Source organism: Oculina patagonica, chromosome 9 (assembly GCF_052425735.1).
Source record: "Oculina patagonica isolate OP01 chromosome 9, crgOcupat, whole genome shotgun sequence".
Taxonomy (NCBI): domain Eukaryota; kingdom Metazoa; phylum Cnidaria; class Anthozoa; order Scleractinia; family Oculinidae; genus Oculina; species Oculina patagonica.
The window spans coordinates 18,050,332-18,192,232 of record NC_135766.1 but is presented as its reverse complement, the minus strand read 5'-3'; the positions used below and the strand labels follow the sequence as shown (position 1 = coordinate 18,192,232).

Sequence of the window (141,901 nt, the reverse complement as noted above, 5' to 3'; positions counted from 1 at the left end):
GGCATGTTGCTGGTGCTGCAATTTTACCTTCTGACTTTGCAAGCCGCAATGCACCGGACTGCTCTGATCCCTCTTGTCAGGTGTGCAAGTTCATCACCCAAGCTGAGGAGTCTGTCGTTCGACACCTATCTGCCCAGGACGTCTTATCTGGTCAGAAAAACCTTCCTTTCACAAGTCGAAATACTTGGTTGTCTATCCAATCTGAGTGCGCGGACTTACGTCGAACACATGCTCACCTAATACAAGGGACTCGTCCTTCCAAGAAGCTTACTAACATTAAGCACGTAAAAGGGTACTTGTCAGTCGCTTCTATCTCCAGTGATGGCCTCTTAGTCGTGAAAAAGACTGAGCCTTTGGCTCCTTCGCGGGATTGTATCATAGTGCCCAGACAGGTCTTAGATGGTTTACTGACAGCCTTGCACCTCAGGTTGTCTCACCCATCAAGTCTCCAACTCAAGAAGGTTGTCAGCCGCTACTTCTTCGCCCTTGACCTGGACAAGGCAATAGAGCGTGTTTCCCTTGGTTGTCATTCATGCGCTGCACTTCGCCACGCCCCCCACGCTGTTATAGAACAGTCAACTTCTGATCCTCCAGCAGCAGTGGGTGTATCTTTCGCAGCCGATATCCTGAAGCAGTCTCGCCAACTTATTTTGGTGCTCCGAGAGTGCGTCACTTCCTATACTTCAACCCTCCTCGTGGTAGACGAGAAGCATGGGACCTTACGTGATGGGTTAATCCAATTATGCGTCGGCTTGCGACCCCTTGATGGGCCTAACGCTGTCATTCGGTGTGATCCAGCTCCCGCCTTCAGAGCCCTTGTGAGTGACCAGCTTCTATTGCAACACAAGATTAGCCTTGAGATTGGTCGCGTGAAAAATCAGAACAAGAATCCAGTCGCTGAAAAAGCAATCCAAGAGTTGGAACACGAGCTCCTGCGGTTGCAACCGGAAGGTGGTCCTGTCTCTCCTAGGACTCTGTCCGTAGCCACTGCCAACCTGAACTCAAGAATCCGCTCCCGCGGCCTATCTGCTAGAGAAATGTGGACTCAACGACACCAGTTCACTAACTCTCAGATTCCCCTAACAAATCATGCGCTAATACGCGAGCAACATCTGCAAAGACTGGAAAACCATCCTCACAGTGAAACGTCGAAAGCCCCCCGTGTTGTCTTTCGTAGCTCTCCTTCAATATCTGTTGGTGACTTAGTTTACCTCTACTGTGACCGTAACAAGTCCAAAAGTCGTGACCGTTACCTCGTTGTCTTAGTTGACCGTGAGTGGTGTAATGTTCGCAATTTCGTTGGCTCACAGCTACGAAACGTTTCGTACCGTGTGAAGAAGAATGAGTGCTATAAGGTCGCCCCCTTCAGTGTACACACGCCCAGGTACCTCAACGACGAAGACTCCAGCGACTGCGATCCTGACGTTGTTGGTGTCGACCAGGGCTTACCCGCTGATGGTCGTGGACTTCCTATCGACGAGGGACCTCCCCCAGAAAGCCAACCGTTACCTCCGCCTGCCCCAGGGATCCCTATCGAGATATCGTCTCCACCTTCCGCTTCTGTGCCACCAGAAGATGTCCCGAGTTGTGGTGAGGGTAGCCAACCCGGCTCGCCAGATGACGTCGAGGTTAACCCTGCCCTCTCTCCAATTGTTAGCCCTGCGGTGAACAAGCGCCCTACCCGGCAGCGGCGTCTCCCGCAGCATCTTCAGGACTATGTAGTCGAATTAAAGTAGCCCGGACGATTCTAGTCATTTAGCGGCTCAATTCTAGACATCCTGCAGCATCTTCAGGGCTATGTAGTCGAATAAAGTAGCCCGGACGATTCTAGACATTTAGACATTTAGCTGGTCAATTCACTGATTAAGTTTGTTTTCTTGTCTAACTCGTAGCTCAGAGTCTGTCCTTCAGTCAGTAGTAATTTCTCTGTGTGTGTATTTCATATCAACTCGTCACCTAGACCTAGAGTTTCTTTGTTTGCATGATTATTTATTTTAGAAGGAAAGAAGAAGCCACGCCAGAAGGCTGGTTGTTCAGCGGCATTTCGCTGTAGTCGGCCAGCGGCGTTTATTGTTGTATAAAAGCCCGCGCGTTCTGTTCCTTGGCGTCCGCCATCTTGATTGTATCTAGTTCTCGTTACGAGTAGATTTCGCTTATATTAAAGGTAAAGCTTACGGTTCATCGGGGCCTAGTGTGTGTCCATTTAAACTACTGGCGTTGATTACACGTTTTTAATATACGCCCAAAACCGCATGTTACTCAGTTGGCTTTGTTCGGGCAAGCGATCAGTCGTAGTTTTTATAGTAGTGTTTGCCCTTACTTTCGAAGCAAAGATTTGGTCAAGTACTGACAAGCGGGACTGTTATGTAAGTGATTTGTTTCGTTCCTTAATAGTTTCTTAGGTTAGTTTGATTTTTTGATCGTATTTCTCGCTAGTTTCTCGAAAAGGAGTTTGTACCCTCGACCACGTGGTATGGCATTCTAATGTTAGTTGGGTTGCCTGCCAGCATAAGTTGCTTGTTATTTTGTTTAGTTTTGTTAGACTTATACGTTGTCTTTAATTAGCCCTCATCCTCGGACCCAGGGGCAGTTAGTGGGGGCGACGGGCAGCTTATCGGGACAACGGGATTTTCGGGCGAAAGTTTACAACATAGAGCGTAACAGCCCCTGGGCACTTTGTCTTACCGAACCAGTTCCAGAAGCGTTTGAACTCCTTCCTCCTGATTGGCCACAAAAATATTTTTGTGGCCAATCAGCGAGGTTGACCAGAAGAGCGACTCTGACGTCTTCTTACACGAAGTTGTTTTCCTCATAGACTCGTCGTTGTTGTTAAGCCCGTCCATCGGATGATACTATACGTGGGTCTCAGATAAAAAAGCAAAACAAAAACAAAACAACGAGGCCTGGGAATATGTTAAATGAAGCATAGCGCAAGGAAACCAAAAGTTTTTAAAGCTATACGCGAGCACCTCTTGCTTATAAGTTTTGTTTTTGTTATTTAAATATCCAACAAATTAAACAAAAACCCTTTGTTTTAACTGTCAAGCTGGCAACAAAATAACAATAGGTGACGACAGCGATATCTTCGCTAACGCGTGGCCCGTGCAGTGAAGTACCCAGACCGTGGCAAGTTCCAGAAGTCGGGCAACGACCGAGAAAAATAATAAGAATTGTTGTTTACTTGAATAACTATTAAAAAGCGCGCAACTAACAGTGTAGAACTGGCAGTCGTCTAAGGTTTATTTTTTTCTGAGACTCTCCATGTAATAGCATCCGATTTACGGGCAGAGCATCCACGACGAGTCTATGAGGAAAACAATTTCGTGTAAGAAGACATCAGAGTCTCCTGGCCGGTCCTCGTCGCTGATTGGCCACAAAAATATTTTTGTGGCCAATCAGGAGGAAGGAGTTCAAACGCTTCTGGAACTGGTTCGGTAAGACAAAGTGCCCAGGGGCTGTTACGCTCTATGTTGTAAACTTTCGCCCGAAAATCCCGTTGTCCCGATAAGCTGCACGTCGCCCCCACTAACTGCCCCTGGGTATCCGAGGATGATTAGCCCTTAGCTTTTCATATTTGTTTTGATTACTTTTTGATTTTGTAAACCAGAATCGCTTTAGGGCTTGCTACTTTCCCATGGAATGATCGGAATGTTAGCTTTGATTCTTTTGATTTTAGCTTAGTTTTTCCCTTCTATTGTTGATTTCAGTTTACGATATGATCTTGGATTTCGCTGACAATAAACTTCAGATCAATTCAAGACTCTTGTCCGTAAACTACTTCCCCGCTCCGCGTATGCTTGGTGTGTCTCAACTCGAGTAAACTTCAGTAGTAGTCGTTTTCGTGTTTATTCGAGCGCTGGCCGCTACAGATTGATTGATTGATTGATTGATTGATTGATTGATTGATTGACTGACTGATTGATTGATTGATTGATTGATTGATTGATTGATTGATTGATTATGAAAGGTTCTACATCAGGTTTCGTTTTTGAAATTGAGGTAAAAGACAGTTTAGAAATGACTTATTACCTGCACATTCTTTATAATAGGCTTCCCAAAGTGTCCTCGTTGATAAAAGTTCACCAAAACAAACACAATTCTGTCAAACCACAGGCAGCCCAAGCTAACAATAAGAGCCACAGTACTCTAAGACTCAATTTATAAAGATTTGTATGGGAATGAAACAATTTTCTTTTACGATATAGAAATTCGAACGTTTTATGAATAAAATTGACTTACACTGTTGCTGTGTCGTGTTCTTGTTTGCCAGCTCCTCGAGCCAATTTGAAGCGATTTGGACGAGTTATTGCTTTGCGAAATTTTGAACACGTGTACTTTATTAAATATTCCCAAGGCCGGAAACTATTTTCGACAGCATCTCACTCAAAGCAAAATATCTTCCGTGAAATTGGTCAAATCGCTACAGAATTTCCAGCACCGTAATCTCCGGTTCTTGTTTGCCAGCTCCTCGAGCCAATTTGAAGCGATTTGGACGAGTTATTGATCAAACCACCCACAAAATGGCGTCAGGGCGACAAAATCGACCTCAGTGGTGGTTGACATGGCGATATTGTCATTAACTCTTAAATACGCTCTGGGACCCGGAGAGGTCGATTTTCTACAGGAAATAGAAAATCACCGGCACGTGATTTCTTAAACGCCGGTTTTTATTTCCGGTAGGAAATCGACCTCTCCGGGTCTCATGGCGTATTTTGGAGTAAGTAACAATAACTCCATGCCCCTCCACCGCTGAGGTCGATTTTGTCACCCTGACGCCATTTTCTGTGTGGTTTGATGGGCCGCGCATGCATAACAAGAAAAACAAAAATCGCACTTTGGAAGAATTTTCTACGCTTCACGAGAGCACTCGGAACCAATTCAATGTTGTACATGTACTGTGGTATGCGCGGTGCTAGAGATAGAAAAGCTAACAGTGCTTGGAAGAGGGAAAGGGAGGAGCTTGTTCAAGACTCTCGAAAATTGCATTTGGCAATTCAGTGTCCCAACACTTTTATCGCCCTTTGTAGGTCTGAAAACAGATATGAAAAGTATGTATTTTTGAAATGGGGTCAGGGTACTACACGCACTGAAAATTCTAAGAGGTACCAAAGACGTGATGGGTGTTTTTCATCTTGTAACCACAATTTAAAACTTCGCCGGATAAAGAAAAAAAAATATCACAAAAAGTAAGAATATACAAAATTTAGTTTTTATACAGGGTTTGTGATGAAAATCAATTCGATACATTTTAAAACTATCCTCAGACATCAGAAAATAATAAAATTACGATCGGTTTTTTAGTTGGATAACACATTACCTCCTCCCATGTAATCTTGGTCGCAGTAAGAAGGTAACGCCCTGTCCTTGTCCAGGATTGTGTGCACTCCTGTCTTACGAATTCCAGCATTTAGCAATTCAAGACAGCTACTGTAAGGCACTGAAACAAATTAACACACACACAAAGTTAACTTTTCTAGTCAAGGTAAACTTTCTGAACTCGACTCTGCCTAAATGAGGATGCACACCGATTTTGTCCTTTGTTGTGTTTCTCAAATCTTTGTGTAACATATTGTATCGTCATTATTATTTTATTTGCCACCTAAGAAGAATTATTAAACATAATTTAACCCGTTTAAGGGCGAAGAGAGCTCCAGGAAACCACCGGGCCTATAGGGAGTAAGATTATTCTGTATTTATACTAAGTAATCGTGGCAAACTTAGGGACTGGTCAATAAGTACAGGGGGGTGGGCCGGAGCAGAAAGGGGGTGGGTCATCAATTTTTGAGCCCTCGAAAAGGGGTGGGTTATGTAATTTTGATCTACACGTTGGGGGTGGGTCATCTTATTTATTCACTAACTTTAAACTGTTATAGTTCCAAGAACAGTTGAATTCATCAGTATAAAAATTGATAAATTTCTCCGTGTGAGCAGTTTTAAAAGAATTTCTAGCGATTTCAAAAGGCCCAAAAATAAAAATTTCCCGGGGGAGCATGCCCCCTGATCCCCCTAGATGGCTTGAGATCATAACATCAGTTTTGCTTGTCTCTCTTCAACCTGCATAGATTCACGCTGGGCTTTAGGCCTTTTAACAACAGTAAACTCTTTAGTCAAACACTTTGCAAATATGAATGATGGACAGTGGTTGAAGTTTCTTGTATTAATTTCTGTATAAAAATATGAACTCTTCAATAATTGATTATGAATTAATATTACATACTGATTCAGTTTTTTTGCATATGTTTGTGTCTAAATTTCTCCATGGACTTTACACACAAATATGTGGAAAACTTACATCCTTCTTTGGTGTGTTAAGAAAATGGAAAAAGACGTCCTTGGAACCGCAGTGTCCATCAGCGAAAATGTCTATGTAGGGAATTTCACTTTAAAAGCTGAAGTCCAATCAAAAACCTCCAACTCCTAACAGATGAAAAAGAAATGATTGGTCCCTTAATTTTTTTTAGCAAAGGGGGTGGGTCATGTAATTTTCAACCCCCTATCAGGGGTGGGTCAATCAGTTTTGAGCCAGAAGGAAAGGGTGGGTCACAAATTTTCGAGCCACCACTTTTCCAATTGCTCCGGCCCACCCCCCCTGGTACTTATTGACCAGTCCCTTAGGGCTAACTTCTCCTGCCCATCCTCCTTTTTATTCTCAAGATATCGTCTTGCACTTCATAATTTCGCCGACAATTTATACTTTTGATAAATAACTAACGATAAAAATGGCCTCCGTGATGGTGTAACCACCTGCAATCCTCCCCCCCCCCCCCCCCGTTCCCTGCCCCGAAAGAAAAAAAAAACGAAGCGCGCCCAAATAACAAAAACTCTCGGTAATATTCCTAAGTTACACCTGCCTACCTTACAATCGGGAGATTGTAGAACACTTACCCTCACCACATGTTTTCCCCTGCAGACTTGGCGGACATTCGCACTTAAAATCATTCCATCCATTTACTGCGTAACATGTGCCACCATACTGACAAGGGTCATAATGTTCACAAGGAGCCTTAAAGGAAAAACACAAAGTCGTTAGGACCACTTAGGGTCGGTGATTTGAAAGATAAGTTTAGTCGATTTCTTGCCAAGTAACACTGCATGAGTATTGCACTACACTGCACTGCACCGCACCACACCACACCACCTTCCCCCCAGAGGGGAGGGGGCTACTCGAAAATAATTATATGGGGAGGCTTCGCCCGGAGGTCTAAACCCTTACCCTTTCGTATAACATTTTCACAGAAATGGTACCTTTTCGTATACCTTCGATAGAAAAATGGTACCCCTTTCGCATACCTACAGAAGAATACTACATCTCACTTCTTAATTTTTCACTTGAATAAACCTTAAAATACTTAAATGAATCGACAGTTCGGTGTGTCTGTTTGAGATATTTTTAAAGGTCTTTTACAGCAAGGCGCCCAAAAGTGTGACCACCTTTAATTAATTCACATTCTTTCGTGCAACCACCATCCAATCAGAAGCCAAGGACAGCTCCCAGTTGACTTCTGATTGGATTAAATCTGCACGGAAGAATGTGAATAAATTAAAGATGGTCACACTTTTAGGCGCCTTGCTGTAAAAACCTAGATGACGGTTTTCCCTACCCTCTTGTATACTTTAACCCGTGAAATACCTGCCCTTTTATATACATAAAGCCCGAGAAAAGTACCCCTGTCTAGCGGAGCCTCCTCTCTTAGAGCACACTATTGGGAGTACCCCCGGGGACCACACCACATCACACTTCACTCCATTACACAACTTTCCCGCTTCCGTCTGACCTCGTGGCCTAGTCGGTAGGACAACGGCGATCTAACCAGGAGGTCGTTAGCCTGCGAACAGGCTTTCGGAGATTTCCGGAGAGCGCTCGGACGTCGCAGGCTAGGAGGTCGTGGGTTCGATTCACAGCGAGGTCAAAGAATTTTTCCTTGTTTCGTGTTGTCCTCGATTTCCTTTCTAAGACTAACTCCCAGAAGGAAATCGCTGGTTTTTTTCCCAACACTTCAAATTGTCTTAGAGTTAAAGGGGCTACGTCACGGGGATTTCTCAGATGTTTGTTCTAAACTGTTCTAAAATTAGTGGTAGGCAACTTAACCCATGAAAAACATTATCTTTGAACATCTTAAGGAAGATATAACCTTAATTTGCGGATAGAAATCAAGCTTCGGCTAAAAATATCGACTTTTTGAAGACGCGCGGAAACAACTTGAAAAGTTAAGCCTTAATTTTTCAAATTGAAATCCATTTCCATCCGAGCCATCCGCAGCCAAAGACGCAGCTAAACAGTTTCAGTGCTGTAATATAGCAATTGTTAATAAAACTGGACCATTATTTTAAGCTTTCCTACGACACAAATATGAATTGTGGCTGTTCAAAAATCTGGTAAAATCCGTGACAAATCCCCTTTAAATCTCTACTCATTGAACTACATAAATATAATAATTTACATAATTAACAAAGTGTGACTATATCTAATTCTTAAATATGTCGTACCGTAAAGCTGTAGTGATGAAAATCCAAGCTCTCGCTGAATTCGTTGAAGGAAGTAAACTTTTCAGTATCCAAGAGTTGACAGATATATTTACCACTTTTTTCAGGAATTGTTTTGAAGTTTACTGATCGGCATTTCAGGTCCTCAGTGCAGGCTGCAATACACTCGTCTTCATCAACTACGGTTCGATTTTCCATCACTTCAGAATGATTTAGTTTATGATTTAGGAAAGTAGCAAAGTTCGTGTAATATAAAACTCCCTCTGCAACATGGATTTCGCCTCTGGACTTTGTAGAGTCGGCCACGCTCAGTGTACAGACCACAAAAAGGAAGAGCGACTGAACGAAAAATAAATGTGACAGGCCCATGACCTTAATAAGCCTTGCTTTTAAGACAGAGTTAGGATGAGTGCAAAGCTCTTCGAAGTGGAAAGCAATGTCGTTTCAAAGACTTTGCTTCTCAGAATAATTGTGGCATCCCTCTATCACCTGCTAGTTTTTTCTGTTGGCGGCTGAGGGTCGGAAGCCGTTTATAGAGTGAAACAAATAGCCAGTCTTTTTTAAAAGGCTTAACTCGTCATAAAGTCATCATCATTTTAATGATTCTCTCTGTATTCATAGTCAAGTAGGCCCGGTCTATCTAATCGCGAAAAACAATTAAGAAGATATCTCACTGAGAAGAGTCTCTTTGCTACATAATATATACTGAGATGTCTGAGATGGCGCCAGAAACAATTATTACACTAATAATTAGTCTCCGCTGTTTTATACATAAGACTCCTATTACCTTATTCTTACTAATTTTCGCGAGTACTAATTTTGGCGACTTTTGCGATTTTAAAGTAATCGCAAAATTTAGTACGCGCGAAAATTAATACCAAGTTATATATCAAAACAACAAAAAGAAATAAATGTTTGGAACCGCAACTATCTTCCCTTGATAATATCTTTCCGTCTTGATTTTGACAAGCACCCTTCCCCTGATAACTGTTTTTTCCAGCTCTTTAGTACAGTCACCAAAGTTTTCGTTTGCAGGCTCCTTGTAGTCACAAGCATTGAGCCAGACCTTTGTATATTTCCAGTATTGAAATCTCCTTAGTCTTTGACGACTGATCCATAAAACACTGACAAATCGCGAAAATTAATATACTTTTGCTCGAATTTTAATTGCAATCGCAAAAATTAATACTCGCGAAATTCGGCTCCCAAGTTTTCGCGAAATTAAGTACGCGCGGAAATTAGTAAGAATAAGGTAACTCCTATCAATTAATCAAATTTTGATGATTTTCAGGTTGAGTGTGATGTTTTTTGATGCTATTGAGGGTAGAGGACACTCATTGTGTTCTTAAGGAAATCTGCGAATCTGATTTGGTTCCCTCATCCTTCCTCATCCTTGTCTACTCACTGATAGAACACGTTCGTGCGTGGGTTGCCTTTGAAAAGAAAATTATTCTTGATTTTTGGATCAAAAAATACATTTTAAAATTATAGGTTACCCTTTGTGGTGTCTACTAAAACAATTAGACTACATGTCCTCGTATTCTTTGAGAGATAGTCGACTCGACGGCGCCTCGTTGACCATTTGCTAATGGAAAACTCGGGTTCACCAATTTGGAGTTTACGAACACCACATAAACGGAAAAGGAGTAGTATATGCGATTATCAACCCATTAGGTCTTCATGCATTGAGCACTTTTGAAAATGCCACATGAAAGTACTGCTCAAAGGCAATGGCTTCTATTTAAATGGTCACACACTAGTGTTTCATCGACAGATTTGAAAGTTAAAAAAATTATTTTACAGCCGCATGATACCCATAAACAATATAATACCACATGAAAGTACTACTCAGTACACAATAATTTTTTTCTTTAAAGATTACTCATAAAAGTTTAATATACAGAACATTATCATTTAATTGGAAGTTTTTCTCTGAAAATGAAAGGCACAATAAACAGCGGGAAAAATGAAACACAAACCGCCGTTGGTCTAGCTGATTACAAATACTTAGCAATTTCTGTCAACAAACTCTTCAATTGCAATTACCACGAAAATTCCAATTTAAATTAAAAACAAGATAGTAAATATGTTTTGAATCATGACAGTTTTAGTTTTCGTTTTGATTTTCATTAAAATGACTCCTTTATCCAAAACAACTACTTATCTTTGTGAAATAGAACCAGCCTCTACGTCTCGCTTGAAGGAAAGGCTATGCCATAGAACAAAATTAGAAGATCGCCTATTTGATGTGTTTTATTCGTCACCCAATAGAACAAAAATTACTTTTTCACCCTGCTCACTTTGTTTTAACTTAAATTGTTTTGCAAGCTAAAATTGTAAATGGCTTTGTGTGTATGCTTTTAAAGATGAAACATTTTCTTTGCAATTGTCTTCAAGAGGAACTTTAAAGTATTCCCAATTTTCTTGTCAAGTTGTTCTAAGATTCATATTAATTTCTCTCTTGAAAGTCATATGATTAGACTTGTTATTATTTCCAAAAAATTATCTTCAGTTTTATGCATGAGAAATAACTAATCAACTTGCGTTTCATCCAATCAGTTAGCATATTAATTATTTAAGGTAAGAAATTTAATGAGTACTTTCTTGAAATTGTTTCAAACCAAAAAAAAAAACCAGCACCTTCTTGGTATCTGTTCCTCAAATTTTCAATATATAAAATTATCCTTCGCTGGTTGCCACTTGCGAAGTCATTTTTTACAATGTAACAGTTAAGTCACATTCTTTACATGAAATTTAAAGAGTTTTTCAACACGAAATCCAACTTCCTACTTGCGTTATTATATACAATTTACTCCGTTATTTTACCCTGCCATATGTTGTTCTTGGACTTCGTTATGCTTTGCGTATTAATTAGAACCGAAAGATGATTGCAGAATCATAATCATATATGCCGGTTGGAGATTTTTTTTTTCAATGATTGTACAGTGTTTCCATGAAAACTATTGTGCCACGTGTTGATAAAGTGATTCCATAGTCGTCCAAACGGCAAGATACGTCAGCGAAGAACCCGTGAACTTCAAACAGTTTGTGCAGCTTTTTCAAGGTAACATCAAATCGAAATGACGTGAGTTCAGAACCGAAGAGAGGGAACTCAAAAATCAGTGCAAATTTCTTATACAGAGTGAAATGACTTTGCAAAAAACACCTGTAGCTGTCCTGCTCTAGTGACATTATCTCTTATTAAAAACTAGCAATGGTATATTACAATTCCTGGTCAACAGGCAATGGTATATGAGCTCATATACCATTGACCAAGGAGGATCCTTGCCATTGACCACAAATTTCGTAGACGATATGCGTCAACAAAAATAGCTGGGGATCTCAAATATTGCAATTCTTTGGGCGTTCTTAATAAAACAATTATTTCACTCGCGCTTGTTGGATATGAGATCGTTATCGCCAACTCGGCGCTACACGCCTCGTTGACCATCTACTTAACAATTATTCCATGAGCCCGCGTTGGATACGAGGTGGTAAATAGCCAACGAGGCGCGAAGCGCCGAGTTGGCTATAACGACTCGTATCCAACAAGGGCGAATGGAATAATTGTTTATTAAATTCTTCTCAAGTTTAAATCGACTGGACATTTCATTTTGATGTAAACGAAGTGATAGTATGAGGAGGCGCGAAAATTTCTGGCGCGGTGTTCACTTCTTGAGTTGAATGAAACATACGAGGAAAGCGAGCCAGACTCCGTAAAAACTAAAATCTTAAACTAAGATGATTAGCATCTTACATAAGATAACAACCATCTACAAAGAAGACTGAAGTGATCTTAGTTTAAGATAATACATCTTAACTTAAGACAAGTAAAGTCTTATGTATTTGTAAGATTCAAATCCATCTTAATATAAGTTTTTGAATGCGTCTTAAAATAAGACTGGTCCGTTTTATAATAAGATTGTGTCCTCTCATCTAAGATTGCTACTTCTTACTTTAAGATTGCAGACTCTTAACTTTCTCATTTCAAGAGAAAGAACATCTTAAATTAAGAAGGTCGTTCGACTTAATAAATTTTAAGATGATTTCAAGATCGGTAAGATGGTGTCATCTTAACTAAGTCACGTTACGTCTTAAATTAAGAAAGTGGGCATCTGCAATATTTTGAAATATAACCGTCTGTACAATGCAGTCTTGGGTGCAAAGAATTTTATGGCATGTTAGGTCGAAATGTAAAAAAATTTTGGTGCGTAAATTTATCACGGCCAAGAACCAGAATTCAAGTGATATCATGCCGACAAAGCCGAAACTTCCAAAAGAAAAGGTATGAACATTTGCGACTTTCCGTTTCAACCTTTTTAGGAGGACAACTTCAGCATTTTTCGAAGTTATCTAATTCCGGAAAGTTGGTGTTTCTTATCAAAATAATTAAGCGGGATTTTCCGTCGCATGCAGGAGAACGTTTTACTGCATGACCGCCATTGCTCTTTTACGTAAGGAGGACCTCTCGGGAAACAGTACAATTTTCTGATTGGCTAATTTCGATCCAAAATGACGCCCAATTTAATTGAACAATTTTTTGATTGGTTTATTTCGATCCAAAATGGCGTCAGCTATATAAACAGCGCTACTCATGTTCCTTTCATTTTATAGCGCACATTATTAGTATGGCTTTCCTTACTTTTAAGGTACTCGCGCTATATAGGGAAAACAACTGTCTAAATGCACGGGCAAAATGGCGTAAACAAACTGTAAAAGCGATGTACGCGCAAAATTACAAATTTATTGAAAAAACGCATCACGTTTGTTCTTCAGTTTGCTTGCGGTTAGTTCCACTCCGGTTTGCTTGCGGTTAGTTCCACACCGGTTTGCTTGCGGTTAGTTCCACTCCGGTTTGCTTGTGGTTAGCTTTTATTTGTTAGTAAGGGCACCACTTTTTTAAAAAATTGATAACTGTAGCACTAGCGTAGTACTAATTTTGTTTACGCCATTTTGCGCGTGCATTTAGACAGTTGTTTTCCCTATATAGCGCGAGTCCCTTAAAAGTAAGGAAAGCCATTAGTATGGCTCACGGTTATGTTTTGTCGTTGACGAAGATATATTTTCACACTTGGAGGAATTTTCAGAGCTGATAGAAAAGAAGGAAAATTTCTGGAGTTAGAATTGGTTAAACAGCTGTGTGAGGGTGAACTGAAGCAGATTTGAATACACAACAGCACTCGGCACATGTAAGCTCCAACTATACGTTCGGCCGTCAAACGAAAACAGCTAAGGTCTACATCTTCCTTTTTGTCTTTTTCTCTGTGTATGTTTTTGCTTGAATTATACGCTTAATAAAGTGTTTGCTACTATATTTGTTGTACTTGTATTTATGTATGGTTTATCGAAAACAGTGTGTTAAGCAAGTTAGGTTTGTTCCACTTTGGTTCGCTCGCGTATAATTTCTAGCGAGTCGGAGTGACCGTTATTTTTTAAATCACCAGGCAGTTGGACCTTTATCTTAAATTAAGACAAGGAACATCTTGTAAGAAAGATATGTTTGAATCTTAAAATAAGACGAAAATGAATCTTATCTAGGCACTTCGTATTTAAGATGTTATGAAACTGAAATTAAGACATAAAAAATCTTACTTTAAGACTGCCCTTCTTAAATTAAATCCTTCCAACCCAACTCCTGCTTAAGTAGTTATTATCTTAATTTAAGACGAGTTTTAATCTTGATTAAGATGAAGCGTCTTAAGTTAAGTAAAAATTCCCGTCTTATCTAGGCACCAGTCGCTAAGATGAAAAAACGTCTTAATTTAAGATTTTAGTTTTTACGGAGGAGAGTTTCTTTCCAAGATTTTCCTCGAACAATCCCCTCTAAAGTCGTCTAAATATCCTGGAAATTGTGACAACAGTTAAGATTTACGAGAAGATCCGAAGCAAAAGCTTTTCTGGAAACTACAAGTCTTGTGCAAGTCGAACGAAGCAAGTGTTTACATTGTACTTCTTTACGGCTCCACGGCTGTCATCAAGACTGCTATATTATTTGAAGCGAAATTCAGCTTAAAGTGGAACAGGTTTGTTGAAGTATAAAAGGACAAAACCAAGATTGAAAGGTAACAAACTTTACGGAAGTGCTGAGCCTAGTTTTATGACGTACACTGAATGAAACTGTGTCAGTTTGCCGTTCTTTCGTAAATTATTTGCTGCTTTTCTACTTTATTGACTCGCTCTTGTTGTGTGTTTACAAGTATTATTAATTAAACTTTTCGCATCAATCCTTTTGTTTTGCGTAGTTAATTTTACTATGGCATTTCTGTGGTTGTGGTAGGCACCGCTGATTATTTCTTGTTCATAAAGTTCGCCAAATTTGCTGTTTTTCAACCATTTTTCCGATGGAACTGTCGCTTCCCGTAGAAAAATTTTAGCTTGGCAAAAGTAACGCAATCATTTTCCAAATAAGGTCAAACTAAGGTATACGAGCTGACAACCGGGATTGAGTGAACCAATCAGAATGCTAGAAATGCAATATCCGTGGCTGAAAATTTAATAACATCTCATATCCAACGCGCGCTCGTAGAATAATTGTTAAATGACTACTAGAACGTTCTGGAAAACATGCAAATTAGTCTCTAAGTGTTTCTAATAAATCCCAAAGTGAAAAACGCATGTTGTTACTCGGCCTGGAGAATTTCTTCACATCAATAGCACTGCGAATTTATTTCTATTTTTTCTCACACTTTCGCTACTTTACATGGATGCTTAGCATTTGCCGAAAAAAGAAACAGTTGCAGTGACCGTTGAACAATGGTCCAAAATATGCAAACCGACCGAAAGAGATGGCGTTTACCATTTATAATTCGGTTTCTGGTAACTTTTTTGCCGTGCCATATTTTGTTCTTTGACTTCTTTAGTGATTTGCTTAAATTGCATAGGAATCATAGGACAGTTCGTCATCTAGTTACAGAATACTCCTGTAGTACCAGCAAGCAGCATTCAGGATTTGTTCAAAGGTTTTTTTAAGCTTTCATCATTTGAATAGTCAACTGAAGTCCTACGTCAGGCTTTTAATATACATTTCAACAGGAAAATACTTTTTAGATACATGCACTTGTTCACAATTAATATTTGTTAACAAATTCAGCACTAAGTAACAAAAATATATGTTGTCATGGGAACCATTTTGAATGTATTTCATGTTTTCCAATACACGACGTTAAAACAATCAGTATTTGTCGTTTGCTGTAACTACCTATTGTTTTTTTCATAAACAAATACAGCCAGCTATGATAACAGAAGCCTTGCTTTTCGTATAAAATCAATAAAAGCGAGGAAAGAAAGTAAAAAAAGAAAAGAAAATACAGAGAACTTGTATAATATTCATTCGTAAATATATAACAAAGCTACCAAATGTACTATTATATTAAACCACAAGGCTACTCATCATTAACAATTCAGTTAAATTAACATAGTCAAAAAGATCTAACAAACAAAATAAAATTTTAGCTACTTTAACAAAAAAATAAAATAGTTTTTCTACTCGGCTAAGGTGCAAAACTGAAAGCTTAAAACTTCGTTTTAAACGCTTAAACTAAAAAAATATATATCCGCTAGTGAAAGATTTTATAATTTATAATTTTATAATTAACCTACTTACTATAATTACTTAATTTACTTGGGTGTTTAAGCACAGCCTCCAGCTGTGAACTTAATAAGAAGTCAAATTTAAGCACCGGGGATGTTAAACATAATTTATTTATATATTATTTTATTATTTATAAGGTTCGCTTTTATTTCTCATGCCCTAGTCTTCTAAGTCGATCTTAATCTACATGGCCTAGTATCATGACCTTCGTTTTTTACTGGGTCTTCTCGTTTGCAAGCGTGACCATATTGTTTAAGCTCTCCTCTTCGTCAAACGGTAAGCTAGTTTAACTCTGTTTACACTGGAATCTTGCGATAAAAAGCTACACCATAATTATCCTTCGCTATGCAACGTGTTCTCAGGCTAAGCCGTGCGAGTCTAACACCATAAAGTGTGAATTTCTTTTGCATCTTTTGCTTTAAGGTGACGTAAACGCTTAGTAATCAGACAATGTGCTTTTGGTAAGATTCCAAGTCTGAAAATTAAAAGTATAAGTTGAGAAAAAGATAGTGTTTTGCGAAACCTAGTTATATACACTTGACCGCCAGGGGTGCTATTTTTTAACTTTGAAACTTATATATTTTAATCTCACAAAACTGAGTCTTTCAAAATCTCCAAAAAATCTCCAAAATCTATTTATGAATCATTATTATTTTCTGGCAAATTGTTGTTTAGTTGTTGTAACCCGGCAGAAGAAAAAAATCCATTCAAGGTTTAGGGGCAAAAAGGGGATAGTCAAAATCTACATAAAATAGATCGTTTTTATTTTCTGCCGGTTAAAGTGCTGTTTAGTGGTAACCTGGCAATCGATATTTCACCGTAGAGCGTGGAAACCTAAAGAAAAAAATTCATTCAAGGTTTAGAGGCAAGAAGGGGATAGTCAAAGAAAGTATGTTTTCATGGAGAAGGCAAGCATGCTAAGCGGACGTTTAATCTGACAAGCATTATAGAGACAGCTCTTTCTATCTCAGTCCATGTTTATTTACGGTAAAAAATCATTTTGCTTAAAAAATAGTTTCAGAATACTGACTAGTTTTCAGTCCGCCTTTTGTTAAAAAAATGCCAAAAAAAAATAGAATTCGTGGTCCATTTGAGGGTCGAACTCACGACCTTGGCGTTATCAGCACCACGCTCTGCCTACTGAGCTAACGGACCAGGCACGAATTAAATTTACCAAAGTAAGTAAGTTTTTTTTTCTGCAAAAAGCATTGTGTTGCCTCTCTGCTTTTTTACTGGACAAAGATTTAGACGAAGAGAGACGAACCAACCTGTTACTCAGAACTTTAAAAAACTTCCGACACGAGTCGTACCGACCTAATTCGTAACCACCACAGGAGTTAATTTTTAATTTTTAGAAAAGGTAAACTCCACGGGAAACGGGAATATACTTATTTATTAAAAAGTAGCTCTGGTATAAATTACAATTCCTGAGTTTTGATTGGTTAATAGGCAATAAAACAATAATTATAAATGATTTTAAGGTTTAATTTTCGCTTATACAAAGACATTGTACCTTTTTATATAGCTTTTTTTAATTCTTAATCCTTTTTATCGGTGCTTGTATTTTTAATGATTGCGTGAAATAAAGTTATATTAAAATTAAAAAATAATAATAGTAATAATAATAATAATAACAATGATCTTTATACAGGAGGCTCCACTTATTAAATGTGGTTTTCAGGGAGGTCCTGAGATAAAAAATAATGGGATATGAGCTCATATAGACCATATACCATGGACCATAAATATGGCAGGCGTACACGTCAACGAAAACAGCCAGGGAGTTTTTAATAAAACAATGCTCTCGCTTGTTGGATATGAGATAGTTATAGCAAACTCGGCGCCACGCGCATCGTTGGCTATCTACCATCTCATGTCTAACGTGCGCTCACGGAATAATTGTTTAATGTACTCTACTACATATACTCCACGGGGATATTCTTGGCTTTATCACTGCATCAGTAAAACTGCAGTAATTTAAACGCAAATTGAGCCGTTTTTTTCTGCCTAATCTTGAGGATCGCCATGAGATAAATCATTCACTGGTCTTGACATTTTACTCTTTTGCAATTAAGATGCTTGCAGAAAAGTGCATTTTGTTGAATACGAGCAAGAAAAAGCTCTGGAAGATCACGTGATTGCAAAATTAAAGGTGCCAGACGCAGACATTTGTCAGTTGCAATGTTACCTTAACGACGACTGCGTGTCTTTCAACTTTGGGCCGAGTGAGACTGGTGATGACAACATATGCGAACTGAACAACTCTACTGATAGACGACATCTAAAAACAAGAAGTCAATTCCTATTTCAGGGAACTAAGGTTAAATGAAATGATTATTTTAAGCGTAATTTGTATTTGATATAAATTGATTATTCAGCTACAGTCAGGCGGTAACCTGTGTTTGACTTGTGGGCTCATTTGTGGGAATTCGCCACTTACTTGTTTGCATACCGTAGAATTCCGGTTAAATTAAAGGCCCTCCCGTTTATCCCCCCCCCCCGGTAGGCCCAACTACCTGAAAACAAAAATCCAATTATAAGCCCCACGCCCTCCCTCCCCCTTTTTTACCCCGAATATAAGCTCCCCTCTGCTAGATGACTGTACTAGACAGGGCTAAATGTCGATTTATTTTGACTTTTTAAATTAAAAACGTTTTTCGATCAATTCTGCTGTGGCTCGTTTCGCGACGTTTTTTTTATTCCGTTTATAAGCCCTCCCGGGTATAAGCCCCCCGTTTCTAAGCCCACTCAATACCCCTTACAAAGTCGTATATGCCCAGGGTTTATAACAGGAATTTTACGGTATTGCTTTATCTATTCTTCTTATTCCTTTTAGAACGCCTGTCAGTCGTTTCCCTGTTTGAACAATGGCAAGTGTCAGCATGGCTTTACAGACAAAACGTTTCGCTGCTTATGTCCAGCTGAGTTTGAAGGAGAGTTGTGTGAAAGAGGTATGTATGTTGCTTAAGGACGTTCGCGCCAAAATTTTCTACTCCAAAGATTTCTTTAATTTTTTGCAGCGGTCAGATAATGAGTTACTTGTGTCAGAAATGCAAAAAAAGTTGGGGTCACCGACTTTTTTTCTGAGAAAGAGCGTGTGGAAAACTACCCTGATTTTGAAAAATTGGCGCACGTAATTCAGCATGATTTACAGGGTTTCTCAAGATCGTTAGCCTCCGTTTAGTCATCTTCGATATTTTTAACTGTAAACCCGGTTTACAGTTAAAAATATCGAAGATGACTAAACGGAGGCTAACGATCTTGAGACGATCACCACAAAGCAACTGGTAAGAAAAGAGTCACATCGGAGAATCAAAAACGAACTCAACCCACATCTGATGCCTGATCCAGGATCCTCATCCATACCACATAGGTGGGAGGCGACTGCTCGCTTTAAAAGTGAGCACGAATCTCATAGCGCCTTCTCTGCTCCCCCTTCCGTCTAGTAGAAAAAACCTTTTGGCCATCCCAAGTTGAACAACATATGAAGTAATATATCCGCTATCACTTTATCACTTTACCTTAAGATTTTGATGCCTGTGCGAGCGGTCCTTGTAGGAATGGAGGACTGTGCAAAGACTTCGTCAACGGATATAACCGTAGCTGTCAATCAGGATTTACCGGAAGTTACTGCGAGACAGGTATGCGTCTTCACATGTTATACTGCAGAATTCTTTTCATTTTTCATAAAATCAAACAATGAATGGCAAAATATGGCATATACCGTATTTTCTCGATTAAACGCCGGGTCTCCAAGGTAGACTGGTAAGTAAGCCTTTTAGGCGTTTATTTGAGGTGTAATATGTTTTAGGCATGATGGCAAGATACATTCATGTCAAAAATAATGATTAAAAACCCTTGTTTAATAAACATTTCGCTCAAATAAACTGCACCATTCAAATAAACGCCGGATCCACGGAGCCAAGTTTGAAATAAACGCCGGGGGCGTTTAATTGAGAAAATACGGTAATACGTATTATCTGTGACCGGTTGCTCAAAATAGGGTTAACCCTATTCAGACCGGGGGGGGGGCTTTCGAGGCCCGCGCTGACTTTGAACTTTTATAACCAAACGCTGCCAAACTTTCTGAGTTTTCCTAATATTTATCTGGCAACAATTTGGTAGGGTTGGATGATGTGTCAGAAACTTCACATCACTATGGCAACGGCATTTTGATAGGCATGTTTTCCCAAATTTGTAATTTTGCGTGTTTCTGTTAAGAAAAATCAACTTAAATTGATTTTTTTTACATTTTTACGGGTTTGGAGCACATTTTTATTCATTTTGAGTACTTTTCAGTGATTTTGGGTGGTTTTCTGGCATTTTGGAAAAATTTTGAAATCCAAGATGGCGGATCCAAGATGGCGGAAGTTTTGACATCATGATGTAATTGTCACGTGGTGTGACGTCACTATCCCACGTGATGTATACCAAAAGAAAGAGTTTCGGACATACAATACATCCTATATACCCCCCGGTCTGAGAAGGTCCAAAAAACCTCGGTCTGAATAGGGTTAAGCTAATTCAGATTTAGCGTGAATTTTAATTTCAGTTTAACGGGTTTAGTCCGCGACCAATCTCACTTTCCACAAGAAAATAAGTTGGGGAAATACTTTGGTCCTTTAACCCTCAAGATGACTGTTGTCAAAACGTTTTTGTTTTTAATTGTTCAAGTTTTTATGACAAATTTTTACTTTTTTTCAATATACAACAAAAACTAAAACTTAAGTCAAATCTTCATTGGCTTTTATTTTTGCAAGTTCTTCCACTTACAGCATACGTACCAGCATCATACGTACATCATTTTGCACTTTTTGTATCCCTTTATAATAACTCTTATTTTTTCGCGTAATTTTTTACGTACGTTTTCCTGCGTGAAAAAAATTAGAGACAATGTATGAACGACTTGCGTGCACGTTTACGCAAGTCGTCCATACATTGTATCTCCACTGGCGCACAAAAATTTGAACTGCTATTTCATCCACATAATTAACAATTATCCAGCAAAATCGCACGGAATATCTCCTGATACTGAGCCAGACGATATTCCGCAAGATTGAGCAGGATAATTGTTTTATATATTCAACAAGTTATCAACAAAACGCATTTTGCAGATAGAAAAACTGTAATGATGCAGCGCTTTTCGAGATTTCGGACGAATCTTAACAAACCTACGTATATTTGACAATTATCCTGCGAAGTCGCGCGGAATATCGCCTGATACTTGGCCGACGAGACCGTAGGCCGAGTTGGCTAAAATCAGTCGTTATTCCACAAGATTGAGCAGGATAGTTGTTTTTTTATTCAGCCAATTGTCAACTAAACACATTTTGCAGATGGAGAAAGTGTAATTATGCAGCGCTTTACAAGAATTTGGACGAATCTTCGCAACCTACGTATATCGCAGGATATCTGTTATTTACGGATGACAGATAACGTTAGCATTTTGACCATATATGGGCAGCGCACGCATTTGTTGAATAACGCAGGATATCTGTTATGTACGGAAAACAGATAACGTTGACATTTTGACCATATATGGGAAGCGCGCGCATGTGTTGAATAATAATCAAATATATTTGTCACATTGAAATTGTCACATAAAAATTGCTCACGTAAACCCGGCTTAGGTAATATATCTTTTATTTTTTCAGATATTGACGAGTGTGCCATTGGCGCCCATAATTGTTCTGTCGATGCTTGGTGTAACAATACTGCGGGTTCTTTCAGTTGCACGTGTAAGGTTGGCCTTAAGGGAGACGGAACCATTTGCACGGGTAAACATTATTGGCATAATGATATTGCACATTTCATTAATGATTTTGCAAAAGATATATCTTCAGGCGCTGACTCATCCCCAGTCGTCTTCATATAGCGCGCGGCAAAGATACAGCAGAGGGAGAGATGGGTAGAGAAAGGGAGGACGAGGGGAGATGGGTAGCCCCTGCTCCCTCACCTCACGCGCGTGCCACGTGCGTGCTTCTCCCTTTGCCGCGTGCTATATGAAGATGAACTGGGGACGAGTCAGTTTCAGGCGCATGTAGATCTTTTAGAGGGTATTGAATCGGTTTGAATTCCTTTTTTATTGAGAAGCTGAGCCTATGTAGCCTGTGTCGAACTACTGTTTGCCGTATCTTTATGCTCGATTCCCGCGTTCTTGTCCACAATTGTGAAAATATGTTTAAAATTGTATAAAATGTAGCATACAAGGTGCTACAATCTTGGACAAAACTAGTTAAAACAAACGCATTCAACGCATTTTCGCAAATGTCCTGACCTGCAATGGGTACAAGATTGTATCCCCATCTCTTCCTACTCAATGTTGTTTCTTGAGGTTTGCGGTTCAACAGGCTTTGGTTTAAAAACACCACAGCATTAACAACATTGAATGTGTGGAGGGGGTTGCAAAATTGAACTCTGTGAATAGATCAGGGCTAAGTGTGTTAACAGTTCTGTCCGAGATTGTAGTTGGACTGAGCTAGCTATAACTAACATTTGAGTCATTAATTAGCCAATAAACAAATGGGATTACAAAAGCTTTAAAAGCCCTTAAATAACAAGAAGTTCTAATTTATTTCTAGAGACAACTCCCGATTATTGGTAGTAGTTTTACATTTAGGCATCATAAGACACAAGTTCCGCAAAAAAGTTATATTCAAAAAAACGAAATTTATGGAAGACATTGAAAGGTAAAACATGTTTATACACACGCTGCATTGCCTACTGTGCCTCATACCCTAGCTATTTTTATACTACAAGTTAATTTTGGTTGCTAGTGTATTGTTTAATTTTTTTGTGTTTGTTTTTTTTTTTGCAAAGATGCATGCGTTCTGTTTGATTTCGAACACGGATTATCTGGCTGGGCTTTAACTGGTACGGCATTCAACAACCAACCAACATATGGAGATAACCCGACAGCACGAAACAGAGTTTCGTCGAGACACAAGGGAGACTGGTGGATAGGGGGCTACGAGAATCGGCCCAGTCCTTCTCATCCTGCTGGTGGAACGCAAGGCGATGGCCATCAAGGCACGCTGACGTCACCTAGTTTCGTCATCAGTGGACATACCTTCAAGTTTTTGATTGGAGGAAGTTGCCATATAGCCCAGATTCGTGCTGAGCTTCTTGTTGAGGGAAACGTGGTCTTGCAGGCGACTGGAGGATGCAGTGAAAGCATGGTTGAGCGAAGTTGGGACGTAACGGGATATCAAAATAAAGAGGCTCAATTACGACTGGTTGATAGCACCTCTGGTGGCTGGGGACATATCAACTTTGATCACTTTCAAGAGATTTGTGACTAACATAACTTTCATAAGATCGATACATACTAGTCATCGTGTCTTAGTGACATCTTAAAGCATACCTTGCGAACAGGCTTCCAGTGGGCTAAAGAAGGAAAAGAAATCGGCTTGCGAAGCGAGCCAATGGAAGACTGTTTACAGGCTAGTCGAAGCAGCATGAAGCAGTAGGGGGTAGTTACAAAATCGTATACTGATTTAACGAGGAGACATGTAGCATGGACAAAATCACAATATATAAACACAAAAAAATGTAACGAAGACATGTCACGGGGACGAATTTTGCATGAATGTGATGACCGCGCATCTAAACAGTATTCGGGTTTGCTGTCGATACATGTGGCTGCGATTTCACCGCGGTCAAACGTCTCAGGCAGGTTTCTTTCCATTTCGCCGTTTTTTTGTTCAAATTGAAGTGTTATTACGAGCAAGGATAGATAAAAATAGTCGCCGAGTAAAAGCATAATCCCATTCCCTCAGGTAAACCAGTGTTTTTACTTTTAAAATGTTTCGCATCCGAACCAAAGGTGCTTTGACAAATGGCGCCGACAAGTCCGCATATCGCTATTTTCAAACACGTAGAACTTTTTTAGTAAAGCACCAAAAAACTTAGTAAACCCTTAGGATACCGGTTATGTATCGAACTTTGAACTGTGAAAATAAAAACCTTATCTTTGCAGTACTTTTCTTATTTTCTGCATATTTCTGTCGTTTGACCGCGGTGGAGGCTGCGATGTGCCCCTGATACATTACCCCTTGCTTGTAGCTATCTTTATGTATTGGTATTTTCGCTACCTCTATTTAGTTTTGTTTTTCCGTGCTATTATCATTTATTCCCTAGGATTCATCACTTCCGTCTGAAGTAATCCTCATAAATCTAGGGACCAACTCGTCCACAATAGCTTACCAACAAAAGTTTCCGAAAACACCAAGATATACCCATAACATTGACAACACTGAGTATTTGAGTAAGCTTGATTAGCTAGCACAGGACCTGTGCCAAATGGATCCAAGATTACTGGTGTCTTCCGTGTATGATTAACCATTAGAAACAGCTGATCTGCCATTTTCTTCTCGTATGAACCGATGCTAATCAAAGGAACAGTCCTTTGTCAACAGACCTGGTCCAGTTCGGTTCGGTTTTGATCGGAACCATTTGAGACCGCTTCCTGATCAGGTTTGGATTTACGGGACCGTTCCCGGGGTGAACGTCTGCGTACATAGGGGACAGGTCTGGTCAATGTAAGTGGATTTTTAATATTAACCATTTCCTAATCCGCAGTAACTACAAAGAGCTTACTGACCGTATTTATTTGGGACAGGTCCCGCGTATACAGCGACAAGTGTTGCATACGCGACCCTAAAACAGGCCGTTCAAAGTGTTTAACGAGGGCCATGCGATATTGGGATCGAAAGGGTTTCAAAACTAACCCAGCATTTTGCAGGTCTCAAAGTCGGACACGATCGGGACTTGATATGTGATACGGAAAACAGGTGCAATGTGAACGAAAGGCCTATCCGGTTGGTGATTAGAATAGATGTATTTGGAAGCGGTCTCCAGTGATCATAGCCTGGGGGGCTTTGAGCGCTATGCAAACTATTGCTATCGTTAAGATGCCGAATTTACAAATACCCGTTTTAAATCTGCCACTTTTACACATGATCTTTCCTCTTATAAATATTAAAATAACGCAGTGAAATTTTTAAGACGGATTCCGCTAAAAGTTCGAGCCATAAAAGAGTGCAAAAATTAAGTACCAAAAACCTACTCATTGTACGGTTACATTTTACATACTAATTGAAACATCTCACTAAAATTCATTTGTCTAAGTGACCCGTGATTAAACTCTAAAGCATTCTCGAGAAAATTAAAGTCAAACCTCGTAAAAAATGTTTAAAAAACGCGCCATTTTGTTTTTAACTGGCGTGAAACGTCCGTTTTTACTGAAATGTAGATAATTTCAAAACCATTTTTTCTCTCGCGGGGTCAGCTTGAGAGCTAAAGTTTTGATAGGTTTTTGTTAGCTGTACTCAAACTGTTACCATGCTACTGAGATCTTTGTGGTAACTTTATTTTTTTCTTGAAAGTCTTTAAAATTAGACTTGTTATATATTACTTCCAGAAAATTATCTTCAGTTTTATGCATTAGGAATTGCTAATGAACTTATGTTTCATCCAAATCAGTTAGTATTAATTATTTAAAGTGTCTATACAGCCTCCAGGTTTTTTGTGGTTTCTGTACTTTAATGAGTACTATCTTGACATCGTTTTAAAACAAAAATAAAAATGCGCTTTCCTCGTGCCTGTTCCTTAAATGTTGAATAAATTATTATAACAATAGAGTTGATGTTCGCGGGCGTAAATATGTTTTTAGCCCGACTCAGGGGCGAGGGTTAAAATGAGCTCTGAGAAGGGCCAGAAACATATTTACGCCCAACAACATCAACTCTATTGTTATAATAATTTATTCAACATTTAAGGTGGCTCGACCCAGTTTTTTTCGTGCGATACCTATCAACTTTGAAACCCTTATACTTAAAGGAATTAATGTCAATGACATATCCACTATATTACATGGATTACACATAGACTAAACTGCAATATGATATAAATTTTTGGGAGATCAGAATGAATATCACGTGACAATGACGTCACACAGGTTTTTGCTCTGAATCGAATTTTAGCCCTTAACCACATTTTCTCTGGAGATCCTCTACGCTACGTCTACATTGGGTCTTTGCCTTGAGCTCTGCGGAGTTTGATCGAAATCTACAAGAGGAATTTTGAAATATCTTGGAATTTGTTTTTAGATGGTATAATTTATGCGTAAAATAAAGACAAGACTTCATATAAAGAAATTTGCTTCTTTTTTATGTTTAATGAGAGGCTTTAGCCCTCAGTCCTTTTAAAAATGTCCCATATCTGATGTCCAAACCGTAAAAAGTAGGTAGACTTGCGCGATTTCGAAAAATATGAAATATATGAATCATAGTGAAGCTCAATGTTTAGCTCTATTTACCAATTTTACGCCTACTTTCGCAAAAAACACGATTATTTCAAAACTCGTCGATGAATTTTCCCCAAAAATTTTCAGGGTGGCAATTGATCAGTTTACTACACAACCCCTGAATTTGATGCTCATTGAAAACTTTTAAGGTTGTCTAACATAAACGTAAAATTGAGTAAATATTGAAGCGATCGTAGTTTTGAATAATTTTGTGCTCTGGGATTTCCTATTGTTTCGAGTTGAGCACAACATCGAATTCCTGTGCACCACGCGTGAAATAACTACGCTTGGCCACCTTCCGAAAGCGTACCGAAATCTTTCGGAATATGGTAATATTCTCGAGTTCAAGTAAACAATAATGAATGAATAAAACTCAAAGCCGGTTATGTTTTGACGCCATTCCAGTCATTTACATATAACTTGACAGCATACTCAGAAACTTACACGGTGGGCACAGAATGACTCAAAATCGCTCAAGTTCGCCATTCATTTTGTTCAGCGGTTACGCGCGGTATTGGCGCCTTATTTCAAAATGGCGGCTCTCTCTGTGGATGAAGTCCGTGAAATGGTTGATATTCCAAAAGGTTTTTCTCGTGGTTATAAGAGTGGCTGAAGCTAAAAATGGGTTTTCTGTCCCCATTTGTGTCCTTTGGTAAAACTCAAAAGGCAGAAACAATTTCTTTCACTACATTACGGCCAGTTTAGCAGCTTTTTTCTCTCCTTTCTGGTGTAACAGAGCGTTTATATGTTGTCAACCAAATACCTCAAGCGGACTTTGATAGGAAAAAAAAAATCGGGAAGTAGAGTATCCGTCCTGGCATCCGAAAAGAAGAACTGGAATTTTCTGTACAAATTAAGCAAAGGCAAACTATCCCTAACTTTTCACTTTGGAGAGTATGTACTTAAGCTTATGCTGTGGACAACATTTGTTTTTATGAGTTGCAGTTGTGCATAACCCCTTATCATCACGGTGTTCACCAAATCTTGTGTAAATAGCGGCATTTTGTTCGCACGGTTTTACTTTGTAGTGTTTTCCTGCAAACAAATAAATAATTACGAGTAAGAAGTGGATAGTTAGCTGAGATGACAATTATTAAAGTTATGAAAATACCATACTGTTTTGACTGTGGGAGTGAGGGGTCTCCAAAATGAAGGGGTCAAGAATGCTTGTCAGTTAAACAACATATATACCATAGTCAGAGAAATGAAAGCTCTGCCTTTAAATTCTAAAACGATGGTTAGAATAATTCTAACCATAGTTGTTATTGCAGTCACCCTAACAAATACCAAAATCTAAAAATATTTACACCCACCTTTAGGGGTAAACAACATCAGAATGAAGATTTTTTTGTATCTTTTTAATGCTTTTAGGGGGCTTTTGAGAACCCTTAAGCCTTCAGAAGCACTTCGTAACAGACATTGTGGGTGGGTACAACAAAATAGTGATACCCCATTTCCCCATAATTATAAATAATCAATACAGTCAATACAAGACAAGATAAAATTCAATTTATATTTGTTAACCATTTTTTCTTCAAGTGCTGAAACAGCTTTTAACCTTAAATATTATCTTTCACATACCGGTAAATCAATATGTTGTTGAGAAATATATATATAACAAGCTCAAAATATCTGACCTGTGTTCACATTCACTGTATGTCATAAGAAATACTAAGCAATGGGCCACTTGGCTAGGACACAGACTTTACCTTTTTTACCATACGAAATACTAAGCAAAAATTGAAGAACAGCCAAGATTTCAAAAAATCAAAAAAATAAATAGAGCCAAAAATGTCTGACCGGTCTTCAACAGGGTACCCATTCACTGTAGTTTGATGCTAATAAATTATGCTAAGTTAAAAAAAAAGGGAAAGAGCTGTTGTGTTAAAAAATATATTGAGCTTAAAAATGACTGGCCTGTGATCAACTGTATCAATACACAACTTCTGTATTCTAGAATGCTAAGTTGTTTAGTTGTTATAAAATAAATCAAAGTCAAAAGGACATAAAAAACAGCTATAGTAGATTACAAATAGAGCTGAGGCATTTATATCTTAAGCAAATGACTGACATGTGTTCAACAGTAGACACTGCATTCAATGTATTCTGTTATTAATTAAATTCTGTTCAGTTAAAAATATTTACAAAATATATATTCAATCAGCTTAAATTTTTTAAATAGAGCTGTTGCCTTAATAAATATGAAATCTACAGTACACACATCAACTGTATTCTATAATGCTAAGCTAAAAATATATTCAAAGTACATCAACGATTAAAAATAGAGTTGATTTCTAATATCCTGAGCTAAGCTAAGATTAAAATAATACAACTGTCTTAATAAATATCCTGAGCTAGGCTAGGATCCAAAAAGAACTTCTGTCTTAATAAATATCTTGAGCTTATTCAGCTAAGATTCAAATAGAGCTTCTGTCTAAACTAATATCTTGAGCTTATTAAGCTAAGATGCAAATAGAGCTGCTGTCTCATTAACATTTACTATTTTGAGTTTATTAAGCTAAGATACAACAGCCCCATTCCTGAGCCAAAAATATGTGACCTTTGTTCTATACCATACACATTCACTGTAATCTATTTTTGTGCTAAGTGATAACCGGTAACAGCTTATATTTTTAACACAGCTGTTGTCTAATAAACCAAACCAAAAATACCTGATATGTTGACAGCTTAAACATTCACTATGTTGCTGTTAAAAAAAATACTTGCTCACTTGAAAGATAAGTGATGATAGCCTCTTAATGGGTATTTCTGCAGAAATCAAAGATCTCAAGATTGAAGCGAAGAGCTCAAATTGACCAAAATTTGCTTGATCAAATTGAAAACTCTGATATTAATTATAAAACCATCAAAGCTTGTGAACACTACATAAAATATTTGCAATTTCTGAATTTTGGCATTTGACCACATTTCACGAGAAAAGCAAAGGGAAATATTATGGGTACCCATAGAGTGGCTCGTCAGTTAAATTATTTAAAAAAAATATGCGGTTGCATGCTGTTTATATAAATAACAAGCTTCCAGTAGATGTGACCCTGGCTTGGTTCCCCAGTCAATTCCTAGATGCAGAAATGTAAAAAAAGTAAGACTCAAAATGGCAGATTTCTAATGTAGTGGGGTTAATCATATATCATCATATGCTTATAGAAAGAAAGTGTTAAGCAATCACAATGGTGTAATTATAGAGGGCTATTAAGAGCAAAAAAAACTGATTAGGCCATATCTAGCTAACATAGAAGAGGTGCAATAATATGACAATCTATTGTTATTGATTGCCAACAGAAATCTAAACAATTTCAAGGCTACTACAGTACTAGAACCTTTATTGATTATTCATAAACAGTACTTTACGGTATTGTGTGTGTACTGTTGTACTTGTGCTTATAAAAACAAAATTTCATAAACACAGCAAACAAAAGTTGAGTGCTGAAAAATATTTCACGAGTTAATTAGGAAAGCGAACAAGTGGAATATTTTTCAACACTCAACTCAAAGAGAAATTTCATATCTCTAAGCAGCCAAGTAATATTCTATTTATTATATAAACTTGGAAAAGAGCGATTTATTATGTAACCATAGTAACGGTTATCTCCGCATGTTCACGTGTGAAGATATCATTTTTTTGCGCGAAAGCTCACCTGGTATTTCACTGGTGTTTATATAGTAAATAGACATTAGATTGAGCTTACCTGATAAACAAAATCAAGTTAAATCGTAGAAACGTACTGCCTTTGACCTTTGGATACTTCTCGTGTCATTTTCTTACTGGCAGAAACACCCAGAAAGCTGGAGGTAGGTAAACGCCAGGCCAGTTGGTCTCTAGAACAGTTGATATCTGTTCGAAGGTGATCGCAAAATTACACCGTTAAACACGAGTAACCCTGAAGGCGCACGCTTCTTTCTTAAAAAACTAAAAACATACGATCGAAATTTAACCTACTCTTAATGCTATGATGACAAAATCAAAAAGTTTTAGCAGAAACTGACGGAAATGAATGGAGCCGAAAAAAGGCACTTTTCATTTCAGAGGCACTGGAACACGAAGCGGCTAAAATATCAAAGCTGTGGTGTCTACAAAAACAAAGAAACCTACCTTTATTTGGTACCAAATTAAAGCTCTTTCCTTCTACTTCAAAGATGGCTTCGTAGCATTTAGCTTCCGACCTCATAGGGCCCTCTGGGAAGGGCTAAAAAACGTCATTTCCTGCTCCGCTAAATTCGTACCCAGTCTGCCGAAAATAGACCTCGTCCAATATGGCGTTTAGTCACACGCATGGCGAGCGATTTTGAGTCATTCTGTGCCCACCGTGCTTACTTCGTTTACACTTTCTTTCTTTTGATGTTTAGCGTAGCATTTAGTACTTCTGCATTTCTTGTTGTTGGCATTTTTAACTTTAAACTCAGCCAAGACGTCGACCACACAAGAAAAGTTGTGGCGTGACAATTTCTTTTCCTTTGTTTACTTTAAAACGGACTATATTTCGGAAATATTTCGGTGAGCTTTCGGAAGGTAGCCAAGCGTAGTCATTTTACGCGTGGTGCACAGGAATTCGATGTTGTGCTCAACTCGAAACAATAGGAAATCCCAGAGCACAAAATTATTCAAAACTACGAGATCGCTTCAATATTTACTCAATTTTGCGTTTATATTAGACAGCCTTAGAGGTTTTCAATGAGCATCAAATTCAGGGATTGTGTAGTGTAAAGATCAATTGTCACCCTGAAAAATTTTGGGGAAAATTCATCGACGAGTTTTAAAATAATCGTGTTTTTTGCGAAAGTAGGCGTAAAATTGGTAAATAGGGCTAAACATTGAGCTTCACTATGATTCGTATATTTCATATTTTTCGAAATCGCGCAAGTCTACCTACTTTTTACGGTTTGGACATCAGATATGGGACATTTTTAAAAGGACTGAGGGCTAAAGCCTCTCATTAAACATAAAAAAGAAGCAAATTTCTTTATATGAAGTCTTGTCTTTATTTTACGCATAAATTATACCATCTAAAAACAAATTCCAAGATATTTCAAAATTCCTCTTGTAGATTTCGATCAAACTCCGCAGAGCTGAAGGCAAAGACCCAAGGTAGACGTAGCTTGGAGGATCTTGAGAGAAAATGCGGTTAAGGGCTAACATTTGATTCAGAGCAAAACCCTGTGTGACGTCATTGCCACGTGATATTCATTCCGATCTCCCAAAAATTTATATCATATTGTAGTTCATTCTATGTATAATCCATGTAATATAGTAGATATGTCATTGACATTAATCCCTTTAAGTTTGAGGGTTTCAAAGTTGATAGGTATCGCTAGAAAAAAACTGGGTCGAGCCACCTTAAGGAACAGGCACGAGGAAAGCGTAACCCAATTTAATTTGGGAATTTAGCCATGAAACACACAAATGTCTCGAAAGAGAAATGCCCTGTGGATTGACCGCGCTCTATCCGATACACCTCAATAAGTTGCCACGTATCCAGCGTGGTTGACCCGATGGTGTAGTGGATAGCACGCCTGACTAGTAACAGGGAGACGCGGGTTCGAATCCAGCTCGGGGCATACAATTTTTCTTTCATTTCAGAGACGTGTGTCGAAAGCCATCTGTAATTTATTTACATCTTTCTTTCAACATCAACTCTATTACTATCATAATTATTTCAGAGGACAATATGTTAAGGAATCAAAAACAGTAAGCGATATCTTGAACACTGCCGTTGCGAGTCGGCGTTTTATTTCTGATTGAAAACTAGGTTTAAAAGTTCACAAAACTCGGCAGAAAACAGGCAAATTACTCAAAACAATCTTTGCTTGAAGAAAAGGGATTTACAAAATTCTATCGGCAACACAGAAATAGTTGTTATTTAGAAGTGTTAAAATTAATTGTGCTGTTAACTGAACTGGCAGTTTGAAATATGCCTGGAATTCAACTGAGCGAGTTTCGCTCGACGAAGAGAAACTTACATTCACTAGCTTCGCCGCCTGGATTCTTCTTTGAGTTTCTGTAATTCCTCTTCATCTAGCTGAGAAGACTGACAATTTACTTTCCCGTTCAGTCCTTCAAACATTTTGTCATTATAAAGCTCAAAAACAGTTTTGAAGCGTCTCGTCTCAAATTAAACGAAGCTTGAAATTATGCCAGCTTGTGCCAGCCAGCAAGAAAACGGCGCGAACAGTTGAATGGTTTTCAGTTCTGATTGGCTGGCTTCGTTTTTTTCTTGTTTCGGATTGGTCCACCGAAGCGGGCTTAAATATATTTTAGCCCGCTGAACTCTTCATTTTAGCCCGCAAAATACGCTACAATGCTCGATGAAATGATTATAATTAGTTATTTTTCATACGTTGCCAATTGTAAAATGAAGTCGTAACGGCACCGTCATATTTTTTTACATGAAAATAAGAGCGGTTCGGGTTCGAGCCTTGGCCGGGGTCACTGCGCTGTGTTCTTGGCCAAGACACTTTACTCTCATAGTACCTATCTTTACCCAGGTGTATAAATGGATAGGTAAAGTCTGTGTCCGAGCCAAGTGGCCCATGCAGCCGGAGCTTATCCCGGTTTCCGCCGGCAGCAAATTCGCCGGTACCCATTAATACACCTGAGTGAGAGGCACTGTAAGAGTAAAGTGTCTTGCCCAAGAACACAACGCAGCTCCCCGGCCAGGGTTTGAATCCGGACTAGCATCCCATCCAGGGGGAGGAAGAAATACTCCTAGTCGCTTCTTATTTTGGGTATCTTGGGAAGTGTTTCAGCCATATGCCACGTGGCTGCCTAACTCCAGCAATATGTAAGTTAAGTCCATGATCGCGTATTTGCAAATAATATTTATCTGACATTCCGAAGTTTCGTATACAGCTATTTCAATAGCGAAGCGCGCTAGTGACCTCAGACAAACAAACCTGAATGGCGGACGATTTTCCTTAAACAATTTCTAAAACAACCGGTGTTTCTAAAACACTTTATTAAAACAAAAACTTCTCCTAGATGCCATCTATTTCTCTCAGAACACGCTGATGTTTTCTGTGCCTCGTGGGGATATATTCATTTGCATTCTATTTTCAGACCTTGCGCGCTTCGCTATTAACGTTAGTTGTCGGATGAAAGCGTCACAAGCTTACGAGACAAGACCGAATGGTAGTCTGGGATTCATTGCAGTTTTGCATATCGGTAGAAGAAATTCTACACGTTTGTATTTTTGCACACAAATTATATTTTCCCATTAAAACTTGTTCTGTAGCTTAGCTGTTGCATGCATTTGAGCTTTATACTTTTCTAAAATTCATGATGGCTAAAAGTACCTTGTTTCCGCAAGTCTCAATAAAGGAAAACGTACAAATATCACATTTTCTATGTCGTTATATCTCATTGCTTTTCAGCGCGAGCAGGAAACCTCAATACTACTAATACTACTTTTGATCCGAAAACGTGAATTGAAATAGCTGTAAATGAATACTGGCGAATTAAACACTGTGGGGTAGTCCTGAAATGGCCGAGCGTAGTTGAAATAATACTCCTGGTTGCATAATACTATAGAAATCTGAGAAAAATGCCAGTCGAATGGGCTACTAGGCTTGAACGCAGACTTTACCCTAACTTTTCATCTTAATCTCCCAGTGTTGTTATTTGCTCATTGTTTCCCTCTGCTATTCGGCAAATTTTTCAAAGTTCATTAAGAATAAACTACCTTCAAACTTTAGGTAAAAACAAATTCTCTTGTTTTTTTTTTGAAGAATAATCGAGTAGTAGCGATACTGTGACTCTAGCAAACAACATTCATGATTTATTCAAAGTTTTTTTTAAAAGCAATATTTTAAACCTTTCCCCGTTCAAATAGTAAATTATAGTCCTATATACCTTTCAACAGGAGAATACTGTACATGTACATGTTCACGATTAATATTTGCTAACAAATTCAGTACTTAAGTAACAAAAAAATATTTGTTGTTATGAAAAACATTTCACAATGAATTTCGTGTTTTCCAATACACAACGTTAAAACAATCTGTCTTGCAGTAACTTCCTGTCACTGCAACAGGAAGTCGTTGCAGTAACTTTCTGTCGTTTTATATATATGTCTGAATATAATTTATCAAAACCAGATCAAGGAAATTTTCACCTTTTAAAGCGCAAATCGCTGTAAAAAATCTCCAAACTCGATGATATAAAAACTAAAGGGAATGTCAGTCTTTTTTCTCTTCTCCTCTCTCTTCTTTACCTTTCAGCGCTGTATTTATTTATTTTTTTTCCCTTTCTTGTGGCGTTCTAAGTCAATTCGCGCAGTAACGTACTTGTTCAAGAATACTGACGTCACTTTTCTTTGACCCGGTTTTGATAAATTCAGACATATATATAAAACGCAAATACCAGCTATGATAACAGACGCATTGTTTTTCGTATAAAAGTTATAAAAGTAAGGAAAGTAAGTAAGGAAAGAAAAGAAAATACAGAGAACTTGCATAATATTTTTTCCTGATTACTTAACAAAGCTACCGAATGTATCATTCATTATAACCACAGGGCTAATTATGATAAACAATTCAGTTGAATTTACATAGTCAAAACGATTTTACAAATAAAGTAAAATTTAACTTCTTTAACAAAGAATAAAGTGTTCTTTCTACTCGGCTTAGATGCAAAACTGTAAGCTTAAAACATCGTTTTAAACAGCTTTAACTATAAAAATTGTAGCCGCTAGTGAAAGATTTTATAATTTATAATTTTATAATTTACCTACTTACTATAATTACTTAATTTACTTGGCCTCCAGCTTAGAACTTAATTAGAAGTCAAACTTAAGCACGGGGATGTTAAACATAATTTATTTATTTATTATTTAATTATTTATAAGGTTCACTTTTTTTACCATGCCCTAGTATTCTTTGTGAGTGAATCTTGATCTACATGAAGGAGTAACATGAGCTCCATTTTTTACTGGGTCTTGTCGTTAACAAGCGTGACCATATTGTTAAAACTCTCCTTTTCGTCAAACGGTAAGCTAGTTTTTAACTAGAATCTTGCGATGAAAAGCTACAAAAATAATTATTCTTCGTTACGCGAAGTGTTATTAAGCATGCAAATCTAAGAACATAGAGTGTAAATTTCTTTTACATCATTTGCTTTAAGGTGACGCAAACGCTTAGTATAAGGCCATCCCAATAAAATGTTTCGTTTCCCATCGCCCGACCGACACATTTTTTTCGAAAAGTAAAAAAAAAAATTCCAGGTTCACTATTCAAAGAAGCAAGTACTTCAATTTACAAGCACACGATCATGTTTTATTAACGCAATTGGTATGATGTAATGTCTTTGTCTTTAAATAAACATCGATACTATTTTATTTTAAGACTGTTAAGGAATAACGAACGAAAATACCACGTTTTCGAGTTGACTTTGTAATCAGGCTTTCTTACGTAGCAGCCCGGTCTTTCTGGAACCCAGAACCTTCAAGTGCTCATTCTTTTTTTATTTTTTTTTTTGTCCGATCGACCGACCCACCATCACAAGGGACGGGGCGATGGGAAACGAAACATTTTATTGGGATGGCCTAATCAGTTAATGTGTTTTTTGGTATCAAACAGGGTTGGTTTTCGAGCATTGTAAATGACACTTTCATACAGTAATACAGACCGTATTTGTCGTTTGCAGTAACTTCCAGGGTAATCAAAACGATTTTACAAACAAAGTTAAATTTAATACAGTTGAATCTCGATAACTCGAACCCTCAATAACTCGAATCTCCCACTAACTCGAACCTTTTCCGATTCCCTTTCAGGTTGTCGCCTTACTAATTATACCCTTGAGGACTCGAAGACCTCGAACTCCAAATATCTCGAACTGTTTTTGATTTCCCTTGAAGGTTCGATTTATCGGGATTCAACTGTACTTTAACAAAGAGTAACATTTTCTTTCTACTCGGCGCAGGTGCAAAACTGTGGGTCCGGCCAAACGCATGCAACATTTCAACACAACATATCCCAACATTGTTGCGCCCAGCATGTTGCAATCGTTTGGCCACCTTAATGCAACATGTTGGATGATGTTGGACCAAGTTTGAAAATGGTCAATTTTTTCTTGCAACATTTTTGGATGTTGCATGATGTTGTACTCGTTTGGCCACGTACGTGCTTAACGTACGTGCAACATTGTTGCGCTGGAGCATGCGCACTAGTTCGATTTGCGCCATCCATACCGCAACATATCGCAACAGGGTGGCCAAACGCGTGCAACATGTTGTGCACAACAATGTTGCGATATGTTGCGTTAAGTTTGTTACGTGCGTTTGGCCAGCTGCTTCCCAACATGACCCGCGTGCGTTTGGCAGGGCCTTAAGCTTAAAACATCGTTTTAAACAGCTTAAACTGTAAAAATTGTATCCGCGAGTGTAAGATTTTACAATTTATATGTTGATATTTTATCTTTTGCTGACTATATGTAATTACTTTATTTACTTGGGTGTTTAAGTGCAGCCTCCAGCCATGAACTTAATTGGAATTCAAACTTGAGCACGGGGAGGATAATTATAATTTATTTATTTATTATTTAATTATTTATAAGGTTCACTTATATTTACCATGCCCTAGTATTCTTTGTGAGTAATTCTTGATCTACATGAAGGAGTAACATGAGCTCCATTTTTTACTGGGTCTTGTCGTTTACAAGTGTGACCACATTGTTAAAGCTCTCCTCTTCGTCAAACGGTAAGCTAGTTTTTAACTAAAATCTTGCGATGAAAAGTTACAATCATAATTATTCTTCGTTACGCGACGTGTTCTTAAGCCCGGGCCAAACGAGGATGAGAGTTGATGAGAGTTCAAACTCTTACTCTCGTTTGGCATGGAACTCTCATGCACTCTCATCGACTCTAATGCGCTCTCATCGACTTTGAACGTGCTCAAATATTTCGTAAGAGTCGATGAGAGTTTGACGGACTCTCGTTCTGATTTGGCCCGAGTTGATGATAGTCGATGAGAGTTGACGAAAACTCTCATGAGAGTCAACTCTCATCAACTCTCGTCCTCGTTTGGCCCGGGCTTTAACCATGTAAGTCTAACAACATAAAGTGTGAATTTCTTTTACATCATTTGCTTTAAGGTGACGTAAAAGCTTAGTATAATCAGTAAATGTGTTTTTTGGTAAGATTTAAATTTAAGGCATAAGTGGAGAAAATGATAGTGTTTTGCAAAACCTAGTTCTATACACTTGACCGCCGGGGTGCAAAATTTTTCAACTTTGAGCCTTATACATTTTAATCTCACAAAACTGAGTCTTCCAAAGACTACAAAAATTCTTCAAAATCTCTTTCTAAACCGTTATTGTTTTCTGGCAAATTGTTGTTTAGTAGTACCCGGCAGTCGATATTTTCACCGTTTAGCGTAGAAACCAAAAGAAAAAAAAAACAATCAAGGTTTAGAGGCAAAAAGAAGTTAGTCAAAAACAAGATGTTTTCATGGAGAATCCAGGTGTCCCATGCAAAGCAGATGTTCTACCATTTGAGCTAAATCCCCAAGCGTGTGTCAGTCATTGAATAAAAAAAAAGTAATTCCATCATGAAAGAGGCCCTTCCTTTGAAGCAGACAATAAAGACCTAAAGAAAGTGAGAATTTTAGGCCCGCTTCGGACGTCGTGCTACTACCGTGCTAATCAGGCTCGACTTAAACACAAACCTAGCGCGACTTGGTTTCGAATTTCAGTCGAATAAAATAACTGTTGCCGAAAATAACTGTGTTTTTTTTTAAAGAGTTGGCCACAGTAGTAACACGATATCAAAAAAGAAAAAAGTTCACGGTAAGATAAGATATGAAATTTGAGGAGAGTTGATTGCTTTAGTAGCACAACATTAAAATTAAAAAAAAGTAATCACACCATATCCATATTTGGGTATAGGACTTTATCACGGTACAAGGTAACAACAACAACAACAACAAAAACAAATGCTTTCTGCGTACCACGAAAAGAAAGAATTCCATTAAGAACCATCGCATAGAAAGAGGTGTATAATTTCATCGAGAAATATTATAATATAAACAAGCCAAAATAGAAAAAATTTTGAAACAAACGGCGCGCCATAGTAGCGCAATGTTTGAAGTGGGCCTTAGGTACGTTCAGGAAGAATAACCGGGCTCTTGGCTCTGGTAATTTTCTCAGATTTTTTGTTTCCGGGGTTGACAATCTTTTAATAGTAGAAAACGCCAGACATAATGTCGATTGTTACATCCATTTTGAAATCACTGGTGATCCTTGCGATCTGATTGGCTCTCAGCAGGACGATTTATACACGAATCGCATCAAGGTTTGCTCTAAATCGCATCTTTTTCCCAGCCAATGAGAAAGGAACACTAAAACAAAACAACCAATCAGATATCAAGGCTTTTTCAAAGTAACCAATCATATACATGCATGAAAATGCAGTGTGATCTATTCACGAATCGCACCTTTTGTTATTTGCTGGATCGATTGTGGTACTGACTAAAATCTTGCATTTGGGCGATTAAATTGTGCGATTTCAAAATGGTGCGCGCTCGCTCGATTTTAAAATTCATTTTGTTAAAAAAATGGTTTTAGAATACTGATTAGTTTTCAATCCGGCTATCTTAAAAAAATATAAAAGGCAAAAAAAATATTGGTGGTCCGTGTGAGGGTCGAACTCACGACCTTGGCGTTATCAGCACCACGCTCTGCCGACTGAGCTAACGGACCAGGCACAGGTTAGCACTGTCAAAGTTAGTTAGTATTTCTTTTCTGCAAATAGCATTGTGTTGCCTCTCTGCATTTTTACTGGACAAAGAACTAGCCTAAGAGGGACAGCAGGAGGGCATTTTGCGTGCGCATGCGTCGATATGGGCTAGTGCGCACTACAGAGAAGTTCTGCTATCGATTGTTTACATATTTTTCACAATTTATGGCCTAATTTTCAGCTCAAAATAAAAGGTGTTTTAAGTTTTATTTGCTGTATACGATACTAAGAGTCCTTGCTTTATCTTCTGACAACAACAAGCATACTTTGGTGTCGGCGTGCCGTTTATCTGATCGACTTTGGCTATGTGTATTAAACATTGCGCGTGGACAAAATGGCGACCGAATGTTGAGAACCGTAATACCTTGCCCATGTTTTTAATAGCTGGGAGATCTAAACGGACAAAGCGCTACGGCTACTTAGTACTAAAATATAAAACAGCAGTTTTAACTATACGATGTTATAATCAAGTATCCCGGGTTTGAGCGAGTGGTCATGATTTTGTTCAGATTTTTCATGAAACTGCAATTTCATCGTTCTCACGATGCAAAAATCTCAAAATCTAACCTTGATCTCCAGCGTCTACCGATGATATATGGAGCATGAAGTACTTGAACTATCGTCTAATGCTGCGAAGGTAGCGTTAAAAAATGGTCTATTGTGGTAATTTTTAGCTTTCTTTAACGTACGTTCTCGCTGGTTTATTCTAACAGAGAAACTATCGTTTGTGATTATTTTCTTAAACTTAAGCATTGGTCAAAATAACTTCACATTTCGATGTACCACAATTATTCCGTTGAACAAGAAAAGAATTACTGAGATCGGTCTTAATTTTAAAGTGTTATGGTAATTCTTTGCTGGTAGACTATTTGTTTACATTTTACTATGTTAATTAGTACATTTTTGGCTCCTTTATCAAAATCTAGCCTTGATCACCAGTCAAAAAATAGCATGAAACGAACAAGCGATATATATATTTTTCAGAAACGTTCTAATAACTGCTGCATAAAATGTCTTAAGAAATAATTTTTAACTATAAACAATGTTATTTTCAAATTTTCATTTCAATGTTTGTTTCTTTAAGATTGATGTTCGTTCTGTTATAACGGCTGTTTTACTTCTGTGTCGCCTAAATGTGATTTAAAGAACTGCAGTTCTTGTTCCAGGAAACCCTGTTTGCCAGTCGAGGGCAAGTTGGCCTTGCTTTAGAGTCATCAGTGAGCTGCATTATCATGTGCAAAACACCCAAACATGTCTTTTCCCTCAGGGAAAACCCTTTTCTTTGGTGGCCGTCCCTTTAGGCAAAAAATCTCTCGACAAGCTATAATATTGCTCGCACTCTGCTTGTATTACAGCAATTGATTTGATGTGAAGTTTTGATCCTAATATATCACACTCCAGCACACGAATAAATGTTTTTCTCTTTTTACGGCCTGTTTGTTTTTTGGCGGTGAAGGCTTTCCTACCTGTCCCACATATTTTCCCATTATTTTCAACAACGATCCCGAAGCAGGCCAGAAAATCTGCTTTATAAGAGCCTTGCCACACACAAAACACTTTTTCTTAGCGAAATTTACGTCTATATTAAATTATGTGACGATAAACAGTACAAAAAACAAAGTTTGAATCTTCCGCGCCATTTTTATTCCCAAGATCACGCGGGCTTTGTACAGCGGTTGCACGCATGCGCCCACAAAATGCCCTCCTGCTAAGAGGGACCATCCAACCGGTAACTAAGAACGTTAAAGATTTGACACGAGCCGTACCGACCTAATTCGTAACCCCCAAAGAAGTTAAAATATCTTTCTGCTTTAATTAATTTTTTTATTTTTATTTTTAACAATCGACTCCACTTCACGGGAAACGGGAATATACTTATTTATTAAAACTACAAATGGTATGTTGCAATTCCTGAGTTTTGATTGGTTAACAGACAATGGTATATGAGGTCATATACCATGGACCATAAATGTGGTAGGTGTTGTGTGTACAAGAACAGCCGGGAAGCATGAAAATATTGCAAGTCTTTGTTTTTAATAAAACAATTATACTTCTCGCGCTTGTAGGATATGAGATAGTTATAGCCAACTCGGCGGATATTTACCTTCTCATGTCTAACGCGCGCTCATGGAATAAAACCTATTATTTTACTCTCACGTGTGAAGATATGATTTTTGCGCGCAAGGGAAATCCTGGTATTTCATTCTAGTTTATATAATAAGTCATTCTCTGGTCTTGACATTTTACTCTTTTGCTGTTAAGATGCTTGCAGAAAAGTTCATTTTGTTGATTACGAGCAAGAAAAAGCTCATTACGATCACGTGATTGCAAAGTTAAAGGTGCGAGACGCAGAAAATTGTGAGTTGCAATGTTACCTTAACGACGACTGCGTGTCTTGCAACTTTGGACCGAGTGAGACTGGTGATGACTACATATGCGAACTGAACAACTCTACTGATAGACGACATCTAAGAACAAGAAGACAATTCATATTCCAGGGAACTAAGGTTAGATGGAATGATATTTTTAAGCGTAACTTTTACGTAAAATAAATTTATTATTCAGGAAATTGGTAATGCATATTGACCTGCAGAGTCATTTGCGGGAATTCGCGATTACAGTCAACTCTCGATATAGCGGACACGCTAGAGGCGTCGACGTTTAGTATCCGTAATAGCGAGAGTCCGTAAATGCGGGGTGTGAGGAAAATAAGCGCCGTTAACCCTATTCAGACCGGGCTTTTTGGACCCCCCCCCCCCCCCCCTATGTTACTTCCAGAATATTTAAGCAATCACAATGAAACTTATAGGATGTATTGTATGTCCAAAAATCTTTCTTTTGGTATATTTCACGTGGGATGATGACGTCATATCACGTGACAATTACATCATGATGTCAAAACAGCCGCCATCTTGGATTTCAATTTTTTCCAAAATGCCAGAAAACCACCCAAAATTACTTCAAGGTACTCAAAATCAATAAAAATGTACTTAAAACCGTAAAAAGTTAAAAATAATTGTATTAAAGTTATTTTTCATTAATAGAAACATGAGAATTACAAATTTGGGAAAACATGCCTGTCAAAATGCCGTTGCCATGGTGATGTCTAGTTCCTGACGCCTCATCCAATCCTACCAAATTATTACCAGATAAATTTTAGGAAAACTCAGAAAGTTGGGTAGCGTTTGGTTGAATTTTAAAAAAGTTATAAGAGTTCAAAGTCAGCGCGGGCCTCAAAAGCGACCCCCTCCCCCCCCCGGACTGAATAGGGTTAACATACATTAGATAAGATAACACTATTACCCACAGTGGTGAAGCTGCTAAACAGTCGTTGGGAATGGAGAATGCGAGTTTGATCTTTCCTTAAGAGTCTGATGGAAAAAAAAGGCCAAGCTGAAGTGAAAAAGCAAGTCTTTTGTACAGTTATTGAATGATTGATGCAAAAATACTTATTCCAGAAGTCTTTTGAATTGTGTTTTGACAACGAACGAAAAACAGAGTGCAATTTTACGTAATGGTGTTTTATGAGAAGTTCATGGTGTCCGCTTTATCGAGCGTCACCTCAAAGCAATAAAATGCTGTTATGTTGGCAACACGAAGGTGCCCATAATTCCGTTATAGCGAGAGTCCGTAATAGCGGGAGTCATTTCCTAACAAATTTCTATAGCTTTCGATGAGGATCTGAATTTGTCCGCTATAGCGGGGTGTCCGAAAGGAGAGAGTTGACTGCCCGTCAATAACCCCGTGATATTTATTCTTTTAAAAAATTCCTTCTTTTTTCTTTTAGAACGCCTGTCAGTCGACTCCCTGTTTAAACAATGGCAAGTGTCAGCATGGCTTCACAGACAAAACGTTTCGCTGCGTATGTCCGGCCGGGTTTGACGGAGAGTTGTGTGAAAGAGGTATGTGAGAGTTGAGTGTTCATTGAGAGGTAAAAGCCGAATGCAGTGTTGTCAAGAAAAGTGCAATCGCTCTTCTCCGGCCAGGCTATCCATAGCCAGCCCCCAAAAAAATACAACAGCCACAGTACCCTGAGAGCACTCAATTTATATGGGTTTGTATCGAAAAAAAATTGTTTTAGGAGGTACATAACAAACGTGCTAGCTCGTTCCATTCAAACCCTTACGGTACTCATACCCTTATGGTACTATGGCTCTTATCGTTAGCTTGGGCTGCCTGTGTGTTATCTGGTAGCGTCGACTGTAGAGTTTCATTCTTTTACGAAAAAACACACCCTTAAAAAATAAATTAACTTTGTTTATCGTTTAACGAAGGTAACACTATAACATTCTCATGACCGGACAGATCCCATATCGAATTAGTATTTAAAATTTGTAGTTTTATGGACGAAGGAAAACCTGAGAACTCGGAGAAAAACCCTCAGACCAAGGACGAGTACCCACAACAAACTCACTCCACACATTACAACCGGTACAAGATCCGCACCCATACAAATTGGTGTGAGGTGAACACTTCAGGAGAGTCAGCACGATCCCCATTGTATTTTCCCTACTCCCTCTTGTCCGTCCAGTGGGAAAAACCTTTTGGTGGTCTAAAATTAACTCCCCTACATGTCCAGTATGAAAAAAACTTTGGCGGTGCCAAATTAATCAGTGTAGGGAGAAATATATTTCCTAGCACTCTATCTACAGATGTTGATGACTGTGCAAGCGGTCCCTGTAGGAATGGAGGACTCTGTAACGACTTTGTCAACGGATATAACTGTAGCTGTCAATCAGGATTTACAGGAAGTCACTGCGAGACAGGTATGCGTCTTCACATGTTATTCAACAGAATTCTTTTCATTTTTCATAGAATCAAACAATGACTCATCCTCGGAGACTCAGGGGCAGTTAGTGGGTCGGGGAAAAAAAAATCGGCGAAGAAAAGTCAGTTCCTCGCCGTTTTTATTTTTTTGCCCGTATTGACTTTCCCTCGTCCCCACTAACTGCCCTTGGGTCTCCGAAGATGACAATGACTTAAAATCATTGTGTTTATTTAAATTAAAGGCAAAATATTACAAAAAAAACACGTATTATCTGGGCCCCGTTGCTCAAAACAAGGTTAAGCTATTTCGGATCTAGCGTGAATTTTGATTTCAGTTTTACGACTTCATTGAAGTTTTTTGTTTATATTTTCTGTCCTCAGATTTAACGTCGACCACTCTTAATTTGCATAAAAAAAATTTGGGGAAATACTTTGATACTTTGAAAATACTTTAACAACTCTACTGATAATCTTGAAGATGACTATTGTCAAAATGTTTTTGTTTATTATTGTCAAAGTTTTTATGACAAATTTTAAGTATTTTTATACCACAAAAATTTGGCTTTTACTTTTGCAAGTTCTTCAACTTACAACATACGTAATGCATTTTCATGCAAATTCATCTTAAAAATTACCTTTGATTTTGTAATAATTTATGGGTTTTTTCCTCAGATATTGACGAGTGTGCCATTGGCGCCCATAATTGTTCTGTGGATGCCTGGTGTAACAATAATGTGGGTTCTTTCAGTTGCACGTGTAAGGTTGGCCTTAAGGGAGACGGAACCATTTGCACTGGTAAACATAATTTACATGATCATATTGCATAATTCATTAATGATTTTGCAAAGATATATCTTCAGGCGCATGTTGATATGTCAAAGAGGGTTTTCAATAGGTTTGAAATTCCATTTTGATGCTCAACTGAGCATAAATAAGAAGCCTATGGAGGACAGCGCCCGACAGAAGGATAGTCACATACGCCTGTGTCGAGCCGTATCGTTATACTCGAATCTCCAGTTCAGGTCCACAATTGCGAAAATATATATAAAATTGTATAACATATAGCATACACGGTGCTAGTCATATAACATTGCAATCATAAATGAGTATATGACAAATGGGATAAAAAAGCATTTAAGTCCCTAAATTACAAGAGGTTCTAATTTTATTCCTCGAAACAACTCCATAATTGATCGTTAAGACACAAGTTGCCCAAGAATTATATTCAGAAAAACGCAAATGCAAGAGATTTAAGCGTAAAACATGTTTATACGCATGCTGCATTGTTTTCTGTCTCTGCCTCAGACCCTGCCTCAGGGCCTTGCTTGTGCCCGTGCCGTGCCTCTACCTGTTCCCGCGCATAAAACTATTTTTATATTACAAGTTAATTTAAGTCGCTGGGTATTATAAAGATTGAACATTCTTCACCATAAAGTGAAATTTCTTGTTGTTGTTGTTGTTTTTTGCAAGGATGCACTCTGTTTGATTTCGAACACGGGTTAACAGGTTGGGCCTTAACTGGTACGGCATTCAACAACCAGCCAACATATGGGGACAACCCGACAGCACGAAATAGAGGCCAACCGTCACAACACAAAGGAGACTGGTGGATAGGAGGCTACGAGAATCGGCCCAGTCCATCTCATCCTGCTGGTAGAACGCAAGGGGATGGCCCTCAAGGCACGCTGACGTCACCTAGTTTCGTCATCGGTGGACATACCTTTAAGTTTTTGATTGGAGGAAGTTGCCATATAGCCGACGTCCGCGCTGAGCTTGTAGTTGAAGGAAACGTGGTCTTGCAGGCGACTGGAGGATGCAGTGAAAGCATGATTGAGAGAAGTTGGGACGTAACGGGATATCAAAATAAAGAGGCTCAATTACGATTGGTTGATGACACTTCTGGTGGCTGGGGACATATCAACTTTGATCACTTTGAAGAGATTTGTAACTAATCATTTAATTTTAATTTTATTTTTTTTACCTTTGCGTTTTAGAGTGAAGTAATGACTTTCTCAACAACAAATGGCAAGATGAATATAATCGATGTTGCCTTTAAACATAAGGCTTAAAGGAGGTCTCTTTTAGAAGTATTGAGTGGTTAAGGCTTCCCTCCAATCTCCCACTAGATGGATTTGTTCTCAGTCGCGCCGATTTCAAATCTTCGGTCACACTTTGCATACAGCCAACCGGTCTGCCTCCTGCTAGTTGGTTTGTTAGCTCCGATATGTTCATTTTAAATGTTTGTTTGCTCTGTTAGGCCTACTCTGGGACCCAAAGTCGCCGCTTTGGGCGACTTTGGGCGATTTTGAGCGACTTTAGGCAATTTAGGTGACCGTCTAAGTACAGTTGTTGTATACATGTACATGGGAATCATCCTGGTACACCAAAAGCATTGTTACAGAATTCCATGCTTTGAGCGACTTTGGGCGCTTTGGGCGCTTTGGCGATTTTGGGCGACTTTTGGGCGATTTTGGGCGACTTTTGGGCGATTTTGGGTCCCAGGGGCCTTCTGTTTCAGTGGCATGCCTGAAAAGTAGCTATCTCAATGCTTAATTAGTGCATGGCCACCATAAACAAATTTATATTTTACATCTTTTATATGATGATTTTGCATGAAACACATGAATGGAAACCACTAATAATTTCAAAGTGGTAAAAGAGGTAACACTGCAAAGAACATCACAAAAAAAAGCACAAGTACGGCACAGATCAAAGACAACATTTATTTGAGATATTTGAGACTCATAGTTTCTAACATTATTGTCAGCTTAATGAGAAAACAAAGGCATCTTGTCTTCAATAGTCTCGTAGCGTGTCCATGCCTTCAAAGGGAAAATGAAAAAAAAAAAACAGTGTTAATAAAGACTATGTCATAGCTGAGATAATTGCGGGTTTAAAGAACGGAGTAAGACACCGGCCGTATGGGTCACTAGGCTCGATGGAGCGCAGAGTTTATTTTTTTTTTTACTTTTCTAACTGTGCGCACTTTTAGCATTTCTTTCTGTGTCTGGGAGATAGCACAGGGCACCCACACAAATGGATCGACTGTTGATGTTCAAAATTATAAAGGAATGTACGGGAAACGTTCAAGCGTTCCTATTAGCATGAACTATAGCGAGTAATTTTCACATTTATATTAAAAAACGTAAAGTTAATTACCTCAATTGTCGTGCCTTGCGTCATTGTAGCTCAAAACGGCGAATTTTAGCGGTTTAGTGGGTTTTTGCGATGCTGTCTACTGTACGCAATAAGACAGCATCGCAAAGACCCACTAAACCGCTAAAATTCGCCGTTTTGAGCTACAAGGACGACAAGGCAACTTAAATGTGAATATAACTCGCTATAGCTCATGCTAATAGCATCTTTCGAACGTTTCCCACACATTCCTTTATATTTTGACCATCAACAGTCGTTCCATTTGTGTGGGTGTCCTGTGTAGATTGGGAATACCCACCAGAGAGAGACAGGAGCACATGGGAAATTAAGTGCTAAGGAGGGCAACGTTACTCGCCTGGATTAAATGGTCTCCTTTAATGAATCGATCTCTTCTTTCATCACAGTGAGCCTATCCATGATCTTTTTTATCTCTGTGCAAGCTACGGAAAAAAATAAATAAATGTTAATTTGAAAGGTTTTGAAACTACAGCTTTGTGCAAAGACGAAAGTAACAAGAAGTGATAGAAATACCAACTGCCGGCAATTTCAACTGCTGTGCTATTTGAGCCTTCTAGATTGCTTTAAATATGTCTGTACCCCAACAGATATATCGTTTAAAACAATACTCTATGAACCTTAGGGCAATATGATTCCAAAAGCTTGGTCTACAAGATAAAAAGGGTGATAATTAAACAACAGTTTTCAGCCTTTTAGTCAATGTATTCAATCAATGTATTTTATTCAGAGTGCCGTTTACTTAAAAGTATTCAAATGAAAGTTCTGTTTGGCGAAAAAATTAATTTACCGTCAAGCGGCAAAAAAAATATAAGATTCATTTTGACCGCCATCATGGATGGTTTGCGTCATGGATCCACAGTGTAGACGTTAAAGCGACTATGTCACGGATTTTAAATGATTTTTTAGCAGCCAAAACTTATATTTGCGTCGCAGGAAACCTAAAAATAATAGTCCATTTTTATTAAAAAATGCTATATTAGAGCACTGAAACTATTAACAGGCATCTCTGGCTGCGGATGGCTCGGATGGAAACGGATTGCAATTTGAAAAAGTTAGGCAAACGTTTTCAAATTGGTTTCACGCGTCTTTGAAATACAGTCGAAGCTCTCATAAGCGGACACCCTCGGGACGCGAAAAAAGTGTCCGCAACTGGAGCTGGCCGCTTACGAGAATGGTTCTTGTAAGCGGCCACTAGAGGTGTAGGGGATAGATGGCCGCTTAGGGGAGCTTGCCCAGCTAACATAATGGTAATATCAGTATATGCATTATCGAAATGTAACCGGACGTGGATGACGACAAAACAAACACTGAAATATGGTCGTAATTACAGTAAAATCATTGTGACGAACGGCGATGTGAAGTTGATTGATTAATACAAGATACAGAGGTTTTATTATATGATTTTCTTTGCGGTGTCCGCTTACGGGAGCTTAAAAACAAAAAAAAGTCTAAGTCGTAATCTCGGAAAGTGTCCGCGGCCGCTTACGGGAATGTCCGCTTATGAGAATGTAAAAATACAGAGTTCGTATGGGAGTAAAAACGGGGTTTCTAACAAGGTGGCCGTAAGTAGAGCTGTCCGCTTACGAGAGTGTCCGTTAAGAGAGCTTCGACTATATCAATATTGATAGGCGTAGCTTGATTTCTATCCACAAATTAAGGTTATATATTACATGTACTTTAGATGTTCAAAGATAATGTCCATTTAGGGTTTAGTTGCCTACCACTAATTTGAAAATTGTCCAGATCAAAAATCTGCGAAATCCCCGTAACATAGTCCCTTTAACAGATGACCAGCAAATGCCCTCTGTAGAGTTGAGAAGATCTGCACTATCGTTCTTTATTTTTGAACTTGACAAGGATTTTTCTCACTTAGAGCGAGCGAAAAAAATGTCGACTAAATGGCCATTTCATTTCATTTGCACAACAGCACAAGGCATTTTATGGAGCACGGGTCTGCGTCAATCGAGTAATGGTTACACGCTAGCGCTATCTATTTAGATCGCGTAGAAACTTGGATGTGTTATATATAACGACTATAATCTCTGTTATTATTTTCCAAATTGTCTGTAACCTGGAGTAATTATGCGACTTCGTCGTTCCTATATACTTAAGTCAACTATGAAGTATCGAAGTTCAACATGATGACAAGCGCACTTGCCATCTTGTAAAGAGAAGAGTCTTCATTGGCATAACACTGACATTCGTTTGCGGTGATATACTTACTTTCGCATTCATCCATTTGCTTCATAGTCTTTTCCAATTCCTCTACCCTAGCTTGAAGCTTTTTAAACTTTCCTTTACCTGCTAGGATAGGTCTGGCTTGTTCCATCACAATGAACAGCAACAGAAAAGTAACAAGAGCGATCCTCATTTTGGTTGCCATTTCTCTGAAAAAAGGTGCGCATTACAAGAATAAATGAAAGGTGGATTACCTCAGATCGGTATGGGACAAAATATGCAGTTACGACAACATACTTCGTACCTGTTTGGTCGGAAAATGTCTCTAAACACAAAGTACTCTGAGTACGAACAACTGGCTATTGGAATATTTGAGCAAAGGGATTTAACAAATTGATTTAACACAGGTGTGCGAAAGGGTGAGAAGTACTTTTACCATTGGTCGCTCATGACGTCACCAGTTGTATGATTCGTCAGACCAAAATGCCGAGGTTTGATTGACTGTGAGAAAACTCTTGCTGACTTGACAACCGTTCGAACTATCAAAAATGGGACTACATAAAATGGAATATTGCTGTTTTAAACGTTAAACCGACACTGACATAGACCCGGGTTTAAAATTTAAAAATCGTTCTCTTTCTGTCAACGGCAGCTAGCCGAAAACTCGCGAAGTTTATAAAAACTCATCTTTTTCAACGGCAAAATAATAGGTGGTGACTGAATAGCGAATTTGGAAAACAATAGGTGAAATTACAAATTAACGAGGAACAATAGATTAAAACTGCAATTATTGATTGATTGACAAGCTATTTTGAGTTGGGGGAAGAGTAGTTAACTACTGATCCTTTTTCAGTGTGACCTTCTTTAAATTGCTCACGACGGGAAAATTTAGGAAAATTATGTTGGTGGACAGATTAGTAGCGTCAGAGGTGAAAAACACTTGTCAATTTTACGTTTTAAGAAACATACCAACAAGGAGCTAACAAGGCTTAAGAAGGTCCCTCCTCGATGTACTCCATGCGTCCATGCCAGGTTTGATATTTTACCATTCAATAACTCGTTATTCGTCCTGTGCTTCTTTCAGGAAATAGGTGTTTCTCCAGTCTCATTAATTACAATACACAGAGTAGATTATCAGATAATGCAACATTCAACTAATTTGGACTATTATCCAGAATGGTTTTCCTAACCTGCGAAATAGTCAATATTAAGTACTTATTATTAGATGCTGTTTTTTGGGTTTAATAACATCGTTCTATTACAAAGAAATTGCAAATAGCCGTGCAAATAATTTCATTTATTCTGTCATCCATACCTTCAACCCACAAGAACCCACTAAAATGACCTAGTTTTCAATATGTGGCTTCATAGCTCAGTTGGTAGAGCATCGCACTGTTATTCGCGGAGGTCACGGGTTCCAATCACTTGAAGCCCAGTTTTTATGCTGGATTCTTTTCCCCAATTGCTTAAATTGTGGGCTCAGGGTGACGATCGTGTCAATGCTTGTTTCTCTCCGCCGTGCAAAATAATTTCATTTATTCTGTATTAGTCCTGTTATATGTCAAGTGTGCTCCAAATAGATCAAGGTTCGTATTAGTTTAAAACTGTAGAAAGTTTAGAACAAATTAGGCTCTTTATCCGCATTCAATTTAATTTAGGGAATATATTGTAATTAAACTGCTTACCGAATCAACGCCATTCCTGTGGGCAGCTTGGATCACCTTGGTCGACTATTTACATAAGTAATAAGACTGGCCGTTTTTAGGCTAGAGACGCTTAAGCCGTCTGAGACGTTAAAGCTTTCTCGAGACGATTTTAACGTCTAGTATAAAAACGGTAAATAAGACAGACGTCTGATGGCTTTAACGTCTTTTCGTAAGATCGTCTGAACGACGCTCTTATCGCACAGCTTTAACGTCTCAGACGTTAAAGCCCTCTAGTATAAAACGGGACGCAGTTAACTATTATAAAAACAGTAAATATAATAAGACAGACGCCTTTAACGTCTGATGGCTCTAACGTATTCGTGTCCAATGTCCTCCGAGTGTAGACCCAGTCTTTTTTTTTATTTTTTTCTGAAAAGCCTTCTACTAAATGCGCCCCGTTTTATCGTCTAGCATAAAAAGGCCACTATGTATGTAGCCTTGTCATGAATATTAGTCTCAATCAGTAGATTCTTGTATTGTCTAATACCCTTCTTTATGTATTGTTATGGATGCGGCATGTGGAGAATATTTGACCTGAAGGAAAGAAACCCAGACTGAAAAGCAAGTGATATATGCAAGATGTCAAACTTGGCTCAGTGAATGGGGTGCGAGGCTCATATAGCAAAAACCCACGTATAAGAGCCTAACATTTAAGAACCTGTTAGGCTAAAATTTTGATTTTAAACCGCCTTTTCATAAGAACCTATTTAGCCTAAAATTTTTAATAGGTTCTTTTTTTTTTCAAAAATGAAGGCACAGATGAAAACACAGAAAAAGCAAATTTAGTCTAGACAAGCATGCTAGTACTTTGGAAAGATAAATTTACTGTATGGTATCATCTAAACCGTACTCTAGATCATTTAATACAGCAATATAGTACATATCAGATATGCCCCTATCCTCCATTTCCAACGAGTGCTTAGCAGCTTCATAACTGTTAATAAGCTCGTCATAGTCTATATTGTTTAACGTATGTCAACGGCACTTTTTTCCTTCACACCCCGCTATTACGGACACAAAATGACGCCCCGAGCGTGTCCGCTATAACGAGAGGTGACTGTAGTACTTTATAATAATAATCATCATCAACTTTATTTATAGAGGGTGAACACAGAACAGTAGAAACTGAAAAAATATAAATTACAATCAAAAACTAAAAATTATGCTAAAAATCTAACAATCTAAAATTACAAAATTTAGTTAAAAATACGCTATAATATAAAAACTAGGTAAAAATTACTCTAAAATGACGAAATTGATATAAAAGAATTAACTAAAATGTAAAATGATCTAAATGTTTGTATGTATCTTTAAAAAAAAAAAATGGAAAGAGAAAGTTACTGTATGGTTATCATCCAAACTGACCGTACTCTACATATACCCTGTAGTAGTTATCTGTGCTGATCGCTAGTGCCCCCACCAAATTGAGGACCTATTAAAGAACCTAAGTAGCATAAACATGTCCCACTAAATACCATTTCTATAAGAACCTATTTAAGCTAAGTTGGAAAAATCTAGGTTGTTATACGCTGAATTTTACTGTACTGTATCCGAAGTCGTAATATGACCTTCCAAATGTGCAAGGATAATGTCCTTCTCAATTATTCCCGGCCTATGTTGGGCATCAACTAATTATTGTCCTTAATGTCGTTATGTAGGCGACACTGGCAGGTGTTTTGAAGCGAGAAAGAGAGAGTATGTCAACAATACTAAGACGTACTCAAAATGACTTCAACATTGGAAAACGTTCGTGGACCTTGACTGTTGCCAAATGAATGGCAAGTGGTTCATCCTTGCCTGCAACACCTAACATTATTATTTTTTGGTGCAACACCATGACAACCTGTGTTGAATAGAAAAAATTCAAGGGCCAATACCTTATCGGTATACTATTTTTCTCCAAAATAGCTAGTTAGTCTGTTTACCTTTAATTATTTTTCTTTAATCATTCCACTAATGCTGGTGAATCATCACTTTCATTGTTTGTAATATTCTCTTTGTAGTTGGCAATGATCGTCTCTATCGAAGACCTATATAGAGTGGTACGGCCAAAAACTCGACGTTTTTGTTTATTGTCAGCAACAAAACGATATTCAAATTGTGGAAATGTTTATGTTAGTACTGGTTTAAAACTTTAAACAGCCAGAACCCCTCACCCGTAGTCACATTTTTGGCACTCCGTATGGTTGTCAGGTCAATTAGGATTTTGTTTAACTGAAGGCCTTAGCATTTCATCTCAGCCAATCACACAACAAACAATGTCATCAACAACCAATGAAATAATTCTTGTCAGGTTTTTGTACACCCATGTTAAATCCTCACTCTCAAATGTATTCCAACAGACTCATTTGTGTTTGGGAACGTGCAGGATTAGCCAGGGACGAAGTATGTTGTCGTATCTGGATTGTTTGGCCTTTGCTAGCCCGTGCTTACCTTCCTTCTATTTTTCTTTCCAGGGTTTTGATCATTTAAGAATTTGAGCGGTCATCCTTTTGAACTTACCGGAATCATTTACTTTACCGCCTATCGGTGGCACAATCCAACGTAAGTATAAAACTTGTTCATTCATCTTTATTCAATGCTCTTGATATGCACACAAACAGCAATCCTATATTCTGTACAGAGGGCTTTTGTTAAGTTACTAAGAAGCCGTCTACAGTTTGTTCCGTGAAGGTAAAATAGTCAAATTTCAAACCACATAAATATGTGTTCTTAAGGAAACCTCTCGCCCTTATTCCCTGGAGAAGTATCAATTTTATAATAAATGAATGCTCAAATAATTTAGTCTATTATGCGTATCCTCTCAGTAAAAGTAAACCATCGTGGGAGACCGGCTTACGAGACCAGTTTAAACAGGTTTGGCTTCTTTCAATCTTCATTCAAAATCAGATTTCAGATGTTAAACAGGTTGGACCTAACAGCGTGCCAAACATAGGAATGACTGTTCCAAATACTCGGCAATCTTCCCCAAATAAAATGTCTAATGTTTTTTATTATTTTTGTTTCTTCTTACAAGGAAATCGCTACTAAAATGAGTATGACTTTTGTTGCCTGTCTGTTGTTGTTTATTGTGATGGAGGAAGCCAAACCCGTCCTAGCTGGAGGTGGGAAATATAAAAAGCTTAAAGCCAGGGTGGAAAAATTGGAAAAGAGCATCGAGAAAATAACTGAATGCTCCCGTAAGTATATCACTACCGAATAATATTAGTTATGTACATCACTTGCTAGTTTCTAATTAAAATCGAAAAATTCCACAATTCTTATATGGCTACGATTTAAGTACCTCGGTTACCAGTACAGTAAAACCCCGTGAGTAAGAACGTAACATTCAAGAACCTGTTAGGCTAAAATTTGCAAATTATATAGCATTTTTATAAGAACCTATTTAGCCTAAAATATGAAAACAGGTTCTTATTTTCTAAAATTGATTAAATATGTTTACTTTTGGGAAAAAATGAAACGTCAACATTCTGGATCCTCTTTGGAGATACGTTACCTAGAAGCGTTATTACCCCAGATGCAATGTAATGCAAATTAAGAAAAAGGCCGAATACCACTAAAATCTCTATTTTAACAACTTAAAATTTTTTCCTCAGAAATTAAGAACCTATTAAGTACCTAATTAGGCTAAATTTGTGTTAACAACCCTTTATGTAAGAACCTGTTTAGGCTAATCTGAAAAACAATAGGTTCTTACTCGCGGGTTTTTACTGTAACTACTTATCCCCATCGAGCCCATGAGGCCTCTTAAGGAAGGCCTTACCAGTAACTATAAAGTTTTAACCTTCTGCGAAATGTTAATCGTTCTTATTCCATCAATTTTCGTTCAAATTTGCGGAAGTTCACATTTCCATCGCAAATAGCATCTTGTTACCTATCCCTTGAATAACGCTTTAGAATCATTTAACTCTGCCCAGCGGACTTAAAATTATTCAATTGATAATTCTTTTTGTTTCTAGCCTGCCAAAAGATAAAAGAGATCAACGAAAAACTCGATGATGTTCAAGAAGAGATCGATGCATTAAAAGAAACGAAACCTGGTGAGTTATTGTACCCTTAGTGATAAAATTTGCCGGATTCTAGTACATTGGAATAAAATGTTATCTCCCTGGTGGGGTCTGCCTCTCACAAAAATTACTGTAAATTAGTTTACGAAAACAGTTGTAAATTAGCACTAGCACCTTTTGTTTTGCTCGTAGCACTTTAAACTCCTGCATCGAGTTAAGCAACGCTTATCTATGAAATAAAATGCAGTTAGAACTGAAATTTTGTCTTCCTTTCCATTGGCAGTTTCTCAGTTCATAAAGCTAAGTATTCAGTTTCGTTTGTCTTGTCGTAAGTTTACCTTGTTTACTTCACTAGGCGCATTTGGTGGCGAGTCCACTATTCTTGGCAATCTTGATAAGAAGTACACAGATCAACTCATGACCTTCTTGGAGCCAGTACTGCAGAAACCCAGCAGCACGTGGATGAGATGCTGGCATGCTATCACAGATGGCTGGAATGCCGCGACCTTCCACGAGAAATGTGACGAAAAAGGACCCACAATCACAATAATCAAAGCTGGTGACTACATATTTGGCGGATACACCAACGAACCTTGGAGGAGTAAGTACTACATTAAATGATGGCGATGATGACGACGATAGTGATAATGATGATGATGATGATGATGATAATGATGATGACGATGATGATGATGATGATGATGATGATGATGATGATGATGATGGACACATTTATTTAGTGCCAAAATGAGCAAGTCCAATGGGGCTTTGTAGTATAGAGCGTTTTCACTTACGTGACCAGCGGCCATATTGGTTAACTGAAACAAAATATTGTTTTTGCATAGAGCAGTTTTCAATTGAGTGTCGTAAAACCAAAACCAAAGTAATTACTTCGGCCAATCACAAAGGGCACAGTCAATCCAGTGAACCAATCAAAACTCGAAGCAAATACGTGTAGCTGGCACGAAGCGCGGGAAAACATGCGCGAGCGAGTCACGATTGGTTTTGGTTTTAGTTCTGATTGGCTGAGAAAGTGGCGCGAGTTTTTTGCGCCAATCAGTAAGCGAAGTAATGCAGAACCAAAGCAAACGCAATTTACATTCGACACTCAAGTGAAAACCGCTCTAAAAATACAGTTTAATTCCCGGGAAAATGGCTTGGTATACCAACATGGCCGCCGTTCGTTTGTTTTGGATCACCAATATGGCTGCCGTGACGTCACTGATAACGCTGTATTAGTTGCATGTTTTTAAAAAATGCATTTTTTAAAAGTGAAGTAAAGAAGTCAAAAATAGTAAATAAGAAACTAGTGATGCTTTGCTTGCACGGCCTTATGCGCCTACTGGCGCGAAGAGACTTGAGGATGATGATGATGCTTTGCTGGGATAACACTTATTTCAAAGGCTCCTAAATTATTTCCAACCTCAATCTGTAAACGAATGGTTTGCGTTTTACTCTTTTATACGCTTGCTGTAGTGTTCTCTTAGTTTAACATCATCATGATCATGATCATCATCATCATCATCGTCATCATATCATCATCAACACATCCTTTATTTAAACACGATCAGATGGGGTTGTGTGCTAAACTAATATATTACTATTAATATTACTGTCATACAGCTATTTCAATAAACGTTGTCGGGTCAAAGCTTAAAGCTAAAGGGCAAGACCGCATTGAGTTCTGGGTGTTCACTACAAATTTGCATATAAGCTTCATTAAATGTACAAATTTGTATTTCGCACGTGAGGAATTCACGAGTTTGTTTTTCCACTCAGGAGGCCTTTCTGCAGCTTTACTTTCACTGTCGCTTGGTTCTGAGATTTGAAAATTCGTCTAAAATTCAATGTGGTTAAAAGCACCCTGTTTCACATGTCTGAAGAAAGAGAAAACGTGCAAATTCGCGTTTGTCATGTCACTATATATTTTAATATTTAGCACGTGCAAATGTTCCCTTCTTCTACCCATACTGCCTTTCAGTTTTGTCTTTAAGCTTTGATCCGGACAACGTTTACTGAAATAGCTGTATACTGTTATTTACATTGGATCATAATTACTCGAAATATAAACAATTATATAACAGTTAGTAACATTTAAAGTCGTGGTAATGTCTGGGGAGCGACTGAAATGACTGGGCATTAAAATTAAGCTCCTTAAAATAATAATAAAAAAATATTATATGAAGAAACAGCGTTTCATAAGATGGCACCTCTATGGCCAATTGAATTTTTAATAAAGTGCGAGTACTTTATTCCTTAATTACGTCACGGGAGGTGACCAGAAGGCTTCAAGACGGTGTCATCTCGAATTTTTACAAAAGTTGTTTCTTGATCTTGTCAGGTAAACCTTGTGCTTATGCCACTGCCAATAAAGCGTTCATCTTCACATTGTATAACAAAAATGGATACAAGCCTCTTAAGCAGCCATTGCTACCCGGTAACGAAGATGCCGCCATGTATAACTGTAACGACTACGGACCGACCTTTGGGAATGGAAACGACATCTACATAGCAGACCAGGCTGCCAGCAAAAAAGAGTCATACACTAGCTGCGGCCACACGTATCAAGCTCCGTCGGGCTATTCGGTTGCAGAGCAAGTGGCAGCTGGTCGTCATTGTGATTATATAGCTGGAAGCTTTCAGTTCACTCCGAATGACGTGGAAGTGTTTTACGAAGTGGTTAATTAAGATCAACACAGTATAACGATTGGGGGCACGAATAAATTTCCGGGACAATACGAAGAAGTCATTATCTCTCTGAGATTGGGACTCTTAGTAAAATAAGGGGTACTTAGTTTCTGCTATGGCAGAACTTGTTCGAACCATTGTTTACTTATGAGGTCTTTGTTGTAAGAAACGATGGTACGGTAATAAAGAATGTGATCACAAATTAAACTCACTTTTGCACTGTGTCTTTGTCTCTCGCGAAAGGTATGGCGTAATCTTGCCGCTAAAAATCATTTGCCAGATAAAGAAAACTGCTTTTACGTCACATTTCGTTTGGGTGTTTTCTTAACCATCTGTACGACGGGAGTTGCAGGGAGCGCACACGATGAGAGAGCGTCTGCAAGAGAAATATTTCCCCTTGTACGTTCTACGGACCACAGGCTACCATCACAGGCGTCCCAAGCTCATGAAGGTCTTATGAGCTTGGGACGCCTGTGAATTTTCAAATGAGTCGAGAATGGTTAACTATAGTTGCTTGATTTACCTCCTTGACCCCTCCCCCCTCCCAAAAAAAAAAGGAAGAAAAGAAAAAAAAACTGTATCCCTTTCAATAATAGCCTTGGAATAAAAAAAAATAATTCAAAATAAAGGGAAAATATCCGATAAAATCGACTTACCTATCCTCTTCTATGTAAATCTTGTATTTCTATGCCGTTTGGGGGCGTTTTGAAGCGATTCCAGTGGGTTTTAGGTTCGCTGGTTTCCTCTCTAATTATATATAGAGAGGAAACCAGCGAACCTAAAACCCACTGGAATCGCTTCAAAACGCCCCCAAACGGCATAGAAACACAAGACATAGACAGAAGAGGATAGGTAAGTGAATTTTATTGGATATTTGTCCTCTATTTTGAATTATTTTTTACGATCGTTATATTCCCATACAAACCCTTATAATAACGTTATTACGCAATGTCATATGTGGTCTATATGTTGACGGCTCCTTTAGGAGCTTGGGATACCTGTGCATAAACATGCATTTTCATGGAAGGCAACCTTTATAGCAAGTCAAGTGACATATTAATTCAACATCAAGTCTCAGTCAGTTGGGCAAGTTAAAGAGTTTTGTGGTAAATGTCCGTAAAGTTTTTGTTTATTAATGTTATGTAAACAACATAACATAGTTTACCATTGTTTTCTCTTAGGGATTTTTCATAAGTAGTTTAAATTAATGCCCTCTCTTTTTAAATTCTTATTATATTTTATTACACAATAGTATTCAATTGCAGTAGTATTCGCTTGTAATGGAGAGTCTGCAATTAAACAACACGCGGAATCAACCGAGCATGACATCCACCCAAGAAATGCCACGATCCTTGAACGAGGAATCTCAAGTTACACCAAGAGACTGTTCCTAGAGTCGTGGCACTCTACGGTGGATTCCAACGCGGTTAACAAAAGCATGGATGGTAAAATCCATGATGAAAGGAAACCCCTTCCGCGCGCTTACACTCCATTGTTAAGGAATTAAAGATTGGATGGCGTATTCAAACATGACTAGCGCGCGCTAATATTATAACGAACTCATTTTCAATACTCTGATTAAGGTGGACAGAGGCCACCGAAAATTTAGTGTTTAATAATCTCAGATCGGATGAATCATTCTACTGAAATTACGTCTACCGATCGCCACAGACAAAGAGTATTCAATTTGCCCGTTAATAGCTGTGAGTTAACCGATTTTTTAGCAGTTCAGTATAGAGTACAGTACAGATTAAACTTATCTTGTCAGAAACTGTAATCCAATTATGCATTCCAATAATACAGTACTGCAAATGAATGTATGACTCGTGATCAGGAAATGGCTGCCAAATACCTAATCTGTTTGTTGTACTAATTTAAATCAAATTGCTGTAATATTAGTTTTAGTGTTTTAATCCAATTACCTAACAAGAAGAGCGAATAGGATATTTCAATGGGCATCTGTGGTGAGTTGCAAGAGCCAGAATTTGGGTTATTGGGGTAAATTTTGATAAGGGAAAAAACATAGTTAGCAGGGAATTTGAGTTATTCAAGTTTGAGTCAACCTAGTAAAAATGACTGAAAAGTGGGGTCAAGTGCAAGGGAAATGGGACTAAGTTCAAGTTACTGCATGTAAGTAGGGGAGTTTGAGTAAGCTGAGGTCAAGTTACTGGGGTTCCACTCTAATCAATGACCTTATGCAAAAATGGTTGTCATTCATTTCTGTTGTCTGGTCAAATTTCTTAAAATGCTGATGTTGACACTTACAAAAATATTGAATAATATGTTACAATACAAAGTTTTGAACAGTGTTTTTGGTTTTAAGGCTGCAGATTTGTGACTCATTCAAATTTAAGAGATTTGTATGGAAGAACCACTCTGGCCTGCCTAGCCTGGTTTTCATGTTTTTGGCCATATAAATGTCCCTGTGACTTCCCATTAGATAAAAGTGTAGCCTTTAAACTTCATACACTGATTAACTTTGAATTGATCTTTAAGTTAAAGTAATTTAATTTTGTTGACAAATGATTCGTCTGGAAGTCGAAAATCAAAGGCAGCGGCCATATTTGCATTGGCTCTATGCTTCAGCTGGAGTTTGGCAAGGTTAAAGGGGTTAATTTTATTTATTTTCGTTATTTAAGAGTAAACTTTTATTTATTGTCAAAATCACAGCCACATAACAAACAAGGATGATTTCGAGCATTGTAAATGACACTTTCATACAAATTGAGATCAACTTGAAAAAAGTCGGGCCAACGTTTTGCAAGTTTACCCTATAAACCCAATCCGTTTTAATCTTTGCAAATTTTGCCCATCTACATGTATGACCCTTTTTGGCCTTTCTGTGTTTCTTTTGAGTTCTTCTACAGTTTTAAGCTGTTATTGGTATATTTCAGTTAATTCTATGACCAGTTGGTCAGTGCCGAGATTGCCTAAAATTGCGCAACATAGCACCTTTAATATGTTTTTTTTTTTTCAGAAATCCACCAGTCGGATCAATTTAGGTTTCTGGGAAACTGCTCACCTACCCTCCCCAAACCTAACATTAACCCTTCCTTATCGCTTTGGGCAAAATGTTAGGTTTGGGGAGGGGTAGGTGAGCAGTTTCCCAGAAACCTAAATTGATCCCACCAGTCAATACAAGCAATAACTACCAAGCACTAGTGAAGCATTTGCTTACATTTGTAATTGCGACGGCATGCATATGTCTACCGAGACTAACCGGGTGCATTCGTCCATAGCGTGGATAGCCAAGTGTCTCTTGAGATGATATTGCTGCCTAAAACACTTGCAACAGTGTGTACATTTAAATGGTTTTTCACCTGTATGTATCAACACGTGTTTCTTGAGAACAGCATTAAACCTAAAAGCTTTCCCACACAGAATGCACTTGAAAGGTCGCTCACCTGTGTGGTACAACATGTGGGACTTGAGATAACTTTTTGATCTGAAAGCCTTGTCACACTGGGTACATTTATGAGGTTTATCTTCAGTGTGTGTTAACATGTGATTCTTGAGAATTCCTTTTAATCTGAAAGCTTTTTCACACTGACTGCATTTAAAGGGTCGCTCATCACTGTGCGACGACATGTGTTTCCTAAGACAAGTTATTTTTTGGAATGATTTTTCACAATGACCACATTTGAAGGCTTGCTCATCAAGATCAGCATGTGAAGATACGTGCATTGTGAGGCGAGATCCAGAAGTAAAACACTCTCCACATTGACTGCATTTAAACTTCTTGTGATTGTTTTCATGTTCAACCAGAGAAGTAGAATCTACAAAACATTCTTTGCATTGTGCACAGTGATATGAGTAGGTTTTCTTGTGTTGTACAAGATCTTCACTTTGATCGAACGTTTGGCCACAAAAAGAGCATTCAGACAACTCGTCAGTATGTGCCATCCTCCAATGCTCTCTATAACTGGACGAATACTTAAATCTTTTCTCACAAACCGCACATTTGTAGGGTGTCTCTCCACTGTGGATTCTTTCATGTTGAATCTTCTGCGAAGAGGAACCAAAGCCTTTACTACAAACACTGCACTTGTATGGTTTAACACCAGTATGTGTTCTACTATGTACTGCAAGAGATGAGCTTTGAGCAAATCGTCTATCACATTGAGTGCACTTGTAAGGTTTTTCACCAGTATGAGTCCTTCTGTGATCCCGAAGCGTTGTGGGATCTGTAAATGTCCTGTCACACTCTGTACATTTGTAGGGTTTCTCGCCACTGTGAATCCTCTGATGACGAACAAGTGAGCATTTGAAAAAATAAACCTTATCACACTCAGTACATTTGAAGGGATTCACAGTGTGTGTTCTACTATGTACTGCAAGGGATGAGCTTTGAGTAAATCTTCTATCACACTGTGTACATTTGTAAGGTTTCTCACCAGAATGAATCCTTTTATGACCCCGAAGCGTTGTGGGATCTGTAAATTTCCTGTCACACTCTGTACATCTATAGGGTTTCTCGCCACTGTGTATCCTCTGATGACGCACAAGTGAATTTTTGAAAGAATAAACCTTATTACACTCAGTACATTTGTAGGGCTTCACACCAGCATGGGGCAGTTTGTATTGAATACCCTGAAAGGTCTTCTCCTCTGGGTTCATTACGTTATGCAAACTTGTGGATATCCCTTCCTGCATTCAAACTCCTTGATACACTCTTTGTGGACACACCTGTTGTAAACAGCAAATACATGAATGGATTAAGGCTAATAATCAACACTTTCAAGACAACAAAATTAACAACTTCATAATGAATCAAAAATTAAAATTTAGCCTTTAAATTATTTTAGTGAGGCAGCTTGGTGGGGTTTCCTTGTGGGTAACACTTTGTATTTTGTTCGCTAAAAATATAAAATGCCTTAAAATTAAAGGCTATATGTACAAAGTTTATAAGATGGATAAAAAAAAAACAAACATTTTCAACTTAATATTGTGTTTGCATGAATTCCAGAAACACTCCTTCTTATGGAATTTAATCACCAGCGAACACAATTGAAGAAAACACAAGTTTTTGAAGGAATTGTTTGTCGCTTGGAGAACCCCAAACCCAAATATTAAGCTGCTGGCACATCCAATTTAGTTATTCTCTATTGGAGTGCCCTACTATTATTTATATACCAACTGACGTGACAACACAACAACCCTGATGATTACTTTTAAGTAGAAAAAGATAAACTATCTTTTAAACTTTGTACCGTGTTTATTTGGCTATAAGCCGACCCCAGCTATAAGCCGAGACCCTAAACTTTTGGTTTTCAGAACCAGTTCGACTCTGACAAAAAATAAACCCAAAACACTCGGCTATAAGCTGAGACCCAATTTTCCCTTCAAACCATAAAACAATCCACATGCAGCAAATCAACATTTATTTGTAATTTAATCACAACTACATGTATGCAATTGTAAAAACAACAAAATAAATTACTTATAAAAGATGAATTTATTTAGAACCGTACATATGCGTGACAAAAAATTCACCCGAGTTTAGAATCCCATCTCAAACAATCACGCATTCATCTGAGAATTAAGCGGTTATCCATCATCATGCCAAAAGCTTCTAGTTTTCAAACAACTAAACCTTCACATTGAAAGTTGTTGCTGAGGTAGAGACCGTTCAAAACAAGTGCAAAATCGCAAGAGAATACAGGATGAATCTTCAGTTCGTTGCAATTCGCAAGTCGCCAGCGAACAGATCAAGCGGGTGAACTTTGGATGTCATCAAAACGAAACGCCGTGCTGTTGCCGGTATTTGTCCAGTATTCTGAATCCAATCAAACTCTTCTAAAATTTTTAAAAACTTTATGTTTAAACACTTGTTCCAACATGAATTCCAACATGGAATACCAGAGGCAGGCAGCCTATTCCTCTCCTTTAGAGAAGTGCTGGTAAGGAGTTTATATGGATGAGGTGACAACAATATAAAGAGGCCACATTGAAAGATGACTAAAACAGCGTGGAAGTCCTGGAAATAAAAGATTCCTTCAAATGGTAGGAAAATTTCCAACGTTTTGTATGAATGCCAGTCTCTAGGCTCCCAAGTCAAAACACACCTGCCATAATGCTAAAACCTTCGGGAGGGCACCTTTTAAGAATGAAGTAGTACACTTGGAAAAATTTTGGCTTAGCCCAGAAGTAAGAAATATTGAAACAGAAAACCTCAGGCAAACAAATGAATGGATGGATACATGTCTAAGAATTATTCAGGTACTTTAGCTTGTGGATATTCGTTGCCAAGACAGAATCAAAGGCTCTTCGAGCAACCTCATGGTAATTCGATGAAGTGGCGTCCTTCGCTTTGTTTTTCAAATAAGCGTTCAAGAATGTAACGGTCTCACTTCATTTGCCTTTAAATGCTTTTTTTTTTCATGTGAGTTGCGTCAATGGGTCACTGATGCTTTGTGCTCTCCGGCTTCGAAGCGCAAATTCTATTTTTCACCACCAAAATAAATTGTAACCTTTGAATATGGTTTTTACTGTCTTAGATGCGATAAATTGTGTGTTCAATTACTTTTCTGTCAGCACATATATAATATACATACCGGGCAGCGACTAGCCTCCCACGCAGTCGTTCTTAGGGGTGATCGCGTTACACTCCTCCCCGCGATTGCGTTACACGGTGTGGAACACAATCGCCCCTAAGAACGACTGCGTGGGAGGTTAGGCAGCGACAAGCGTTGTTATTTTTTGAACAGCCGATGAAATTTGAGATCTGCTCGCCTCAAAAAGATAAAAAACGGATGACGTGACACGAGGTGACGTAGCGCGAAACAGAAACGTGCTACGCATTTGTGTTTTTCCAGTGAGCTGAAACGTTTATTAAATCACGTCACATGCAATAATAATTTTCCATAACAGTTTAAGCGTAACTATATGTAGTCCATAGGTGCTATCAGTAATGTCACAATCTCACTTAATTTGCCTTCGAGTGTTTTCTTGCGTGAATGGGTCATTGATAGCTTTTTTTCTTCAAATAAGCGTTCAATAATGTAACACAATATCACTTTATTTCCCTGTGAATGTTTTATTTTTCCATGGGAATTGCATCATTGATGGTTCGTGCTCTCAGGCTTCGTAGCGCGAATTCTATTTCATCACAAAAATATTTAAGTGCAACCTTTGATCCTTTTAAGCATTAAGTAAATTTGTTTTTTAAATATGTTTACTTTTCTGCCAGCACGTATAGCGTTATTTTAAGCAGCGAATAAAATTTGAGAGAAAGATGCGCGTTTTTGCACGACTCAAAAAGATGAAGAACGGATGACGTGACAAAAAGATGATGTGACGCGAAACAAAAACGTGCATGAATGTTGTGTTTACTAAAACGCGTCTTTGAATGTTTTCTTACGTGAATGGGTCATTGATAGCCTATGCTCTGAGGCTCCGTTGAGCGAATTCTATTCTCTTTTATCACCAGAGGATAAGTGTAAGTGATCCTCTTTCGATTTGTTTTGTGAAATTCAGTTTACTGCCCTGAAAGAGAGAGACCCTGGAACGAGGTTGAAGAATAATTTGTTTCTGATTGACATGTGCTGAATGCGTTTAAAAGACCTTTCCATCAGCACGTTTCTCGTTTAATGATAAATTAATTGCGGTTTGATATCAGAATCGAGTGAGTGAGTGAGTGAGTGTTCGAGTGAGAAAATGCGGCCCATAACATAACCTCATTACCATTCGGTAAAAACCAACTTGTTTACAGTGGCTGCTAGCCGTAAAAAACCAGTTAACAGTAAATATATCCCACAAACGAAGGGTACTTTATATATTTTCGAAATCCTTCGAGGACGTCAATCTCGAGCCGGGATTTCGTGGTAGGATACTCGAGTGATCGAGTGAGGATTTTGTTAATTTACAGAGTTCTCATCCCACACGAGACAATGAAACATCTAAAGCCGAAGTATGCTAACAAAGCCGTTAGAAAGAAAACGAAAGGGCCTGAAATTTACTGACTACGTACTGAGAAATTAAAAAAAAGGAAATCCACAACAAGAGGTTTCCAGATGGTCACCCAACAGGGCTTAACTTTGGCGATCAGATGCGAACCAGTGCTTAGGGTCACCCTTTGTGACAGTATTAAATAAAATGGAAACCAAAAAACTCTCACCTAAAAACAAAGCTTATATATTGTCTATAGATCGATAGTTATTTCCTCTTGGGTTCATGCCATTCACGAAATACCTATACAGTCAACTCTCTCTTAACGGACACCTCTATAAGACAGACACCTGGTGTTGCTCCCGTCCCTGCCGTTTTCAGTCATTTTACTGTAACTAAACTCCCTATAAGTCGGACACCTCTCTAAAACGGACAGTTGGAGCTGCTCCGACGGTGCCCGTTTTAGAAAGAGTTGACTGTATTATAAACCTTTGACAAAGACCTAGGATATGGTGATCCTTTTATATTGTTTTGAGTGCTAGATCTTGGTTGCAGTACATCGAAAAGACCCATGTCAATATTAATTTGAACGAAGCTCTAAAGTTAGCACAACAGTGTTTGGTAGATCTGTACAGCAAGCCAACATTACAAAGCAACACACTGAACTATACATACCTGAAGTTTTGATGTCACCTTAGTTATTTCGAAAGAAAACCAGACTGCAAACAGCAAACATTCTATAAGACATGCACCTTGTCATGCAGTTATGAACGAAAGCAAAGTTAGCAAACCTATGGCTTGGCGGCCGCCCACAAACGAGTAACGCCAAAACGAGGCCAACCTTGTTCGCAGGTAAGGTAACGCAAGGTCACGTAAGGATTGTTGACATTGCGCAAAGAGGGCCCGCAAAGCGTATCTGGAGTATAAGATTAAGGCAACCTTTATTTCGATCTTCTCTAAACACTTTTCAAACATCTGATGTCGCAGCGTGATTCCTGGGGGTGGGGGGAAAGAGGCATACATGTTCAAGTTGTTTTGTTTATGTTCGACACAAATAAATCCCGGCAGGGGGGGGGGGGTACTACCTATGATGGCCTATTCGGGGTAGATTTTTCAGGCTTCAGGTATATAAAAGGGTCTAGGGATTTCACAAGTTAGGTATATAAAAGTGTGAAAATCTGTTATTTAGGTTTTTTAAAGGGCTTTTAATTAAAATATTTCAATTAGATGAGATTTATGGCTGTATTATTTTAATCTATTAAGTGCTACAAATGAATCAAAGGCTCTTCGAGCAACCTCATGGTAATTCGATGGATGAAGTGCCGACCTCCGCATTTTTACCGAATGGTAATGAGGTGTAGTGATCATTCTCGTTCTCGAAGTGACGTATTTCCGTCACTCCATTCTGATATTAAACCGCAATTAATTCATGCATTTAACAGTAAACGTGCTGACAGAAAGGTTCTTTAAAACGCCATTCAGCACATGCCAATCAAAAACAAATTATTCTCCAGCCTCGTTCCCACGGTCTCTCTCTTTCAGGGAACAAAACAAATCGAAAGAGGATCAGTTACACTTAACTTCTGGTGATAAAAGAGAATAGAATTCACTCTACGATGCCTCAGAGCATACGCTGTCAATGACCCATTCACGTAAAAAAACATGCAAAGGCAAATAAAGTGAGATTGTGACACTACTACATGTACTACTGTTAGCAGCTATAAGCTAGGTGCAGTTACGCTTGCCACGTGACGCGTTTTAGTAAACTCAACTTTCATGGACACATTCATGCACGTTTTTGTTTCGTGTCACATCATCGTGTCACGTCATCCGTTTTTCATCTTTTTGAGTCGAGCAGAAACGCGCATCTGTCTCTCAAATTTTATTCGCTGCTCAAAATAACGCTAAACCTGCTGACAGAAAAGTAAAAATATTCAAAACAAATTTACCTAATGCTAAAAAGGATCAAAGGTTACACTTAAATATTCTTGTGATGAAATAGAATTCGCGCTACGAAGCCTGAGAGAATTCCCGCTTATTTGAAGGAAAAAACCTATCAATGACCCATTCACGCGAGCAAACAATCAAGGGCCTATTTAAAGTTAGCCTGCGTTGCAGACGAACAAATTAAGCTTTAACAAATTAAAAATTATTAAGTTCGCCATGTGTCGCCATGTGTTGTGTAAACACCACATCCACAGCACGTTTTTGTTTCGCGTCACGTCACCTCGTGACACGTTATCCGTTTTTCATCTTTTTGATTCGAGGAGAAACACGAAGTGCTCAGGCGTATTTTTCTCTCAAAGTTTATCCGCTGCTCAAAAATAACGCTATCCGTGCTGAAAAGAAAAAAGAAAAGAAAAGGAAACATTTTCACAAAACAAATTCACCAATTGTTTAAAAGGATCAAACGTAAATATTTTGGTGGTGAAAACTGAATAGCGCTACGACGCCTGAGAGCACGAACCAAAAATGCGAAGGTCGACACTTCATTCATCGAATTACCATGAGGTTACTCGAAGAGCCTTTGATTTCTAAATAAGTGTCCAATAAAGTAAAGCAATCTCACTTTGCTTTATTTTTCCACGTGAGTTGCGACATTGATGGCTCGTGCTTTCAGGGGTCGTAGCGCTATTCAGTTTTCACAACCAAAATATTTACCGGTTAGTGTATTACCTTTGATCCTTTTAAGCATTAAGTAAATTTGTTTTGTGAATATGTTTACTTTTCTGTCAGCACGTATAGCGTTATTTTTGAGCAGCGAAAAAAAATTGAGAGAAAAGATACGCCCGAGCACTTCGTGTATCTGCTCGAGTCAAAAAGATGAAAAACGGATGACGTGACACGAGGTGACGTGACGCGAAACAAAAACGTGCCGTGGATGTTGTGTTGACTAAAACACGTCACAAGGCGAGCGTAATAATTTTAACAGTTTTTAAGCGTAACTATATGTAGTTCATTGGTGCTATCAGTAATGTCACAATCTCACTTAATTTGCCTTCGAATGTTTTCTTGCGTGAATGGGTCATTGATAGTTTTTTTCTTCAAATAAGCGTTCAATAATGTAACACAATCTCACTTTATTTCCCTGTGAATTTCCATGGGAATTGCGTCATTGATGGTCCGTGCTCTCAGGCTTCGTAGCGCGAATTCTATTTTATCACAAAAAATATTTAAGTGTAACCTTTGATCCTTTTTAGCATTAAGTAAATTTGTTTTGTGAATATGTTTTCTTTTCTGCCAGCACGTATAGCGTTATTTTAAGCAGCCATTAAAATTTGAGAGAAAGATGCGCGTTTCTGCACGACTCAAAAAGATGAAGAACGAATGACGTGACACGAAGATGATGTGACGCGAAAAAAAAACGTGCATGAATGTTGTGTTTACTAAAACGCGTCTTTGAATGTTTTCTTACGTGAATGGGTAATTGATAGCCTATGCTCTGAGGCTTCGTTGAGCGAATTCTTTTCTCTTTTATCACCAGAGGATAAGTGGAAGTGATCCTCTTTCGATTTGTTTTTTGAAATTCAATTAAGTTCCCTGAAAGAGAGAGACCCTGGAACGAGGTTGAGATTTGATTGACATGTGCTGAATGCGTTTAAAGGACCTTTCTGTCAGCACGTTTCTCGTTTTAATGCTAAATTAATTGCGGTTTGATATCAGAATCGAGTGAGTGAGTGAGTGTTCGAGTGAGAAAATGCGGCCCATAACATAACCTCATTACCATTCGGTAAAAATGACAAGAAAATGTCGTGTTCTAAGTCTTTGCCATATCTTTTAGGTATATGAAAGGGGTACCTTTTTCAGTAAAAGGTATACGAAACAGGTACAATTTCTGTCAAAATGGTATATAAAAAGGTTAGGGGTTAGAGCTCGGGTGGAGCCTCCCTGTATAAAACTTTTTTGATCGCTCCTTTAGCTTTTGAAGAAAAGAATGTAGCCTTGTTCCCTTAAGCTAATCCAAAAATATCCTCCGTTAATTAATGACCAGTAATTAAGTAAGCGAGCGAGCGTCTGGAAAAATATAATTCCCGCATGTGTTTCTGCTCGCAACACCAACGCAAGGAATTCGAAAGTCGTCTGCTTCTAACAGCAAATGAACAGTGTTTATTTTTTTTGTATTTGTAATTCATAGTTTACATGCACATTATAAAAGTGGCCTTGTGTAAAACCTTCAAATTTTGATTGAAAACTGATTTGCATAACCATATTGAAATTTTCAGAGTGTAGCTAACTGTCGTGGGTCATGGGTAAAAGTCGTGGTAGACATTTACAAATTGTTATAAATACTTCATGTCAAAAAAGTAAACCAAAATGGCTTACCGGTACCTTACATTTGCTTTGCATATTTCGTTTGACGTCTGTGTTCCTGGAGCAGTTTTCAAGTCATGAAGGCGAGTAAAACTTTCTGAGGTTTTTCTTCCCTGAAAGTAACTCTTTTGTGGAAAGTAAACCTCAGAAAATTTTTTCTTGCCTAAATGACTTCAAACTGCCTTCCAGAACACAAGACACATCAAACTAATACAAGCCAAACCAACAGTAAACCATTTGCATTCAAATTCTTTACCACACATAGTATTTCTAAAGAGCAATTTTCTAAACCAGCTGAAAAAGTAACACAATTGCCAACAGTAGCAATGTCATGTAGATCATATACATAAAAATATATGTTTTCTTGTCAAAAAATAACAATTATAATAGTTTATTAGGCGAGGTTAATCCTCCAGTTTCACTGACACTGACCAGAGGTGAATAATTGTTTAAGTATATCACACAACCTTAAAAGGTCGGGACACACTAGGCGACAAGTCGCTGCAACATGCCACAGGGAAAGTTGCCTTGTGTGACATGGTGCATTTTTGCGACAGAATTTTGTTGCTGCGATCACTCGCACAAAATAAAACCAGTTTGAATTCATGTGACTGATCGCAGTGACAAAATGAGCAAAAGCAGCATTGTTGCAGCATGTGCACACTTCCGCGCAAGTTGCTGCAACAAAATATAATTTTTCATATTGAATTAGAAAACTAGTTCACATTCCTATGTGTAAAAGGAACAAGCGCCTTGTCGTCGCGACTTGTTTTGAAGCACTACACACGAGCGACTTGTCGCAGAGACCTGTCGCTGCAACCTGTCGCCTAGTGTGTCCCAACCTTATTAAAATAATGGCCAAAAACACAAGCGAAATGCACAGCCATTTTGTTTATTGTTTATCTAGTATGTGAATTTTTCTGTGTTCTTTACAAATGTAAGATCTGCACTTTGATCATACTTTTGGTCACAAAAAAGATCACTTGTGCGTCTTTTGATAGCATGTACCTTTCTCATATATGCACTGTACAGTTGGTTGAAAATTTTTATCTTTTCTCACAAACAGCATAACTGTAGGGTGCCTCATCACTGTGGATTCTTAAGTCTTTCATGCTCAATTTTATGTGACAATGACCACCACACTGCACTTGTAAGTTGAAATACCAGTGTGTGTTCTACTATGTACTGCAAGAGATGAGCTTTGAGCAAATCGTCTATCACATTGAGTGCACTTGTAAGGTTTTTCACCAGTATGAATCCTTCTATGACACCGAAGCGATGAGGGATCTGAAAACCTCCTGTCACACTGTGTACATGCATAGGGTTTCTCACCAGTGTGAATTCTCTGATGACAATCAAGCGAAAATTTCTCAAAATAAGCCTTATCACATTCATTACATTTGTAGGGCTTCACACCAGTATGTTTTCGCTTGTGCACTGAAAGATGTGCTGCACTTGTATACTGCTTATCACACAGATTGCACTTAAAAGGTTTAACACCAGTGTGTGTCACTTTATGAGCTTCGAGTCCACTTGAACGTGCATATTCTTTGTCACAATGTGTACATTTGTAAGGTTTCTCGCCAGTATGTTTCCTTTTATGTTTCCGAAAGGCTGAGGAACTTGCAAATTTCCTGTCACACTCCGTGCATTCATAGGGTTTCTCGCCACTGTGAATTCTCTCATGATAAACAAGTCGAGATCTCAAAGAAAAAGCTTTGTCACACTGAGTACACTTGTAGGGCTTCTCGCCAGTATGTATTCTGTTATGCACTGAAAGTTGTGATGCCTTTGCATAATGCTTATCACAATGATTGCACTTGTAAGTGTGCGACAATTCATGAGCTTTAAGAGAACTTGAACTGCTGTACCCTTTGCCACACTGTTTGCATTTGTAAAGTTTCTCTTCAGTATGTCTCCTTTCATGTCTCCTTAGTGAAGATGAATGTGAAAGGTACACCTTGCATACTGAACATTGGAACTTGATGCCATCATGAATTTTTATGTGACTGCACAGGGAAGCTTTTTGTCTAAATGACTTGTCACAGAATTTACAGTTAAAAGTTTTTTCAGAGCTATGAATAAATATGTGTGCCTTTAGATTTGATCTTTTTCCAAATGACTTGCCACACTGATGACAAAGATGTGGCTTTGCACCACTATGTGTTTTACAGTGAAGCTGAAGACTTTGTGCATCTGTAAAGGTAAGTTCACATTGAGGGCACTGGATGCTCTTCTCTTCTGGGTTCATGGTGTAAATTAGGATATTGCTACACTTGTTTGCAAATCATCACTCTTTCAGATCACACCTGTTGTAAATAGAAAATTTACAAATGGATTCAGGAAAATAATCAACACTTTTAACAGGTGCCTACAGTACTACTTACAAAATTAACTTCAGTATGACACCAGCACTGAAACAAACCATTTAAATTATTTAAACATGAAACTTTCAGTTTCTCCTCCAAATAATAATCACACCAAACATTTTTGAAACACAATTTTCTTTGCACAAATAAACCCCTTCCCCAGCTCCCATTATTGAGACCCTGCCAAGGGGGGGGGGGGGGAGGGGGATCCCGTGTCGCTTGTCTAAATTTAAAACTGTCCTGTGTCGCTTTTTATCTCACTTGATAGTGACTTCATGTCGCTGTCGATAGTAAAACTGAAGGAAAATTGCTTGTCGTTGTCGGAATTTAAGTTTTCCCAAAAGGGTCGTCGTTTGTTACAATTTTATTTTATGTGCTGTCGCTACTTTTTGGGCCATGTCGCTTGTCGGAATTTACCCTGGCAGGGCCTCATTATTGCAATTTTGCTCCTTATAGATTCCTTACTCAAAGTTGAATCCACCTGGGAATGTCATAATCAGAAATTTGAGCGGATGTCAGCCCAGGGCTTATTTTGAAGTTTGTTGAGTAACATCAGAAATTGAATGCCAGGAGAAAAAGGACGTAGTCAACTGAACTAGCCAGGGGGGGGGGGGGGGGGGGGGGATTTCAATTGACAGGGATGATAGAATAGGGGCAAAAATCAAGGCAGGCCCAGTGAATCTCTGTGAATATTCTCCTTAACTTGGTCTCAGGGAATACCGTTTTCAGATTGGCAAATAATTGTCAAAAAACAAATACAAATATTTTCCCACACGAAACTATAGCTAGGCAAACAGACCGACTATCTAGACGGATTATCTAGACTGTCCACAGCCCTCTATTTTTTATCGTTTTTTCGATCAATGAGCGCACGGTGAGAACGGCGAGAGAACTGGATGCCAGCGCAAAACGAAAGAAGCAAGGGGGTGGGGGGCGGGGAGCAAAAAAAATAGAGGGGCTGTAGACATCTTTGGAAACATTGAATTTCCCGTTTCTCCAGAAACGGAAAATTCCCATTGGTTGAGAGGCGGCAAAAGTGTCATGGCCTTAACAACGGCTGATCATGATTGCTTGCAGGCGGCCTCTTGCGGTTTGCTCGAGTTGTCATTGTTGACATGCTGTGATTTGTGATGAATCGATTATTGGAACGCTCGTTGGAGAAATTTCCAAACGTTTCATCGCGCAAAGACGAGCAGAAAGAGGCTGTTCGCCACCTTTGTTCGAAGGACGTAGTTGGAATTTTATCGACTGGCTTCGGAAAAGCCTTATCTTCCAGCTGTATGCTACGGCGAAACAACTGCAAGAAGATGGGAATGTTGTTGTTTTTGTTGTTTCGCCGCTAAAAAGCATAGGCATAGCTTTTGCGGCATAACTTTTGGCGAATCACTTGGCCGGCATAACTTTTGCCTCGCCGAGGACGTGTGAGGCGAACGTGACATTCTTTTGAATCGCTCGTCACGATCAACTTGCCTTGTTGTAGGATAACGCGCTAGAGATTTCTTTATAAATTCAACATTGCTTGCTGCAAGTCTAGCTTAGCCTTTTATGCACAAGATGAACAACACAGTACTTGAACAAAATTCGTCTTCTTGCACTGCAATTCTCAAATCGACCAAGACGTCTGCCAAGTTTCGTCGTAAAACACCTTCGCGTTTTGGCTCGACACTAAATTATCCGTAGAGATGTACGATATCTTGCTGAAGTTCCCCAAGTGAATCGCGAATGAGCACCCGCGTATTCTGCAAAAATCGGAGGGACCGTTGTTTCGGCTTTCTGCCTCTTTTTGCACGTTTTTTTGGTATTTAAGAAGTCGTCTCAGACGACATCTTCAACACCTCACCACACGTGTAGTTTTGTAAACTGTTGTTTAGTCAATTAAACAAGCACTTTATCGCTCAAATTTAATTGGGCCGATTTAATTGAAAGGTTAAGAGGCGGGGTTGTAAATTACAAGGCGATGACAAGGGGAGGAGTCTAATACTTCCACTTTTATTCAAAGATGTCTACAGCCTCTCAGACGAATTATGAAGATAGTCGGTCTGGACCGATAATCCGTCTGTTTGCCCGTATTTATACACAGATGAATTATCGGACGAACTGAAAAATGCTGCCTAATTAAAATGCAAGTTCGTCCGGATGGATCATCCATCTCTAGTATAAATTGGGCCAATGAAAACATAAGACCCACAAAGCGCATCACCAAACACAAACAACAACATGTCAATAGACCTTGTTCTTAAATCCACGAGCGAAGCGAAACGAAATCACCAAAACAAGCAAAACCCATCACCATTGCCAATAATTTTTGTATGGTAACAGAAGATTTATAGCCATGCGAATGTGGCTGGGTATTCTGAAGTTGCTCTTGAACATTAATTTTTGTGGGATTCTATTCTGTTCAGTCAATTGGGATTTCATTTAGCTATTATTAAGCTTATATATGGGTTGTTCAGCTTGGTTGCATGGGTTGGTTCCTCTGTTGGAACAACCCATTAATCTGATCGAGTTTTTCAAACCAAAATCAACTGAGAAATCCATGACCAAGCAGTTATCGACATTTTTAACCGAACCCTTTTAAAAAGTAGGTCTATTGGCCAGGGAAATTTTAACCCGGCTTTAACCAAAGCTGATCAACCTATGATAAGTCTTCAAAGTTTAAACGAAGCTCTGAAGCACAAAAGTGCTCGGAAGAATTTTTTTATAGTGAGTGTACATTGAATAGCAATGCACTGAATTAAACATACCTGAAGTTTTGATGCAAACTTGGTTATTTCGAAACAAAATAAAACAGAGTGCAAGCAGTGTTCACTATTGCGTTTGAAGTGTACGCGAGCAAATGTCGGGCTTTGCGGCCTCCCAAAAACGTGTGACGCGAAAACGAGGCGAAAGAGTTGTGATGTCGCGGCGCGCAAAGTACTCAGTTTAAACGGCACTTTTAAAGAGGGCTTTGCAAACGACCCGTACCCTTTAAAAAGTAGCGCAACTTTTATTTCGATCTTCTTGCAACGATTTTCAAACGTCTGATGTCGCTGCGTGATGATTTAAAGAGACAAAGGAGGAGATCTAGCGGGAGGGTGCAGGGGGTGAGCATCCCACCCCCCTCCCTGAGATGACTTTCAAACACAACTGGTATCCTTCAACCATTCCTCATTGGTGCACCCCTGCTAAGACAAATCCCGGATCTGCTTCTGTCCTGGGCGTGTTCATGTGTGTGTGTTGCGGGGGCACGCGGAAGGGGGTGGGGGGTCCATTTCAGTTAATTAAATAATATCCTAGTTACAGTGGAATCCTGATATAACGATCCTCGATATAACGATATTCCCGATATAACGATGAATATTCTATGTCCCGCCGAAAGTTGCAGTAGAATGTATGGGACAGAACTCTGATATAACGATCTTCGATATAACGATGTTCCTGATGTAACGATGTGAATTCAGCGAACCGAGCGTAAATAATAAAATCTTTCCCGATATAACGATAATTATCAGTACACAGTCACAATTTAAGCAAAACACTAAATTTAATACAATAACATAACAGTAAAGGGTCGAGAAGGAATTATCTCTAACGTTTCTGACAACAGCTTTATACGATGATATACGGAGATGATACTGTATTTTCAGTCTCTTTATCCAGTAAAAAAAGTTTATGTTAGGTTTACCCGATATAACAATACTTTCGGTTATTTTATGGACATATCGTTATATCGGGAGTTTCGATATAACGATATAATTTTACTGCTCCCACTTGGCATATCGTTATATCGGGGTTCTACTGTCAAACTATGATATAATTCAATCCAAGACTTCTTTTCACTTTCCTCACAGAAGCTTGAAAATTGGTTGCACGAAATGATCACCTTTTTTACAACGTGACCTTCAATTTTCTACAGCAGATTTGCATAAAGTTTTCTTCTCAAGGGTAAGTATCTATAAGAATCTGTGGCTACTTCCAATCAAATGCTCTGAACTTAACATTCAATTTCAGTTAAAAAATGCTAGTCACACTGAAATTACATGGGTGCTTACAAGTAAAGACAAGAACTGCAAGGCTGACACTACGTAGAAATGAAAAAACCTAAACGGGACAACATGATAGAGTCCAAACTGAAAGTCAAAAATGCAAACTCTGGACAGCTGTTTCGACCTGATTGGGTCTCTTCAGCAGAGTGTATGCCGCACAGAATAGAACAACCAGCGCAAAGACAGTTGTCTATAAAGTGCTCGTGGTAATGACAATCCGGATGGGCTCAAATTCAAATGCCCGCCCATTGATCACAGCCGCGTGACTATTACTCAATAGGTCAAGAATTCGAAATATTATGTCGTTGTCTCGATAAGGAAAGTAAGGATAGATAGAACTATCTGTAGAATCACCAGAAACTCAATGGAAAACAAACAGTAAATTTAATGTGCTCGTCCATTACAGAGCCATTTCACACACTAGATCACACTACACTTTGAATACATAATCGAGAGCCTTATATCTAAGGACAACAATAACATACTCGCGATTGGCTCACACACTCTCTAGAGAATCCACGCACGTTCGACCGCTCGACACTACACTATCCTTACACTAAAAACATGGACAAACCATGTGGAAAACAACACTGCAAACATGGACAAAACCATGTGAAAAACAACATTGCAAACATGGACAAAACCATGCGAAAACAGTGAAAATGCACAGCATATCGGATCTAAAAACATCTATGGTTCAAATAAAAATCAGGGGGGAGGGGGAGTCAATCGACAAATTCTAATGTGGTAGCAAGACCATCCTCTTACACACAACTTCAGCCAATCAAATCCAAGAAAAAATCAACTTGTGAGAGATAGAAGCCAGGCATAACTAATCGATGACATCAATGACATCAATGAAATCAATGAGTAATCAATAAGTAATCGATGGGTAATCAGTTGATTAGTCATTGATTATTGCCGATGATCAATGAGTAATCGATGACTAATCGATAGGCCACAAAATTTTTGGTCATCGATTAGTCATCAATTGCATCGATCAGTCATCGATTGTATCGATTAGTCATTGATTGCATTGATTACTCATCGATATAGTCTCGTGGTTGAAACCGGAACTTGTAAAAGTATAACACGCTATAACAATGTAACAATATCATGGAAACACGTGAAAAAAGTACAGAAAGTAAAAGTGCTTGCAGCTGTTCCGGTGCGTAATGTAAGTGCTTATGATGGCTGTCTCCCTAAGCCAAAGCAGTTTTACTTTGCTGACAAACATCCACCGCCCAAAATCTATAACCACGTAGTCGATTCTTGTCTACGTACTTGTTAGTTTCATTTCCAGACTGGTTGGTTTTCCTGTTCAATTGTTTTGTTATTAAAATAAAGAGTTGGGTAAAGTGAAATATTGAAATATCATCTGTATTTGTGCTTAGCCCTTCACGTCTTGATATGCCGGAAGGTTATTTGACCTTTTTTGAGGGCGTAATTTCGTCAACAAGAATGCCAGTTATAAAGCAAAATATGACTAACATAGAGAAAAAAATATCACAAAAAATTGGTACAAGAACAGCAAGAAAGCAAGGAATGTGTCTTTTGTGTGCAGTATGATGGTTGATGAGTAATCGATGGGTCATCGATGAGTAATCAATAACATCAATAGGTAATCAATTACATCAATGAGTAATCGATGTCATCGATGAGTAATCGATAGGCCACAAAATGTTTGGGCTTCGATTACTCATCGATTACTCATTGATCATCGCCAATAATCAATGACTAATCAACTGATTAATTTTACCCATCGATTACTCATTGATTACCAATTGATGTCATTGATCATCGATTAGTTATGCCTGGTAGAAGCCAATTAGCACAAAGCATAGTGTCAGCCCTGTAAACTTGATGCATTGTTAGTTGACAAGCTATATAATTAATATGTAAAAAGACTACATGCTTTTCCAATTTGAAAATAATTAGATTTCAAATTCCTCTGAAAGCCTTTTCATCTACTAATATCCAAATTGGACAGCATGTAGCCCAATAATGTAATTATACTAATTCTTCATAGCTTACATAATTAATTTTGTATTCATATTTTCCCATAATTATGCTTCAGCTAGTACTGGGCAAGCTAAATGTGTGTCACTTCAGTAATCCATCTGTCAATTCAAAAACCGACTGCCCATTGTCCCAGGGTACTAGTATCTAGAGCATTAATTTTGCTCATAATTATTTTAATTGTGTGGTCAGGCATACATCTACTGAGACCACCCTGGTGAAGTCTTTTGTAGCGTGGGTAGCCAAATGAGTCTTGAGATGATGCTGCTGTCTAAAACACTTGCCACAATGAGTACATTTAAAAGGTTTTTCACCAGTGTGTGTCAACAAGTGTTTCTTAAGAGTAAAATTAAACCTGAAAGCCTTTTCACACTGATCACACTTGAATGGTCGCTCAATTAAACCAGAATGCGATGCAATATGGCTCTGGAGATTTTGTTCATATAAAAAACCCTTTTCACATAGACTGCACTTGAAAGGTAGCTTACCCGTGTGATACAACTGTGTAACTTGAGGTAACTTTTTGATTTAAAAGCCTTGTCACACTGGGTACATTTATGAGGTTTATCTTCAGTGTGTGATAATAAATGACGCTTGAGATGGTCTTGTAACTTGAAAGCCTTGTCACACTGGGTACATTTGTGAGGTTTATCCTCAGTGTGCAAAAGCAAATGTCTCTTGAGATGTTGTTTATTCTTGAAAGCTTTTTCACACTGACTGCATTTAAAGGTTCGCTCATCAGTGTGTGTCGACATGTGTTTCTTAAGATGATCATTACTTTTGAAAGCTTTTTCACACAGACTACATTTGAAGGCTCGCTCATCAGTATGCGACAACATGTGCTTATTGAGTTGAGATTCAGACGCAAAACATTTCCCACACTGACTGCATTCAAATTTCTTGTGACTGTTTATATGTTTAGCCAGCAATGGAGAATTTACAAACCACTCATTGCATTGTATACAGTGATATGGTTTGGAACCAGCATGAATCTTCCTGTGTTCTTCAAGATCTGCACTTTGATTAAACTTTTGGTCACAAAAAGAACACATATACACTTGGTCATTAGTATGTGCCTTCCTCATATGCTCTTTAAAACCTGATGAAAATTTAAATGTTTTCTTACAAACCGCACATTTGTAGGGTGTCTCTCCACTGTGGATTCTTTCATGTTGAATCTTCTGAGACGAGGAACCAAAGCCTTTACTACAAACACTGCACTTGTATGGTTTAACACCAGTGTGTGTTCTAGAATGTATCACAAGAGATGAGTTATCAGCAAATCGTCTATCACATTGAGAGCACTTGAAAGGTTTTTCACCAGTATGGATCCTTTTATGACCCCGAAGTGCTGAGGGATCTGAAAACCTCCTGTCACACTGTGTACATCCATAGGGTTTCTCCCCACTGTGAATCCTCTTGTGACAAACAAGTGAAGATTTCACAGAAAAAGCTTTGTCACACTGAGTGCACTTGTAGGGCTTCACACCAGTATGTACTCTGTTATGCACTGACAGATGTGATACCTGTGCAAATTGCATGTCACAGTGTTTGCACTTGTAAGATCTTGCACCAGTGTGAGTCAATTTATGAGCTGTAAGAGATTTCAAACAGATGTATTCTTTGCCACACTGTGTGCAACTATAAGGTTTCTCTCCAGTATGTCTCCTTTCATGTATCCTAAGTGAAGCTGAATCTGAAAGGTACACCTCACATATGGAACACTGGAACTTACTGCCATCATGGCTTTTCATGTGCCTGCTCAGGGCGGCTGGTTGTCTAAACGACTTGCTGCACAATTGACAGTTGAAAGTTTTTTCAGAACTGTGAGTAAATTTGTGTGACCTTAGATTTGATCTACTTGCAAATGACTTGCCACATTGACTACAAAGAAATGGCTTTGCACCTCCATGTGTTTTACAGTGAAGCTCAAGACTTTGTGCATCTGTAAAGGAAAGTTCACATTCAGGGCACTGGAAGCTATTCTCCTCTGGGTTCATCGTGTAATTTTGTGGATATTCCTTTTTGTGTTAAACTTGTTTGCAAACCGAACACTCTTTCGGGTCACACCTGTTGTAAGTAAAAAATTCACAAATGGATTTAGAACAATAATTAACACTTTCAACAGGTGTCTACAGTATTATTAACAAAATTAACTTCAGTATGACACAAGCCTTAAGAGAAAACAGTTTAATATTTTAACTCAAAACTTGAAGTTTCTTTTGCAAATATCAATCAAACCAAACATTTTCTATGTGCAAATAACCCTTTCCCCAACTCCCATTATTGCAACCTTACTCTTTATACAGTCAACTCTTGTTATAGCGGACACGCTGGGGTTGTTGTTTAGTGTCCGTAATAGCAAGAGTCCCATAGCGGGTTGTTTATCGAAAAAAGTGCTGTTAACTTACTTAAATTATACGACTACGACAAGCTCATTAAAGTTGGTAAAACTGCCAAGAAGTTGTTGGGAAAGGACGGTGGGGGATTGATCATTGAAATGAAAAATGCAAAGCCTTTTCTACAGTTACTAATAGAATTGATGCAAAAAATAAATATGCCAGAAGTCATTTGAAGTGTATTTTGACAAATAACAAACAACAGACTGCAATTTTACATAATTATGTTATATCACAAGTTTATGGTGTATGGTGTCTGCTTTAATGCTTTTGTACAGAAGTCTTGCTTATTCGTCGATCCGGTTTGATTCTTTTCGCTACTCCTTTGAGTTGCTGTGTTTCTGAATGCCACGAGAAGTGATAGAAGTGTTCACTGTTTGCCTCTTAGGGAAACCAACTTTTACCAAAGCTGGTTGCAGTTGGATCAAGCAGTTGATTAAATCTATAAGGTCTGTTCCAAACGTTGTGCTATTGCCCTGCCGAACTAAAATGAAGAATTAAGTTTTGCAAGGTGAAGTAAGTTCGGCATGACTACCTACTACAGTACTTAGCACGACAGGCCTTTCTCAGTGCCGCACGGCAGTAATATCCCAACTTGATTTCGAATTCGAGGATTAAACGAAGCTCTAATTAAGCCCAGAAGTGCTCGTAAGAATTATTTTTTTATGGTATGTGTACATGAAGTAGCAACACACTGAATTTAACATACCTGAACCAGTGAAGTTTTGATGCAAAGTTGGTAATTTCGACAAAATTAAAACAGAGTCCTAGCAGTGTTCCACCGTCTTCCACCGGCGCTTTCAAAGTGTGACAAGTGTACGCGAGCAATGCTGGGCTTAGCGGCCTCCCACAAACGTGACACGCCAAAATGAGGCGAAACGGCGAAACCATCATGTATCAACAACTCTTGCGTGATCTTGCGTTACGTGTCGCGCAAGTACCTTATTATAGGAATATAACGAAGCATAAAATTTCCTATAATAAGGTATGTTCCCAGTAAAAGAACCCCAGGGGGGGGGGGGTACTCCGGGTTGTAAATGATGGGGATCATCGAATGAAGGCAAAACTCAGGACCCAAAAAAAATCCCCAAGTCTTCCAACATTACCCAAAAAAAATCCCTGGACCAAAAATAACCCCCCCCCCTCCCAAAAAAAAAAAAAAAAAAAAAAAACAATTACCCCTAAATTGTCAGGAGAGGCAATGTAACTCTCGAGTTTGATTATACGCCATTTATTACGCCAAGGCCGCGCCAAGGCACTTAAGTTTGTTTTTAATACCCCCAAAAATCCCCTATTTGAATCAAGTCACCCAAAAAAAATAATTGCCAAATTTTCCAACTCAAAAAAATTCCGGAATCAAAAATTTTAAACCCAAAAAAATCCTTCGATTATCCCCGTCATTTACAAGCCGGAGTACCCCCCTGGAAAAAGAACCTTCTTGGTAACGACCTGTATCCTTTGAAAAGTACCGAAATCTTTTTTCGATCTTCTTGCAACGCTTTTCAAATGTCTGATGTCGCTGCGTGATGATTTAAAGATGCCCACCTAGTCTGGGGGAGGGGTTGACATGTGTTAAAGTTACCGGTATTTCTTTTGAATGTACGATATAAAAGTCAATTTTATTGCTTCCTTAAAGCTTTTCAAGAAAAAAAAAGTGTAGCCATTTTCCCTAATACAAATCCAAAAAATCCTTCATTACAATGAAATAAATAGCCTGCGGAACAGAAAAAAACTTGCCGGGGTTAGGTTACATCTGCAACGCAGGCTATGAAATAAAGGAATAAATGACCAGTGTTTCCGTGTTCCCAAAACCTCAGGGGCCTGGGCCAAAAATGGGAGGGGACTAAGGCCACGGAGCAAAGGTGTTCTGACCCCTTTTCCATTCTCGTCTCCAGAGCCCTCGATCCTTCTGCAGACCAGAAGGATCATGGGCTCTGGGGACTAGAACTATGGCACCTTCTTTCACACCCCTTCCATTTACTTACTTTCTTCTCTTAGGGAAGCAGGGATGGTGCGGGTGGGCGCCCCCCCCCAATGTGGCCCGGGTTCGATTCCGGCCCGGTGCCATATGTGGGTTGAGTTTGTTGTTGGTTCTCGCCTTGCTCCGAGGGTTTTTCTCCCGGTTCTCTGGTTTTCCTCCCTCCTGAAAAACCAACATTTTCAAATTCCAATTCGACCTGGACAGAGGACCCGCATGAAAACCAGCTAGCGCTGATGTGGCTTCCTCTCTAAATATAGCAATTTTTTTTTCCCAATCTTGTGCTTCATAACATTGCCTACAGGCTCATGTGTACCCCGAAAATACCAGTGACTTGTGGGATATTTAACAATTTATTATTTCGCGAGCACATGTTGGATACGTGTTGGCTATAACTATCTCATATCCAACAAGTGCAAGAGGACTAATTGTCTTAAAAACATACAAATACTGTAATTGCAATCTTTGAGCTCCCCAGCTGCTCTAGTTAAAGCGTATACCTCATTTTTGTGGTAATTGGTATATGAGCTCATACAACTGATACAATCGTCCAAAAGGCCAAAAAAAAAAAAAAAAAAAAAAAGGTTGCTTGGAAAAAAGAAAATTTCACTACTCATGTTAAAATCAAAAACGATTTGAAAAATTGAAAAGAGATAAACATAAATGACATATCTCTGTGGAACCATGTATTACCTTGCCAAAATGACTGCAAGCTACCTCAAGATACACAAACGATATACTTTTCTTTTATTTTTACTTTTTTTATCATTACTATTAGATTTATATTTAAATTTTCTGTGTTTTTTGGGTGGTTATTTGTAAGGGAACTTGTTCCTGTTTTTGGTCTTTCCCTCGGCTTTGTATAGCATGTATATTTAAGAAAATGATTAAGTAAAAATAATGCATTAAAGCAAACATACATTGTTACTTAAGTAAACCATTTTAATCACACGTAGTATTAAAGCTGATTTCCTGTCCGTACTGCGCGACTCGGGGTTTGTTACGGTTTTGTCGTGCGTTCACTTCGGTGACCATCATGGTTGTTTTCCGCCATACGTCCTCGTCCGTGGCGCGTCGTTGTGCGTCAGGTTCTTCTCTTGTTTTTTTGTTCTGCGGTTCTGGCGTTTATGAGACAGGTAAGTTTGTCACGTCTTTTGTTTTGCTTTGTTTGTGAGGCTCACATCATTGCGCGAGATGCGCAGTACGGACTGTAATTCATCTTTAAGAGAAATTTTCAAAAACAGCCAACAGAAGGAATGCCACGTAGTTCATAGACAATGTCTGAGCCAAACAAAAAGGTTGTTTTTCCTACACTAATATCAGCCTTAACATGCTTGAGCAGTGTCTCAGCTCAGGGGCGCTAGCAAGAAAGTTAAACTTACATTTATAATTATTATGCTCAGCTTTAGTCTCCTTCACAGACGTTAAAAACGGCTGCGAAGGAGACTACAGTAGCTCAGCTTATGCTTCATGGCCAACATTAGTTTCACAATTTGGCAAAGTTGCAAAGGCCACATCAGTTCAATGGATTAAGAGCTTGTGTATTCTGCTTTATTGTGAGTGGCCAAGTGTGCATTAAGATAAAATTGCTGCCTGAAAGACTCGTCACAATGTGTACATTTAAACGGCTTTTCTCCAGTATGTATAAACATATGTTCCTTGAGAATAAAGCTAAACCTGAAATCCTTCTCGCACTGATCACACTTGAATGGTCGCTTAAAACCAGCATGTGACCTCATATGGATTTGGAGATTAGGTCGATATAGAAAGCCTTTTCCACACAAACGGCACTTGAAAGGTTGCTTGTCTATGTGATGCAACATGTGTAACTTGAGATAGCTTTTTGATTGAAAAGCTTTGGCACACTGGGTACATTTGTGGGGTTTATCCTTAGCGTGCAATAACACATGCTGCTTGAGATTGTCTTTGAACTTGTAAGCTTTTTCACATTTACTGCATTTAAAGGGTCGCTCATCAGTGTGGGACAACATGTGTTTCTTGAGATGTGTTTTTAACTTGAAAGCTTTTTCACACTGACAACATTTGAAGGCTCGCTCATCAGTATGTGAAGCCATGTGCTGAGTGAGTCCAGATCTAAATTTGAAACATTTTCCACACTGATTACATTTAAGTTCTTTGTGAGTGCTTTTATGTTTAGCAAGAGATGAAGAATCTACAAAACAGTCATTGCACTGTGTACAGTGATATGGTTTGCTACCAGCATGAATCTTCTTGTGTTCCTTAACATCTGCACTTTGATTAAACTTTTGGTCACAGAAAGAACATGCATGCAGCTTCTCATTAGTATGTACCTTCCTTTTGTGCTTATTTAGACTCCACGAATAATTAAATGTTTTCTCGCAAACCGCACATTTGTAGGGTGTCTCTCCACTGTGGAGTCTTTCATGTTGAATTCTTTGAGAGGAGGAGCCAAAGCCTTTACTACAAACACTGCACTTGTAAGGTCTTACACCAGTGTGTGTTCTGCTATGTATTGTAAGAGTTGAGCTTTGAGCAAATCGTCTATTACATTGAGTGCACTTGAAAGGTTTCTCACCAGTATGAATCCTTTTATGACCCCGAAGCGTTGCGGGATCTGAAAATTTCCTGTCACACTCTGTACATCCATAGGGTTTCTCACCAGTGTGAATCCTCTTGTGACGAACAAGATGAGATTTCATTGAAAACGCTTTGTCACACTGAGTGCACTTGTAGGGCATTTCACCAGTATGTGTTCTTTTATGCTCTGAAAGATGTGATGCACTTCTAAATTGTTTACTACAGTGATTGCACTTGTACGGTTTTACACCAGTGTGTGTCACTTTATGAGCTGCAAGAGAACCTGAATGTGCAAATTCTCTGTCACACTCTGTGCATTTGTACGGTTTCTCGCCAGTATGAATTCTTTTATGTCTCCAGAGGGATGAAGGGTCTGCAAACTTCCTTTCGCATTCTGTACATTCATAGGGCTTTTCACCTGTGTGAACCTTTTGATGACGTACATAATGAGATTTCACAGAGAATTCTCTGTCACACTGGGTACATTTGTAGGGTTTTACACCGGTATGTACTCTGTTATGCACTGAAAGATGTGATGCCCGTGTAAATTGCTTATCGCAGTGATTGCACTTGTAAGGTGTCCCAATAGTGTGCGTCAATTTATGATCTCTGTACGATGTTGAACAGTTGAATCCATAGCCACACTGTGTGCATTTGTAAGGCTTCACTTCAGTATGTCTCCTTGCATGTCTCTTTAGTGAAGATAAATCTGAAAGGTACACCTCGCATACTGAACATTGGAACTTGCAACCATCATGGCTTTTCATGTGCCTGCTTAGAGCAGCTGGTTGTCTAAATGACTTGTCACACAATAGACAGTTGAAAGTTTTTTCAGAACTATGAGTAAATTTGTGTGCCCTTAGATTTGATTGGCATCCAAAGGACTTGCCACATAAAGTACAAAGATGTGGCTTTCTGACACTGTGCATTTTACAGTGTAGATCAAGACTTCTTACATCTGCAAATGAAAGTTCACACTGTGTGCACTGAAAGGTCTTGTCCTCTGGGTCCATAGTATATTTTTGCTAATATCCCTCTCTGTATATAACGCTTTTGTAAACTGTACAAAGTCTCTGGTCTGGACTCTCCTATTGTAAACAGAAAATAAATGACTGGATTCAAGGTCAAAATAATCATGATAATAATAAACCCTTTCAAGAGGTGTCATCTAATAACAGGTTTACTTCAAGAAAGGAATAAGATGATTGAACATTCTACATAATTATTTCCAAACAGAAGTTGTTTATTTATAAAGTTACCAGAGTGAAGAGTGCAGAATGCAGAATGATGGTCAATAGCGATTTGCTTGCTGAAAGCTTTCACTCTGGTTGTGCAGTATGCTTCAACCTGATTAACTTCAGGTTAGCTTTCACTCCTGTTTGCTTATGGTTACATGTACCGCTAACTTTTGTTTTTTAGTAAGGGCATCAGACTGTTGCATTTACTGTTCTGCATTGTGTGTTCTATGTTCCGGGTCATATTTAATCATATCATGGTGTATTTTGGCAAAAATCGAAGATTGGCTTCCTACCTTAATGTTATTTATTTTCGCAGAAACTTAATTTCGCCAAATTGGAAGGGGCATATTTCATGGGACTTAAATTTCACGATTTGGCCAAAAAATAATTTTCAAGGAATTAAATTTCGCGAAAATTGTCAAAATACTACTCTGCATTGACAAACACTAAGTCTCAAAATTGGCACAACTGATTTTAATTTTCCACAGCAATAGTTTCCAATGACACTGAACAAGACTATATAACAAAACAAAACTTAAACAGTTTGACATGTTCCTTTGTTACAAAGTAGAGCTAGTTTGATGACTGTACCAAGATAATTATGTAGTAAACTGATGGAAATGTTTATTAATCAGACTAATCACAACGAAATAATTATATTAAGGGGCATTAAAGTTTGCGTTGTTATTTTTTGCAAGAACCTTTTTTTGTGGGTCTTTAATTTCGCGACTTTTTGAAAGTCAAGAAAATTAAGTCCTACGAAAATAAGTAACAATAAGGTAGATAATTCTCATTTTCAAAACAACCACCCTAAAAAACGACATCGAGCCTCCTAAGGGCCTGTTTACATAGAAGGCGGGTGCCCCGGCTAACTGAGCCATCCTGGGTGAGCCAACTTTTCTTCAGAAAATGCATTGAGGTGTTTACATGAAGACGGGAAACCGCCTTGCTGGGGCACTCAGTCTACTTGCCCGGTGCACCCTTCTAGCCTAGGTGGGATAGCTTTTTGCCATGTAAACAGTTATAGGTATATAATCTCGTACACTTTGTGTTTCAGGGTCTGAGATCGTGCGCTTGAAAGATAATAATAGAAAATTTTTACCCTAAGCAAAACCTCAACCATTTTTCACCAGAATTTAGTAAATAAATTCATTTCACACTTGATGCATTTTGCGAAGGACGCGAAGAAAATGACCCACCTCTGTGATGCAATGTCGTACAGCAAAATATAATGTCGTACACTCGGGAATCATAGCACTTAATTCGCATTATGCCCGGGCTACCTCAGCTTACTGGGATAAGTCTTTGTGCGTGTTCGCAAATTAAATTTGAAGTTAATCAAATAAATTCTGGACCCAAACAGTGCTATTTGACCAAAATTAGTTCAAATTTTTCTTGGGAATGATTATCCTACTTCTCGATACAACAAATTTATTTCAATTTGGCGGCCAAAGAGTGTTGAATTTTCCATTCGTTCAATTAGGTTTGGTAATCAAACAAAATCGAACATCTATTTTGCTGTGAGTTTGATTTCCGAACCAATCGAACACATTCGAACACAATCGAGCTAAATCCCCTTTGATTTTGTTTAGATTCCGTCTTTTGATAAGTTAGTCACACAGGACTAATAGGGGGACTTCGGTAATCAAACCACAGGCAGACGCAGATTTCCAAGTTAGCTGTGAAGTCCCCATTGTCAGAGGATGTCGGCCAACGTGGTCAATCATAACGCTGATATCAAATTCAAATTAATTATATTCAGAAGTCAATTATTGCAAAATTTGACTTATGAATATGTAATTTTAATTTGATATCGGCGTTATGATTGACCACTTTGGCCCACATCCTCTGACGATGGCGATTTCGCAGCGAACTTGGAAATTCACAGCGGCTTTTAAGCATGTTAGAACCAAAGCTGTCTCAACTCGGGAAGAAGGGCTGTAAATTTGCATGTAAAGGCGGAGATCTAATCCGGAGGTCGTGGGTTCAAGTCCCACCGGGGTCAGAGATTTTTCTTTGCCCCGTGGGAACCCTCCCAAATTTCCTTTAACAGGGGATTTGGTGTATCGGTAGTATTGCCTGCTACTGGTACTCCAACACATTAAAATCATATACTATTTAATATCCCATTTACACGGGCGTCACGTGGTCCTATTTATTTTATATCTAAGCTTATATGTTTCATCCCTTCTGTCTTCAAACTCATGATCAAAGATTAATAAACGAAGCTCTTGCAAAAGTGCTCGGTATGCAACAAATTAGGGTTTTTTTCAGGTGTACATTAAATGGCAATACACTGAACTAAACATACCTGAAGTTTGTGTTTGGATTTCAAGCACTGTCAGGGTTGGAAACTAAAATTTCGGAGCACTCGCCATCCGGGCGAGTGACCTTCAAATTGCACTCGCCCAGATCAATTTTCACTCGCCCATTCTTCTTCCATTAAAAAAGAAAAATTTAGGCCCCCTCCCTCTACGAATAATAAAATATACACGTTTTGATACTCACTGTGCCACTTTGGTGGTCGATCGCAAAACAGACTGCAATCTATTTCTTCAATGGAAAATGGCCAAATATAGACAATAATAACACGATAAAAACACGAGCACACTTACGTCAAAAGTTGAAAAGCAGTTTTATTTGATACGTATCTCCAAATTCTTGTTGTTTGCAAGCGAAATTGTACAGGAAAAGAGGCGAGAAATGGCCATCTTGCTGCGTTTCGCGCGTTTCGTGGCTCGGTGGACGAGTCAGTGAATTTTTGACCAGAGGTATTACTTTGTACAAGTACGTCCGTCATGTAACATGCCCCAAACGGAAGCCATTTTTGTCTGTTTACGAACGCGAACACAGCTTTGTTTGAGATTTCAAAATGTTGGTAAGCTATCCGCTTGTGGACAGTGTAGATTATTTTAAAGTGGGAAGTAAAAGTTTCGCTTATTTTGAATAATATATTCTGGATATGACAATCGTACTCGCCAAACCGGGCGAGTGATCCGTGATTTGTACTCGCCCAACAGTTTTCACACTCGCCTGGGCGAGCGGGCGAGCGCTAATTTCCAACCCTGACTGTTCACTGACAGATCAATAATCTGCGATCAGAATTGTACCACATATTGTATTAGAAATGACGATCGCGAGAAATGGTGCTGGAGCTTGGTAGCCTCCCCATAAAGACGCAAAACGCCAAAACGAGGCCAATCCTTAGTAACGCAAAGAAGATCACGCAAGAATTGTTGACGTGACAAAAGGCGTGAAATTTCCCGTAATATTTCGGTTTGCAAAACACGTAACAGTATATATCAAGCCAGTCTATTCTCCCATCTTTTCATCTCTTAAATCTTATTTATTTCTCAATCTCGTCTTCTTGCCGTAATGATCAGCTTACAGGGATACGGAACATTTTCCCTTGATCCCTTACTGAGCAAGGCGCCCAAAAGTGTGACAACTTTTAATTTATTCATATTCTTTCGTGCAGATTTAATCCAATCAGAAGTCAACTGCAAGCTGTCCACGGCTTTTGATTGGATTAAATCTGCACGAAAGAATGTGAATAAATTAAAAGTGTTCACACTTTTGGGCGCCTTGCTGTAAGGTATTTGCATTATTTTTTCTTCTCTTGTTGAATTACTCCCATTGAATAAATTCGATTTCTCCTTAAGCTTTACAGCAAAAATAATCTACCTATGTAAAAAAAAAAAAAATCAAAAATTGTCCCTAGTTACCGTAATATGAAATAAATGTTCCCTTGTTTCCATCAAACACTTCTTTAATTCTTTTTACTAGTCTCGTGGTAGCTTGAAAAATTGGCTGCCCTTCATGATCATTTTTTACATCCCATGTTTTTAACCCCCAAACCCCTCACCCATCAAAAAATTAAAAAAACCAAACAAAAAAAAAAACGGTATCTCGAAGAGACTTTGATAGTAGACTACAACAGATTTGCGTAAAGTTTTTTTGTCTATTAGAAGTCCCAGGGTTAGGACGTTGTTGGATTTGAAAGTTTTGATTCCTGGATTTTTAAGGGTAGAAAAATTTGGGAAGTACTTTTTTTTATTTAAGTAGACATGTTTTAAAGTGACTTTTAAAGCCCTAGGGATTTTTTTGGGTATTGATTTTTGCCTCATTCAATCATCCCCGTCACTTGAGATCAGGAGTCCCCCCCCCCCCCCCCCCCCCCCCACTGGGGGTTAAGTATCTGTGGGTTATAAGCTACCGGTTATTTTTCACGTTTCCTTGTTGGATAATAATTATGCATCACATGGTACAAAATCAGACCACATAAATTTTTAGAAAATATACCAGCCGCCTGAAGGGGTTTATTTACTAATTATAACCCACCCATTAATTTTTGCGCGCGCTCATTGGACAAAACGTGTCACATGGTACAAAATCGGATGACGGGTATCAGCGAATATACCCCGTCTGATTTGATATCTGTCGCCCGATTTTGTAGGCAGCACAACAAACGAATGAAGTTAACTTATTCAATTCTAACTTTTAATGAAATCACAGAGATAAAAAAAAAATCACTAATTAAAAGCAATCAACTTACATTTGTTTCAACCACAGTTACGCAGGGTTTGTTACGTAGGTTTTCCTATAAATTACTGGTGATAAAGCGCGTTGTAGAAATTAATTTAATCGGAGGGTTATAAAATAAATCATGATGGGCTCCTGAATAAATAAACCACCTTCTGGCTTGCTGGTATATTGGAGGATAATGCCCTTGGCTGAAAGATTGGCCTCAAACTTTCACAGTCACCCTCGAAGCTTTGCTTCTCGGCCAACTGTTCATTTTTCGACAATCTTTCAGCCTCGGGCATTATCCTCCAACATACCAGCCGCCTGAAGGGGTTTATTTACTAAATATACCACATCCGATTTGATATCCACTGTCGATTTTAGAAAAGTACAAAAAGACAAACAAAGACACATTTCATATACCAACTTATTAATCAAATCAGCACCAAAAAATACATACAATCAACTTGCATTTATTTGAACCACAGTTTTACCATGATTATCACTGTGAGTTTTTTCTATTTACCAATGATAATTAAAGTGCATTGATTTGGTTATAAAATTTAACACTACAAAACCATGATGTTTCGACCTCTCCAATGTCATTTTCAAGTGGGAATTAAAATATAAAACTAGCATAAATATATAGTAAAAAGGCAAAATTGTCACGAACGCTGAAATGCAATAAAACATGCAAAAATAAGTGACAAAATAGAGAAAAATAGAGCAAGTTTGGCTGCCTTAAACTCATCATAAAGAAATTACTCATAATATAGTTCATTGTAGACATTAAAATCTCACAGTTGCCCTCGGACTGTTCATTTTTCAGACAGTATTTCAGCCTCAGCAGGACCTTCTCTGGCATTATCCTCCAATATACCAGCTGTCTTAAGGGGTTTATTTACAAAATATTCCCAATCAAATGTTTTGAACTAAACATTCAATTTCAGCTTAAAAATGCTAGTCATGGTAACATTATGGGTGCTTACATGAAAGTCGGGGGTAGGGGGGAGTCAATCAACAAATTTTGACATGGCTGGAAATACAGTTGAATCTCGATAACTCAAACTCTCAGGAACTCAAACTCCCACTAACTCAAACCTTTTTTTGATTCCCCTTCAGGTTATTTTCTTACTAATTTAACCCTCGATACCTCGAACTAACTGATTGATTTCCCTTGAAGGTTCGAGTTATCGGGATTCAACTGTTAGTCAGGTGCCCAGGAGTCCAAAATGTGACACCCACGGGCATTTTTGTCTGATTTTTGGCAACATAGCTATTTTTACTAAATCGAGTACGCTGATTTCGAAAATCAATGTTGCCAAGCTTAATTCTTGCGTTAAGATGATGTTTTGATGCATTTAATTATGACGTCATGGTCCAAATAAGGAATTTTCTTTCCTTTAGCTATTTTAAGCAAAATTCATCCAGAAATTCGTTCAAATCATAATAAGTATACTGTAAAATGATTTTAAGAATTTTCTGATAGTTTATATACCGTTTCTATGAATATCAAGCCGTCCAGTGAGAATTGACCACGCCCTCTCATAAAAATTCACTTTATCACGGGTATAGTGTTATCATTTTGTTTAAAAATGAATGTGATTCTTGTATTAATAGAAAATTGTAATTGAATTGCTCCACAAACATCAGCGATGTTTGACATACACCATAACGACTGCTTTTATCCGCAAAGAGAGTGGCAAGGAGAGACAGAAGCAAGATAATGAAGCTGAGAATTCTCTACATTCCACACAACAAAATCCGGGTTGTTCTTGTCATGGACAAATGAGACATTGCAAAAAATTGCCAAGAAAGATCTCGTGACTCTAGAAATAAAACAAGATCTTTCGATTGGACAGACTCAGCTTGAACGATTCGTGGAATGGAGGCTACTATCTTCAGACAGAGAGAAAGAACGGGAACGGGAAGAAGGGATGGAAGACAAACTTTCGTGACCCTGTTCGCAAGAATAATCCACCTCTATTTGCCAGCCTTTATGAAGTTAAAAGTGCTGCAACTAGCCGCAAAAAAGAGAAAGACTTTAAATTTGCATGGAAACCAGAGTATTCTATGTTGTCTAGTGACGGTGTATGAAGGCAGGCGCGAGATAAACATGCAAGCCATATTGTAGCATCTGAGGTATAATGCCGGTACCACTGTTTCTCGCAGAAATGAACCCCACAAGTGTGAAACAAGTCAATTTTAGAAGACCTTCTCAGAGGAAAAGGTCAAGTGCCTAGAGTCAGTTTGTTCTTCGATGGCTTCGCCCTGGTGGTAGCATACTAATTATGGTGGCAGCTATTGGCAAACCAAAAAATGCAAATGCTTTCGGTGGCTTTGCGGAATGTTACGTGAACACTGTTTTACGGAAAGGTCCTGGATACCAGAGGATTGATGTGTTACTCGATGGGAGGCACTCCATAAAAGCAACGACAAGAAGTCGACGCTCCGAGAACACGGCGCGGCCTGCGAGCAGAGTCATTGAAGTACATAAGAGAGGTTCAGTTGCGGCCGATGAAGTGGCGAGCATTTTTGGCACTAGTAGACAACAAAGCGGACTTTGCACGGATTCTCTCAGATGACCTTATCTCGCAGGCACTGACTCTGCAATCGTAGTATATCTGGTGGTTTTTCATACGAAGTGGATTCTGCTCAGATCCTGGCCTAGATGTAGCCTTTTTGAGATCCAACCAAGAGGAAGCCGATACGAAGTTTGTTCGTTATGCAGTCAGTCATAGCGGGCATGTCGACAACATAATAGTTTCCACTCGAGGCACAGACTTGCTGTTACTTCTCCTGGCACATCGATCGCGCTAAGCTCTCATCAACAGTGTGGATATGGGCAGGAACTTAAGAGAATCCAACGTAAATAACTTTAGAGGATGTCTCAGCAAATCTTCCTAATAACTCGTCAAGTTCATTGTTACCATCTCACACCATCACCGGCAGTAACAGCACCTCTTTCATCTGTGGAGAGTTTTCACAGAACACTTTGTTCTTCTCTTCTCGGTCGGCGAAGATGTCCTCGAAGCTGACACCACTACCTCCGCAGAAAACGTTTGTTGAATGTAAGAAATCCGATCTGACCACTGGCTATATATGTGCCTCTTCGCTATGAATTTAGAAAAACGCATGCCATGTGCACTGGGCTGTGTAGATGCACCAAGACCGACGCTAATTTCTATATCAAACTGCGCTAAAGCGCTTTAAAGAAACTTGTTTAAAAAGCAATATCAGTTCAGTGTTTTTAAAAAAGTTCAGAAGATATATTAAAAATATTTACCGATATTGATTAAAAATATTATAGACAGATTTAAAACTGAAAGCAAGGAGCAATGTTATGATCATTTTGAATTCGTTAATTTTACATGCGTTCAACCAAAGTCTTTATCATGAGCCTATAACAGACAAAGTGCATTGTGAAATAAGTTAGATTCAGCAATATACAAGACAAACAATAAAGTTTTATCTCTAACTATAACAACAATGATATATTACGACATTAACTATGATGTTATTTCCATTTATTTTACCACAAAACTTAAACGAAATGCTGAAACAAGGGAAACTCGATATATGAAAATGGTAATGGCGTCATTCTTGATGCTCGCTAGCTCGTAGCTTCAGCGTGGCACGACGACAATATTTTTCTTTTTTATTGCAACTATAGCGATTTGTTAATACAAAAATCGCATTTGTTCTTTGACAAAATAACAAAAATACACACGTGATAAGGTTCCCGCGATAGGGTGAATTTTGTTTTTAAGAGGGCGTGGTCAATTGTCACTGAAGGGCTTAATTTTCACAGAAACAGCGTAAAAACTCTCAGAAAATTCTTTAAATCATGTTTACAGCACACTAACAATGCTTTAAATGAATTTCTGGATATATTATGCTTAAAATAGCTAAAGGAAAGAAAATTCCTTATTTGGACCATGACGTCATAATTAAATGCATCAAAACATCATCTTAACGCGAGAATTAAGCTTGGCAACATTGATTTTCGAAATCAGCGTACTCGATTTAGTTAAAATAGCTATGTTGCCAAAAATCAGACAAAAATGCCCGTGGGTGTCACATTTTGGACTCCTGGGCACCTGACTATGTACTGTATTTATTTAATTAAGTGCCCTGGGCACTTAAAAAAGTTTTGGATCATGAGAGCGTGCACTTATTCAAATATTTCAGCATAATTTTTTTTAGCAAGTAGTTAGTTTAGGGCAAAACTTTTTAAGACTGTTCACTGAAAGTTTCTGTCAAATACTAAGAAAACTTGGTCCTAGCAGAAGTCTTTTATTATTAATACTCCTCGTGTGCACTTCAAGGTTTTTTTTATGAGGGGGGTGGCGGGTAGTGACTTAGTCAAGGATGGGTGCTTATTATGCTTATAGAGTTTTTTTTGTAAATTTCCGTGAAGCTTTTGTTATAAATGACATGTAAACATGTAAAAATTCTTGAGGCAGCATTAAACACCAGGGTCCCAGGGTACTAGTAGAGCATTTGCTCACAATTCTAATTGTGTGGTCAGGCATATGTCTACGGAGACCAACCTAGTGCAGTCTTCTGTAGTGTGAGTAGCCAAGTGTCTCTTGAGATGAGATTGCTGTCTAAAACACTTGCCACAATGTGTACATTTAAAAGGTTTTTCACCAGTATGTGACATCACATGTTTCTGAAGATTGTGTTGTAGTACAAAACCCTTTTCACACAGATGACACTTGAATGGTAGCTCACCTGTGTGATACAACATGTGTAACTTGAGAGAGTTTTTTGTTTTAAAAGCCTTGTCGCACTGGGTACATCTGTGAGGTTTATCTTCAGTATGTGATAACAAATGCTTCTTGAGATGCTTATGTGACTTGAAAGCCTTTTCACATAGACCGCATTTGAAGGGTCGCTCATCAGAATGAGTTAACATGTGTTGCTTGAGAGGGCCTTTTAACTTGAAAGCTTTTTCACACTGACTGCATTTGAAAGGTCGCTCATCAGAGTGAGATAACATGTGTGTCTTGAGAATTTCTTTTAACTTGAAAGCTTTTTCACACTGATTGCATTTAAAGCTACACTCATCGTTGTGTGTCGACAACATGTGTTTCTTAAGAAGATCACTTCTTTTGAAAGCTTTTTCACACTGACTGCATTTAAAGTTTCGCTCATCAGTGTGTGTCAACACGTGTCTCTTAAGATGAGCACTTGTTTTGAAATCTTTTTCACACAGACTGCATTTGAAGGCTCGCTCATCAGTATGTGACAACATGTGCGCATCGAGTTGAGATCCAGTCACAAAACATTTCCCACACTCACTACATTTAAATTTCTTGTGACTGTTTTTATGTTCAGCCAGCGATGAAGAATCTTCAAATGACTCATTACAATGCCTACAGCGATACGGATCAGCATGAATCTTGCTGTGTTCTCTTAGATCTGCACTTTGATTAAACTCTTGGCCACAATAAGAACACACATGCACCTCGTCATAAGTATGTGCTTTCCTCATATGCTCTTTGAGATTCCACAAATAATAAAATCCTCTATCACATTGAGTGCACTTGAAACGTTTCTCACCAGTATGAATGTTTTTATGAACCTGAAGGTTTCCAGGACGTCGAAATTTTTTCCCACACACCGTACATCCATATGGTTTTTCGGCACTGTGGCTCACCATGTGACGAACAAGTATGCCTTTGAAAGCAAAAGCCTTATCACACACAGTACATTTGAAGGGCCTTTCACCTGTATGTTTTCTTATATGCATTGAAAGATGTGATGGAATTCTAAATTTCTTATCACAGTGACTGCAGTCATAAGATTTTACACCAGTGTGTGTCACGTCATGAGCTGCAAGAGAACTTGAACATGCAAATTCACTGTCACCAGTATGTATTCTGTTATGCCATGAAAGCTGTGATGCCTGTGCAAATTGCAAATCGCAGTGGTTGCACTTGTAAGATTTTACACGAGTGTGAGTCAATGTATGAGCTCTAAGAGAACTTGAACTGCGGTATTCTTTGCCACACTGTGCGCATTTAAAAGGCTTCTCTCCAGTATGTATCTTTTCATGATCCCTAAGTGAAGATGAATTTGAAAGGTACACCTTACATACTGAGCACTGTAATTTATTGCCATCATGACTTTCCATGTGCCTGCTCAGGGCGGATGGTTGTCTAAATGACTTGTCACACAATTTACAGTTGAATTTTTTTTCAGAACTGTGAGTAAATTTGTGCACCCTTAAATTTGATCTACATCCAAATGTCTTGCCACATTGACTACAAAGAAATGGCTTTGCTCCTCCATGTGTTTTAAAGTGAAGCTCAAGACTTTTTGCATCGGTAAAGGAAGATTCACATTGAGTGCACTGGAAGCTCTTCTCCTCTGGGTCCATCGTGTAATTTTGTGGAAATCTCTTTCTTCAACTCCTTTTCTTTAACACTCCCTGCTTCACCTATTGTAAACAGAAAATACATGTGTGACTGAATTCAAGGTAAACATACCCAAGAATTAATCAACACTTTCAAGAGGTTCCACCTCTTGAAACTTCAACGTTTGATGACGAATCATGAACATTTGATACCCAATTAGATCACGTTTCGGTGGCGAGTGTTCATGCTAAGGTGCAAGTGATGGTAGATAGCTATTTTATTTCACATACAGTGGAACCCCGATATAACGATCTCCCATATAACGATTTTCCCGATATAATGATGAATATTCTATGTACCGGCAAAAGAGACAGAAAAAATTTATGGGACGGAACCCTGATATAACGATCTTTGATATAACAATACTCCCGATATAACGATGAGAATTTAGCGGACCGAAAATAAAATCCTCCCGATACAACGATATTATCAGTAAAAAGTCACATTTTATTTGCAAAACATCAAATTTAATGCAATAACCTTACAGTAATCGAGTCATCTCTAACGTTTCTAAAAACAGCTTTGTACGATGATATACGAAAATGATACTGTCTTCTAAGCCTTCTTATCAAAATTATTCTCTTTATCCTCCTCTAATATGCAGTAAAAAGTACTTGTTAGGTTTACCCCGATATAACGACATTTTCGGTTATTTTAGGGCCACATCGTTATATCGGGAGTTTCGATATAACGATTCTTCAATATTACGATAATTATCTTACTGCTCCCTTGGCATATCGCTATAACGCGGTTCCACTGTAGTAGGTCCACATCAGCCCCTCTGGCTGCCCATTTTGCTTGAAGTTTGCATGCACTCCGCAAGCATGCATGTATGTACATGTATGAATGCTACACACACTACATTGAATCTTGTCTCTGTAGAAGCATGCATCTTGCATAATGCTTTTCCTGTGCTTGTTTGTTTCTTGTGCCTGGACTGGCATAACTTAGACTAGTGTTGGCTTTCACCACACCGTAGACCAAAAATAGTAAAAAAAGGTACTGACTGCAAACATACTCCAGTATGCCCTACAATTTTGTTGCCGATTTTGTTACAATTTTCGATCTTTTTGATCTTTGGTGCAACCTACGTAGAATGCAGCCTGGCACAAGTGTAGAAAACTGAACACCAAAGGTCGTACTGCGTCAAAATCATAGGACTCAATTTTTTTTCGCCAAGATCATTCGTGCTAAATTAAAACCGTCGTTCGTGCCAAAGCTTGTTCATTTAATGCACCTATCAATGGTTTGCCCAGGATGGGGGGGGGGGGGGGGGGCAACCCCAGGGAAATTTGAAATTTTTTGAAATCCAGAGTCGAATTCCCCACCTCTGGGCACCTAGCGAAATGGCAAATTTCACATGTCCTCTTAAATTTCTAACCCAGCAGACCATTTTAGATGTCAAAATCCCTACCCTGGGAGAGCTTCACGATGTCAAATTCCCGTGGGTTGACCCCCCTCCCCCTCCTAGGGCAAACCATTGATAGGTGCATAATACCGGGGTGGAAGTCATCTAGTTGGCAAACCAGTTTGCAAACCGAGCCAGCTCGGCCAACTGGTTTATGTAATCAGGCCCTTATACTAAAAAGTTCGTTTACACACCCCATCTCGGACTAAAAGAGGATCCGCTATATACTTTTTGCAATTTTCAGGGAAAAAACCTGATTTAGATATTTAATAAGCAGAAAGATCTGGGCATAACTTCAGAATACAGGGCCACTTATGAAGACAGCTGTATTTGGTGGCTCGTTTGGCTCGGTAGTCACTTCCGAGCCAAACGAGGCACTAAATCTTTACACCGAATACTACCACTGCCGAGCCAAACGAGCCACGTCCTAAATCTACACACCGAAGACTTAGCGCACAATGCAATAACGCACAATACAATAAATTATCGTTCTTTCACCACTGCCGAGCCACAAAAATACACTGACTTCAAAAGTGGCCCTGCATTCTGTAGTTGATATAAATTCGACATTATTTTCACGAAGCCGGCTGCACCGTGTACAGGTAGCTAGAGATGCGGGGTATTTTGCAGTTCCTCTCATAAACACAAACTTAACACAACATACCTGGTGTTTGGAGGTTATTGTACGTTCGGCTTAAATTGAAGATTCTCCACTACATACGAGAAGGACGCCTTCAAGGATCACTTACCATACGGGCATTCTTCTTTTTGAGCTTAGCAGCCGCCCCCGACCAATGTAACCACAGGAAGCCCAAATAAACCACAGGTAACCAAAGCGTACTATGAGAGTTTGTATGGATGTACTAAGAAGGCTTGTATGGATTTGAAATAAAGTCGAGAAAAATATCCCTTTTTACCGGTGAAAAGTTATGATGAAACTTTAAACCTTACCTGGTGTCACGTTTTTGTATTTCTAGTGCTTTAGAAAGTCGTACGCGCGATTTTTCGTCTTAACCGTCTGTTGCGTACTAAAAGAAAGTCTTTCTTTTAGTACGCAACAGACGGTTAAGACGAAAATCGCGCGTATGACTTTCTAAAGCACTAGAAATACAAAAACGTGACACCAGGTAAGGTTTAAAGTTTCATTATAACTTTTCGCCGGTAAAAAGATATATTTTTTCTCATCTTTATTTCAAATCCATACAAGCCTTCTTAGTACATCCATACAAACTCTCATAGTACGCTTTGGTTACCTGTGAATAAACAGGAAGGCGATTTCAACATTTTGTCCCACTATTTTGGTCAAGAATGATAAAGAAATGCACCGAATAATTTCAGTAATTTGACAAATGGGAATTCACTTTCATATGTCTTTATATTGCCTTTTGAGAGTCTGGGCTGCCTGTGATATAACACAAACACTGGTCGGGCTAGCTTTGTTGTGTGCCTATTTGGCCAAAAAATAAGGTGGGGGCTCAAGGCCCCTCCCCTAGATCTACCACTGGGAGGAAGGAAAAAGAATATGTTGTTTTATTGGAAGAATGAATCTCTATGCAAATCTGATAGAAAAACCACTAATAATGCAACAAGAACATTTTATTAAATGCATGCGTTCATCCCTAGGGTATAATATTGCAGCATCTACAGTCCAGTTTAGATTTATCAATCCTGAGTAGCAATGGTCTTCTATTAAACACTGAGAGTGAAGCAGAGTACCCTAGACAAATTTTACCCCTCGCCTCTTTGATTATAACCCATCCCCCTGAAACAATGTTGGATTTATTTACTATCTGCAAAACTTGCCTCGTTGAGGGGGGTGAATAGGTTCTTGGCTCGACGAATTTGGTTGTGAAAAAAAAAAAATTGCGCCTCAAAGCAAGAGAGCACAAAGAATCAATGACCCATTGCCATCCTCTCATGGATATGTTTTGAACTGTCTGGAATGCACTGAAACAAAAATGTGCTGTCTTGAACTCATGTTTTTCAAGTGAGCGAAAATGTTTATTATTTACGTCACATGGGAAGCGAAGCTGCATGTATCACCGCATACCTGCTATCAGTATGTCACAATTTCACTTCATTTGCCTCTTTGAATGTTTTCTTTATTCATGGGAGTTGCATGAATGGGCCATTGATGGCTTGTGCTCTCAGGAGGCTTAGTACTAGAGCGATTTTTCTACTACCAGAATGAAGTGTAATAACCTTTGATCCTCTTTCGCATTAAGAAAAATTTCTTTTGAAAATAATCAACCTCGTTCCCTAGAAGAGAGTCCTAGCCTGCATAGCTGGCGGGATTCGAGTGCGAGTGCTTGCTTTGAGACGGGCCAGCGAACGGCAAAGAGAGGGAACCGTGGAGCCGCGAGGAATTTGGAGCGAGTCGCGAGGGAATTGGGGAGAAGTCGGGCACCGCTCGAGGCAAGCACTCGCACTCGACTCCCGCCAGCTACGCAGGCTAAGAGAGACCCTGGGAATGAGGTTAGAGAATATTTTGTGATCTGATTAATACAATCCGGGAACGAGGTTGATTATTTACAAAGGAAATTTTTTTTAATGCAAAAGAGGATCAAAGGTTATTACACTTTATTCTGGTGGTAAAACATTGCTGAATGAGTTTAAAGTATCTTTCTGTCAGCATGTTTACCATTAAATGCATAAATTAATTGCAGTTTGATATTAGAATGGAGTGAGTGAGTCATTGAGTGAGTGCAGGCGATAGTCACTGTATTTAATTAATACCTCATTACCATTCGGTAAAAAGGACCCGCCATCTCTTCACTGTTTTGCCTGCAATCAGTATTTTGGTTTCCTTAATACCCTTGCAAGATGCGACAGCGACAAGCCAATTAACTGGAGGGAGAACTCAAACATCTCTCGTGTTGTTTTCCATCTTTTGTTCTTAAGTCAAGTGCCTCGCACTCTTTTCGTTGACGTTTCGCGTAATACTGAAGTATAAGACTGACTTGACAAAACTACCGTATTTCCTCGATTAAACGCCAGGCCCCGAATAAACGCCAGGTCTCCAAGCTGTAATTGAAAATAAACCCCTTGAACAATCATTTGAGGTTTAATATGCTTAAAAATAATGTCCTCATATAAAGCTGCCAAAAAAAATGAAAAAAAAAATCTTTCCTTAGGAACATAGAGCTTCAACAAATTCTTGGAATCAAATAAATGTCGGCTCTTTCGGGCCAAATTTGAAATAAACGCCGGGGGCGTTTAATCGAGAAAATACGGTACATGGGTCAAAAACTAGCGAAAAAAATGCATTATGTTTTCTGAGCAGGAATGACATTACTACATTAAACCTGTATTTCAGATTAGAAATTAACTTTGGAGTTATCTGTGGTTTGAACGTTGATACTGCTGTATATTTTAAGCAAAAAATGAATATCGCTACACATGTTCAAAATAACCAACAAACCGAACGTTTGTCCACACAAACTGACACCTTGGCCAGACATTGTCTGTTGAACAGCCATTATTTTGAGCCCAGAGCACCAGATTTAAAGTGTTGACCAGTCGTTATTTTGAGCCCTGAGCACCAGATTTAGTGTGGAAAAATGGGAATGTTAAAATTAGTATTCATTTCAGCTGTTTCAAAACTTTTGGCCCTCATTGTAGTTATCCAAATGACTTGACAACAAAGGCAATGGATTACATCTGCATCAACCCTCCAAGTTTATTTTTTACTTTGGTGGCCAATTGGCCACCAACTGCTCAAGTTTGGTCGCCAGTGAAAAATTTTTGTCGCTAAAATAAATCACTCTTTCAATCCTTCTTCTCAATTTTAGTCGCCAGGCTGGTGACTTCGGTTCCAATTTAGTCACCAGCTCCAAAATTTTAGTCGCCATGGTGACTAAAATGGTCTTAACTTGGAGGGTTGTGCATGCAGGCTGAATGAAAATACATGTAGTACAAGCTGCGAAAGCCAGATCAGAGCTCATTATTAGGACTTTCTGCTGTAGTGTGGGTAGCCAAGTGTGCCTTGAGATAACATCGCATCCTAAAACACTTCTCGCAATGTATACATTGAAATGGTTTTTCACCAGTGTGCGTCATTGTGTGCCTGCTGAGATCTGATTTAGATAGGAAAGCCTTCTCACACTGCCCACACTTGAATGGCCGTTCACCATTATGTGACCTCATATGGAGTCTGAGATTACCTCGATCTAAGCAACCTTTTCCACACAAACTGCACTTGAATGGTAGCTTGCCAGTGTGATATAACATGTGCAACTCGAGATAACGTTTTGATTTAAAAGCCTTGTCACACTGGGTACATTTATGAGGTTTATCATCGTTGTGTGACAACAGATGCCTCTTGAGCTGGTGTTTTAACTTGAAAGCATTTTCACACTGACTGCATTTAAAGGGTCGCTCATCGGTGTGAGAGAGAACATGCTTCTTGAGATGGTCTTTTAACTTGAAAGCCTTTTCACACTGACGGCATTTAAAGGGTCGCTCATCGGTGTGAGAGAGCACATGCTTCTTGAGATGGCCTTTTAACTTGAAAGCTTTTTCACACAAACTGCACTCAAAGGGCGCATCATCAGAGTGTGTTAACATGTGTGACTTAAAACTCTGTTCTCTTTTAAAAGCCTTCTCACATTGAGTACATTGAAAGCGTTTATCTTCAGCGTGTGATAGAACATGCTGATTAAGATGGTCTCTTCCCTTAAAAGCTTTATCACAATGACTGCATTTAAATGGTCGTTCATCGGAGTGTGTTAACTTGTGTCTCTCAAGACTGTATCTAGATTTGAAGCATTTCCCACACTGACAGCATTTTTTTAATTCTGTGTGGCTGTTTTTATGTTCAGCAAGAGATGAACCATCTACAAACCATTCATTGCACAGCGTACATTGATACGGTTTTGCACCAACGTGAATTTTCCTGTGTTCCTCAAGATCTCCACTTTGATGAAACCTTTTGTCACAAAAGGGACAAGCATAGATTCCGTTAGTATGTGCCCTCCTCTTATGTTCTGCCAAACTGGACAGAGATTTGTAACTCTTCTCACAAATACCACATTTGTTAGGTGCCTCATCACTGTGGGCTCTTTCATGTCGAAGTTTCTTAGACCGGGTCATAAAGCTTTTACTACAAACACTGCAGTTGTACGGTTTAACACCAGTATGTGTTCTTTGGTGTTGCACAAGAGTTGAGTTTCGAGCAAATTGTTTATCGCACTGATTACATCTGAAGGGTTTCTCTCCAGCTTGCAAATGCAACTTTCTATGAGTCATGAGGGCTGAGGGATTTCCAAAATCCTTGTTACACAGAGAACATTGGTATAGCTTCTCTCTCGCACTGTGAATTCTACATGTCTTGTGATGAACAAGATCAGATTCCTTGGAAAAATCTTTGCTATTCTCAGCATTACCTTCCGTGTGTGTTACTATATGAGATGCAAGAGAACTTAAATATGCAAACTCTTTGTCACACTGTGTGCATTTGTAAGGCATCTCACTGGCAGCACAGGTGCAGGCACGTGTATGTATCTTTTGATGTCTTTTCAGTTTAGATGAATCCGCAAAGCGTGCCTCGCATTCTGAGCATTTGAACTTTTTCTCATTGCCAAAATGAATTCTCCTGTGCCTGCTAAGGGCCGCTGGTTGTCTGAACAACTTGCCACACAATTCACAGTCAAAAGTTTTGGCAGAACTGTGAGTAAATTTGTGTGCACTTAGATTTGACTGACATCCAAATGACTTGCCACATTGACTACAAACATAGGGCTTTGCCCTAGAGCACATAAGTGTTTCCTGGTGAAGCTCAAGACGTATGGTATTTGCAAAGTAGGTACCACACTGAAAACACCGGAAACGTTCTTTCGTTGGGTTCATAATGTAATGTGTGTTTGTGGATGTCCGTTTCTGTATCAAACTCCTTTGCACAGTATTGACATTTGCCTCCAGGCCAGCTTCCATAACTAATTCACCTATTGTAAAGATAAAATACAAACAGTGTAAGCTTACAGCCATGACCAAGAAAGTGGAGAGCTCTACTATTTCAAAGGCTCTTATTATACCTGCCAACTCTCACGCCTTGTGTGTGAGTCTCACGCCTGCGAGTTGAAAACTTCGATCTCACGCCAACTCACACTTACGAACCAATTTCTAACATCTGGTCGAAAAATGTGAGTTTTTACAACCAAAATGGACACACTTAAAAAATGTAAACTCAAACCAATGTGAGAAACGAAAACTCCATGTAAAATGAGTAAATGACGATACTTTCTTCGAAATCTCAGAGTTTTGACGAGAAAAGCATTTGGAACAGGGTCGTGTTTAGCAAAACACGCACTAGGATTGGGATATGTTCGGAACGTCTTCGGAATACCTCGGAAGTCTTCGGGAGGCTTCGGACATTGTCATATCCTCTTCGAAAAGCCCGGCACTCTCAGGATAAAAATCTCACGCCTTTGACCCAGAAAAAGTTGGCAGGTATATCCTATGTGAGTTTAAAGGAGCTACGTCACAGGGATTTTGCCTAACCTCCCAGGGTCCTCTGTATGAGAAGAGAAGACCTTGGCAATGAGGCTACATGACCATGCGGCTATGCAAATCTATACCAAACAAAAGGGAGATACATTCATGTACAGTTTTCTTTGTGCACCTGAATAATTTACACAGTACCTCGTTCTTTAATCCATGCCATGTAGCCCCACAGCCACGTAGCCACATAGCCCTGTAGCAACATAGCCACATAGCCGCTGTTTCTGAGGTATTGCTTCAAAGTGGCAGGGATAATTCTGCAGTTACTCTGAAACTGGATAGCCCGTTAATTCAACGTGTTGAAAGTAGCCTGGTTTGAGTGTCAGTCCAGATTTCAGTGAAAGCAGGGAGTAACTGCAGAATACCCTGCCACTTCAAAGCAGTACCTGAAAAACAGCGGCTACATGGCTACGCGGCTCATGGATTAAAGAACGAGGTATATTCATACTACACGACTACGCGGCTACGTGGCTTCGTGGCTACTCGGCTACGTGGCTATGCGGCAACGCAGCTACGTGGCCACGTAGCCACTGTTTTAGGTATAGCTTCGTAGTGGCAGGGTATTCTGCAGTTAAGCCGGAAAATCTATCAAAATTAAGCTTATTTTATGCACGTTGTCTGACAGATTTATTTGCAGACTGCAGACTTGCAGACTAATGACTTTCACTCTGGTTAGCCTACTATGCACTCCAGTTACTATTCACTCCAGTTAGTCTGTTTACGGTTAGATCTCAATAATGGTAATGGTAACAATATATTTTCTCTTAGTCAGCAGTTTGCAATCTGCAAACTGCAAATGTCACACACCGATTTTTGCATACCATAGTAAAATATGCCTCTTTCGCACAGTCTCATGGAAAGATTATAAAGCAGTTAGTGGGAATCTCAAACAGAAATAGAGACAAAAGATAATACCTGGTGTTTGGAGTTTAGTGGAACTGTTGTTTGTGGAAATTGTGAGCCGTACAGTATTCCAAGCAATCTTCCCGGGAATCTTGCATTTTGCACAACAAATGAGCATTCATGAGTTAGCTTAGCGGCCTCCCACAACACTCATACGGGAACTTATGCTTGCTTAGTGGCCTCGCTTGATGTCATCTCAAAGTCAAAGATGGCGGATGCTAGAGAACTGCAGGCAAATTTGACTGAATACCGTGCACAGTTAAGACAGGCGAGTTTCTTTTGAAAAAAATAACGCCAGTTCGATTGCCGACGCGACAAAGTTTCGTCAGCGTATTTCTTTTTAGAAGCTAAAACGGCGAATCTTTTTTCCTCGCAGGTTGAAGCGGCGTTGACCACGGATCCTGACAACGAGGAACTAAAAAAGTTAAAAGGAGATTTACAGGTTTAATTTTGCCCTTGTTATTTGTTTAATTCCTTTTTAAGTCGCTTTTAGCTGTGGTAGGGTGGCATAACTACTCTGTAAGGCCGATACCCTGGCATAGGGTACGTTTAAACATTGGCGAGTCGCTATTGACTGCCATCAAATAATTTGTGTCTGTTTTTTTGAAAATGCACCAAATGGCGTTTTTAATGGCGTATTTACACGCTGTAGGAAATTTCAAAGTTTTCTGAATGTAAATAGAATTAATGCCCTCAGTGTATCAAAAAGTTGTTAGTAAACTTTAATGTACAAAATGTGTCCTAACCTTGAATTATAAGTTTGTTTTAGACAAAGGTTAAATAACTTGGTTTGTAATAGCATTATTTTGTATTTTATAGGAAGTGATAACCCTTACATTGGACCTTTTGAAAGTGAATGAGGTAAGGCCCTTTCTTTTTTTTTTTACCAAAACTGTTTTCTGCTCTAAAATAATATCACGGCTATGGGCAAGTAATTCTGTTTTCCCACTGGAATGTACTAAACCGCTTTTCCGGGAATAATTTTGAACTTTTTCTGCTCACTTGACCGATGAGCTAGGGCCCATGTCAACTGTGTACTAAATCATAAGACAAGTTAACCGCGAAATGCAACAGTACTGGGAAAGCTGACTTTGAGAACAGCTTGTCCAAGGGGTAAGCTAGATTTCAATTTTTTTTTTCAAGCCATACAGTACCGCTCAATTCAAAACTTGAAATTTTTGAGTCTCATGTCAAGAGTTACGAGTTTTGAAGTCTCAAGCTGAGAAAAATAATACATTACAGTTACATTTATACATTTATAATGAGCTTGTTGCTTGAATGAATTCCTTGAGAAATAAATTGTACAATCGGGATACACTCTTTAGTGTTGTAAGCAGTCGAAGCCAGTTTGCAGGCTACTCATTTCTTAAAATCAAAATCATAACACACTGGCTCGTTCCTCGCATCTTGAAATTCACGTGACTCAAACTTCAAGACACGAGGATCAAACTGACATGTTTACACACAGTTTGGGTCTTTGTATTATGTTCTCAGGCTAGGAACTTCACTCTCATGGTTGTTTCACCTAGGAGTGTAATATGGGGTCCACTGGCAAACTGTTAGCCCAAGCAATGTGACAAAATTTTAGGAGCTGGCGTACATTGTTTACCTATAGTGCCTGATCACATAAAAAATGTTTACTTTTTGTTGCAATAATAGTTCCTTTTAAAATTCAAAATAAAAAACTTAGTATCCATGGAGGCTTGAAATAAACTTGTTTTGCCCTTCGGACAGCAGCTGTGCTACAATGATACATTGGTGCACCAGTCGGCCTCAATATTTTCTGTCACAATATGAATATTGATATTTGAACAAAATATCATGTCATTACAATACTGTAAAAATTCATATTCTTCATCATTATTCAGATTATTATAAAAATTGTCTTTATCTCATGTTAGAAAGGAGCTGTCAGTGATGCTGGAGCCTCGGCAGGTATCAAGTGGAAAGTAGGTCAGAAATGTCAAGCGGTCTGGAGTCAGGATGGCAAGTAAGTTGAGCTGAACATGTTTTACTTAAATATAATTATTTCGTGTGTTTTTTTTTTTTTGGGGGGGGGAGTGTGGTGGCTTAATTATGACTGGGGATGGTAGCTTTTCAAAAATAAACCTAAGTCCTTATTTGAATTTTATCAATTTTAGAGAAATAATGTGGTCAACCTTTATAGATAATGGGACCTAGCCCGGTTGTCTCATGTCATGTCAAGTAGAGACTGGGACTAGCCCGGTCAAACCTCACGTGTAGTTATTTGTTAGTTGTTCATCATTCGGATTTGTTATGCTCGAATAAATCGTCATTTAACAAGGAAATGGATGAACTCTTATCTAAATTTATGTGAGCCCTTTTTTCCAAAAATAAAATTCAGTGTCGAGATATATCACACAATGCAAGGACCCTGGCCAGGACTCAAACCCAGATCACTTATAATAATCCAAAGTCCAGCATGCTAACCATTAGACCACAATGCATCCAAATGCCTTTTCCTTTCATTTAAAGTCCAGCTTTAATTTATATTAATATACAATCTTCGTTCACTGTCCAAAATCCATGAGCGCCATTGGTTAAAATAGATCACGTAATTTTGCTTTACCTGTCGTCAGTTAACTCCGACAGTGCAGTATTGACAATAATCACAAAAATCGTGCATTATTGAAAGTGTTTTAAGCTTCAAGGCTTGTATAAGTGGAAGAAAAATATATTCCTCAATTAATAAACGATCCAGTACCAAAAAAATCGAAGAGGACAACAACTTGAAGCGCTTTCATGTTCAAAGGTAAACTTCAGCTGAAAAAATTCATTTTTGTGTGCTATTGACTTGCTTGTTGCTTGATTGTGAAAGCCATCGACTTGCTTTGAACAAGCTTCTCGCTGACTGTATTTATGAACGACCACAGCTGATGAACGATTTTATGAACCATTTTAAGCTTTATTTCTGTACGGCTTATTTGTTATTTTTATATTAAGCTTATTGATCTAATTCTGTGTAACTATGTACTACACTATTTACTTTTAAAATACTAGTATACTTTACTCAGATTGTATATTAAAAGGGTTAGAGTCTGTCCGTTGTGCTTTTTGACAATACACGCCTTGCTGGCCTCACAATGAACTCAAGATTTTCAATACTGCACTGGGCTACGCCTTGTGCAGTATTGAAAATTTCTTGTTCATTGTGCGGCCAGCGCGTGCGTGTATTTGTCAACAAAACACTCACAACAGTCTCTAACCCATAAATACCGTAAATTAATTGCAACAATTTGGATCAGTATGATTTGTTAATCTTTGTATTGGTTTGTTTTCTAGTTACTATGATGGCACTATTGACAGCATATCTGATGATCTTACAACATGTACAGTTTCGTTTGACAAGTATGGAAACACAGAAATTGTCAAGGTCAGTCATGATTACAATAAAATTATAAATGTACATACATGTATGTATTTTGAAAGTCAAGTGGTAGATACATGCAAAATTCTACAGATGTACTGTACTGCTCATAATTATACAATTAAGTACATGTTCTACAGATGTTCATCTTTAAGCTAGGTGTTTTATAAAGTCATTAATTAGTGAAACATTATTAAGTCTTCAATTTGCCAGGAATGAGAGATGCTCTGTCAAAACTACAATTAAAATAAGTCTGGACTAGTAGACAAAATACATAGACCAAGAAACATATGTTGCAGTTAATTTTTGATCTCAGTTAATTTTTTTTTAACTAGTTAGTTTTTTTTCTAACTAGTTTTTTTATATACTAGGTTAATAAGTAGAAAAAGCAATACACCTCCCCTCCCTTGATGTCTCATTACCCCCCCCCCATCTTTACTAACACCACTCCCCCCTACTATCTGCTATTAACATTATTCCCCTCCTCTAAGTACTATCATCTATTTTTTTTTTCTTTTTACTAACCTGCACTGGATTTGAACTCTTGACCTCTGGATTTGCTGTCCAACCCCTTACCACTTTGCCATGTAGGAAATGTTGGATGAACCACTATTTTTTAAAAATATATGACTCCAACCCATACCCTAACCCTAACCCTATTATTTACCTAGTATAAAAAATTAACTAGTTAGAAAAAAGCTAACTAGGTAAAATTTAAAATTAACTGAGATCAAAAATTAACTGCAACACATAAATGTACTAGCTTACATTCATCTATGTACATAGGATGTACAGTAGTGACTCAAGAAACTTGTGACTACGCAATGCAAAATACAAAAACTACATGTATTATAAAAACAGTACAGTTGTATGGTTCACAAATATTTCTTAATTTATTTCACACACTTTGATAACATCTCATATTGAAAACAGGTTTCATCATTAAGAGAAAAAGATCAAGCTGGAACAAAAAGACCTGCTGAAACTGGGAAAGCTACAACTACAGCTGCAGCTGCAAGCACATCAAAGAAATCCAGGTACCTGTAACAGTCATATTATAATTACAATATTCAGGGATGTTGCTGAGGGCTGGTTGCCGGCTAATTTCACCGGCTGAAAGAGAACTTGAATCCAGCAAAATTTTGACATGAAAACAAGACTTACGGTAAACCTTTAGAGCAATCAAGGCCAGAAAAGCCAGAGCTCTGCGCTTGTAAATGAGCCAGCTAAGTGTTCTCTTAGCTACACCCCTGATAATACACAGAAATGTAGAAACCAAGCCGCCACCTACAAAATGTGTACACTGCATAAAAATAATTAATACAAATTAATTATTACAAAAAAAAATTAGCCATACCCCCCCCCCCCCCCCGCCGGCCGCGATTTTCTCCCGGGGTTTTTTTTTTTTTTTTTTTTTTTTTCTCAAAAAAAAAAAAAATAAAAAAAAAAAAAAAATTTTTTTTTTTTTTTTTTTTTTTTTTTTTTTTTCCCCCCCGGCGGGGCCCCCGCAAAAAAAAAAAAAAAATGAACCGGGAGGGGGGAAGGGCCCGGGGAAAAAAAATAAAATCCCAGGAAATGGAAACAAATTTTTTTCGAGCCCTGCCATAGTACCAGTAGTTTTGAATGGTGTATCAATGACCTCTCATCATTTTCAAATTTGTTTGACTTAAAGTCAGATTCTTGTGTGTCCATTATAATAATAAAATTGCTTGTGAAATTCTTGTTGCATGTTATTTAAATGACATACAATGTGGAATGTAGAGGGTGTTAATTAAGCGTATTTGTGTATATTTTGGGATGCTTATTTCCCAGGGGGGGGGGGGTACTCCGGCTTGTTAATGACGGGGATGATCGAAGGATTTTTTTGGGTTTGAAATTTCCGATTCCGGGATTTTTTGGGTTGGAAAATTTGGCAAGTATTTTTTTTGGTATCTTGATTTAGATAGGGGATTTTTTGGGTATTAAAAATGAACTAATGTGCCTTGGTGCGGCCTTGGCGTATTTATGGTATGATGAATAAACAAAACAAGCGTTCTTTGTGTTATTTTATTGCACCTCCTGGCAATTTAGGGGTAATTTGACAAGGGATTTTTTGGGGGGTTATTTTTGGTTCAGGGATTTTTTTGGGTAATGTCGGAAGACTTAGGGATTTTTTTGGGTCCTGAATTTTGCCTTCATTCAGTCATCCCCGTCATTTACAAGCTGGAGTACCCCCCTGGGGCTTATTTCTGAGTGGTACTATTGTATTGCTTTGATTGAGTCAGACTACTTAAGTTTTCAGTTTCTAAGGTTCCCTGTCTTTAATAAAGAGCATTTCCTAAAGGAAACGGAAATTTTTTTGTCCAAAAAAATCCTCTTCCAAAAATTATTTGTTTTAATAATTCATTTATGCTTTTGAAGTAGCATGCATCTCATAATAATTTTATTATATTTAGTTTTCTTTTTAAAAAGAAGTCTTGTATTTGGTATTTCCAGGGCTGATGAGGATGCCCTTCGAGAACAGAAAAAGAAAAAGATGTTAAAAAAGAAACAAAGAGCTAAGGTGAGGAGGTCAAATGGGACTTTTGAAAGTAGTATTATTTTCAATCTGTAGCATCATTAGATCACATCTGTACTTTAACTGCAGATGTTGTGATTTAATCTTGTTTTAAGAATTTTCAAACCAGTTTGCTTTGAAGTTATTTCAGTGCAGTTGATACACGATTGATTGATCATGATTATCGTGTTCCACTTCTGAAAACAGTCACAGATTTTTGCATCATTACCAATTAGAGTGCACAAATTCTGAAAACTCTGACTACTGTATAATAAAAATGCTGTTTGATAACCATGACCTTATTATTTAATAGGAAATTGAAGAACAAAGAGAAAAAGATAAACACAACTGGTTGGACTTTTTTAACAATTCCAAGGTAAGTCATCTAACTGAGTAAAAAGAAATTGATTCAGTGTTGTGCTACTTGTGTAACACTGTTGTTAAAGCTAATAAACTGTAAGTTTTTAAAGTTAGTTTAATTAATAAAGCGATTTTTGCTTGAGTATCAAATAAAGTAATTCACATTAATTCGCTCTGGTTTAGACTTGCTCCAAGTCGTTCGTTTTGTGTTGATAGAGATACTTGAGTAAGTTTGTGTTGAGTGACTGCGCAGAATTTATTTGTTCATGCGTAACGCACGAAGCACACTGAATGACACACTACATTGAGGAATGGCTCAGAATGAGCAACGCTCGTTCCGCCACAAACCTCTGCTTTTTTGTTTTTAATGCCCACACGTGCCCTCCGTTTCCATTTCCAGCAGTCTCCTGCGAATCCAACGAGCCACTTGGAGCAAGTCTAGCTTTGGTTTTGCACTATGCTTAGTGACTGGTTTAAAAATATCTTGGGCCACTTTTTCATCCAGTCTGAAGAAAAACCAAAACCAATTGTACTCCAGCAAAAAAAAAACAACAACAAAATGAAAAATGCATTGAATGATGATTATTGGTATCTGTGTTTATTGTCACCCGAGTTCAGTGTAGAGGTGTAAACAGACATTTTTTAAAAGAATTTTTTACAAGTTTTAACCAAACTTTATTGTACATGTAGTACTAACACGGTAAAGTAAGGTCAGTGTCTTACATTTTGTTGTCTTCATTGTAGGGAAGCGGCTCTAGCAAATCGGGAAAGAGTTTAAAGGGTGTATCAAAAAAGAGCATATTTGCCTCCCCAGAGTCAATTCAAGGAAAGGTAAGTCTTGTCAGGTTTTCACAGAGTTTGTTTCAGTTGGGAAAGCGTATGGGGGAATGGAAAAAAGAGTGGTGCTTGGTTGAGCCCTGTCAGGGTCACTACAGTATGTTGTGTTCTGGGACCTGCCTCGTCCCCAGGCGTCCACCTCCTTGGTGATGCACGGGTCGCTTGGTGTTGTGGGACTGACATGCATGGTTAGCTTGGCGTTGTTGGCCTGATGCGGATGGGAATATGTACCCGCATCCGGCAACATAACCATCAACCCCCTTTTTTTCCCCCCCCCCCCCCAAAACAAAAAAACCCCACACCCGCACTCTTAACCATTCGGCCGGCCAATTTGGGACAAGGCAGCAACACTCTCACAGTGCCTCTCTCCACCCAGGAGAGTAATTGTGTTCCTGTAAACTATTAGGGCGACCTGAAAAAATGCTGAGGAGCAGTCTGCAATGGTCTATTTATTAGGGCCTCTCTGTGGGGGACCATATTCCCTTGTTCCCAACATTGAAAATTCCCGTGTTTCCTAAAAGAATTTCTTCGATCTTGGTGTTCTTTAAAATACCCTTTTGATCCAGAGTTCCCAGTTTGATGTTCCTTTTGCCCCCATGTTCACAAAACGTTAATGGCCATACTCCCTTATTCCCTGAAACCCCTGGGGAGCCTAGTTTACTAACATCCCATCTGGGGGGGGGGGGGGGTAGCAAGACTCCTAGTCGCTTCATGCTTTCAAAACCGGTTAGGCTCCTACAGTTCCAGAGGCTGGGGAGCATTTTGAAAGGTGGGCGCATACCTTCCCCCCTGAAAGGGGGGGGGGGGCATTTCCTCACTCAAATTTCCCAGTATATGTCTGTAATCATGTTGTGACAATGCATAACAAGGCCGTTCAGACGATCCTGCTTCTTGAAAGAATAAGATATCTATCTTATGCTGCGCTGGCGGTAATTTCGGCACTGAAATATGGGGGGGGGGCGCTGAGCATCCGTCATTTTGGCTGCCCCCCCCCCCCTGCTCACCGCTTATGAGTTTGCAGTTGAATTGATTTTCGTAGCATGAGGTAAAGTGCAAAGGGTAAAAACAGCAACAGGAGTTAGAAAATCCCAAAAAGGATGATTGAAGAGAATTTCACTGACATATATTTTTTTGTCTTTGCCTCTCGTTTCAGGTTGGCGTGGGAACGTGCGGCACCGGAGGGCAACCCATGACGCAATATACACAACCGGACAAACTTGTTTATAAGAGATGATTTAAAACATCTAGTGCTTGTCACGCAATCAAGACAGTGCACACCTGTATAGAACACTTTGAACGTTTAAATACTCCTCGCAAGATCAGTATCTACTAAACATGTTCGTTGTGAGAATGAGAGGACTGGTCATCGTGGTTTTTTGTCGATTTAAGGCCCAATTCTCCCAAAAAGTACTGTAATAAAGGTATCGAAGCAGTTTAGGAGAGTTCGGATTTTCCAGTCACGATTCAAATGGATGATACTAAATTATTATGGTTGGATTAAGAGCTGTATAAATCATAACTACTTTTTAAAACTGTTCTGTTCCGAACAGTTTGTCACTAAGCCCAGGCGGGGGGGGGGGGGGGGGTACTCAGGGTTTTAAGTGACGGGGATGATCGAAGGATATTTTTGGGTTTGAAATTTTCGATTCCGGGATTTGTTTGGGTAGGAAAATTTAGCAAGCATTTTTTTTGATTTGGTAGGGATGTTTTTGGGTATTCAAAACCATCTGAAGATTTGTGGTAGTGCCTTGGCTGTGTAGTTCTGCAAACAAAGTACAAACAAACCTGTTTTGCTGTTGATTTTTGAGGGGTCAATTTTTGATCTAGGGATTTTTTGGGGTTTTTTATGTTATGTTCAGGGGGGGGCTTGATTTTTGCCCCCATTCGATCATCCCCGATCACTTAAAATCCCGAGTACCCCCCCCCCCCCTGGTCACTAAGACCCCGTTCTGTACTCCAAATGAAACTTTACTAATCCAGTTTTTACGTTAAAACTTTTCTTATTATGTGAAAAAAGAATTCGATGTAATATTAGTGGGCCCGTGTGGGCCTGTGTAACACCGTCAAGTCACAACAAAATACATGCCGTTAATAAGATATGTCTGGTTTCTTTGTTTGTTAAAAAAGGCATACGGCATACGAAAGGCGTTATTTCATTTTTAACTTGTCAAACAACATCTAACTATTCAGGACTGATAAATAGTCAGAACTAAGCAATAGGAAACAGTGGAATTGGTGTAAAATCTACTTGTGTTGGAACTTTAAAAATTATTTCAGTTTGTCCACTGCTTCGCCCCAGGCGTCCTCCTTCCTGGTCAACACGGTTCGCTAGGCGTTGTGGGACACGTGCAGATAATATGCTAATATGCTAATTTTCCTTTGAAGGAAAGATTTCTTAGCAGTTTTCATGCAATTTCTCTGCAACAGAAGTATCTAAATAAAATTTTAAGGCAAAAACTTCTTTCACTGAGAAAATTCGTGAAGATATTGATGACGTCATGTTAGCTGACCAATTTCGTGATGTTTTTATGGGGAATGAGTCGAAAGTCGAAACGTCTTCGGATGTTTCACAAAAATCTTCGGCAAACTTCGTTTATCTTCGTATGGCCTTTGGACCATCTTCGGAGATCTGCGGTCTAGATATTGCTCAAAATGCAACAAGTTGCTCGAAAGGAAAAAAGTTGCTTAAAGGGGAAAAAGTTGCTCGCAATATGAAAAGTTGCCGAGGAACTTGTGGAAAGCCCTAACTCCGCCTCCCAAATAAAATGGTCCATTCCTTACCAAAAACGGATTACGGATGTTGGTAAGACCTGCGAGGGTCAAACATCTGTGACGGTCAAATTTAGTAAGCACGACGTGACCGTTGTGTCCGTGATGCTGTGTTCCTATCCGAGACTGATAGATTCCTATGGATTTCTTTATAAATGCGAGACTTACACGAGAGACGCGTCGTGTGACTACACAGACCTGAGACTAGTTATGGTCATGTGAGTGAGGAAATATAGTCAATGTATGTCAAATCCGTCATGACTGATCGGCTGTTTCGTTTTGATATGGGTGACGACTGGATAAGATAAGATAAGATAAAAGAAACTTATCCCTGTCTGTGTTGCCCTATACTATGGGACACAATATACTAAACATATCTGCTAAAAATATACACTAACTAAACATCTCCACAGAGTTCAACATACTATTGTTGTCACGTAGTCCGATAATTGAGTTTTAATTTTTTTCCGTGAGGGTTTTGATATGAAGTGGCGGATCTAGGGGAGGGGCCCCACCTTATTTTTAAGCCAAATAGAGGCCTGTAGGACCGAGGAAAATGATTATTTATAGCGCCCCCCCCCCCTCCCCCTTATTCCAGAGTCTAGATAATCCAACCGCCCCCCCCCCCCCCCTCATCTGAAGGTCGACTGGACGTTCTGTGACGGTTTTCACAGGGTCTTTGGCCATACTGGAGTGAGGAGTAATAGTCAAATATGTCAAATCCATGAGGATTTATAGTCAGCTCAGTGACGACTAGACGTTCCGTGACGGTTTTTACATTGGTCTTACCGTCTATGGTGTCCCTTGACGGTTTTCACACAGGGGCACCCATCGAGAATATAGTTCACCACTTAAAGATAGCACCGTTGAACGTATTTTAGTATTTAAACGGTAGATTGGCATATTTTTCCCCTAAATTTTTTATCTGTTCGGATTTCGCTGTCGTGATCCGAAGTATGGGATCACACCTTCGTTCCAGCCAAGAAGGCTCCCGAAACTAGGTGACCTTTTTAGAGTAAAAATGAATCCGTTAAATCCGTTAAAAATGAACAGTATACCATTTTTAGATTTCGAAATCATAGGAAAGGCAGGCGCAAAAAATTTACAATGAATGTTCCGAAAATTCTAGATCTCTATCGTCTTCCGAACAGATATTTTAACGAAATATTCCGTTGGGTGCCCCTGTTCACAGGGTTCTATTCGCCGGCCATGACAGTCGCGGGTTTTTATACCAACGCCCTACAGGAACAGTCCCTGTTTGTTGTGTTATTCCTAGAAAAAAAAAGGATGTGTTATGCGATAGCCACGCATTGTGAACTCTGCTACTGTTTGTTTTAGTGGTGTGCACATTTGACATTTGAAATATTCCAAGAAAGAAAGAATGTTGACACATGGCCATAATTGTAAATAATTAATATGCAACACAAGTAATCCAAATCCACTTTAAGAATAAGTTAGTGCTTTACGTTAAAGGACGAAAAAAGTCTTGCCACATCTGAAATTATGGAACATTTCGAGGAGAAAGCAAGGTTTTGAATTTGAAAGCGAAGAAGTGAAATGTGGATTTAATATTCCAAGAAACAACGGATGTTTGAAATATGCTAATTACTTCCGTGAGTGCCAAATATTGTAAATAATACCCAAACCCAGTTCTGGGTCAAAACCACCACAACGCATCACAGCAAAGGAAGGGAGTTGAAATATCTGTATCATGTCTGAAATTGTGGAACATTTCGAGAGGAAAGCAAGGTTTAAAGATGAAAGCGAAGCCGAAGTGATTAGAGAAAAACTCGAACAATTCGTGACCAGCATTCTGGCACAAGTGGAAAAGCGAGACAAGCGATTTAAGAGCACTCTTGTTCATAGCGGAAGTGTGTACGAAGGAGTAAAAGTTCGCCAGCCAGATGAGTTCGACTTTATGATCAGAATTGACTCGCTCACGGACAAACCATCATTCCATCCCTGCGACAAAGGTGAAGGCTACACGAAGCTCGTCCTTGATGAACAAGGTTGGGAAGAATTCAAAGATGTCGAAGGCTTCTTCAACCCAAATCTGCTCTCCCGTTACTTCAAGAAGCTTGTCAATGCATCTTTGAATGACGTCGAATTGCCCACAGGACTGGCCATCCAACGCGTTAATCGAAGATTGTTTGATGAAACGTGGTGGCCTGTGTTCTCTGAGCTACTTGGAAACAGCGGGGGCCAAGAAAATCCATCTGGTGTGATGTACTCAGAAACGCATGGCCCAGCCACAACACTTTACATCAATTGGCAAGGCGGAAACAGTTACAGAAATTTAATTATCAGCGTGGATTTGACATTGACTTTAGATTACCGTCTATCCAAGCTTCCAGTTCAGTTAGCAGAGTTCCCACAGGAAGTGGATGCAATTCTTCAGAACTGTGGATTTCACGTCGTTCCCGCTGGAATCGACAGTTGGCGCATCTCGTTCTCCATGGCTGAAAAAGAAATTCTGGTCTCCTCTCCTGAGGGTTTTAGTGCATGCTACCGTGCACTAAAAGTCTTGAGAGATGACATCTCACAGAGGCTAGGATGGGATCCTTCCTTGGTTCCATCGTACATGTTCAAAACTGTTCTTCTCTCTCAGTTGATCATAACAGACCGCCATCTCTGGGAAAAGAACTACTGGTCGCAAAGGATAATTCAAGTGTTAGAGTTGATTTTGCAAGGCGTGATGCGGGAAGAAATTCTGAGTTTCTTCATACCAAAGCACAATCTACTGACCGTGTCCGATCATGAGAACAAACTGCGCCTGTATGTTGTGGAAGACATGCTAAGTCAGATTAACGGCCTAGAATTTCTTTACACACCAGAAGAGGCCAGAGAGAGAAAACAACAGATCAGGGTTTTAGAAATGATTGATTTGTTGGATTACATTATCTCAGGCCTCCTTGCTGGAAAGAATCCGACTGCCATCTGGAATAAAATGTTTGTCAACATTGGTAACGTTGTTAACTCTCGCAAGACTGGCTGGTTTTGGAATGAGGTCACTGATCTTAATACTACAGAGCTCAGTGAAAATGCTTACAGAAAGTTGGTCCAAATATGGAGATGGATGGAAGTTGCCTTCAAGCAGTTGCTCACCACCCTTAAAGGAGAACTAAACTTGTTGGCTCACAAGTTCTACCTAAGAACCTGTGAGAAGAAAAAGAAATTCGAACTTGAGCACAGGCCCGGACTGTTCAAACACAATGAACAGCAGATTAGTCCTCGTCAAGTTGCTTTCGAGTGGTTAGAAGATATGGTTGATTGCTACATTAAAGAGAACAATCCAACTTTGCCAAATCTTCACAAAGCAGTTTGTCGAGAGTTCAGTGCACCAGGGCTCTTTCATGGTATTGCTGATGTCACAGTGAGGGAAGGAAGTAGCAAAGGCCTTGCTCTTTTGAAACAGCGTTTAGAGCAGTATCTCTTGATGGTCCCTGACAATTTCATAATTACCGCTGTCGTTGATTATGTTAGCCAGATAATTTTCCACGCTAAGGAAGTATTAAAACGTAAACTTGATTACATCACAATACCTGAGTTAGATTTAGATTGAGCTGTAGGAATATAACCATGTTTTCAGCAGTTAGAATAAAGTTTGCAGGCCTCGATGCATTTGGGCAAATTCGTAGGAAAAATTGCCCATTATGTTAATTTTGAACGTGATAAACTTTTTTTTTTTCAGCGACAGGGATTTTCATGTATTGTATCATATAGCCTTGCTGTTGTAAACCGAAAATAGAAGCAATAGATAAAGAGGCTAAATCACTGATTTTACCAAATTTTTGAACAGCCAAAATTTACATTTGTGTCGTAGGAAACCAAAAAATAATGGTACATTTTTATTTAAAATTGCTATATTAGAGCATTGAAACCGTAAACAAGCGTCTTCGGTTGAGGATGGCTCGGATGGAAATGGATTGCAATTTGAAAAATTAAGGCTAAACTTTTAAATGGTTTCCACGCGTCTTCAAAAAATCGATATTCAGATAGCCGTGATTTAATTTCTCTCTTCCTTTAGATGTTCAAAGATAATGTTTTTCGTGGGTCAAGTTGCCTACCACTAATTTCAGAGCAGTTTAGGCCAAAAATCTACTAAATCCCCGCCGTGATGTAGCCTCTTTAAATCTCGTAGCGAAATTAAGGATCAGAAACAAGCTGTAAATACCCTTTGTTACAATATAGTTTAAAATGGTAATCTAGCCAATCAGATCATGTATCCCCAGAGCCACCTTTTCTCATGCAAAGACCCCTCCGGCCAAGAAGCTCCCTGGACGAGAATGCTGAGTAGGGTGATATAAATGTAGCGAATGAAGAACTTGCCAGAGAAAAGACTCCCAAAAAGCAAGTTTGCTTCCGCAAAAATCGATCTTGCGCAGACTATATTACTGTAACTGTTTAGAAGCGGACACCTAATGTTAAGAATGACTTTGTACTATATTTTCGGGATAGTTAAGTGTGAAACGTACGAAATTAGGAAAAAGCAATCAAACGATTAATGATTTGTCAAGATTTTTTTATTAAAATTTACTGTCTCTTGAACATCCTAACATTCCTAACCCTACTTTTCCTAACCAATAAACGGGGATGCTCGTCGTCTAGTTCAGGGGTGAAACTTTGGTCTCACTTAGGGTGTTTCGCACAGAATGCTAATATTTACTAGATAATTACCTAGGCTCACAGCATTATTGGGTATATTAAAATATACTGAATAATGCTCAATATACCCAATAATGCTGTGAGCCGAAGTAATTTCGGGGAACCCAACGCATCATTTCGGTGAATATCTGTTCGGAAGGACTGTTATCCCCTCAGATTTTCTTTCGCGCAATGTCACCTCAAAGTTTCGTGATACAGTCGAAGCTCTCGTAGGCGGACACCCTCGGGTGTCCGCCTACGAGATGTAGCAGTAAAACGGACATCATTTTAATCTGATGAAGGTGGACAGAGGCAATTGAAAATTTACTTCCCTCCTGCCCTGCCCCCCCCCCCCCCCGCCCGTAACTGGAGCTGGCCGCTTACGAGAATGGTTCTCGTAAGCGGCCACTAGTGCCCAGCTAACAACTACCGGACGGACGTGGATGACGACAAAACAAGCACTGAAATATGGTACTGTATGTACCATAATATGGTACTCTGTCCGAAAAAGTAGAAAAAGTATAATTCGTAATCTCTGAAAGTGTCCGCGGCCGCTTACGGGAATGTCCGCTTACGAGAATGTCAAAATACAGAGTTTGCATGGGAGTTAAAACGGGGTTTTAAACAAGGCGGCCGTAAGTAGAGCTGGCAACAGCTCACAAGTTCGGGTAATGAGATCTGGTTCCCTAAAAGTTTCTACCACTTAAATATTCAGCTAGAAAATCCGAAAAAATTTAACTGTGTTAGTTTTCAGAAATAACCCTTTGAAAGGCCATGAAAGGTACGGGAAAACAGTACAACGGTATCCCAAGACTTTTGACTGAATCTCCTCGTTGGGTGCCCCTGGTAATTATCTGTTATTATTATTTTGACCCTCCTAAAACCCTTTTTTTTCTCTCTCTGCATTACATCGACGATTTCAGTCACTTCCACACTGATGTTTTGGTTCAGGGCTGCATTCGTCGATACATTGCAGAGAGAGAGAACAATAGGATTTTAGGTGGGTCAGTAATTATTTTTAGCCATAAAGATCTTGTTTAACTGTGTTGGCATTTTGGCCGATCATGCATGAAAAATTAATGATGTCTTTTTGGGGGTCAAAAAAGCTTGAGCCACGCCCAACTTGGTCCCCTTTAGGGGTTTAATTCAACTTTTCAGAAAAAAAGAAAACATCCTCGTCTCTTTCATATGAGATATCCCCACCGTCCCCAAAGCTGCACACAGTAAACTCTCTCTAAAACGGACACCGTCGGGACCAGCTACAGCTGTCCGCTTTAAAGAGGTGTTTGTCTTATACAGAGTTAAGTTACAGGGCGGGGACGGGACCAAAACCAGGTGTCCGTCCTAAAGAGGTGTCCGTCTTATAGAGGTGTCCGTTAAGAGAGAGTTGACTGTATACTAATACTCTCATGTTTTGTGAGAAAGACAGCGAATAACTATAATATTAGTTCACTTTGCAGGGTGTTCATTAGGCATCGGAGATCGGAGAATTCTCCTTCTACTACATAGTATTCTCTGGCTAAATTTCAAAGGCCACTACCTATTTTCTTATTAGATGCGGAACCTTTAAAAATCGTTCTCCGGTTGCTTTACACTTTTCCAAAAGCCATTGTTGAAGCTTCTTTGTTGTGAACAAGGTCACAGCACTCACAGGTTGTCATAACTATTTGTTGATATTTCTCCAACTAACTATAAAATTATGATGACTAATTTTTCTAGACTACGAGCAGTCCCTATTTTTTCGCAGAGTCTGTCGAGCATCAAGCGAAAATTGGGGGGAGGAGGTGGGGCACGGCGAGAAGCGAAAAAATGCGTATGTGACAAACCCAACTAAGTGCGGGGGTGTCAATTGACAGTACGTCAAAATACAGATATATTATTGGACACGGCAAATTAGATTTGAAATCAAAGTCAAAAATCACTCGGCCGTGAAAGGTCAAATGCTGTGGCTTTGCGGGTAGTCCCTATTTTTTTCCTTGTCGCCTCGCCCTGCCACCTCCCCCCCCCCGCGCGGAAAATTATTTTTTCGCTTCACGCTCGACGGATTCTGCGAAAAAATGGGGATTGCTCGTAGTCTAAATTTTTCGAAAGTTTTCAACTTCATCCGTATGCTTCTAGCTTCTGATGTACTCTAATCAGACTTCTTCTCATCTCCGGGGGCATGTTCACCGACTCCAACTTGGAGGAAGTCTAATAGAACGAGTGCTGCTTTCATTGGTAGGAACCTAAAAAATAACCCATAAAAATGTGGTCAAAATTATAACCACATGAATAAACACATCGCAAACTCTCTCTCTTCTACAGAAGAGGTGATGAATGGTCCTTCAAAAAGTGCGTGTCTCGCAAAATAATTTTTAGCCAAATTTTAGGGGTCTTGTCGTCTCGAATTTTTCTTTGACGCCTTCTCGGAGTCTCAATTTCCTTTGCAACGCTACAAAGGTCTCACATTAACCATTCAACACCCCTTACAAAAAAAAAATTATGGCCTCTTCTGAGCTGCCTTGGTAAATGATAGGGCGTACTATTAGATCCAATCAGAAACAAGAATTTGGTTATAGTTATGATAAGCATGGAAAGAATTGATTAATGCAAACAGCATGCTATGATAAGAGATCTGGTTACATTGTGTTGAAGAATCTGCCGAAATTTTCAATCAGTTCCAGTGTAACATAAACAGACCAGGTTGCATCATAGGTGAGGGACCCGTGACCTTACCCTATACCAAATCATGTTAAGCTACCTGTAGTTTTACTATTTTATTTACATTTTAGTAAGATTTTTAAACTAATCAATAAGCGTCGTAATGCCAAACCAAATGGTAATTGTGAAGAACACTCCCGCTCGCTCGTCACTGTTGGTCGTCGCCCGCCGCTCGGCCGGTCGCTCTCCCTGTTGGCCGTTGTCGGCCGGCTGCGCTCTCGGCCGACACCTCCGACAGTTTGGCTTGGCGGCCTGTCGGCCGGCGCGCGGCGGTGGCGGTAGGTGTCGGTAGTTCGGTATACGGTAACACTAACTTTTTTTCTTTTTTTCTCGCGACCTGGGAAGGTAAACTCCTGTACCTAAAATAGCTTCTGCGCTGCCAAAATCGACCGAAGATTTACGCAACACAGCTACTCCATTTCTGTCCGCCATATTGGATTGGTTAACTTAGTCTCTTCCCCCTCGGAGGGGTCGCAAAGGATTCTAGGGCGACTTCAGTGAGTGCGTGTGTGGAGAAGTTTTTGCACTGTTTTGGCCTGATTTTTGGATAAAATGCAAATGGGCATTATTTTTGACACTCAAGTGAAAACCGCTCTAAAGCTGCTTAATTATAATAACAATAAAAAAATATGGTGCTATCTATAGTTAGCATAAATTCGACCGTATTTAAAAAATACAAAATTCTCCAACTCACGCATTCAGGATAAAGTTCAGTACAAGACCTTGTGGAATAAGGATAATTGGCTGATCTCTGAGCGTTCCAGCTACTGTCACTTTAGCTACATACTCTGGTTCCAGAACGGGATACAAGGATGGGAACCTACAACACAACATCAGGGTTGTCAGTGGGTTTTTGAGTAGCAGGTTCCATTCAAAAAGTAGGCGGCCACAAAACACTCAGACCTGACCTACTAATATTCAGAGTAGCCGGCGTAGAGTTTGGAATAGCCGGTGAAATGCGCCGGTTGCAGGCTTATTTTGACAACTCTGCAACATTCACAGCCTGCATGTCAATCATTTGCAATAAAAGTGGTGGTGTGGTGTTTGTGTGTGGTGTTTGTGTGTGTGTGTGTGTGTGTGTGTGTGTGTGGGGGGGGGGGGGGGGGGGGGGAGATATACTCCCAAAAATGGAAAATGGAAATGAACTTAAGTCGGTTCTTTAATAAGGTTGCTTACTACAGTTTTTCTGAGTCTCAGTAGAGCATGCTACAATTTTGTTCCTGCCTTATGCTAATATTGCTGGCCCAGACAAAATCAAACAAGCATTTTTTAAACAAACAAGTTACAACACATTAGTTTCAGCACTTGAATAAAGTTAAACATACATATAGTATAACAGTGATAATTTAAAAATGCTATCAAACACGTGTTTAAACATTCATTTCAATGTCGAGTGGCTTTCATGTACACTACATGAAGCACTAGAAATTAGAACACTTTTCGTGACACACAATATGAGAGGTACGATAAGAAACCACTGCGTGTATTTATGTATGTGAAGAAACGAAACTGAACATTTAAGAATCTAAGAATTGAACCTTGAACCTTGCGAACCTAAGAACCTAAGAACGGAACCTTATGAGATAAGAACTGAACACTGCGAACATATGTGTTGTTTTAATTAGAAGCTAGCGTGAAACGAAATACTCTTTATCTTATCGAAAGGGCGCGTTTATTGACAAGCTTATAGTTTTCACATACCAGAATCGAGTTTAAGCCTTGGAGAGAAGAAGTCATTTTTTACGAGTACGGATAGTTTGAAGATTACCTAGAGCCTTGGAACCTTGTAACATCTTATTCAGGAGGATTACAACCAATAAAAACCTTAACATGGTCCATTGACGAGCCGGATTTGGAAATGGCCTCAAAAAAGAAACAGAAGCGGCAAGGGCATCGCCTCTACGCGGGAAAGTTGATGGGCGATGCAGAGAAAATCATCAACGATTTCGATCCTGCGAATGAAAGCAAACTCAAGCAGATTAAGATTTCACTGCGTGATCGATTGGACATCGTCCGAAATCTTGACGAGGCTGTATTAGATGCCTTAGAGAAGGACGAGGAAATAGAGGAAGAAATAAACGACGCGGGTAGGTTCAGCGAGAGAGTTTTAGAACTTATCGTGAAGATCGAAACCGTGTTGTCGCTCCATGAAAGTAAAAGTGGAACACACACCCAAAGTTCAACGATGGGAAGCGCTGGCGGCGCAAACAAGCACGCTAAACTGCCCCGCCTGAGTCTCAAATATTTCTCTGGAGAGCCAAGCCAGTGGTTAACGTTTTGGGACAGTTTTAGGAGCGCCGTGCACGAAAATCCAGAATTGCACAACATCGATAAGTTCAATTACTTGAAAAGCCTTCTAAAAGGATCTGCCGCAGCGACAATCGCCGGTCTACCTTTAACAGACGACAACTACAAATCAGCGATCGAGCTTCTAACAAATCGGTTTGGAAACAAACAAGTTATCATTAGTAGTCACATGGATGCACTGCTAAAACTGCCCTCCTTAGGATCCACCGCAGATGTTCGAAAGTTAAGGCAGACTTATGACGAAATCGAAGCGCACGTAAGAGGCCTTCAAGCGTTAAAAGTGCCCACCGAATCTTATGGAAGTTTTTTTGGTTCCAGTGCTGATGACGAAAATTCCCGAAGATATTCGCCTGTTAGTTGGTCGTGAAATGAAAGACGGGGAATGGAACCTTAGTGCAATCTTACAAATTCTACGCAGTGAAATTGAAAACAGGGAACGGTGTGGCGGAGTTCAAGCCCTCACCCCAAAGGAAGAATTTTACAGTCCAGAAAATCGAAGGAATGCGAAACCGCCGAAGTCAGACCTTCCAAGCGCAGCAGCCTTATTCGCAGAAAAACAGCCGGCAAGTACACCAACTTGTACATTTTGTAAACAGGGACATCCCACAGCAAGTTGTCACGTCGTGACAAACCGAGCTGCAAGGAGAGAATGCCTGAAGAAACAAGGCCGATGCTTTATTTGCCTCAGAAAGGGCCACCTTGCCAAAGATTGCCCATCGAAAATTACATGTTTCAAGTGCTCTGCAAGGCATCACGTAAGCCTTTGCGAAAGAGAAACCCAAACAAACGGAAATGCCATAGCTTCCACGCGAGATGAAGCACCTCAAAACACCGGATCTTATCAGCTATTGCAAACAAGCACATTCCACGTGGGGTCACACGATTCAATCTTGCTTCAAACTGCCCAAGCGTTAATTGGAAATAGAGAAACAAATGGGGATGGAATGAGAGCCAGAGTGATTTTCGATTCTGGGAGCCAGAAGAGCTACATTACTCAGCGCGCACGTGACCAACTAAATCTGCCGACAATTAGCACAGATTCGCTCCTGATAAAAACGTTTGGAACTGACGTCACTGGCCATTCAACTGAGTACGATAAGGTTAGAGTGGTCATTAAAAACGTCAACAAGTGGTCATCGCAAGAAATCGAAGCCTTTGTTGTGCCTACTATTTGTGCGCCGATCGGAAATCAAGAGATTAACACCGCTAAAATTCACTTCAAACATCTCGCAGAAATTGAACTGGCCGACTGTAACCATGGAAATGAAGATCTACCTATTGACATCTTAATTGGAGCCGATTTCATGTGGTCGTTTTTCACTGGAGGGACGAGACGGGGGGAGAACGGCCAAGGACCGGTGGCAAGCTGTACCACCCTTGGATGGGTACTATCGGGCCCAGTTCCCAGCGAGAAGAAAAGCATGCAGCTTTCAAGCGCCAATCTCGTTTCTGCACACCTGCTGAAGATTTCCTGTCAACCCAAAGAAGAATGTTCCACTGACGCACTTCTCCATCGATTATGGGACCTGGATTCGATTGGCATTAGAGATAAGGCGACGGTTCATGAGACGTTTCTGGAAAACATTTCTTTTGAAAGCGGCCGATATTGCGTGAAACTTCCCTTGAAAGAAAACAGAGATCTGCTACCAGATAACTACGATTTGAGCCTTGCAAGGTTGAACTCTGTGGTGCGACGTTTAAGAAAGGAGCCATCTGTCATGAAGGAGTACGACCGCACCTTCCGAGATCAACTGCAGAGTGGAATTATTGAACGTGTAGAAGAAACAGAAGAACAGTCGTTGGGTCACACGCACTATTTGCCCCATCAAGCTGTCATTAGAAGCGACGCCTTAACGACGAAACTGAGGGTGGTGTTCGACGCAAGTGCTAAAGTAAAACCAGACTGCCCTTCACTGAACGACTGCACTTTCACGGGTCCGCCGCTGACGCCGAGCATTGCAGATATCTTGATGCGTTTCCGAGCTCACAAAGTGGGATTAGTCGCCGATATCGAGAAAGCATTTCTTAACATCGCAGTAGATGAACAACAAAGAGATCTGATGCGATTCCTATGGATTGATGACGTCAGAAAGGACGACCCAAACATCGAGATCTATCGTTTCTGCCGAGTTATCTTCGGTATGAACTGCTCTCCGTTCCTCTTGAACGCGACGCTGCGACACCACGTTACTGAATACTATGAAAGTGACCCAGCCTTAGCTGAGTACATCCTATCAGGCCTGTACGTGGATGATTTGACAACTGGCGGTGAAGATGACAAGGAAACATACTCCCTTTACAAGACGACTAATTCTTGCTTCGCAGCCGGGCGGTTCAACCTACGTAAATGGGCATCAAACCGAAAATCAGTCATAGAGAAGATCTCAAGTGACCGAATGGGAAAGCAGCATCATGGGGAACCAGAATGCCCTCAAGACGAAGAACAGTCTTACGCAAAGATCACCGTTGGTGGGCTTGAAGAAATCGATCCCACAAAGGAACACAAGGTCCTCGGAACTAATTGGAACCTGGGAGAAGACACCATTATTATGAAGCTGAATAAGATCGGCGAATTCGCCAAGAACCTGGAACCTACGAAGCGAAACGTTCTTCGAATTGCAGCCAAACTTTTTGATCCCCTTGGACTGATCTCACCAGTGATGGTGGTGCTAAGGATGCTGTTGCAAGAACTTTGCTTAAACAAGTGTGAATGGGATGGCCTTATCCCTCAAACTGGAAAGAACCGTCTACAAAAGTGGCTGACTGACCTGGAAAAGGTTGGTGAAATGAGCGTGAACCGTTATTACTTTCCGGGAGAAGAAAAGAAGGTGAAATCAGCAACTCTACATGGTTTTGGAGATGCATCGAAGGGAGCGTACTGCGCAGTTGTCTATCTGTGCATTGAAACTGAAGATGGCTACAGAACAAGCCTCGTAGCATCCAAGAGCAGAGTAACACCATCTTCGCCTATGAGTATACCTAGACTCGAGCTGCTTGCCGCGCTAATCCTAGCACGTTTAATCTCTTCAGTACAAGAAGCCTTGGAAAAGCTGTTGAGCATAAAGGAAGTCTTCTGCTGGACTGACAGCATCACAGTGTTCTACTGGATCCAGTCTAACAAGGAATTCAAGCAGTTCGTACAGAACAGAATAGAGGAAATCCACAAGTTGACTGATGTGAAGAGCTGGCGCCACTGTCCCGGAATTGAGAATCCTGCTGATGTTGGCTCTAGAGGGTGTCTCGCCTCTGAGCTCGTAGATGATAGCCTGTGGTGGGAAGGTCCCGTTTGGTTAAAGGGCTCACCGAAGAACTACCCCAACTCTGAAGTTTCAAAGGAAGAAGATCTGACAGAAGAAGGCAGGAAAGAATTCAAAGCCAAGGAACGAGACCCAGAGAACGTGACCATCATGATTAGCCAGACAGGAGAGCCTGACAAGCCCGTAAATCTGAGTGAAGCCATCGACTGTGAACGATTCAGCGATAGCACGAAGTTATTCCGAGTAACAGCTCTTAGCCTGAAGTTTATTAGAAATCTGAAGTCGGCAAAGAACGGGAAAAGAGGATCATCAAGTAAACAGATCACCCTGACAGCTGAAGAAATCAGTGAGGCAAAAACGCTTTGGATCCTTGAAGTTCAGAAGACCTTAGAGAGAGAGAAGAACTTTGCAAATTTGAAACAACAACTCGGCCTGTTCAAGGATGAAGACGGAATTCTAAAGTGCAAAGGCAGACTTGGAAACGCCCCATTGAATGTCACCACGCGTTACCCCGTCCTGTTGCCAAGACGACATCACCTGACAAGACTTATCGTCGAGGCCTGTCATAGGAAGACTTATCATGGAGGAGTGAAAGAAACTCTGGTGGAAGTAAGGAGCAACTTCTGGATTCCCAAGGGAAGACAATACGTTAAAATGGTTCTACACCAATGTGTAGTCTGTAAGAAGAAAGAAGGATTGGCCTATAGTCCCCCGCCGACTGCGGACCTGCCAGAATCAAGGGTCTCAGGAGCTCCGGCGTTTAGCCATGTTGGAATTGATTTCGCCGGCCCTGTTTACATTAAAGGCACCAGTGGAATGAAAAAGTCGTACATCTGCCTGTTTACATGCGCAACATCGAGAGCCGTACACCTAGAACTAACACCAGATCTGTCGACACAAGCATTTATCAGAAGCCTAAAGCGGTTTACCGGCCGATGTGGGACACCAGTATCCATAACGACTGATAATGCGAAGACCTTCAAGCGAGCCAACAAGGAGTTGGCGCGGCTGCTTAAAAACAAGAGAACCCAAGATTTCGCCGCTAACCAGGGAATCACTTGGAAGTTTATCCTAGAGAAAGCTCCATGGTGGGGTGGTTACTATGAGCGCATGGTACAACTGGTGAAAAGAAGCCTTCGAAAGGTTCTTGGAAAGGCGCAGCTTTCCTACGAAGAACTGGAAACAGTCCTGATAGAAGTGGAGGGGGTACTAAATTCACGTCCCCTCACATATGTATACTCAGATACCACAGAAGAACCCCTAACGCCATCACATCTAATCATTGGAAGACGACTTTCGACATTGCCAGATACCACTGAGTTAAGCGATGACGATGAAGAGACCGCCTCGAAGCTGGAAAAGAGAGCGCGATACCTCAACAGACTGCTAGAACACTTCTGGAAACGATGGTCAAACGAGTACCTTGTAGGACTGAGAGAGTTTCATCATTGTGGAACCAAAGGAGCTCAGAACAAGGAAGCAAAGGTTGGAGACGTTGTTCTGATCCACGATGAGAACCAAGCGAGAAGTAAGTGGAGATTGGGAGAGATCACCGAGCTGATCGAAAGCAGAGATGGTTACAAACGTGGGGCTGTGTTACGAGTCGTAACCAAGAAAGGAAAGCCTTCAAAGTTGCAGAGACCAGTGCAGAAGCTCTTCCCACTGGAAGTTAATACCGGAAACCTGCCTGAGAACGAACAAACTAAAATTGTTCAGCAACCCGACCAACCTGTTGAGCGATCCAGACCACCGAGACGAGCAGCAGCAGCTAATGCAGACAGAATCAGGAGACTCATTGACCAACAATGAGCTGTTGGTCAAGGGGGGAGTGTGAAGAAACGAAACTGAACATTTAAGAATCTAAGAATTGAACCTTGAACCTTGCGAACCTAAGAACCTAAGAACGGAACCTTATGAGATAAGAACTGAACACTGCGAACATATGTGTTGTTTTAATTAGAAGCTAGCGTGAAACGAAATACTCTTTATCTTATCGAAAGGGCGCGTTTATTGACAAGCTTATAGTTTTCACATACCAGAATCGAGTTTAAGCCTTGGAGAGAAGAAGTCATTTTTTACGAGTACGGATAGTTTGAAGATTACCTAGAGCCTTGGAACCTTGTAACATCTTATTCAGGAGGATTACAACCAATAAAAACCTTAACAATGTAGGTGCACATAGATATTTTCTGGAACCACACACTGCTGATGTCATATCAGAGCTCTTACCGAGCCTTTGGATGCCACACAAGTCCAGTGTTTGTCGTGTATGGCTGAACACAAGTCACTTTAATCCCAGTTTTTCCCATGTCGTAGAGCTCCAATGCTAAAGAGTGACTGAACCCAGTAGCACCAAATTTAGATGCACAGTAGTCAGTAAGGTTGGATGAACCAAAACTGCCTGCAATGGATGTTATGTTGACAATGTGACCTTTGTCTTTCTCCAGCATGTTTGGAAGAAATGACCTTACAGTCTGTGATGCAATAAAAATTAAAAAAAGACTAAATCAATATTTTTAATAAATTTTACACACTTTTTTTAATAGATCAAGCTGTCAATTTAAAGCTTGGCCCTATTTTCTTAAAACAATCATTATGTTAAAAACTATTTAAAATACTACCCAGTCTGGTGTATTGTGTGACTGGATGACTGACAACACTTGTCAATCAAAACTGACTGACACAAGTGAAAAGTAATTCTGAGGGGGGTGAATAGGTTCGTGGATCGATGGATTTGCAGATTCGAAAATAAAGTGGATTGCAGATTAGCTGAGAATTTTGGCCCAGATTCCGCTCTCTTCAGGAAGTTCAGATCATGGATACTAAATGAAGTTCGGATCACTTTGGTCCATGTTTGAGAGCATGTTGGAGGAATTGTCACAAAAACAAGCACTGAAACGAAACTTCTTAAAAAAATTAGCACAAAAACCAATAATATTATCTACATCCCTTGCAGTGAAACTAATATACCACACAAAGTTTTCAAGAAATGTGGATTCAGATTTGAACAAAAATATAGTGGCAGATTTATGGATTTGGCCGAAAAATAGTATGGGTCGGTGGATTTGCATACTCCTATTCACCCCTCTTAATTCTGCATTATATAACATCGGGCCTCCTTATACAAAAAAAACCAAACCAAAGACATTTATACCCCTTAACAGTACATGTATGTACATGCATAAGCAGACCTAAAAAGCGAAAATTGGATACTAGGCCATCAATTTTGTGATAAGACAGTATACAGTCAAGTACTTTTTGTTGCCTCCAAAAAAATAGTGGGCAAAAAAGCTCTGCCAATTCAATCACAAAACCATCTTAAACAACCCAAAATTAAATCGACCACTTTCCCTCATATCTGGGAGAGTGGATAACTTGTCGAGGAGACCTAGAGATTTGGTCTGTATACAGGAGACTCTCAGAATATCCAGAAGAGTTGGCATATGTATTATGTAAGACTCACCCAAAAGTGTGCCAAAGTGTTGATTCTCATAGTTCTTTCAATCTCAACATCTTTTAAATTCATCAATTTCTTCCCACTCAAGATTCCAGCATTGTTTACCAATATGTCCACCTCACCAACTTCACGCTGCACCTTTGCAGCAACTCGATAGACATCCTCCCTGCTACTGCAGTCACAAACAAAGGCATGAGCCACTTTACCAAGGGCACGAACTTGAGCAGCTGTCTCTTCATTTGAATCTGTGTATAGGAAGAAAGGGAAGTTAAATGTATTATTCCACTCCACTTTGCAGAGTAGAATCAACACACACAAAAAAATAAATTAATACAGTTCGTAAACTTCATTCACTTGTCATTCTTGCCAAAATTATTCATTTGTTACCGTAAAGTTCCGTGTATAAGCCGCACCTTTTTCCTCTAAATTCAAGTCAAAAATCGGGGGTGCGGCTTATCTACGGAAACATCTCTGGTTGTAGTTCTCAAAGGCCTAATTAATATTCATAAAAAAACTTCTCAAGACGTCATGAAAACTTTGTTGTTGTTCACTACCTTTTAGTTCCTCTGCAAAGCTGTTTGCAGTGAAGCGTGCCAGTCACTTCGAATCATGTCTTTCCGCCGCGTGCGAGAAGGCACCAAGATAAACGCAAATACTCACAAGGCAAATTGCTGACCGCTTCGGTTTTTTATTGACCTTCACAGCAAATACATCTGCTGGATTAACAAACCCTTATTCTGCATGAAGTTTTAATCCTGTTGCGGGTAGCAGTTTCCAAGAATCTTGAAATAAAAACGTGGTTTCTTCCGAAGTAAATGCCGCCATGTTTGTTTTTAATGCCCAGACTCCTCTCTACAATTTAGAGCTTGGCTACTAAGCATTCATCATTCGCGAACGATTCGAACGAATTACAAGTGTTTCAGGAGTGTTTAAAAGTGATAATCTCGAAAAAATGATATCAAGAGAGCATCCAAGTTTAAGATATTGTGAACTCAAACTAAAAAGGAGGTATGACAAGTGAAATTTAGCTTTCGTAAGTCTTAATTTATATTAAACATTGCAACAACCACCGTGTCAGTGTCTCGAAACTGTGCTTGTTTGCCCTTGATTGTTTACCAATAGAACTTCACTTGAACTTCAAACTTTATGGTCTGTATATTTTTTTCCAAAATTTGAGCTTCCAAATCGGGGGTGCGGCTTATCTACGGGTGCGGCTTATACACGGAACTTTACGGTATTTGGTTCCAGGTTTGGGTGAGTGAATTTTGAGTTTTCTAGTACAGGGTTTGACCAGGAAAATTTTAAGTTTTCTGCTCATCGGGTACCTATTTATTCACTTTTGGCCTTATACTTAATGCCAGATGTCCAGACATTAATTTTACACTCCTGAAGCAAGTCAGAAGCATACTCTGGTTTGAAGAAATTATTGTGATTGATACATATGTTGTAGTTTAAAATAAATTTTTGGTCAAAATGATTTTAAACTAGTTTGATTTGTATTTCTCTTTGCTCCATATTAATTAAGTAAAGCTTGTGAAAAGATTTTCAATATAAAAATAAGCGAAAATAATATACCACGTTTCAATTTCAATTCTTTTTTTAGCGAGCTCACTAAATTTACCTAAGATTATAATAGACTTCTGTTTATAGTCTTTGTAAACTCCTTACGTGAAATTTGGATCTATAGAACTGTAAATGTTACTTTGTTATTTTTATACATTTTATACGGCATGATTTATTCCCAAAAAGTGGGACTTTCCGAAAATTGTGTACAACTTGATACAATTTTAAAAGAACACAACTCGGCGAAAGTACTTGCATCAGCGAAAAACCACTGTGTTATGGTCCATTCAAAAGCAATGTTTTCAAAGAATCGGCGAAGAAGAGGCACCAAGAATTGCTCCGAGGAAAAATATAAACATCAATGCATTCACCGTTTTATCTCGAAATGAAAAAATTAGCGAAGGTAGAAAACGCGAATTTTCATTTTCAACCAATATTTGGGTTTTACAAAATATTACATAACTATTACTCCAACACTTTTTATAATTCCCAAAAGTAAGGTTTCAATACAATTGTAAAGATCTCATCTTTACAACAAAAAGAAAACTAAGCGAAAATAATATACGGCGTTTCTTGAAACATCGTCGATGTCATTACAAGTATATTTATATGCAAGAACTGACACCAAACATTTCACTTGACAATGACATCTGATGATGTCGAAACGTTGTATATAACTTTCGCTAATTTTTATATTGAAAATCCAGATTTATTGCCATAATACAAAGTAAACTACCGGTAGTTTTAAATCACTTTGACCTGAAAATCATTTCAAACTACAACACATACATCTCAAATTATATATTCCTCAAAGTTTGCTTTGTGGCGAGATATTATATATGGTCCTGTAGGACACGCAACTTGTCCCCTGAAATGAAACATTTCTCTGTCTTTCTGGCATGTTACAACAGCCTCAAAACTGGAGCAGCGTCAAATGATAATCGTTAGAAATCTAAGTGGGTGATAATTATAATTAAACGTATTTAGCAACAAGCAACTGTTAAAAAAAAATGAAGAAAACCCTAAGGCTAACACTGTACGGAAATAATTGTATTTGTTGGTCAACCTTAATAAGTGTTGCACTTTGTTAGTATTGTAAGTAACGTGTATTGTATGTAAGTAGTCTCTTTAATTAATTAATTAGTTAAGTAATACAATGTAACTTAATGTAGTGTAAGTAATGTAAGTAATTGTATTGTAAGTAATTATCCAGTAAGTGATGTAGGTAATTGTCCCGTAAGCAATGTAAGTAAGTGAACTGTAAGTTGTTTTTTTTTCTGTGTTTTGCAATTAAAAAAAAAAAAAAAAAAAGTTTGCTTTGTTGTTTATGTATAACATAATTTACTCAATGAGTCCACACTCTGTAAAAGTAGTGATCAAGGTTTTTAGATTGACTTGATCAAAGGCTAGCCTTCGGTTTTTAGAAGGAAAGTTGGTTAAGCTACATGTATAATAGTTTTATCTTCAATGGATCCTGGTCCCCTCAATTTCGTATTTTGACTTGCCCTGTGGACATGTCAAAAGACATATATTGAGTGTACAGCATTCATGAGTTATAAAATTAAGTATAAACTGATAATAAACTTTAAGTTAATTCTGGCATCTTTCTAGAAATATGTATATTATTCGCTCAAATAGAGGTTTTTTCTTTTCAGTTTGACCCCACCACCTCTTTTAAAATCTTTGGCTTTTAAGCAACCTCCCCCCCCCTTCCCCGAATATCCAACCACCATCCCTGGAATGGGTATGATTATTTTCTGGAACCACAAAAAACATAAAATAATATGCTTGAGATGGGTGCATATTTATTTTATACAATGTATTGCTCTAGAATGTGTGGTTCCAGAAAATATCCATACCCCCCACGGAAGGGATTTGTCCTATGACCCCCCCCCCCCATCCCTACCGGAAATTCCAATTAAGCTTTATACATTGCTTTAAATTTTTGGGTCTTTAGGACCCCCCTCCTCCCTGGAATTTCCAATCCCTTCTGTGGGGGGAGTATGGATATTTTCTGGAACCAAACAATAGCAAAAAATGTAGGGACAATCTTGTTTCAGAGCAGCAACGGCCAACAGAAACTACATGTAGCACTGTAAGGGTGTGTATTTGCGACAGCGACAGGTAGGTTGGAGATGAGCGAAAAAGCCACATCAGAAACCCACTTGGAAGGCCTCATTGCTGACACTAAGAAGTGCTTGTTTAGCTATTGTTCTGGTGTGATGGAATTCATAATTTCAGACTACACAACTTGTAAGGTTTTCGTTTTTACCATGAAGTTTTTTTTAATTACCTTTGTTAATGTCCCACAAGACAAGCTTAGCACCATGAGCAGCAAATTCAAGAGCCAACAGTCTACCAATCCCACCACCAGCACCTTGAAGGTTAACAAACAATAACATTATATATTAATTATTTTATTACATGACTTTAAAGTAGTGGAGGGGGACGGGGAGGTGGGAGCCCAGGAAAAAAGGGGCAGGAAGTGAGAGAAGGGAGGGTGGGAAGTGGGAATCCTAAGGTGGCAGGGACCAGGAGAAAATGAGAAAACTTTGGCAACATTTTGTTATAGGGGTGTCAAATGGTAAATGCAAGACTTTGCGAGACGGCGAGACTGATATCTTTTCTGCTAGCACGAGACCTTTTTAGCCTTGCAAAAGAAATCAAGACTCCGAGAAGATGTCAAAGAAAAATTCGAGGTGACGAGACCCTGAAATTTGGCTAAAATTTTGCAAAACACACATTGTGACCCCATTCTAGTCACCCTATAAAAAATTCTTGAAAAGGCGACCCCATTTTAGTCAGTGCAGTCGTGAAAATGCGATCCCATCCAGTGGCACATCCCCATTAGCCCATTTATAGGAAGTGCCCCACCCCTCCCCCCAGGACCATTCACCACCCCTTGTTATGTTTGGCAATGGCTACTGGCTCAGTTGTACATGGAAGCAAAGTCTCCTTTGGGGGCGTAGGTGAAAACATGTATTTTGAGAGAGTACACGGAAGAGAGTGCACAGAGACAGTATTTTAGGAAAGAGCAGTTAATTGTTGCATATGCACAGTTTTGCCTTAAACTGCAATAAAGAGCTACTTTGTGCCAAGTTTGATCAGTTATCACTGGGGTATTGTTTTGATGTCATTAATTAATTACTCGACTTTGACCCGGGAGGAGGTTGGGACATTCAATATATTTTCCTACGCTCGCAACGATCAGCTACGTATATACAGCTCAATATAAACAGGGGCGGATACAGGGGGGTGGATAAGGTGGATATCCACCCCCCATTTTTCAGTAAAAAAAAATTCCAAAAGTCACTTATTTGAAATAGAAAATAAATAAAGAAAGAAAAATTAGCTCTCGCTCATGTCTGGTTGTTGTTACGCCACGTTTCGCCGGCTGCCGCCACTTAGGGTTAGGGTTAGGGTAATAGGGTTAGGGTTAGGCCCTAATGGTCTGCCATCCACCCCCCCCCCCCCCCATCCCTTTTTGAAATCCTGGATCCGCCCCTGATAAATTCACAGTCTTACACTTCCTTGTCTTAATTGCCATTTGTTTTTTTAAATTGCAGATGTTCTACAGAAATTAAGGATTAATTCAGGGCAAAAACGGCAGCAGCGCTTTTGGAAATGATCTATCGTGGTTGTGTGCTTCGGTTTTAAACCGCTCGCACTATAGCTATACTAATACATGTAAATCCTTCTCTTGATTTGTTACATGCATTTCTAAAGGTAAAGACAAGCTACAGCTAGGGGTAACTTACAAATAAGTTATGAGCAAAAGCCATTCAGTTGTTTCGTGACTGCTCACATTGCCTCTCGGCAGGAGCTTGCTGCAGGGAAAACAAGCTAGCACTCGCTTTACCTGTGATCAACACGGTCTGTCCTTCGATGTCCTTCTTAGGTGGAGGAACAATTGCTCGAAACACTGCTTCTATCCAGCACAAGTTCATCTTAAACAGCACCACAAAAATTTCGAAAATCAGCCACATTATTGAACCGCAGAGTAGAAAGAAACGCAATCTCAAACAAGCTTTGATATAAACACCCGGCCGGCTGAACACCAAACTCACTGCACCATGTCACGTGAACTTTCCCAGGCACGAAGGCGCTAAGGTTTGCGGGGAAGGAGGGTGGGGAGAGGGAACGAGGAGGGGTGTGAGCTATTGCCGAGAGTGATCTTTTTTAATTTTCTTTTTTCCCTACTTTACTCCTCCCCCTCCCCCCTTTGGAAAACTCTGCACCACAACATCCGTTGAAATAATAAAAATGTTTGGGACTGTTCGCAATTTTTCCAAGAAAACTAGATCAAGACATTTATCCTTCCCACCCTCCCCCGCTAATGTAAGTAATCAAGCATGCGTATTGTTTTGGGGGTGTGGAAGTTGGGAAATGATCAGTAGTCTTTGTTTTGCGTTTTTTGGGAACGTATATTGTTGGGGCTCAAATAGTAAAGTAAAATTTTCTTTAATATAAACGCTTCGGTCAAGACTGTGCCTTGATACAAAATTTTTTAACACTAACACCTCCCCATGGAGAATTAATTTGGTACTAATTAAGGCCATCCCATCGTCCAATCGGATATTAGTTTGCTCGGAATCGAAACACTTGATACCTCGAATAAACGTCAGGGGGCGTTGACATAGACGAGGCAAGTTCTTACAAGGAGGTTCTTGGGGCATTCCATCAGAAAATTTGGAGAACTATGAGCTTTGAAACTTTTCATTAGGTATGTCTTAAAAAAAACACAATCTTGTTCAACTAGGGATTATATTTTTAACTAAACGTATTTTATTTTTAATTTTGGGTTAAAATCAAGACGAGCAAGTGCCTTGTCTTGCCTCTTGCTAGCTAAGGCCCTGTGGCGTTTATTGGTCTTATTTGAGAATCGTCACGAGTTGTGTAACGCCAAATTAACTGTCATACCCTCGACGAGACGGTCACGCTCAACTGCAGTAGCAAAACACCACGTGCGAACCCGTTTCCATAATTGAAGAAGTATGGTAAGCGTTTTTAATGCCAACAACAACAACAACAACACTTTATTTGCATTCCCAATTACAAATGGTATTGCAAAAGTATAGGAAAATAATGATAATAATAATAATACGAATTACATCTAAAGATATGTAAGGGCAAGTAATAGGATCAACTAATTGACAATTGTTGCGATTGTCGATTCATTTCTTAGTGCAAAAGCTTCATGAATGAAGTAACCTAATTTTTTGCAGAGAAAGGCATCTATATTATTAAAGAGAAATATAATTTTTTGATTGGCATCTAAAGAACTAAAATCAGAATAATTACTAACAATGTAGTCTATTAGAGATTTTCTAATTGTATCATATCTACTACAATTAAGTACAAAATGTTCTTCGTTTTCAATTTCATTTGAATTGCAGTTTTGACAGATTCTCAGATGCTCAGGAAGTTTAGGATAAGAATGTCTACCAGTTTCAATTCGTAGGTTATGGTTGCCTACTCTAAGTTTTGCTACTGCCCGTCGATGTTTAAGATTTGTAATTAGTTCTAGTGAGTTAGAGGGAGTAACATCTGTTTTGAAAGTAGAGTAAAATTTCAGTTTTTTGTTACATCTAATCAATTCATGTTGATGCATTTCTAAGCCAGTTTTAAAGTTTTCGATTATTTTGGATTGACACTGTTTAGTTTTTAATCTATCTCCTTTTGTATCAATCATAGTTTGTAGATCAGTAGAGAAATCGGTACCATATTGTTTAAGTATATCATAGATGAAGAGCATAAAGCAAAGAAAAGTGACTTTTTTAAAGCAAATGATTGCCGTCAAGTCAATTTGCATGCCTATAAAAGAAAAATACTTTCAAAGCTCAAGAAAATTACCAGCTTTAGAGGCGGACCATTGGAAAAGTGATGGGGAAAATACAAAAAAAAATTCATGCAAGGGAAAATGTCAAGAAAAAAAATCGTGCAGAGGGCAAGGGAAAGAAACGGAGACGGACCATTGGAACAGTGATGGGAAAAATACAAAAAAAAAATTATGCAAGGGAAAATGCCTGGAAAAAAAATCGTGCAAAGGGGAAGGTAAAGAAAATCATACAGAAGGGAAGTTCAAGACCTGTCATTTTGCACTTGATGAGATCAACGCTTTCGACAAAATATATCAAGGAGAATGCTAAAAATAGCGTTTCCGAGCCTTGAAATTTAAAAATTTTCTGGGGGAGCATGCCTCCATACTCCCCCCCCCCCCCTACACACTAGCGTCTCCAGCGCTCAATTTCTAGTTTTATTAAAGCAAATTTCATTCAGCCTGGCCTCCCTACCAGCAAAACTTTTCTTCCCATACGCCGGTGGTTATAGAAAATACACTTTCAATTCTTGCCTTCTTGCTATTGTATAAAAACTTTGACACCAACAGTTATAAGGCATTCGATATAAACTGCTGTTGACAACTGTATAGGGGAAAGAAATCATTCAGTTTAACATGGTATTAAATAACAGTACATGGCATTTGATTTTAGTCATTATTATAATTTTTTTAAATATAATGATCAAAGATGGTCTTAAAGGGACTGGTCAATATGTAAGGGAGAGGGGGGTGGTGGGCGGGAGTAGACATGGGGTGTGTCATGTAGTTTTGATCTGCACATAGGGGGTGGGCCATCTTAGTGACTTTAAACTGTTATAGGTACAAGAAAATCCCCAGTGGTATTCATCAGAATAAATTGATAAATTTCGTGACGCGAGCAGTTTTAGATATTTTAGATATTTTTATAGCGCTTTCAGAAGGCCCAAATATAAAAAAATTCACGTGGGAGCATGGACCCCCGGACCACCCTAGATGGCTTGTGATCATAACATCGCTTTTGGTGGACTCTCTCCAGCTGCCACTTTTCCAATTGCTCCGGCCCACCCCCAGTACTTATTGACCAGTCCCTAGAGGATTACCGGTAAATTAACGAATAACAACATTTTTTTGGATATATTTTAAACTATTTAGCAAATCGCAAATATTAAAGCAACATCTGTCAAAAGCATGGTATAAAGTATCAATACATGGCATCCCGTTAAAACAAAAACTATTAATTTGACTAAGAAACAAAAATTCGAGCAGAGGGTGGCATAAAAACAATCACGCAAGCCAAAAATCCCCCACACTCACCCCTCATTAATTTATTTTATGGTCCTAATGCGCAGGCGTTCTTTGGGCTTGTTACGCGTCCACGGGAGAAAGAGGAACGCGTGGCGGACGAATCCAAAGAACGCCTGCGAAGGAGGCTAGAAAATTACTTGACCGCTAGCAGTCTTGATCTCTCTTTAGCTTTAAAATCACTTCTGCTTATAGCACACCGATTAATTTTCGCGCGCATTCACTGGACAAAACGTACAAAAGTACTGGACAAAAGTACAAAATAAACGAACAGTCGCATGTTCGAGTCTAACTTTTTAATCAAATTTAAAAAATACGTAAACCAATCAACTTGCATTTATTTCGTAAACCAATCAACTTGCATTCATTTCGATCGCAGTTATGCTGTGATTATAACTGTTTTACCGGCAATAAAGCGCGTTGTAATAATTTCAAACGGAGGGTTATAAAATCAATAAACCCCTCTCTGGCTTGCTGGTATATAGAAGGATAATGACCTTGGTTGAAACATTGTCCTCAGAATTTGGGACAAAGAAAAATTCTGAGTCCCCGACGGGAATCGAACCCTTGGCCTCACAGATACCGGTTGGGGCTCTATCCAACTAAGCTATGAGAGACTCGTGGTGGGCTGGGCCATTTACTAGGTTAATATATGTGACACGCATCCTGCATACTGCTAGGATCAGCAATGTCGAAACCATCAAGTGTGTAGCAAATAATAAAGATGGTAAATTTAAAGCTCGGTGATAAATAATGGGGATTAACAACCGAGCATG

General features: G+C 39.1%; 11 protein-coding genes, 3 long non-coding RNA genes and 2 other non-coding genes across 19 annotated transcripts in view; 6 read left to right on the top strand and 10 right to left on the bottom strand.

Moving 5' to 3' along the window:
- The window catches only part of LOC144666624 (uncharacterized), a 5,324-nt gene extending 3,588 nt beyond the window's left edge, over positions 1 to 1,736 (top strand). Inside the window, 2 exon segments of the mRNA XM_078528024.1 lie at positions 1 to 1,431; positions 1,495 to 1,736. The exon segment at positions 1 to 1,431 is cut by the window's left edge and continues 1,782 nt beyond it. Coding sequence (XP_078384150.1) covers positions 1 to 1,431; positions 1,495 to 1,736 — 1,673 coding nt within the window.
- Positions 1,737 to 16,225: 14,489 nt separating this feature from the next.
- Positions 16,226 to 23,671, top strand: LOC144666384 (uncharacterized). The gene is made up of 6 exons (XM_078527810.1): positions 16,226 to 16,351; positions 18,151 to 18,395; positions 18,912 to 19,026; positions 19,603 to 19,716; positions 21,730 to 21,852; positions 22,895 to 23,671. Exons 1-6 carry the CDS (start codon positions 16,276 to 16,278, stop codon positions 23,374 to 23,376), a joined length of 1,155 nt encoding a protein of 384 aa, XP_078383936.1. The 5' UTR covers positions 16,226 to 16,275; the 3' UTR covers positions 23,377 to 23,671.
- Positions 17,158 to 17,230, bottom strand: Trnai-gau (transfer RNA isoleucine (anticodon GAU)). Its single transcript has one exon. It is a non-coding gene; the product is annotated as a tRNA-Ile (tRNA).
- A 4,209-nt stretch (positions 23,672 to 27,880) lies between the features above and the next one.
- LOC144666478 (uncharacterized) lies at positions 27,881 to 30,711 on the bottom strand. 2 transcript variants are annotated; one of them, XR_013573193.1, is made up of 4 exons: positions 30,493 to 30,711; positions 30,089 to 30,234; positions 29,076 to 29,458; positions 27,881 to 28,675 (listed from the first exon to the last, which is right to left on the bottom strand). It is a non-coding gene; the product is annotated as an uncharacterized LOC144666478 (long non-coding RNA). The 2 variants fall into 2 exon arrangements; XR_013573192.1 differs by having other exon boundaries at positions 27,881 to 29,458.
- Positions 30,712 to 36,984: 6,273 nt separating this feature from the next.
- Positions 36,985 to 46,973, top strand: LOC144666385 (uncharacterized). Its single transcript, XM_078527811.1, has 7 exons — positions 36,985 to 37,088; positions 41,387 to 41,631; positions 42,912 to 43,026; positions 43,777 to 43,890; positions 44,564 to 44,686; positions 45,362 to 46,134; positions 46,394 to 46,973. Exons 1-6 carry the CDS (start codon positions 37,013 to 37,015, stop codon positions 45,841 to 45,843), a joined length of 1,155 nt encoding a protein of 384 aa, XP_078383937.1. The 5' UTR covers positions 36,985 to 37,012; the 3' UTR covers positions 45,844 to 46,134; positions 46,394 to 46,973.
- Positions 39,015 to 39,087, bottom strand: Trnai-gau (transfer RNA isoleucine (anticodon GAU)). The gene has a single exon. It is a non-coding gene; the product is annotated as a tRNA-Ile (tRNA).
- A 6,433-nt stretch (positions 46,974 to 53,406) lies between the features above and the next one.
- Positions 53,407 to 57,960, top strand: LOC144666411 (uncharacterized). The gene is made up of 5 exons (XM_078527843.1): positions 53,407 to 53,493; positions 53,966 to 54,128; positions 54,909 to 54,989; positions 55,312 to 55,557; positions 57,298 to 57,960. The coding sequence occupies exons 2-5, from the start codon at positions 53,981 to 53,983 to the stop codon at positions 57,642 to 57,644; spliced, it is 822 nt and encodes a 273-aa protein (XP_078383969.1). The 5' UTR covers positions 53,407 to 53,493; positions 53,966 to 53,980; the 3' UTR covers positions 57,645 to 57,960.
- Positions 57,961 to 60,775: 2,815 nt separating this feature from the next.
- On the bottom strand, positions 60,776 to 75,063 carry LOC144666623 (uncharacterized). The gene is made up of 3 exons (XM_078528023.1): positions 74,956 to 75,063; positions 70,972 to 72,151; positions 60,776 to 62,291 (listed from the first exon to the last, which is right to left on the bottom strand). Exons 2-3 carry the CDS (start codon positions 72,091 to 72,093, stop codon positions 60,819 to 60,821), a joined length of 2,595 nt encoding a protein of 864 aa, XP_078384149.1. The 5' UTR covers positions 72,094 to 72,151; positions 74,956 to 75,063; the 3' UTR covers positions 60,776 to 60,818.
- Positions 75,064 to 76,601: 1,538 nt separating this feature from the next.
- On the bottom strand, positions 76,602 to 78,417 carry LOC144666485 (uncharacterized). The gene is made up of 2 exons (XR_013573199.1): positions 78,072 to 78,417; positions 76,602 to 77,068 (listed from the first exon to the last, which is right to left on the bottom strand). It is a non-coding gene; the product is annotated as an uncharacterized LOC144666485 (long non-coding RNA).
- A 106-nt stretch (positions 78,418 to 78,523) lies between these two features.
- Positions 78,524 to 89,589, bottom strand: LOC144666622 (uncharacterized). The gene is made up of 4 exons (XM_078528022.1): positions 89,503 to 89,589; positions 88,741 to 88,771; positions 84,170 to 86,279; positions 78,524 to 80,281 (listed from the first exon to the last, which is right to left on the bottom strand). Exons 3-4 carry the CDS (start codon positions 86,202 to 86,204, stop codon positions 78,654 to 78,656), a joined length of 3,663 nt encoding a protein of 1,220 aa, XP_078384148.1. The 5' UTR covers positions 86,205 to 86,279; positions 88,741 to 88,771; positions 89,503 to 89,589; the 3' UTR covers positions 78,524 to 78,653.
- A 5,476-nt stretch (positions 89,590 to 95,065) lies between these two features.
- On the bottom strand, positions 95,066 to 99,564 carry LOC144666348 (uncharacterized). 2 transcript variants are annotated; one of them, XM_078527761.1, is made up of 2 exons: positions 99,444 to 99,564; positions 95,066 to 97,395 (listed from the first exon to the last, which is right to left on the bottom strand). In XM_078527761.1, the coding sequence occupies exon 2, from the start codon at positions 97,339 to 97,341 to the stop codon at positions 95,461 to 95,463; it is 1,881 nt and encodes a 626-aa protein (XP_078383887.1). In that variant the 5' UTR covers positions 97,342 to 97,395; positions 99,444 to 99,564; the 3' UTR covers positions 95,066 to 95,460. The 2 variants fall into 2 exon arrangements, with proteins under 2 accessions (XP_078383887.1, XP_078383888.1); XM_078527762.1 differs by having other exon boundaries at positions 95,066 to 97,401; positions 99,451 to 99,547.
- Positions 99,565 to 100,364: 800 nt separating this feature from the next.
- Positions 100,365 to 106,329, bottom strand: LOC144666340 (uncharacterized). Of its 2 annotated transcripts, XR_013573168.1 has the most exons (3): positions 106,200 to 106,329; positions 101,250 to 104,728; positions 100,365 to 101,058 (listed from the first exon to the last, which is right to left on the bottom strand). XR_013573168.1 is itself a non-coding variant. In XM_078527748.1 (2 exons), exons 1-2 carry the CDS (start codon positions 106,303 to 106,305, stop codon positions 102,720 to 102,722), a joined length of 2,115 nt encoding a protein of 704 aa, XP_078383874.1. In that variant the 5' UTR covers positions 106,306 to 106,329; the 3' UTR covers positions 100,365 to 102,719. The 2 variants fall into 2 exon arrangements, 1 of the variants encoding a protein (XP_078383874.1); XM_078527748.1 differs by having other exon boundaries at positions 100,365 to 104,728.
- A 26-nt stretch (positions 106,330 to 106,355) lies between these two features.
- Positions 106,356 to 115,551, top strand: LOC144666417 (survival of motor neuron-related-splicing factor 30-like). The gene is made up of 10 exons (XM_078527848.1): positions 106,356 to 106,455; positions 106,564 to 106,629; positions 107,007 to 107,048; positions 108,089 to 108,177; positions 109,491 to 109,581; positions 110,509 to 110,612; positions 112,051 to 112,117; positions 112,425 to 112,487; positions 113,216 to 113,302; positions 114,462 to 115,551. Exons 1-10 carry the CDS (start codon positions 106,396 to 106,398, stop codon positions 114,540 to 114,542), a joined length of 750 nt encoding a protein of 249 aa, XP_078383974.1. The 5' UTR covers positions 106,356 to 106,395; the 3' UTR covers positions 114,543 to 115,551.
- On the bottom strand, positions 115,431 to 115,701 carry LOC144666484 (uncharacterized). Its single transcript, XR_013573198.1, has 2 exons — positions 115,519 to 115,701; positions 115,431 to 115,486 (listed from the first exon to the last, which is right to left on the bottom strand). It is a non-coding gene; the product is annotated as an uncharacterized LOC144666484 (long non-coding RNA).
- A 1,660-nt stretch (positions 115,702 to 117,361) lies between these two features.
- Positions 117,362 to 120,742, top strand: LOC144666350 (cyclic GMP-AMP synthase-like receptor). Its single transcript, XM_078527766.1, has one exon. It carries the CDS (start codon positions 117,789 to 117,791, stop codon positions 119,637 to 119,639), a length of 1,851 nt encoding a protein of 616 aa, XP_078383892.1. The 5' UTR covers positions 117,362 to 117,788; the 3' UTR covers positions 119,640 to 120,742.
- A 1,097-nt stretch (positions 120,743 to 121,839) lies between these two features.
- Positions 121,840 to 138,072, bottom strand: LOC144666401 (epidermal retinol dehydrogenase 2-like). The gene is made up of 6 exons (XM_078527832.1): positions 137,865 to 138,072; positions 136,299 to 136,382; positions 132,449 to 132,687; positions 131,215 to 131,459; positions 124,116 to 124,241; positions 121,840 to 122,946 (listed from the first exon to the last, which is right to left on the bottom strand). Exons 1-6 carry the CDS (start codon positions 137,989 to 137,991, stop codon positions 122,853 to 122,855), a joined length of 915 nt encoding a protein of 304 aa, XP_078383958.1. The 5' UTR covers positions 137,992 to 138,072; the 3' UTR covers positions 121,840 to 122,852.
- Between the last annotated feature and the right edge of the window lie 3,829 nt (positions 138,073 to 141,901).

Excerpts from the sequence above, each read along its gene's own strand:
- LOC144666417 (XM_078527848.1), top strand. The coding sequence starts at position 106,396 with ATGGCGGATGCTAGAGAACTGCAGGCAAATTTGACTGAATACCGTGCA. Across the intron at positions 109,582-110,508 it reads GAAACACAGAAATTGTCAAG|GTTTCATCATTAAGAGAAAA; the intron begins GTCAGTCATGAT and ends TATTGAAAACAG. Across the intron at positions 110,613-112,050 it reads AGCACATCAAAGAAATCCAG|GGCTGATGAGGATGCCCTTC; the intron begins GTACCTGTAACA and ends TGGTATTTCCAG.
- LOC144666350 (XM_078527766.1), top strand. The coding sequence starts at position 117,789 with ATGTCTGAAATTGTGGAACATTTCGAGAGGAAAGCAAGGTTTAAAGAT.
- LOC144666384 (XM_078527810.1), top strand. The coding sequence starts at position 16,276 with ATGACCTTCGTTTTTTACTGGGTCTTCTCGTTTGCAAGCGTGACCATA. Across the intron at positions 16,352-18,150 it reads GCTCTCCTCTTCGTCAAACG|ATGCTTGCAGAAAAGTGCAT; the intron begins GTAAGCTAGTTT and ends TTTGCAATTAAG. Across the intron at positions 19,027-19,602 it reads AGGAGAGTTGTGTGAAAGAG|ATTTTGATGCCTGTGCGAGC; the intron begins GTATGTATGTTG and ends CTTTACCTTAAG.
- LOC144666623 (XM_078528023.1), bottom strand. The coding sequence starts at position 72,093 with ATGAACCCAGAAGAGAAGAGCATCCAGTGCCCTCAATGTGAACTTACC. Across the intron at positions 62,292-70,971 it reads AGTGCAGTGTGGTGGTCATT|GAAGGGATATCCACAAGTTT; the intron begins GTCACATAAAAT and ends GTTTGAATGCAG.
- LOC144666401 (XM_078527832.1), bottom strand. The coding sequence starts at position 137,991 with ATGTGGCTGATTTTCGAAATTTTTGTGGTGCTGTTTAAGATGAACTTG. Across the intron at positions 136,383-137,864 it reads ACAGACCGTGTTGATCACAG|GTGCTGGTGGTGGGATTGGT; the intron begins GTAAAGCGAGTG and ends TTAACCTTCAAG. Across the intron at positions 132,688-136,298 it reads CTTGTGGGACATTAACAAAG|ATTCAAATGAAGAGACAGCT; the intron begins GTAATTAAAAAA and ends TCCTATACACAG.
- LOC144666385 (XM_078527811.1), top strand. The coding sequence starts at position 37,013 with ATGAGCTCCATTTTTTACTGGGTCTTGTCGTTTACAAGTGTGACCACA. Across the intron at positions 41,632-42,911 it reads TCATATTCCAGGGAACTAAG|AACGCCTGTCAGTCGACTCC; the intron begins GTTAGATGGAAT and ends TTTTTCTTTTAG. Across the intron at positions 43,891-44,563 it reads AGGAAGTCACTGCGAGACAG|ATATTGACGAGTGTGCCATT; the intron begins GTATGCGTCTTC and ends TTTTTTCCTCAG.
- LOC144666340 (XM_078527748.1), bottom strand. The coding sequence starts at position 106,305 with ATGCTCATTTGTTGTGCAAAATGCAAGATTCCCGGGAAGATTGCTTGG. Across the intron at positions 104,729-106,199 it reads CACTAAACTCCAAACACCAG|GTGAATTAGTTATGGAAGCT; the intron begins GTATTATCTTTT and ends TCTTTACAATAG.
- LOC144666411 (XM_078527843.1), top strand. The coding sequence starts at position 53,981 with ATGAGTATGACTTTTGTTGCCTGTCTGTTGTTGTTTATTGTGATGGAG. Across the intron at positions 54,129-54,908 it reads GAAAATAACTGAATGCTCCC|CCTGCCAAAAGATAAAAGAG; the intron begins GTAAGTATATCA and ends TTTTGTTTCTAG. Across the intron at positions 55,558-57,297 it reads CACCAACGAACCTTGGAGGA|GTAAACCTTGTGCTTATGCC; the intron begins GTAAGTACTACA and ends TGATCTTGTCAG.
- LOC144666348 (XM_078527761.1), bottom strand. The coding sequence starts at position 97,341 with ATGGACCCAGAGGAGAAGAGCTTCCAGTGCACTCAATGTGAATCTTCC.
- LOC144666622 (XM_078528022.1), bottom strand. The coding sequence starts at position 86,204 with ATGGACCCAGAGGACAAGACCTTTCAGTGCACACAGTGTGAACTTTCA. Across the intron at positions 80,282-84,169 it reads CAATAAAGCAGAATACACAA|AAAAGGAATATCCACAAAAT; the intron begins GCTCTTAATCCA and ends AAGTTTAACACA.